The following is a 143,875-nucleotide window of genomic DNA, read 5'->3' as shown; positions in this document are numbered from 1 at the left end:
AGTGGAGTAAATGTGGGGTGTCCTCTGGGGCTGCTTAGTCTGTTACCCCCTCACTGTCCTTGGGGTTTGTGAAGAGTTAAAGATGTTAATCAGGATTTTGTGCTCTGTTTTTAGGGTGTTTGGTGGGACAGAGCCTGGCTCAGCTTCCACTGGTAATAAGTCACTGTCCAGGTGACTGTGGGGTAAACTCTGCAGATGTGGTTTGATGGGGCTCAGCTCCCTGCAGCAGACACCCTCTCCTGCTCCAGAGGTTTGCTCTCCTGCTCCAGGGACTTTATTCAAAGCCAACCAGTTTGTGAAGTTCCTGGAGAGAGGCTGTGAGAGATTGCAAAGGTGAAAAGCAACAAACATTCCCTGCTCACTGCTGGAGGATGCGCTGGTCCTGCCCTTGGTTATCCCAGTGCCCTTGGTGTTGGGGTGTCTTGCTCCTGGTGATTTCTGAGCCAGGCCCCTCTGGGCTTCTTCCAGTAGCGACCTCAACTCTTCATCCTAGTGACCTGTGCCCTATTAACCAGTGCCATGTTGCTGGGAGATGAGGCTGTGTGACACAGTGACCCCTCACGGCAGAGGTGGTTATTCCTATTATCATTCCTAAACCACCTAAATATTTTAAAGTTTATTTTTTAACTAAAAAACAAACAAACAAACAAACAAACAAAACAAAAAACCAAACCAAACCAACCAAACAAACAAACAACCCCCTCCCCCCCAAAAAAAAAAAAACACAACAAAAAAAAGAAGTTTGGTGCTTGAAAACACCCTGCTCAGTAGGAACACGGTGAGCACAGCGTGTGGCACTGCTGCTGGTATTTTCCCATATGGGAAATATCTCTGGATATTTCCTTTCCGAACTGCACAAACCAGTTGGTTGAAGGGGAAGCATAAGAAAAATCACAACTGACTGGGAAACTCCCAGCAAAGCACATTCACACACCCGCCAGAATCTCACACATCCCCTTGGCAGACAGACAGAGAGTTTTCAACACATCTTTCATGCACCTATTTACTTTAATTAGTGGCTACGTGTATTCCTGGCCGTATCTGAAAGTAGGAATTAAAACGTAATCCCTAAATAAAGAGAAGTCAGTTATTCCGACACCTGAGGGTTCTCCACCTCTCACGCCACTCTGCACGTGGGTTTATCTGATCCTGCCTTGCTCACAGAGCCTTCTGAGGGGGGAAGCACCATGTGGAGCTGGGACCGAGCGCGGTTGTGCCAATCCAGCTGTGATCCCTCCCACCCAGCCCTTACTGCACACACTGCCCTCTGTGTCGTCACCAACATCAATTTCCACATATTCTCCAGGTATAGCAGGCTCTCTACCTCCCAAGCCCTGAGGAACCACTTGCTTTGCAGGACAGAGGAAACACTTCAAAGTGGATTTTGTCCAGTTCCACAGCCTGTGGGTCCAAGTGCTATCCAGTTGCAGAAGCACAAGCACCTGTTTGTTTCACTTTAAAATTGCTAAAATAAAATCTAATCACTAAAACTTTGATGTGACCTTAACCAATCTTCTCAAAGTCTTATAACCCCTTAATCTGATGAAGCATTTTGAACTCTGAGCATTGGGTAGATTAGTGCTGTGACTGCCAATAATTACTCCTCAAAGTCTCACAGAGAGTAATAAAACCTAAAAATGGTAAGTTTACCCTGAACTTTTGTTTTTTTCTCTAAAAAAATACAGCCCCTACTTTTTTTTTTCTGTGGTAACAAATGATTATCCCAGATTTTCTTTTCAACTCATTTTACATTACTGTTACTGCCTGCTCTGCCAGCTCCTGGATAGACTGAAATGCAAAAATATAAGGACATTGTTTCAAAATCTTCATTAGAAGTTACTAAAAAGCCCCACATATTCATGACTCCTTTCTTTTCGGTTACAGTAAGAAGTCAACATTTTTATCTCCTGATAAACATCTAGATATTACTGAATTTTAAATCATCATTCCTATTAAGGAGAGCTTGGCTTTGCCAGCAGTGGTTAAGACATTGTTAACAGGACACTTTCACAAGGCTTTCAGTTTTCACCAGTTTTGCCAGACAAAAATGTTATTGATTTGGATATTGATAGGAAATACAGAGCATTTGTACCATCCCACTGGACAGATAATGTCAGGAGAAAAATCCAGTAATATTATCTTCAGATGGTTTTGATGTAGCTTAGAAAAACTAAAGGCTGTAATTAAAAAATATAGTTGATTTATATTCCTCTTCTTAAAATGGCCCAAAGGCTACATATCCACAAGGGAGAGACTACATCCCAAAAGGAGAAAATACACCCTGAAGAGAGAGGCTACATCCCAAAGGGAGAGTGTACCTTCTCTGGGCAGCCCATGGCAGGCTCCTCCCTTCAGGGAGAAGCTGTGGAGGATGGTGAGCCCCAAGCCGCAGATGATCCCATTGTTTTGTTTCCCCATCATTCTCTTATTCCAAGTGAAAAGTTATCATATTTGAGCAAAACTCACAACTGTAACTCTTGGTCAGCCAAAGGCACAGGAGCACCTTCTGCTCACAGGCTGTTTGCCAGCAGCTCTGGCTGCTCTCCTGTGCCTGCAGCACTATGGCACAGGCAGATCCAGCCACCTGGATCAGACCAACAAAGATCCCTCGTGGATCTCTGCAGAGAAATTATTATTGCCACACTGCCAGCTCTATGGATTGGATTCTGGGCTCTGTGACGGATTTGCAGAGCAACATCAGGCACAGCATTTCACCTCACTGTGCCCCAGCTGCTCCCATCAAAACCATGATCCCTATGAGTATCAGTCATTTTGTCACCTCCTAAGAAAAACAGAAAACATTATAAAATTCAGGCATTATCCACTCTAAACCACCATGAATGATGACTTTAGGAGCAGCCCTCCTGCTGCAACACCATGGGGAGGACACACAGGCTCTGCTTCTTCCTATCTATTCTATTTCTTGTTATCTCACTGTTCACCAGGATTCAGCTGGAAGCTGCAATTTCCATTCCAAATTGCCAGGGTAAGCTGGGACCCACCAGACCATTCCTGTCCACCAGCCACAGCAGTAGGGAAGACATTTGTAATCTCTGCCTCTGTGACCCAGCCTCAGTAGCCTCAGTGTCCAGAGAAATGCACTTTGGCCAAGCCATTGCAAACAAACAGTGTAAAGCAAATATTTTGACACGGCTCAAATCTCTGTAGTTGTGCTGGTCCTGCTTTAAGTCACAGAACAAGTTCTGACCAGGACTTTTAATTAATTCTTATTTACACCATCTTATGGTGTTTATAACATCTTTAGGCTGGACCTCCTAGGAAATAGTTTTTGTTTGCTACTGTCACTCCCATAATGCCCAAACACATTCCAAGACTACAGTCACCTTCACAAATTAATTTCCAGCTCCTACAACTGAAAGAATTCCTCATGGGGAATAGCAACTACAGAAAGAAGATCTGATTGATTACACCTTGATTTCTTAATACAGTGTTTGGAGAACTAAATATACAGCTCTGACAAAATGAAGGTGGCACAAAGCCCCAAACTGTTGGATAAAAACTTGCAAAGGGGCTTTTATGTTATTTTGGTATCATACTCGTCTTGTGCAGACCTATTTTTCTGTCTAAAACACCTTTTTATTCCAATCTGATGCAGCACACACATCTGGCCATGCTCACATGCCTGGACATTCTCAAAGTTTCCACAGAAACATTTGCTTTGCAGCTCTCAAGTGAAGTAGGTGAGTTCCTGTGCCTGTGGGGGGGGGGGGTGGATCCTGCAATCTAAACTTCACTGCATTCTACCCCTTCCTGAGCAGGTGAGGAACTGGAGTTAAATCAGAGTTCTTCCACGTTCCCTTTGGGGGACCTGAAGTTTCCTTGTACAGCTTGAGCAAAATTATTCATGGAACATTTTCAACTTTCACAGCCAGCAAAGGGGGGAATCCTGCAGGCTGTGTTATTTCAAATTAGTAAAGATCTTTACCTAAGCTACCCTGTTAGGAATCTGAGGGCAGTGCAAGTATGCAGTGATTTTGGGAGGCTTTTTCTCACAACATGGGCAGCTTACCCAGCCCTACAAGGCACATGTGAGGAGAGACCCATCACCCAGCTGTGACTCCAGAACATTTTTTATTCTTATCATATGCTTTTGGGCACAGAAAAAGGACTAATATCAATCCTACCTGACATGTCTGATTATGCCTGGAGACACTTAATCTGTCATCCTTCAACGACCCTGCAAAATCCCAGATGCCACAAGGTCAGTCCTCCCAGGATTCTTCTGCAGTCCTTTCCATCTCCTCTTAGGCACAGGTGCCTCTGTTTCCACCTGTGAAGATTGTCCTCACCTGGGTTGAGTCTCTCCTGGGAAGGTCAACAGATCAACCCCTCTGCTCTTCCTCCATCTTTTTTTGGAAGCTCCTGGAGAAGGCCAGCCACCCACCCTCCAGCCAAATCCATCCAGAAAGCACATGTCCCATGGAAGGCACGGTGGGAATCTTCAACAGGGCCAATCTCGCCACATTGGCTGGGTTTAGGGATTTGTATCACAACCACAGCACAGGTTGCTGAGAGCTCAAACAGTCACAGGACACAGAAAGGTGAACCCTGCTCTGGCAGAAGTCACTGGTGCAGATGGCTTTCCAGATTTCCTGCTGGGGGAAAAAAAAATTCGATAAAACTTTAATATCACTGTATCTGTAATTTGTATTGCAATGCCCTTATCAAAAGCACTTGGGCAGTAACATCTACAGGTAAAAGGATAAGGAGTGTAGGCACTCCTTAGGGAACTTAAGGGCAGAGAGGATTTTTTCTTTAGTCACAACTGATTCTCACGTATCACAGGTAAATCTCAGATCACAAAATAAAATCACAAGCTTTATTGTGAATTCCCTCTGCACATGGTGGTTATTATATTTCAGGTTTTCCATGTCACTCAGTGCTGAGTAGGACAAAAAAATCTTGCTGCTGTTCTCTGAAAACCCAAAGTCCCCAAATTCATTATTGGCATCCACAACTCTCTTCTGAGCACTGAGAACCATCATTCACTTCTCCAGGCCCCACCTGGATTGAGTTAATGAAAGTAAAACTTAGAGGAAATATCCTTTAAAATCAAAGAAATTGCTGAAGATTTAATTTTATTGCAATCGGTGTCCTTTATTTGTCAAATTGGAAAGTATTTTCACCTGATACTTTGGAAATGAAGTCATGACCTTTAATAACTCCATTTAGTCTAAATGAATAAATAGAGCTTGGAGTGGAGTGAATTGAAAGTCTTCCCCAGTGCTAACCAGAGTCTATCCTATATATCTTGCAGTCATTAATAGCTGATGAATTCAGCTAATAATGTCAGAGGACATTCTCAAGGTTGATGGGCCCAAAGCTTGTCCTTGTTTTGACAGTGCTTCCATGGAAAAGGGCTCTCTTAGGAAAAGCCATTACCCCAGGCAGTAAGAGTGGTTAATAGTGGACTCCAATGAACAGATTTGGATGGATGGGCACTGGTGGATGGATATAATAGGATTCTTCATTTCTTTTCTTTTAAAAGCATAAATTGTGATTCACCCTAATTTTCAGTTCTGGTTATTTGCCAGGATTCAGTGACAACCAATATTAGCTCAGGGCTTTATGACTCCCTGCATTGTCATGAATAGCAGAGTAGAGAAAAGTCCTCCCAAATTTTGTCATGATTTGTTCTCTACTCTTCACTTTCTTAATCTTCTGTCACCCAGGCTTTTCCTGGCCACCTTTGGCTTTTCACGCCTGGTGTGAACCCTTCTCCTTTGCTGAGTGTTCAGTGCATCATTACTGGCAAAACATTTATTTGCAAAACATTTAATACCTTTTAAAAGCAAATCAATGGGCAGTCACTGAGAAAATTGTCAATTCAGAGTAATAAAGACAAATCACCTACAGAGATTCAGCTAAGGCACAAGTTGAGAAGGATGCCCTGACAACTCAGATAAAGTGAATGTAAAATTCCAGTGTCGGTGACATCAACTCACCTGAGTATATCACCAAGGCAGTGCTTCCTAATCTAACATTCTATATTTATCACAGTGACCTGGCTTCAACCAAATATTCATATTCCTAGTAAACCCAGTGGGAGTTAAATACATACCCAGGGGCTTCCCTGACTGAGGAGCTTGTTCATATTTTCTAATGTAACTGTACCCTAACTGCATTGCTAAATCAAACTATGCTTGGAATCTAGACTTAAAAAGTAATTCACATTCATCTTTGATTTTACATGGAAAAAAAATATTCAGTTTGCAAAATTTTTAATCTAAAGACACTTTTCTTATCAGGGAAATAAGAATTGCGACTATAAATCACTCAGCATCGGTACAGAGAAACAAAGAGATACTGGACATGCTTATATGTTTTTCATATTTTTCTGTGCAAGATAAGGTCTTACTTTATTTGGAGTAATCTCTGTCTTGATCTCACCAATGAAATAGAAAAGCTGGGTGAAGTCAGGAGGAAAAAATGTATTTCTAGCGTTACCAAAGATAGAAATTAAATAAAGAACAAAAAGAATATGGACTGTCAGCATGAAACCTGTGTTGGTGTTTGCTGCCTTCTGGTTCACAGCAGAGTGTAGGGAAGGAAAGCAGAGAAAAATATTGAAGCACCTTGATTTGTTTCAGAGTTGCAAATATCTACAGATTTGCAACTCTGAAAATTCCCCGCAAGTTGGGAATTTTTTTAATAACATCATGGAATCACAGAATAGTTTGGGTTGTAAGGGACTTCAAAGCTCATCCTGTTCCACCCCATGCCATGGGCAGAGGCACCTTCCACTAGACCAGGTTGCTCCAAGCCCCATCCAATCTGGCCTTGAACACTTCCAGGGATGGGGCAAACAATAATGTCATGTAGAGTGTGGTCACACAGGAAAAAAAGCCACATACACACGTGAATCTTCTCCCTTTAAAGTGAAGATTTTCTCATGCTTTGCCTACAAGAGGGCTCTCCATGGAGCTTTAAATTTTGTGGCACCCACTGAACTGTGAATACATTATAAAGTAACCTTTTATAAATCAGTGGCCATTAAACAGAATGTTTTGAGCCGTTAAATACCATTATACAATGTGCGCTCTAATTATTTAAGTCACAAAGGCCAAATTCTCATCTCGATGCCAGAACCAGCTCAGAGCAAGTCCATTATTACAGTGGGGAATTGCTTTGTCTTACATGAGCACAGCTGAGATGGAAACCTGGCCCCTGGTCTTCAATCCCTAATGAAATTCAATTGTGCAGAGTACTTGAAAGCTTTTTTTCCCCCCAGTTTGTAGTGTGTACAATCAGGAACACTGGTCATTTAAAAGACAAAAAAGCTAAACACAAAACCTGAACATATGTAGATGTTTAGGCCACCGGGAATAAAATTCTCCAATTAAAATACTAATAAATGCAGAATATCCCCTCCCTTAATTAATTGGTTAAATAAACACTGAGACTAGGTGAAATACTTCCATGATTATTTAACACAGAGAAAAATCAAGAAGGTTGACTGAATAACAATTCTTCAATTAACACACAATGAAGAACATTTGAGTTTTAATTAATCCTTATTGGCACTGCAGTAACTTCGACGGAGAATCTATTCTGACTCATTTCAAAGGCAGGCCTTTCAAGTTTAGCTAATTTTAACATTTGGTGTCCAATATAAATCTACTTATTAAAAGTGATAGGAATACATGGGATTAAAGTCAGACCCAAAGGGCAAGTACACTTGGGGAGTTAATTTCTTTACACAGAGCATAGCTGCTGTTGACAGAACATGGCATGCTCCATTTCCTTGCCTTGCTGATGCTAAATGGTTTGATTTTCTATTATTTTGGGGGTTAAATCCTTTCTTGTAAATAGCCAGGAGTAGATAGATTGAACTCATCTGAGCTGGTGGTTGACCAAAACTAGCACAGCTTGCAAGGAAGTCTTGTAGAATTTAACACATCTAACTAATAGGTTTCCACAGAAGTTTATTTAGAAGCCATACAAATTTAATAGAGTTCACTATTTTATCAAAGGCACAGAATTTCTACTGTGTTCTTCAGAATTACTGGGAACACCTATGGCTTTGAAGCTGTCACCTGTGGACCTTTTTGGCTCAGGAACTGCTCTGCAGGGGACAATGAAAGGTAACTAAAGATAGCAAAACTATATCCAGTGCTCCTAAATTCATAACAGAGAGGTCCATGTTTCCACTAAAATAAATGAAAATGACTGAGCCAAACTCAGGGGTTTCCACTGAGCTCTGTAAGACCCCTCTCACTCACTAGTCATCCAAAATCTATCCAACACCCCATCACAAGGAGCAAGAGCCATCAAACAGGCAAGAAATTCATCAGGAACTGGTGTTCAAGAAGTCCAGCAGCAACTGGAGCAATAGGACAAAGTGTAGTGGGTTCAAACTGAAAGAAGGAAAATTTGGGTGAGATATACAGAAGAAATTCTTCCCTGTGAGGGTGATGAGGCCCTGGCAGGGGCCAGGTTGCCCAGAGAAGCTGTGCCTGCTCCATCCCTGGAAGTGTCCAAGACCAGGTTGGACAGGGCTTGGAGCAACCCGGTCTAGTGGAAGGTGTCCCTGCCCACAGCAGGGGGATAGAACTGGATGAGCTTTGAAGTCCCTTCCGACCCTAACCATTCTGGGATTCCATGATTCCATGAAGTGAATAAATTTAATTTCTGGGGTTTGTTGACATGAACACAGGTGGTCTAATGGAAAAAAATATTTAGACACATAATGACAACACTGTGTTACATGTAGGATTGGATAACAAATATTTTAAAAGCCCTTTCAGATAACATCCAATAACACAATAACTGAATGTTGCTTTTATGAAAAGCACCTGCAGCAGTTTTGCTGTTGTACTGCATTTCAATCCTCAAACCAATTTCTGAGTTGTAAGGAAGGAAGCTGACAAATAAGTTCTTGTCCTTTAGTGATACGGCAGACTTTTTTTAATTTTGTATTCTGATCTTTTATAATCTTAATTTCTTTTTCTTGCTCAACAAAAGCCTCTATGTTTGAATTTATAGCTATTCCACAGAATTCTTTTTGTATTCTTGATTGGATAAACAAAGGGATTCTCACTGAAGTGCTAGATATGTTGTACTGCTGATCCAGTCTACGGACAAGATCATGCTGGACAGGGCTCGGAAAGTCTGATCTCCTTATCTCCTGCAAACACAGTGAGGTGTGTGGTGACAAACTGAGAATTTCTGTGTTTTCCTTGACTGATCTTATGCTATTACCATATATTTGCTTAGGGCCAAAGCATGCTCAGAACTATTCAATAACATATGAAATTCACCACCAGTCTAATTTCATAAACAAAGCAGAATAATCAACAGAAGAGCAGAGAAAGTATTCAGAAAAGCTGCAGAGAGCAGATTTTCCCCAAACTAAAATATGCTTGGAAGAGAGCCCATTTCAAAATGAAAATCTCTCATTTATTTAGCTCCAGATGATGCAGCCACTCACCCAATTTCAAACCCTTTATGGAGAGAAACTGTTGGGTTTATCCAGGGGTCTGATCCCCTTTCAGTGAGCAGAAACAGTCCCCCTGAATTGGCTGCCAGCCCGGGAGCACAGGATGCCCGTGCCGAGCATGAGCAGTGGGAGCAGGGCTCTGTGCTGGCTTTGTGCTCACTTGTCTTGCTTCAGAGAATCCCAGAATGGTTTGGACTGGAAGTAACCTTAAAGATCCTCTACTTCTAACTCCTGCCATGGGCAGGGACACCTTCCACTAGGCCAAGTTGCTCCAAGCCCCATCCAACCTGGCCTTGAACACTTTCAGGGATGAGGCAGCCACAGCTTCTCTGGGCAACCTGTTCCAGGGCCTCACCACTCTCATAAGGAAGAATTTTTTCCTAATATCTCATCTAACCCTGCCCTCTGGCAGTTTGAAGCCACTTGCCCTTGTCTGTCACTCCAGGTCCTTGTGAATAGTTTCTGGAGGTTCAGTAACTTGGGCTATTTGCAGGAGCTCGGCATGAAGTGGAAAGGGAAGACTTGGCTTTCATATCTATTTTTCCAGGACAATGCAAAACCTCAGAGGTTGCTCCAACCCAGCCTTGGTTCAGTTCTACTTTAGATACACAAGAGCAACATTAGGGGAATGCAATGATCAAACAGCAGGAGTTGTCTCCAACTCCCTCCGAAGTTCCCAAGACTTCCCAAGTGACCTTTTTGATCCCTCTTTACACACAGTTGGTACCCTTATCCACAGCAAACACCCAGCAGCACCTGTGCCCTGGCAGCCCATGGAGAGGCACCTGGTGCCCACAGCAGGAGGTGGGTGAGGAGAATATGAGCACAAAGCAAAGGGATGAACCAGCAGCAGCCAACAAGGAGCCGGCAAAAGCCCTGGCTCTTGATCCAAGGCCCTCTCTCCTCGCCACTGGGATATGCTGCTTGAGTTACAAGGAAATTAATGTGTTTTCACACTGCTCAGAGGAACTGCCACTGCAATGGTCCCCTCAGACCCATCCCAACGTTCCATCTTACAGAAGTTCTGGTGATGGCAGAGCTGTCCCAGCCCTGCTGTGCCCCAGCACAGACACCAGCCTTGCTCCTGCCAGGCAGGGAGAGCCTGGGGCTGGATGTGTTAAGTGGAAGCGATGAAACCAGGTGGATTTCAGTTCACTTGTTCCAGGCAAAGCCTTGTATTTGCACAGCTGCAGCTCTTTGCTAAATACGAGCACTTTCTTTGGGGCTCAGCATTTTCACCTCACCCTTTTTTTTTCAGGAAACCTAATGCCCAAATGGGAAAGATGAAATTATATCCGTGGTGGGGAATGGAAACGTATGAATCAAATCACTCCTTCCAGAAAAGGGGCTTTGTACAAGAAATGCCATAGCAGAGTTATTTTATTCAGGCGTGTTTACATTAGAGATGAAAAAGCCTGTCTTGTAATCAAATGGGAACCAGAAGAACATGGCTCTCTCGAAGGCTTGTCTAGACAGCCCATGAGCAGCCAAACCACAGCACAGGCTGTGGCAGCTGCAGTGATGTCACAGCAGCTCCTCATCTGTCACTGAGCACAGCCTGGGCACCTGGGGTTCATGGAATCACAGAATACCCTGAGCTGGAAGGGACCCACAGGGATCATCAAGTCCAATTCCTGACCCTGCACGTACAGGACACTCTGAGAGCATTGTCCAAACGCTCCTTGAGCTCTGGTAGCCTTGGGGCTGTGACCACAGCTCTGGGGAGCCTGTTCAGTGTCCAACCACCCTCTGGGGGAAGAACCTTTTCCTGATATCCAACCTAAACCTCCCCTGACACAGCTCCACGTTGTTCAGCCATTGTACTGAGGGGGAGAACAGCACTGACACAGCGTGTGAGGAGCTGTGTTTTGCCACAGCCTGTTGGGGCAGTTTCTGTGAAATGTGATCACAGCATCGCTGAGCTCACACGCTGCCAACACCTCAGCAGGGCTGGCAGCAGGTCCACAAAAACTTCCCAGAAAAGCTTGAACTTCCATTATTACGCTCCGTTAAGAGCCCTGCAAGCCTAAAGGGAGAGGTGTGTGAAAATGTTTGCAAGCAGAAAAACACTCAACATCCATCCATCCTTGCAGTTGGGTAAAAATCAGGCATGAGCAAAGTTACTGCGTTCTCTTGGAGCATAAATGTTTTGGGAAGGAAGGCTGGAGAAGATGCCCAGTGCTCAAAGCACTCTGAGCCTCCAGCACTGGACAAGCACCATCCTGGTCTCTGTATTCCCAACCTGTCTGCAAGGGGGGAAGCTGGAGCGGCTCCTGCCCAGGAATTGGCTCTGGCACAGAGAGGAGCAGTGGAATAAGCATGGGCTCCTTAACCCATGGTCTCCCAGCCAAGCTACTCTCCATCCACCTCTTTTCGCTTACACGTATCCAAAATACAGAGTGATTTATTCCACACCCTTCCATGCTTTCTTATCCTACCAAGCTCTGAGCAGGATTTTTACCAAGCACCAGCAGCAGCCTGTGTTGAATTACTGAGTCTGCAAGAGACTCTTCAACTCAGTTTATTCAAATCAGTCTAAAAAAACTGCACATGCTGCTGGAGTGGGAACCTTTTTCACCCTGTTTTTGCCTTATTTCTGCTGGATATCTTAATTTCAAAGTTTGTTTTGATCACCTTTAATTCCTAACTCCTGCACCAGAACATCCCATGCCTCGTTCTCCATCCAGAGTGCAATGATTTCTTCATTATTGTTTCCTTTCCGTAGCAGAACTAAGAGCTGAACTTATGCAGAGCTGCCCTCCATAGTTTAACACATCTTGGAAAATGTTAAGCAACAGATGTGTTAATGTCTCATTCTGTCCAGGGTAAAATGTCTTTGTGCATCCATTAAATGTTCAGCAACAGGAATATGAGGTCAGGCACATGCAGTTTGGGGGCCCTGAAAAGGGGGGGGGTGGAAATCACAAAACTACCTCTTAAAAAAAATCATCTTAAGGTACTTATAAGCAAATAAGAGATCCCAGGGATTCTGCTCTAAGTTCTGCACAGGCCTCACAGAACAGGCTGCAGACAAAATGACCTTTGTTTCCTACGAGCACAGCATTAAAGCAAACAGTAAGGAATGAGGAGGCTACTTCGGGACTGGGGCAACCAAAAACTTCCTCAGGTGTTATTCTCAGTGCAGTCTTTCAGCATCTCCCTCTGGTTTGACATGGGGCTGGTACTGAAGGAATTTGAGGTGGTCTCGGTGCTCACAGACAACCCAGAGCTGTCTAATAACAGGCTTGAGACAAGGTTTGTCTAGGTCATTCCACTGAACTGTTGAAAATACCATTTCTCTGTTAACAACACCTGGAAGTTGCAGCACAGAATGACCCTGTTAAACACTCCTGTTAAACCCCTCCTAAAGAGAAATCCCACTCTTGTATGCACAGCCAGGAATTTGTGCCATGGTATGTTACAGCTACAGAGACTTTCCAGCCTCAGTCAGGTTTGGGTGATGCGTTTTGGGGTGAATTCGGGAGCAGTTTCGGTATGCAGAGAACTCTGCTTTTTGCAGGGAGGCTCCATGAACAGCCTATGAAAGTCAGACCCCAGAGATCAGGATTGTGAGAGAAGGAGATTAAATTCCCTTTGTACTTAGTCATGTGCACAGGGAGGGAGGGATGCTCCAGAAGTTTCAGAAATATTAAAAGAACCTGGGTCCAGGCTCAGCAGGAACCTGTCATTGCTTGCCAGCCAGGTCACATAGGTCAGAAAGGATTTACCTCTATCTACAAGCCGTCACGGTAACATGAAACAGCTTGTGAGGAAGATTCCTGTTTTATTTAAGGGTATCCTCCAGCTGCTCTGCAGCAGCAGAGCCGCATTCCTGTGAATCCTGCCTGTAAATGATGCAGCTCTTTGCGTGACCAGAAATTGTAAAAAAACCCATGTAAGGGCAGGCAGGCAGCACTGAATGCACAAAAGCAGCAACAGATTTTATATCCTGGGTTAAGGCAAAAAAGAGCCTGTGCCTGAGAAAACTTTGTTTGCTGATCCAAAGCTCTGATTCGAGCAGAGGGAGCAGGGACAGAGCTCAGTCCCAGGCACAGCCCCACAGGTACCCTGCACTGCCTCACGCTGCTGTTTGAAGCTGCAGCTCTCAGGCTGCTCCATTTGCTGTGAAAAGAGCTGTTTCCACGTGAACTCTGTGACATCTGTTGCTTAGGGACTGGCCATCAGGCACGTGTGGCACCAACAGGCAGGTGACACCGGGGGGTCAATGCCATGACATCTCCAAAAATAACTCAACCGGCTCCAAGTAGGAGACGTGCACAGGTGGCAACATTATGGTGGTAGTTTTGGTGTGAGATGACAAAATACTTCCAGAAGAAGCACATAAAGGGATCTGGTGTTCCATCAAAAACCTCCAGCTTGAAGAAATATCTCTGGCTTTACTCAAAGGCCTTAGTGTGACTTCTGTAGGTTTCCATGGATGAAAGTGTTTATGACAGCTGCATAAATCAGAAGTAACTGGAGATATTACAATGCTGAAGCTGAGAAATGAGATATTTGACCTGGGTTTGAATGCCAACCATCACATTTAGGAACTGCAGGGAGCCTGTTTGTTTCCTGGGCTTTCCCAGCACCCGTGGCTCTAAGGTTTGGAAAAAAGGGGGATGTTTTTGCAGACTATCAAGCTGTTAGGCAGCAAATTAAATTATCAACCTCTAGTTTTGGCAATATACCAGAAACGTGAATATTTGTTCCTTATCCTTTCTCTCCCCCTGGTTCCCAGTGCCAAGCTTGGGGCATGGCATGCACACAGCTGTCTACATCTGTACAGACATAAACCCTCCCTGGTGAAGCATAAAGACATTTAGAACAGGAAGATAAGGGGGGTTTCCACATCCTTTAGTTATGTTTAGTATTTCCGCACAGTCAAGAAATCACGAGAAAAAAAATTGCAACTCAGTTCTGGCAACCACCAGCTCTGCTGCACCCATCTGCAGCATATCATTCCATCTCAAACCTGATTTCTTAAGCCTCTTGTTCTCATTCTGCTGGTACACACACTATCATTCTCATCAGTCTGTGGGACTTCTTTCTGTGGTTTATAAACCTTAAATTAATCGGTTTTCTCAGTCTCCCTTACCAGTATCTTGCCCCTGACACTGCAGTAACAGCATCCACCCTCAGCATTGCTAAGAGCTGCAAACATCCACAGAAACAAAGCCCAGGAGCAAAGGTCTTCTGGTAAATGGAACTGAATGATTCATTCCTATCAAAGCTTTAAATTAAAAAGAAAATAAATTAAACACCTCCTCAGAAGGAGGTTTGAGGTCCTAGCAACAATAAAGTGCATAGTGCTTGTTTTGATTTTAAAACCATATTGGGCTCCATCCCCATCCTTTCCTAATTTTCCTACTCCCAATCCTCTGCAGGCTTTGTGGGCACGCTGAGCACTGAGTTGGCATTTTTGTAAGATGATCTCCTGTAGCTCTGAGATGGAATCATTAAGGCTGGAAAAGACCTTTAAGATCATGAAGTCCAACTGTCAACACAGCACCATGTTCACCTTGGAGCTCTGGTCCTTCAGCGGGACAAGTCAGCCTAAATCCCACCACTGCACTTCCTGCAAGCCAGGCTGCTTTCCCCTCCCCTTTTCCATTGGCTTTACATTTATTGACACCAAATTCCACCTACCCTTCCATCACCTTATCACTCAGCATGGGGAGCATCTTCTGCATTTATGTGCAGTCAGCTCTGTCCTCACTGAGTTGGTCAGCTCAGCAATGTCACCCAGCTCTGTCACCATCCCCAGAGCACACACGCCTGGCACGGCACAGCCTGGCACGGCACAGCCTGGCACGGCACAGCCTGGCACGGCACAGCCTGGCACGGCACAGCCTGGCACGGCACAGCCTGGCACGGCACAGCACAGCCCTCTCCTGCCTCCCTGGGTTTATTTAGCAAACACCAGCTGTGTCGGAGTTAACGCGCGCGACTCCGTCGCTGCAGCACAATTACAGCAGCAGCAATAAAACGTACACTCTGCAGATTTATCCCTCTTCTCCCAATGTCATTCCGCTAATTGGACCTTACGTCACCACAGTTAAAATAGTTTTGTGACCGGGCAAATGCATTGCTTTAAAAATAATTATATAAGTTACATAAATTTTCCCCCTTGTTACATTTCTTACACCCCTGGCGGTTTTAACTCCCCAGTAAGACAGACCTCTGAAACTTTACTGCGCTGTTTTGGCAATACATGGAATCAGATATTGATCTCTTTATTCATGTTTATATGGGTTTTATTGGACACGTTATGGCCCCTCTCTCCTGGTTCGGTGCCAGCACGTTGCTTGTCATCATCCCCTCACGACATTGTGACCAGCAGCTTTTCATTTTCTTTATCCTGCTGGCAACACACCACCACACTATCTGTGGCAGCAAAGTTCTTTTTTTTTTTTTTTTTTGATAGGATTACACAACCAGAAATGAATTTAAATATATTATACTAAGTCAAAAAGGAAAAATTAGCAGCAGACCTTGAATGAAACAGGACGTCTCCTAGTCAGTTAACAAAGATGATTCATTAAGGAGTAACTGAAAAGTAGGGAAACATATTTGTGCTAAATATTTTGTTCCAATTGAGACTTTAATCAAGATTCTAAAGAACATCTCTCCTAAGGCTTCACAAGTTACTAAAAACATTTGCATAGGCAAAACCCACTGAAAAGAGTTGGATTTTACATGTCACTTATGCAAATATTTTCACTCAGCCTTTTCTCTTTTGTAAGGACAAGTTTGTCACGTTTGTAAGGCTACTGTGCTGTGGTAGGAAAGTCAAGTTAAATCCTCCTTTAAAAATGTCAATAAAAAAAATCTGGCCTGATAAAAGCCCAAACAATTTTGGAATCATCCTCAAGCATCAAGAAATATCGGGGTCAGAAAGCTTCTCGTCCCACTTCTCAGCCATAAGAAAACCAGGCCTTCCTGAGCCAGGGCATGCTCTGTCTTTCAGAGATCACACACATCTTCCCATGTTATTTTTGGGGCTATTTTTTGCAGAGAACTTTGAATTCTCCACAGGTTTTAGAAATAAACGTGCAGAATGCCTTCCTCAGGGTTGACTCGTGAGCTTTTATAGATCCAGTGGCAACACTTTAAAATAATGGCCGAGCTGTTATTCATCCCCATGACATTTATTTTAATAACATTAATCATAATGAACTCATTTGGTATTAATGCAGGTGTCACAAGGCCTTTTATAGAATTCCTCAGGCATTCATTAGTCAGGCCATTATTTTTATTATTTTTCTAAAAGTTAATTTAACTGTGCCTGAAAGGTCCTGGACTGGCAGAGCCTAGTTGGGTTCACTGTTTACCCAAGGAACAAATATAAAACACTTCCTAAAGCACAGCTGCCTTTTTGCTGGATTTTGATGGGATATGGGGCCAAGAATCATTTCCCTTCCCAGTGCCTTGCTCTGCCCCAGGTCTGCTATCACCTACTGAGCCCAGCACAGCTCCTGGCATCCAGGTGCTCCTATAATCATCATTATTCTATAAGAATGTATATATATATATATATATATATATACACACACACACACACACACACACATATATATATTAATAACCTTTTTTTCCCAGGCAGAGCCATGTTGCCAAGGAGCTGAGAAATGGTGCCAAATCCTGTATCTTTGCAGGAAGATGTAAAATCACAGATTCACAGAATCACTGAGGTTGGAAAAGACTCCCAGGGCCATTGGGTCCAACCTGTGACCCATCACCACTTTGTCACCCAGACCAGAGCACTGAGTGCCACGTCCAATCATTCCTTGAACACCCCTCCAGGGACTGTGATTCCACCACCTCCCTGGTCAGCCCCTTCCAATGCCTGACAACCCTTTCTATGCAGGAATTCTTCCTGAAAAATGAGCCTCTTCTTTCTGTGGGCTGCTCTTTAATCAAGCCTGTTCTGTGGAATCAAAGCTGTGATCTAAGGAGCACACTCGGGGCTCCTCAGAGTCTTTCTCTGAACAAGATAAGCAATGCAGCTCATCCAGACTCTTCATTCCCTAATCCAAACACTGACTCGTCCATAAATATTTGTGTTTTAAAGCTCCTCGCATTGCCAGGAGCTCAAAGGGAGAAGGAAAACACTCTAGACTTTAAAACTACAGACTAGAAATCCTGAGAGAGAAACCTGCTCTTCAGGGAAATCCTTCTTAAAGGGAAAACATCCCATTTTGAGCTGGATCCCTATAGAGGAGGGTACAGGCATATAATGATGGAAAACTCAGAAATCCAATACAGGCACCTGAGTAGAAGAGAGAAATTATGGTAAAAGCCACAAAAAGAACCCCACAGAACTGCTGAACTCTCTCCAGCTTAATTTTGATTCAACAGCCACATGCCCCTTAGATGACAGCTCCTGGGAGGTAAAGCAAGGAAACAATGTGAATTCTGGCTCCTTTTGCTGCTTTATGGCACATTTCAAGGGTGAGTTTATAACCACCCACATCTTCGAAATTCTCAGATTGTCATAATCTTGGAGAACATACCCAAGCCTCCCAGCAGTAGCGCATTAAACAGACTTTGTTTTTCAAATAGAAAAGAATTAAATGCGAGGAGAAGGCAGACTACTGACTGTTTTGTGATGGGAACCTCAATTGTGGCAGTACCAAGAACACTTACATGGGAGAAGGAACAAGTTCAACACTTACTCTGGCTTCTGCAGTTGTGGAATTAGTGTTGCACAGACAGGCCCTACTTTGACAACAGGCTGTGTGTTATCTGAGACAGTTTACAATCAGAAGATTTTCAGTTTTATATTCCAAGCCTCTGCAGAAAGAACTTTCCAGTAATAACACAGTGAATAAAATGCCTACATAATCCTGGAATGAGTCACCCTGCCTGCAGCAGATGATAACACAGGAACCAAAGTGCTCAGTAGTTAGACCACAGTCTCTGCCCCGTCTGCCTGAGCTGGCATGAGAGGAGGAGGAGGAGGAGGATGCTTGGCACTGAGACGTTGCCGGTCACCGATGGCTATCAGACAGCAGGGACAGCCCCCGGCCCAAATGCCGTGTGAGCTCTGGCTTAGGGATTTTCCTGCCACACGAGACCTGGGAACACACAGAAAGGCCAGGAGTGGTTGGGTCACACCTTAATTTATGATCCAGCAGGAGCCACTTTCAAGGATCAGACTCTCCCAGCCAGGAAGTGCATGGAGAACCCACACAGGGTGGGATGTGGGGACAAGTTCCCTCTCTGGGAATGGTACAGGAAAAAAAAAATTAAAAAGAAAAGAGAGAGGGAGGGAAAGCTCTGCTCTGTCTGCAGCTCAACAGTGATCTGAAGCATCCTTTTAGCTTGGTCTGCGACACTGAGAGTCACAAAGTTGCACTTGCTCTTTCATGCCAGTCTGCTCAATGCTGGAGAACGAGTCAATTTAGCAAAACCCACCAGGCAGACGATAAAACTGGGTCCGCAGCCATAATAACATCTGTGAGTTGGGTGTGAGCTCTGCTTGGCTCAGCAGCCACACTGGGACATGTCCAGCACAGACCTTACCCTAATGTTGTCACCCTGTGAGCACAGACAGCCCTTCAGCTCCAGCATGTTCTGTGCTGCAGCAGAGCCCACACCCTAACAAAAGGAGCTGGGCAGCCCTGACCCAAGGCATCAAGTCAGCAGCAAGAAATTAAAGCATGTTAGACCCAATAGACCAAAACCCAAGGGATGAGGATGTTGGGAGCAGCCCAGAGCCAGTCCAGCAGGGGATGCTAATGGACATCTGTGTGAGACATTGGAATAATTCTAGCCACACATTTATGAGTTTTTGTCCAATTCCAATGAGAAAATGTTATCACCTGACACCACTTCTCCTTTCAGACCTACAGCTTTTCCCTTACCTATGCAAGAATTTATAGTGCAGATATATTGACAAGAGCATGGAGTGACAGGACAAGGGGGAATGATTTTAAATGGACAGAGGGGGCAGGTTTAGATTAGATATTGGAAAGAAATTTTTGGCTGTGAGGGTGGTGAGGCCCTGACACAGGTTGCCCAGAGAAGCTGTGGCTGCCCCATCCCTGGAAGTGTTCAAGGCCAGGCTGGACAATGCTTGAAGCAACCTGGTCTAGTGGAAGGTTGCCACAGCCCACAGCACAGGGTTGTAACTGGATGATCCTTAAGTTCCCTTCCAGCCCAGAATATTCTATGATATTACACTCATTAAACTGCCTTAAGATTAAATTCCTCAGCATCAGAGTTACTGTAATTGCTACAGACTAATGTTTTCTTTCTCCTCTCCTACTGACTTTCTATTAAACGGTGATTGTTACCACAACTTCACCAGCAGACAGTTGTATAAATAATCTCATGTTTCAGGGGTTTCAGGTTACATAAGCACTACTTCATGCTTTTCGCAGTATATTTTATATACCAGTGAGAACATTTGCTCAGACAAAGAGGACACTCACACCTCTAAAACGATGCACATTTAAATTCTGTTGAACAATATATTTATATTAGTTCTTATTAAAACTATTACCACTTCCATGTCAAGCTTTTGGGAAAAGTTCTGGCCACCTGGGGAGTCCATAAGCATGTTTCCCCACACATGATGACAAAAGAAGCATCATAAACATGCCCAAATCACAAAGCCATTAAATAATAGCTCTTCTATTTTTTAGGATATAAAGTATGAGAATATTTTATTAGAGATATTTTGGACACTTCTTTGTTACCCAGTTTAGAAAATAGTAACATCAGAGTAGTTTTTCAGGCAACCTCAAAAAGTTTTTAACAAGGGAGATGAAATTCCAAGAGGAAGCAAGTTTTGAAACACGTTCTCCCATTTTGGCAACAGTATTTGGAATCAATATTTTCCATTACCTGGATAAATGGTGACGGAATGCGGGATAAGGTTTAGATGCAATACCTTGCGCTCTGATCTATACAGAATATCTACTTCTTGTGGTCTGATTGCATTGATTCCTCATTCCACTCACAAACGAGGCTGTGAGTTCATTAGAAAGGGAGATGCAGTTGCACAGTAGTTTATCCCTGTCACTCCGGAGCCGAGTCAGACTTCGGCTCCCTCACGGGTGAGCGATAATTAGGAGCATGTGCGCGCTTGTCTTCGGAAGCTGCATAAATCTTCCTATAAAACCTGTTCCAGGTTTTCTCTAACCTTAGTGCCTGAAACACTGGAACAGTTTCTCTTGGCTGCAAGAAGAAACATGAGATGCCTTCGCCAAACCCATTCACCCGACAATGCTCCAGAACAAGTTTTCCTGACTTTCTCTCATCAGCCACTGTGTGAGAACACAGCAGTGAGTGCTGCCTGCTCTGCTCCCAGAGTAAGTAGTGGAGAGGATAGAAGAGTATTTCACTGTGAGGATGGTGAGGCACTGGCACAGGTTGCCCAGAGAAGCTGCAGCTGCCCCATCCCTAGAAGCTTCCAAGGCCAGGTTAGACAGGGCTTGGAGCAACCTGGGATAGTGGAAGGTGTCCCTGTCAATAGCAGGGCATGGAACTGGATGAGCTTTAAGGTCCCTTCCAAGCCAAACCAGTCTGGGATGTCATGGTTTTCAACAAAAGCAAAAAGCACAGATAAGCAGGTCAGTCCTTCACTTCTGTCTGTTCTACAAATGTTTTCCTTCTGCAACCGAAACTGAGCCTGAAAGGTTACAGATTCAGAACACCTGGAATTCTTTTTTCTATTTTAGGGCCATCCACACACTGCTCCAGTATTACACCAACAGCCAGAGAAGTCATAGAAGAAATCACACGGAAGAACAATTCACATTACAATTGTCACCTCATCTGTATCCAAAAGAAAGAACCTCCCCTCCTGCTGCCAAGGGCTCAGCCAGCCCTCATGGTTTGTGATTTGTTTATAAAGATTCCTGTTTATGTATCTGGTAACAGCAACCTGTGGCTCTCACAGCCTCTACCAGATATTATCAAGTATGAGTTTCTCTCTCAGGCAATGCAGGGCAGGAATCCAGTGTCCATCACAACCCATTGGCACTGCTCAACATGACTGCAAGGAAAGGAAACCCTGTGACTAAAGTACATCACACACAGGTTTTAGGCATCATAACAGGAAGCTGTTAAACTGTCAGCTTTGGGTGACAGAAAGCCTGTTTTTCACTCTTGGAATGAAGAGATGAAATATCAGCAGGAGGGAGGAAGGGAGGGATGGATGTCACGAACCAAGATTTCAGGAAAGGCAGTTTAGTTTACAGTGCCTGGCTTTGAGTTCTGACTTGGAGCTGACATCTGTCAGTCCTGTTAGATTAGACTGGTCTAATGTTTAATGGGAATTCAAAATTTCCAACTCCAATATGCCCACACAGACCCCCTCCCCAAAATTATCAGGCAGGAACAATCTCTGGCACTATGGAGCTGTGCTAATTTGGATTATTAAAGCAGAGGGGCACACCCATAAATCCTTACTGATTTTGTACCTTTCTTTGCTGTGGGAACAAAGACACCAATTTTTTAAAATTACAGCAACCTGGCAGCAGAACTTGAGCCAAACCATCAGGCTATAATGAACACGGCCATGTCATTTCCAAGGCTCGGCAGGAAAGCCAGAGATGCATTAGGTACATTTATGTCTTACATTACAGGAGTTTCACTATACTCTGGGTGCAAGACTCCCAATACTTTTAAAAACTCTATCCTTGAAAAGGTAATGGCTGTGTCAGACAATGAAGTTAAAATAAGAAATGTGAAAGTAATAAAACACTATCCATAAGGTGCAGCAGGTCTCAAACCCTTTCACCTGCTGACACGCTGAAATGTCTTTTTTTCCCCAGAAGATAAGCTGAGAGAGATGACTATTCTGGAAATTACATTTTAGCTCCAATGAATCACATTTTCCAGCTTGAAGTCACTCACAGTGAAAGCACTATGTGCCCAAGGACTCTTGATTTCCAGAAATAAAGCTTGGAGTGGCTGGGAGAAAAAAAAAAACCAGGTTGCAATGGCTGTAGGGACGCTATTTAGATGTACCTCTAAATTTCCCCCAAAGACTACGATCATCCCTCTATTTCTAATCTTCAAGAGACTTTAGCAAAGGACATTTGTGCTCATTCTTTGAACATTATGCCCAGCACAGGGTTATAATACCTGGATGTAACACTAGCACTGCCGACTGAAGGGAGATAACGACAGAAACTGGGAAGAGTAACACAGACAAATTGTCTTTTCTTGGTACTTTCACATAATTTACCTTCATGCTTTCTTTTTATACATTGTTTTCTCTTTCTGCTGTCTTCTCCATGTTCTGCTGGTGATAGTAATTACGGTTTTAAATGCAAGATGAAAGAAACTGAGCTAGTTGCAGAAAATTATAGCTCTTTATGTATTCACACAATTGAATGTTTTCCTTTTCTTGGATATTTACATGAGCTATTAATTTTGTTTTCTTTTAGGTATGGAAACTGGAGCTCCAAAATAATCATTTGGCTCATTTATTTGCAAAAGAGCCTCTGATTTAATTATTTATAAGAATTATGAATTAAGAATGATGAATAAACATGCATGACAATTAATATATTCTTTGTTGAATTCTCCTATGGAACCAGATGGTCTGACTGATGCATGTAAACAGATCATTTATGTCATTTGGAATTCTCAATATTGAATAAGAAATTAGGTATTTGCAGTTGAAGACCTTACCAAATGTTAAAGCTAATTCAGAACAGAATTGGGGAATAGGTTGCACAGTATCACATGGAAATAAAGGCAGGGGCCTCTCCAGAACAATCATAGCTTAACACATGAGCTCATCATAACAGCTCAGTGTGCATGGAAGGAAAATATTTGTCTATCTGAACCTTTTAATCACCACACTTTCCATCAGAAATGTTTACTGTATATGTCTCTAGCCACAGGCTGCAGACACAATACACAAACTTCAGCAGTGGTGATTGCCCTGTCCCTGGAAGTGTTCAAGACCAGGTTGGATGGGGCTTGGAGCAACCTGGTCTAATGGAAGGTGTCTCTGCCCAGGTAGGGTGAAACAAGATGAGTTTTAAGGCCCCTTCCAATCCAAACCAGTCTGGGATTCTATGATCCTATGACACCCCCACCCCTCCCCACCCCTAGTTTGTGCAGGGCCGCTCCAAACAGGAACTGTGCCCAAGCAGGTTCGATGGAAAAAAGCAAGAGGACCTCAGCAGCACCAGGATGTGTTTGCCCTGTGCCAGCATCACTGCTTTGCAAGACAGACTTTTAAGAAAAAGAAACCACCCCATATATGAAACCCCAGCTCCCAAATGATGCTGCCGTGACATGTTTGCAAATAACCACAGCAACAACAGTCACCCAGATACCCATCGCTGTGGTTTAACGGCTCAGCACACACACGTCTCCAAGTCATTGATAAATAAACACATGGATGCACCGTGAAGCTGATTTTCCCTGCCCACTCTAATAGTAGAAAGAGGTAAATATGGCTGTGACCTTTCCGCAGCGCAGGGGAGCACCAGCACTCTAATTAATTGGCTCAGTTTATTATTCAGAATCTGTTATCAGTGACCCTGGAAGGTAATTGATGCACACAGGCAGAGGGAGGCAATCCTCGTCTTGCTAAAACTGGATAAATCAGAGAGCAGTGGGGGTACAACAGGGCTGGGCTAGGTGGGTGGGAGGAGAAGTAGGTCCCACATCTGCAATCACACCTTCCACAGCCCAGGGGCATGAACAGCTGCCTGCTGCCCCTCCAGACAGGACCCCAGGGATGTTCCAGAAGGGATCCAGAGGCTGGGAGTCAGGACACATGAGCAGAGGGAATTGCTCCAACCACAGAACACCCTTTCAGCAGCTGAGCAGATTTATTTGCCTTAATGAGGCAGGAGGAAATGACTCCTGGCTAAAGCTTTTTGAAGCCCATCTCCAGTTTAGTATTTAAAATTATCCATATCAGGTACATTAACACCTCTCAGCCTCCTCATGGAATAAAGCTGAGAGTGCATTTGTAGCACAGCAACATGCCTGAGGCTGCCTTGGGTGCTGATCAAACCCTCACCTCGGCTTGCACCAGCTTTTGCCAGGTAATAGGACAGAAAAAATGCCACCAGTGGGTAAATCTACTTTGGCTCCAGAGTCCAGAGGGCTTAATCCAGCTTTCCTGCAGTATGGACAACACAAATAACTTCATTTTCCAGGATTTCTAACTACAAGAGAGTTTTGCACCTTAGAAAGATACAGTGACTCTTTCTTGAACATTAATTCTAGGAGCATCCCTCTGTTCCCAACGGCCCCAGCAGAAGGCTCCTGCCCTTCCACAGATGCTCATTTTTCTTTGTTTTCTTTCCTCTGGTGATACAGGTTAATTACAACAGCAGAACAAAATCCAGTGTCAGTAGCCTATTGTAGCATTTCCTTTTAGCTGACCAGAACACCAAATGTTTAAATCCAATGCCATTGCTGGAACAGCACCAGAGAGGGGATGCCAAATTCATGCCCGTGGTAAAGGCTCTGCTCCTCTGCAGGGGTGTGAAGTGCACACCTGTATTGCTGTAAGGATTAAATCTTCACTCAAGGGTTAAACCTTCACTCAAAGGCCTTGCAATTCTTCTATCCCCAACTATAAATGAGATTTTATCACACTTAATGGCTATAGCAGTGGTAAAGATCCAGTATTGTGGCAATGGATTTGTCATATACAGGATGGAATAGCAGTGGTAAAGATCCAGTATCATTTTCCTTAGGTCTTGTCTCTTCCTTCCAAGGCAAGAATTTCTCCACAGCAGGTGGAACCCACCTCTTGGAAACAGACACTTGTACAGAGGAACTGGGAGAGATCATCTTTCTTGGGCACCCAGCACTGCCTGTGTCAAGTTGTGGTCCTTCAGAAGGCAAGATTGCCTGAGGTACTCCCTGCTGTACCTCCCACTGGTGCACAATTAGTTTCAGTCACATGTTTAAGGATTTCTGTTGGTTTTGCCATAAGGACATTTATTCTTGTGCAAATTCCCCATAAAATGTGAAGATTGAGACAAATGCTGAGACCAAGCAGACAAACTGTGTAATATTCCCCCTTTCCAGTGAGAAATCACAAATAACACAAGCAAGTTGGAAAATTAAGTCCCCCTGATTAAGGTCTATCCTCTGATGACAACATACAGATCTTAAAATATTCATTTTCAGTAAAGCTTTGCTCTTGAACACGACAAGCTTCATTTGCTCCTCAGCTCCAGCCTGCCCACCTGTGATATGCAATAACATTTACCTGCTTCAAAGGCAATTATAATGTTTAATTAAGGACTGTTAGGCCTTGAGATGCTCCAAGGCAAAGTTCATTCTTTATTATCAGAATAATCAGCCCTTAATGAGGAAAAATGCAAATTACTGCCAATAAATTCACACATGCAAGTCCATCAAGCTTTCCTTTGATGTTATTATTTCATGTTAGTGCAGAGTGAAGCTTCTTCCACCTGTTGAGTTCACCTACAGCCATCACTACCCCAGAGGGTGCACATGTCTCCCTTACCCTGACAAGAACCCCAGCCATTGCATCAATGTGATATTTAGTGAATGTTTCTATGTTTAACAACACATCTTGTTAGACTTGAGAGGCTTTAAGCATCCTCAGTGCTAAAAGTGACTCAATAGGAGCAGCTCCACTTCAGACAGCTGGATAGAAATGAGGAGCAGAACAGTCATTCACTCCATGGCAGAAAGAGATGATCACAGTGCACATGACTTGGATTTGGGATCAAAGATGATTTTGCCTCCCATAACAGCAGAAATATCTCCAGAAGTGTGTTGGGCTCTGTCTGCATTGCACCGAGCTTGGTCTAGCTAGTTTAGAGAAAGAGAGCAGGGGTGGGGCTGCCAAGGACATTGGTAACAACCGATAAGCAAAGATACAGACCTGAAACATCCACATAGATGAGCTACTCGGATTCCTGCTCCCAGAGGCTCCTCCACCAGCTGTACAATGTGCTGTGAACATCACGTCATGGGGATCTGTAAGCAGCACCCCCACAAAGGCAGGCAGGGCACAAGCACTTTGTTCCAATTCTGCACTGCTATAAAAGCTGTTTTGTATCAACTACAACATGATTTTCCTCAGCAATTACTGGGATGAAGCTATTGAAAAGTCAAGGGTTTAAAAATAAACTCCTCAACTATTAAAAAAAAAAGTAAAAATCAAATTTTTAAAGTACCTTTAGTGACAAACCACAAAGATTTTCAGTTTTTTAACTATAGATGGAAGATACAAAAATCTTATCTCTAATACTGAGGTTTGAGAGGGCCTGAAGTCCAGCTGGGATGATTGGAGTAGGCAGCACTAGTGCAAATCAGCCCCTATTCAAGCACGGAATGTGGTTTTAAAGCTCCGACATTGTTTGACAGCTCCTAGGTTTTGTTTTAAAAATTCTAGGAAAGTCTCAGCACATATACAGAAGGACCTGTTCTTGATTCAAGGAAATCTGACTCTGCAGGACAGCCTAGGCAGGAAGAATCTGATACCTGGTACACAAGTGATTAATGCAAATGGATGTCCTGGAGATTAAGTTATTCCCCCCTTCCACCCCCAGATCAAATTATTCCCCCTTTTCCCCTGTCTCTTCCCACATACAGCACCTTCAATTATATCCATTCTACTGTTACAAGAGAAAACCCAACCACTATTTTCCTGTAGATTTTTTTTATGGATTATTTTTAGCTGTACAATATAAATGATAAACAGTAGTGAACAAGGATTGCATCTGAAACCTTCCCATTAACAAAGGCTTTACTGTGCAGTCACACACAGGTTGCTCAGGAACTCACAGGTCCCAAGCAGTAAGGCACAGTGGTACACAGACTTTGTAAGATTCAAAACTTTGTAGAATTTGAGTGTTTGTGAACATTTCACAGAAAAGAGTGAAAACCTTTGCTCGTGGCCCTCAACGAAACTTAGTACAGTTCATTCCTTGACCTGTAGGCTTCAGTTTTGCGTGGTGGCAGGCACAGGAATTGCCAGCTTTTGAAGCACTCCTCAAGCGTGGTGGTAAATGCCCACTGCAATGAGGCTATGTCCTCAAAACAGAGGCAATATTTAGTACCCTTCTATTTTCCCCCAGAAAATACCCTGAAGCCTTCCTATGGCTGGTCAGTGGACAGAAAGTTGTTCTAACAGAGCAGCTCACCTACTCCAGCTGAACATGTTAAACATTCCCATGATTCATTAAGAACATGCTATTATTTTTCCTGTTAAAGACTTCCCTTACTGACCACGTTTACATTTCCAAATCAGCATCCCACATTAACATGTCCCTTACCTGGCACTGACCACAGGGAAAGTAAAGGCTACACAGGAACAAGTGACATCCTGGGTCAAATGCACTTCATCAAACAGGACAGAGCAGCAGTGAGTGGCACACTCAGAGTGTGTCTGATCCAGGTTTATCAGAGCATCATTAGCCTCTGGAGCACAACTTTTTGTCACTACCCTCAGTCCCTGGCCGGTGGCCATACTCATCCATCACTGGTGGCCAAGCTCTCCAGGACAGGCTCTCTGCAGAGGTCTTGGATGGCCTCAGCATCACTCAGCTGATGGAAAAAGCTTAACATCAGGCAATAACACTCAGCCAGGGATAGAAAGCCCCAAACGCCCCATTTGCTATTTAATTAAGCCCCCACTGACATGGCCACTCTGCCAGTGCTCTCAGCAGAGCCCTGCCCAAGGTCTGGGCAGCCACTGGCCCGGCCCTGCGCCCACAGCACCAAACGCTCTGTTTCCTAATTAGCTGCTTTCATAAAATTGATTAACTGCAGGCGGGTACACAATCCACAGGAATTTATGGAAGCTGTTTCACAGTCAGCGCGTGTAACGCTGAAGTCACTCAGATGCCGGAGCATCAGGTCAGCCTTTCCCAGCAACCAGCTGTGCCTGTGTCAGACCCTCACCTGTGCCAGCCCAGAGCCCCCAGCCCTGTGCACAGCTGGCTGCCCACCTCTGGGGATGGCAGCATCACCCCCAGCACACCTGTTAGCGAGGGGTCTCTGATCCTTTTGTCACAGAATCACTGAAGCTGGAAAAGGCCTCCAAAATCATAGAGTCCAACCTGTGACCAATCCCCACCTTGTCACCCAGACCAGAGCACTGAGTGCCACGTCCAGTCATTCCTTGAACACCTCCAGGGATGGGGACTCCACCACCTCCCTAGGCAGCTCATTCCAATGTCTGACACCCTTTCAGGGAAGAAATTCCTCCTGATGTCCAACCTGAACCTCCCTTAGCACAGCTTGAGGCCATTCCTCCTTGTCCTATCACTTGTTACCTGTGAGAAAAGGTCAACCCCTACCTGGCTGCAACCTCCTCATCTTAAAGTTCCTTAATCCAGCAAAAGAAAAGGCTCAGTTTGAGGGTTTTATTTTTGCCTTTTTGTTTGGTTTTGATTTCTAACTTTAATTCATGCTTTCTGAAGAACTTCAATTCCCTTTCAAATTCAAAACATTCCAACCAGCCCTCAGGGCTGATGTCTGTTATTGTAAAGCCCCCACACTGACTCCTGGCTCTCTGATCCCAGATCTTTCTGCCAGAGCAGGGCTGAGCTGGCAGCCATGGCTTTCTGAGAAACCTCAAAACTTCACAGAGGATTAGCTAAGGTGACATTGAGATTCAACAGCATCTCAGCACCATCTGTTCCCTGGTAAAAACCTCCCAGAGGGGAAAATGCAGTAACCAGCTCTGTGGCCTCAGTGCTTTATGCCAAGCTCCTACTGCCAAGCAGTCCTGCCCCCTGGAACCCCTGCAGAGACCTTCAGGCATCAAATGGGATTTGTTGTCTCCACTGGGAAAGCAGCATCTCACCCAGGCTGCTGGGTCTTTGTCAGGTGTTTGCAGCCTCAGCAGAACCCTGCATCTCCCCTGGGTTTTCCAGGGAGCATTTGGATCAGCTGAATGGGGTTTTGCCATTCCAACAACCCAGGAATTGCTGCAGCCTCTGGGATTGTGACCACAGGCTCTTTCACAGGCTGGGCTGTGACAAACACCTTCACCTGAACACACCCTCAATTATTTTTCTTTGCCCTTGAGGAAAATGCTCAGCAGTGATTGTTCTCTCAAGTTTTAAAAATAATCCCAGTTTGTTTCCTCTGGCCTTGCAGCTGGCACTACCATGGCTTTGTCCCCTCAGAACCCCTCCCTGTCCAGCAGTTCTCCCCATACCTCCCACTGACCTGGAAGGTGGATAGAATCTCTTTAAAAGGACATAAACCAACCCGTGCACATCTATCACCTGATTTGGCTTGAGTCCCTTAGCAGCACACTGTGGGCACCCTGGACCACGAGTCCCTGCAAAGGATCATGGAATAATTCAGGTTGGAAAAGCCCTTTAAGAGCATTGAGTTCAACCATTCCCCCAACACTACCAAGGCCACCACTAATCCATGGCCCCAAGTGCCACATTTACACAGCTTTTAAATTCCTCCAGGGATGGTGATCCACCACTGCCCTGGGCAGCCTCTGCCAGGGCTGGACAGACCTTTCCATGAAGGAATTTTTCCTAATATCCAACCTAAACATCCCCTAGCACAACTTGAAGCAGTTTTCTCTTGATCACAAGGGACCTTGTCCCCTGAGGGGACCAGGGTGGATCAGCTGCTCCCACAGTCACCCTCTCTCCCACCACAGTGAGCTCAGGTGCCTCAAGTGGGGTTTTGTTTTGTTTCAGGGGTTTGTTTTTTGTTGTTGGTTTGTTTTTTTGGAAGCGAAAGAGTACATAGCAAATAGGTTGCAAACAGCAATGCTGTGGGCTGGAGCAAAGTGGTGCAGTTAATAGAATTTAAATGATTAGCTGAGCTCAGAAGATGCAGCCACCTTTTAAGTGACTATGAATATTCAGGTAAATATGTTTAGATGAAAATATTGAGTCATCAGCAGACACTACATGCACAAAATGTACTTCTGCCTATTTGTCATTAATTTAACCCACAGTACTGGCCAACACTCCTGACAGGTTGTCATGCCACAGCTGCAGCATTGCTCAGGTAGGTTTGTTTTCCTCTGCCACATCACAGAACACACAAGGTAACAGCTTTGCATACAGCAGCTAAATCTGTGTGTCTATACAGGTTTACCACTCAAAAGGGGTGGTTGGAGCCCAAGGGGGGAAAGGAAGAAAGAGCTGGATGGCATGTTTTTCCTTACAAATAATTATTATCATCATATATATATATATATATATAAACAGTGCTCCTTGAATGACAAGCTTAAAGGATTCCCAGACAGCAAAGACAGCAGTCTGACTGAAGAATCCTCCCTGTCCTACCTGCTGTGTGTGATGTTTGGAAGCCCAGGAATAGCAGGTGAGGAGTGAGGGAGGCAGAAGCACAGCCTCGCACCTCATGTGATGGGAGGAGCAGTGGGAACTGGGCAGAACAAAATCTAAACAGAAATAGGCAATGCTTGAGGAGCAGGAACTGGAGACAAAACCCTGCAGAAAGGGAATGGCTGCTGGGGGACGAAGAGCAGCCTTTTCAAGTAATGTTTTTAATTAGTGGCTGAGAAACAGGGAGAGCTGAACTGGTTTGGGTGAAGTTCTATGCAACAGCAATGGAATAGAGGCAGTAACAGGGAAAACCAGGCAAAATTAGAGAAGTAGCCAGGCAAGGAAGAAGCCTGAAAGAAAGGTACATGTTTGCTGAGTGTGATTGCAACGTACTCAAAAGGAGCCCAGAAGGAAAGCTGGAGCCCTTGCACAGCCCACTGAGAGCCAGTTGGCAACTCAGCCCACTCAACACCACAAGGACCAGCCGAGATACGTGCCGTGAACTGGCAAGAGGAGATGTCTTGTGTTTCTCACTAAACTGTTTGCAACGGGCTCACACTCACTGTTTCAAGGCAGCATTTTTACACATCATTGTCCTAATATATTCTGAGCAATACGTTGCCCGATCCCTCTGACAAACTTGGTGCAACAAACCACAGACCAATGCTCAGGCTGGAAAGGTGGTGACTAAGGGTCACTGAACTCTCCTGAACTTTAGGACCTACAGCAGCCTGTGCCAGGTGAGAGATGAGTGATGCGGTTTTTATTTACTTGTTTTTAAAATGAATCATTCCTGGCAAGCAGGACCAGCTCCTGCACAAGCCACTGCTGATGGTCCCACAGGACACAGCTGCCAAAAGGCTCAGTCACACTGCAATGGGAACATGCTCCATCCCACACACTATCCCTGCTGCCCTCTCTCAACAGACAGCATGACATCAGCTCACAGTGGCAGCAGCCTGGGGAGAAAAACACCATCCTGGTAGCTCCAGTGTTGGCCCCCAGATCCCCACTGGTCCCTGCCTGGTTCGGAGAAGAGGCTCCATTTGCACCTTCACAGCCTGTCCTGAGCAGAGACCAGTGTAACTCTGGGACAGCACTAGGAAGTCAAACAAGTAAAGCAGGAGGCAGAGCTGTCGAAGGGAAAGTGTTTAATCCATTTCCCTTTGCAGTCACATTCTCCCTTCTGAGTCTGGCTACAGCTGGAGGCTGAAGCTCAGCAGGCCCCTGTCAGGAAGCATCTCCATCCCTTCCCCACACACCCAGGGCTGGCTCAGGAAAGGGGCATTCTCCTTTTTCCCCTGTTTAAAGTCTGCATATTCTTCCTAGAAGGGTCTGCAGCTACCACATCTCCTTGTTCTGTGCTCAGTTTGGAAACTGTGCATCCATGCTGGAGAAACCCATGGTTCTGAAGGACCCAGCCTTTGCCAACATCAACAAGTGGTTTGTGTTTGTGTTGGCAAACCCTGCCATTCCAGATTTTAAAGTGCTCATGGACCAGGACCAAAGCTTTCCCTCCTTGCTAGTGTAGACCTCAGACTGCCTGTGATCTATTTCTATAGTTTGGCTATAGTTTAACTTTTCCTCCCAAATATCTCATTTCTCTTGCATGAAATTTCTGCTTTTGTTCAGCTGTTGCTGTGTGACTCCAGCTCTCTAAGGCTGAACATGGCCTTGGGTCACTCTGTGCATAGATCCCTATAAGAAAACCTCACCCACCATGCAAAGCCTGCACTGCTCTGGAAGAACATCTCCAGCACTCTGTAACCCAAACTATCCACTGCTGCTTTTCCAAGGGCAGGTTAAAAACACCTGCTCTGCATTTCCAGAGTAACTCACTGGAAAATTACCACCAGCAGAAGCAAAACTATTTACCTAGTGTCATCTTTTAACCCAGAACTTGTCTTACGTGCAGCAGGTGTTCCCTGTTTTGTGGACGAAGATGGAGGGCAATGCATTTTGCCAACAGGTCTGGACTGGGAGGTGCACAGTGGGATTGCTTTAAAGCTTCCTTTGGCATCTGAAAAGAATATAACGACTCAGACTGGTTTTGCTGGGGCATTGACTTGCTCCTTGACTTCATATTCTCCTGCCATTCATGAGCATCCCTGGTGTCCCCAGCCAGCCCTGTGCCCTCACACCCTGGGCAGGCTGCAGCAGGATCACCAGCCGGAAAACACTACAAACCATCCTCAGATTGAGTCTGGCATCCAGCTACAAACACCACTGTAAAGACTCCTGTTTTATAAGGGTTTCCACCACTGAAGTCCACAACAACCTTGACCCCTTGCAGTGGTCCCAGTAAACAGCACTGAGCTAGGACAAAACCTGACAAACCAGCTGCAGTTCACAGCAGCACCTTCCTCCTCCTGCCCTGATGCTGTGGTGGCTGTTCCTCTGCCAGCCCTGCTCACCTGGGCTATCCCAGATGAAAACCATCCCTGCAAGGGCTGCGGCTGGCACAAGGAAACGGGGAATGCAGCACTGCCCAGAGGAGACAGTAAGAGCCAGATGGTCTCTTTGTGATGGAATTCTGCTGCTTGGCTTGGCTGTGAGGTCCTGGAGAGACATCATTCAACACAATTGTTGTAGGGACATTAAACTTTGTTATGGACTTCACCTTGGTAGCCCCAAGGTATGATGTCCTGCTTACACAGGCAGCTGTGATGCTCCTCTGTCTCAAAGCTCCTCTCTCCAAAGTTCCAAAAACGCTCAACACCCCCCGAGAACCATCTACTGGGGTCCACAGCACTGGCAGATTTTTGCAGAACAAAAAAAAAAACTTGTTTCAAAGCAAGACAACCTCTTTATTTTTTCTCTCTCTCAGATGGAACAAGATGCTCAGGACCTTAAAAAGCAATGTCTGTGCCAGTGGGTCACCTCTTTCCTGGCTGAGGTTTCCCAGGGCTGTGACTCCCTGCTCAGTGCCAGGATATACACACAGCTCACTGCTGCCACAGCCCCAGCACTACAGGACCCTTTGAGCCAACAGTCAGACATCCAGAGATGGTTTCAATTACTGCTAAAGAGCAACTTCATTTGCATATTGGCAGCTCATTACAGATTAACTACGTTCCTCCTGATGCATGGATATTTCATCCCCGGTATTATGAAAGGGAGAAAGAAAATTAAGTTCTGCAATGTCCTTAAAAATAATCCATCCCTCTCTCATTATCTGTGAGTTGGGGGTGCAGAATATCTGTTATTGACTCCAGAATAACAGCTGTGTTACCTCTAATCTCTGAGTAACACGTGTGGTACCACTCAGTGAACATTTTCTTTAACATCCACAAGCTCTTCTCACCTCACTCAACATGTGCATCTGATTTAAACAGGCACAGAGAAACAAGGAATAAAGGAGAAGCAGGAATAAAAAGAAGAAAGGAGGGAAGTTAAAAAAAAAAATAAAGTAGCAAGTTTCCAAAATGTCACTATTCATTACCAATCCCGAGCCGTGACAGGTCTGCAGGGCACAGAAATACACAATAAGGAATACCAGCCTGCAGCAGTGTAACAATCCAGAAAAATGGTTAAAAAACAAACTTGCAATAGGAAAGGGCAAACCCAACATCTAAGCACACGCAAACTTCCATCAACTTAGAAAAAAAAAAAAATCAGGATTTTATCCAAAAGTTAGTAGAGATTTAGCCAACAAAATGGCCAAGGAAAACAAGGTAGGGGTAGAAAGGCCTGCAGTGTTCCAAGCACTGGTTTCAGTAGAGTATATGGATAATACTGGACTGACGGGAATCTCCCCTCCATTGGTAGGAAAGCTGATCCTTTTCCCTCCCACAGCTGTCGATATACATGTCCTGTCCCTTTTTTATATGTCTAACATCTAATTTAATGCCTATTAAGTGTTCTCGATCAGATACAATTTCTTGCATTTTCACAGGGCTAAAGAGCCATATCAAACAGTTTGGTCACACCACAGAAAGAGAAGAGGGGTAATAACAGAGGACCAGTTCTCTACACAGCCACCTCTGCCGGTGGGTAAGAGGGGAATTCAAAATGCCTCAATCAACATTTTAAAATGTAAAATTTGCTTCAACCTTTTCCTTTTTAATGTAAGTGTGAGAAAGGATAACCCCCTGTTTTTTTTACACTGGGGAATCAGACTAGTTCTTCCCCAAGCTGTCCCCATACGCCAGCACTGGGAGCACAGAAGGGTTTGGTGGCATCAGGCTGGGACACTCCAAGTCCTCAGTGGGTTTGAGTTTCCCAGTTCACAGCACTCCCAGGAGTCCAGGGGCTGCTCTTATCCCACCACAGCCCTGAACTCAGGCTCCAACAACCTGGGCTGGAGTGTCTGTACCCACACCCCTGGCCAAGCTTCCCAGACCACCTTGGTCTGCAGTGGCCTGGGCTGGGGAGCCTGTACTACACCTACAGAGCTTGACAGAGCTTCTACAAACAGTTCTGTGTGTCACAGAGGATAATACAGGAGTGCAGCCATCAGCTCTTTGGGGCCCTTTCATCCCAAAAGAGCAGCAGAAAAGAGATGAAGGATGAAGACAAAGAGAGCAATGTATAAGCTGCAGAGACATCATTAACAGGAGATTTCAAAACTGCACACAGAAATCAGCACTTTTACCATCTATTGGCCTAGAATGCCAATGATCCACAATGAGGGGGGACACAGCCATGATAACCAGCAGCCATTTGCTGCAGTCTCAAAAGAATGACTGAACCAACATAGCACCAGCAATGGCTCAAACATGCACTAACAGAACACAAATCAGAGTCCCAACCCAGGAGGGTCTCCTTGGTGGGACAGGATATGCAAAGGGAATGCTCAGAGATGGTGGAAAAGCCCAATTCCCACCAGCACAGCACCACTCCCAGGCCATCTCTTCCCTGGATTCAAAGCACTTCCCATCGGGAGCAGCCTCTCTGCTCCACATTTGCCATTTTTCATGCTGCTGCAATATAAACAGCCCCAACTCTGGGTAAATGTTAGTGCTCACCGACAGCCACTGTACATATAGATCTCATACAGTTTACTTTGTGTGTTTTGGTTAGAAGGTCAGAGTAGTGGTCAAATATTTGGAAGAGGCATGAAATTTATAGCACCTAAGAAATTACAGCACATAGTAAACACACATGCACCCTATTTATGTGTCTATACATATAAAGAGAAACAGCACAGCCTTGGCAGTTAATTTGTTCCTGCTGGCAGGCAGGATCCAGGGAGGGAATTCCTGCCTCTCCCCTCCCTGCTCCTTGGAAGCGCCTTTGCTCTGTGGCACACAGCAAGCTGATGCAGATTTCTATTTACATTATCTTTATTTAATTAAATGCTGCTTTTCATACACACATACTATGCAGCTGACACTCACAGCTCTCCTTCTGCATCAAGGAAAGTTTCCTCTCAGTGGCCCCTTCTCCAGATGTTTGCCTTTTAAAGGATGCAGGACTTATCCAGCTGTGGGAGAAACACTCCTACCTCACCCCACTGTACCCAGAATCATCCCACCTCACCCCACACCAAGAGTGTGTGTTCCTGCCCCAAGGCTTGGTGGGGATGAGGGCAGCAGAGGGGCAGCCCCTGCCCCGGGCAGCTCCCACTGCATACACAGCACCAAGCAGAGGGGTGCGAGGCAGCTCCCTGCACCCCAAAAACCTCCCACGGAGCTCCACTCCCAGAACGGGAGTCCAATTTCCCCCCTTTTCCCTCTCCACACTTAGCTATCAGCAGAAAGGACACAGGTTTTCATGACTTCCATGTGGGAGCTTCACAGTCTGTTGGAGGGGTCTGGAGGGGACACCCCACCTCCAAGAAGGGGTCGCTGCCTCTCACCACACCTATGAGGCTGTGGGGGTATCTAATGACAGCATTGCAGGCCAAGAAACTTCAGTAGCTGATCACCCTGCTCTCCTTTTGGTGCTGAATCCCCCAAAGAGGGCGCGTGTGAGCCCAGGGAAATCTACCTGGGGAGCCCGGGAGAGGCGCTGCCGTTCGGGGAAGGTGCTGCCTCCGGTCCTAAGGGACTTAAACTGAACAGGGACCCCCAGGTAAGGCAGGAAAAGCACATGGAATGGTCCTCTCCCAACACAGTGAAAACACTGGGGGCTTAACTCTGGCACAGGCACGAGCTTGGGAAGCGGCTGAGCCGTGTCTGGCAGCCGTCGGGAATAGCACCCGCCTCAGGATTCCCATCGGGGGCACTGCAGTCTGCTGGGATACGGGTGGAAAACCCTCCTGCCCAGTGAATTTGCTGCTCTGGCACTGCCATACCCACGTGCCCTCCCTGCGAGGGTTCTCCTGACCCCCCAGCCCAGCCAGCAGAGTCATGGGCAACTCCAGAAAAGCCGGGAGTTATAATCAACAGAAGGATTGCAGCCGCAATTTGGATTTTGACATAAACCCCTAATTTCTCCAGTGGTTCCAAGAATGACTGAAGTTCACTGTTCTCTGTAATTCAAACGCTGCTCCCAGGCAGCCCCAGCAGGCAGAGCAGCCGCTCTCCTTTGGATACAGCAGAGCCTGAAAGTTTTGCAATGAAACCAACTATATTTAGTGAGCCCACCAAAGCAAGACTGTTTGTTATTATTATTAAGAGAAAACAATAGACTCAGTTTCAAGAATTGCCTTTCACAACACAGAACTAGTGGGAAAAGCAAAGAAGTCAAAGCTCCTGACCTGGGTGACAAGGGACAGGGAGGGCAGCCACGTCTGGACAAACAGAACAGCGCAACTGGATGAAGATTCCCTGTAAAGCCACTGGTTCATAATGCCAAAATATGATTAGCAGTTACTCTTTGTCTACAACCAGTAGCCCAGAGCTGTGTCTTGCCCCAGCACTTGTAGATCATAGAATCAGAGAACCACAGACTCATTTGGGTTGGGAGCGACCTTAAAGCTCATCTTGTTCCACTTCTTACCTCAGGCAGAGACAGCTTCCACTAGAACAGGTTGCTCCACACCCTATCCAGTCTGGCCTTGGACACTTCTAGGGATGGGGCAGCCACAGCTTCTCTTGGCAAACTGAATAGATACAGCCACAGAAGAGCTCCTGCTGACCTGGTTGCTCTCCAAGTCCAACTTCAAGGTTTGCTCAGAAAGATTTTTAAATTAACCCAAAGATGAAGTTCTTCCCTCAAATGGAGTTTTGTGACTACACATTCAGTTTCTGAGCAGGATCTCCCAAAGACTGAGTTTCTCTCTGTTATATCCCAGCACAGCAGCTGCACCACAGCCCAACTACTCAGCCCAAGGCTCACCAGAGCTGTAACTCAGCAGTTCTAGAAATATCCCTGCAGTGCCCAACTCTTTCCAGGCTCTGACTTACAAAGACAAGCAAAACTAACAAATAAACTTCAGAATTTTTCACATAGAAATAATTTCAAACCTCTCATAATTAAAATAAAATGTGGTCATTTTTATGTACATCAACTCTTTCTTCTTATTCTTAGAGCTTTAGTTGCCATAACAACATATTTTACCATATAGCATTTACTGAAATGAGCCTGTGCTTCCTTCTAGTGCACAGCAGAGCACTGACCACCCACCAAACCCCAAGGGGGAGAAAGCTCCCCTGCCCCACAGCACCCCCAGCACAGAGCACTCGTGAGCTGCACATGGCCAGTGAGAATAAACCCAGGAGCCCAGTTACAGCTGCACTGTCCCAGGCACATGGGGAAAAACAACCAGAGAAACAGAAACAGGTCCAGCAGCCCAACAGCACCAACCACCTGTTTTCTGGGCTCAGTATCTTCTGCATAGCACCCAAGGAGCCCCCCTCTCACACACCCCAACACCCCCCAGGCAGCTCCAGCTCCCCAGAGAAGCCCTTACCTGCATCCAGCACCCTCCCTGCGAGCAGAGTGACCCTTGGAGGAAAAACCAGAACCACCCCCGTAGCTGCATTGATAAGCTGGGCTGGGTGGGTGGGGCACACCAGGATGGATGGGGAACACCTGTGTGGATGGGAATACTCGGGTAAATGGGGAACACCTGTGTGGATGGGAACATTTGAGTAGATGGGGAACACCTGTGTAGACAGAATTACAGAATGGCTTGGGTTAGAAGAGATCTGAAAGATCATCTTGGTTCCACTTCCTGCCACAGGCAGGGACACCTTCCACTAGCCCAGGTTGCTCATGGGGCACACCTGAGTGGGTGGGGCTCACCTGACTTGTCAGGTCAAGCAGATGGTCGTTGTAGGTCCCTTCTAACTGCAATATTCTATTCTATTCCATGCCATGTCGTGCCATTTCATTCCTCCATGTGGATGGACACACCTGTAGCCCTTCTGCCCTATTTACACAGACACTCTGCCCAGACCTGCAGTCTGGCAGGGATCAGGATGCTCCATGCTGCCCCAGGGCAGAGCTCTGTGACAGGTAGAGCAGTGCCTGTGTTGGCTGGAGGCTCATGGCAGTAGTTCGTTCAGGTGCTGAGCAGGTGTGACTGGAGCAGGCAGTGATGGGTTTCCTTGCTGCCATCCTGCCCCAGATCCCAGGGCCTCACCCCCCCATTTTCCCTGCTATGATTGCATGTGACCTTTAGAATATATATTTTTGCTAGTAAATAGTGTTGTTGCTGTGGCCACAATGACCCAAGACTAAGGGAGGAGGAGAGACGAGTCCTCCCTGTGGTGCCGATTGCACACGGCTGGGGATTGAGGGGCTTGTTAAAATTTGCCCCAGAGAGCTCCAGGGGTACAGAGGAGGAGGGAGCACAGAGAAGAGGGGTGAACAGAGTGGTATCCTGCTCACTGTGCTTTGCTCCTCATCCAGTGACAGCAGGAGGGTTGGATTGGGGCTGCTGCTGTCAGGCTTGGGCAGCCCCAGGGCCCCTGGCAGTGGGCAGAGCCTCTTCAGGGTTAGTCCTGTATAGAAGCTCTTTATTGCTTCAAAACATGTTTTATCTGAAATGTATTTCTTCTGCTTAAACAGGACTTTGTTTCCCAGGAGCTACCTGGTCACCAGGTCACTGAAAGAAGGGAGCTGTGGCTGTTGGACCCAACTCAGCCCAATGATTACTAAACACAGGTTTTAAACATTTTCAAATATTTATTCTCCTCTGTATTCCTTTTTTTTTTTTTTCCCCCAACAAAATGACAGTATTATTTTCAAACAAAATAAACCAGAGGCAGTGCCAGCGGTTGAACCCTCCTGGATGCTTCTTCTCTTTTGGATCTGTGTGGAAAAGCTCTGCCAACAGCAGCTCCTCACCTGGTCCTGCAGAGACGGACATGCTCAAACCAGTGCAGGGCTGGGGAAAGCACGTTCTGTATTTGAGCAGCTGAAGGGCTTTAATGGAAACCAGGGAAAAGAGTTTTAAGTACAGAAAATACTGATCCTCTCCAAAATTATTTGCTCTGCTTGAAAGCTAACACTCTGCTTTTAGTCTGGTTTTATATGTCTCTTGGACTTGAGTTATGGCACAATAATTATGGCCAGAGGCAATGAAGAAGTGTTATTTCTTTACAAAGAAGATGGAGAAATTCAGTTAAAAATAGATTATAAGGCAGCACTGTCAGGCACAGGCATTTTCCTGCTCCTCTGGATTTCTGTTTTCCATCGACCAAGGAGGAATTTGCTCACAAAACATAAGAAATTTTTATATTACTCAGCATAATTAAGTGTAACTGGTTAAATTACTGTGGAGGTCACTAGAACAGCCAGTAACTTTTCCCTGCTCAGGGAAGTGGCAGTTGGCCAAAAATCATTGTCCTCTCCACCCCTTTTTGGTTTTTTTAGTATTGTTGCACAGGATTTGGAGCTTCTGTCGGGGAGGATGAGGAGCCAAGTGCACACACCCCTCATGTGCCCTAGGGCTGCACTCCAGTGTGAGGCAGGGTTTGTGGCAAGATCAGACCCCAGTGACGCACTGGGTTCTTGTAGGATCTGGAGCCATCACTGAACTTTAGTCAACAGGGAAAAGAGCATGGAAACAGTAAATGCTGACCATCTCCTTTGAGGAAAAAATCGAGTTTTCCTTAAAAATGCAAGCCCTGCCTCAGGTAGAAACTTTGGGTAATTCACGGATCAAGGGGAGATTTCTTTCCTTATGCTCTACCATTTTGTTAAATACATCTGAAATATACCACTAGTGAATATTCTTAAAATAGAATCACAGCTTTGGCTCTGTTTGCTGGGCCGTGCTGTCACCCAGCACTGCTGTGGAGGAGGCTCTAGCTTGTTGCTCGCACACCTTCTTGTCCCCTCCTGCAGCATTCATGGCCCTGCCATAAGTCTGACACCAGGGAACTGACTTCAGCTGAAAATTAACCTGATGAAGTTAAACCAGACCCAGTCATTAGCAGGAGCAACTCCCTGGTCCAGTTCCTCTGTCCAACTCCCTGAGCCCCTGCTCTGGCACCCACCGGCAGCGCTGGCACTGCCCGGAAGAAGGGACCCAGCAGCCTCCGAGCAGATCCCACCTCGGAGCACACATTACAGAAACGGTTGGAACAGGCCGATTGGAATACACGGATTGCCATCTAGTGGCATCTAAAAATGGTCGTTCAGAAGTTCTGTCACTCCAGTTTTGGTGACAGGGGATGCTGAGTCTCAGTGTTCCTGCAAAGCTGCTCTGAGCTGGTCCAATCGTTCCTGCCCCCCCCCAACTTGTAGTAGTGCACCCCCACTGCAATCAACAGTTTGGGGATGAAGTTATATTTGCTCTTCTTTCTTCATTTATTAATTCCATATTCTAAATTTTCAGAATATTTTTGCTAGAAGTATGGCCAAAGAGTGACTCTGGGAAGAAGGTACGTTGTTGGTGATACTTCTCCTGGGTGACAGACAGATTCAAGGTCAGGGATGCTCTGCCTGTGCCCACATTTTGCACCAGGAAGTTTAGGGAAACCCCAGTGGCCTTGTCCAAACCCTCACACACGTTCCCAGCGTGCAGGGATCTGCAGGACATGGAATGCTCAGGCAGCCAGCTTGGACTCAGCAGTGCCACTGGGTTCAGGCCCTGCTGCCCCCCTTCAGTTTGGTGTGGAGCACGAGGGTCCTGCTCATTCCCACCTGCCAGGTGCCACTGAAGGTGCCACCGTGCCCAGGTCTGTCCATGTGCTCCACCTGAGCCAGCCTCACCCACCAGCTCCTCGTGTCCCCCCTCCTGCCCCCAGAGGGATCCATCTCAGAAGTGACCAAGGTCTCATGGGTGTCTCTGAGTCACCCAGGCTACCCCTTTTCTGTGGGAGGGGGTGACTCATCTGACATTATGGCTCTATAAGATAAGGAAAGGGCCTTCTGGAGCCAATTTATTTCCACTGCCTGTAAAGCCTAGGATGAGTTACTCATCTATCTACATCTGCACGACAGATCTGTGCCTAATCAGGAGAATCCCACGGTAGATGTGTTGAAATAAAGGCTGAAAACAGTGAGCAGTATCAAGAACCACAGTAATATAAATACAGCAGTCAAAAATAGCTTCTTGGTTCAGAGAATGATGCAGATAAGCTCCTGAAAGTGGGATTAATGAGTAAAAAGTAAAGATACACTTTGGTTCTGATTTTGTTTTCCCAGGAGAACTGGGGGCCCAGGCTGGGGTTTTGCTTAGTGACCTCCCAATGAACATTCCACTTCTCTGTGTCTCAATTTCTCCCTCTGTGATATAGATATGATGATAATTAACCAACATCTTTGTAAACTGGATTGGCTGAAACTGGCAAAAAGGGAAAAGGCATTTTATAGTAGGAGAAAAGCAGAGTAGAACTGCACTCCATGAAGCTTTCCTGGCTTTCTAAGCCTCTTCAAGTGTCAAGGATCATGGGTGACCCTTGTGCTCCAAGGCCAAGATGTGTCAGCTACAGCCCATGAACAACAGAGACTTGATGAGAAAAGAGCTGCAAGGGCCAAGCTGGGTAAAAACATCAGAGGTTTGGGTTGGATGTGCCTGGTCCAAGCCTGCTGTGTATTGCACAAGCCACTGCAGCAAGTTAATTACAGAATCACAGAATGATTTGGGTTGGAAGGAACTTAAAGTCATCTAGTTCCAACTCCCCTGCCATGGGCAGGGACATCTTCCACTCAACCAGGTTGCTCCAAGCCCCATTCAACCTGGCCTTGGATGCTTCCAGGGATGGAGCAGCCACAGTTTCAACCTGTGCAGGGCCTCACCACTCTCACAGTAATATCTAACCTAAACCTACTCTCTTTCAGTTTAAAACCGTTCCCCCTTGTCCTGTCAGTACATGCTCTTGTAAAAAGTTGTGAGGAATATCAGCTTCAGCTGGTGAGGGGCTGGGGCTGGGACCTGGTGGAGTTGGCCAGGCAGTGGGTCATGGGCAGCCCCCCCGGCTGGCGTCCAGCTCCAGGACCTGGTGACGAGGTGGGAGTGATGGCTGAAGAAGTCTGCAGTGGGGAATGTCTGTGCACAAAGGGGCTGGAGATGCTGGATAAGCACAGGCCAGGGCTGTTTGTGCTGCCAGAGATCCTTGGGAGGAACCTGCAGCATTCCTGCCCCTCACAGCACATCCCTGACCAGCGCACTCCCCATGATCAGAGCACGGCCCTACGGCTCCCTGAGATGGCTCCTGTATCCATCAGAGGGTGTATGAAGAACAAAACAGGACCATGGCAACCAGACTAACAGAGCTGGGTGGGATCTAAACACCGAGCCCATATACATCAGAACAGAGCGAGTTGTTTGGGGGATCACACTGCAGGTTTCCATGGAAAAAGCTCCCATAGAACAGCCTTCCAGACAAATTACTCTGTGAACTGAGGAGAGGTTTCAGAGCTTCAGCTTGATGTTTTTGATGAGTGTTATCTGGCTGCTGCCAGTGCTTTACGAGTCCAAAATTTAACTTTGCTGTCTTTTCTCCAGGGTCCAGAATTGTGCTTGTACTTGCTTTGAAAATAACGAAGGAACAAGAAAGGGTCTCTGTGGTTATTCAATCACCTGCTCAACAATCCAGTGCGAAAACAGTGAAACAAATGTGCTGAGGTAGAAGAGAGAGAACTGAGAAAAAACCCTTGCTGCTTCCCGACAGGAGACTTGCTCTGCAGTGTGGGTGACCTGCGCAGCTCCCCTGGGTCCTGGGATTGTTGAGGGCTCCCCCAGATCCCCTGCACCAGCCCTGGCTCTGCCAACATCCAGACGCACCTGGGAGCATCCCAGGGCTGCATCCCATGCACCATGGCCAGGGTTGCATCCCACACATCACTCCGGCCTGACATCGTGCAGGGTTTGGGATCCTGACAGGGAGGGCAGTGCAGGGCAAGGAGCTTTTAGGTTAGAATTCACTCATTAGCCATGACCACATTCACTGTGTACACTGGGATGATTTATTTACATAGAGAAAAGCCAAGAAGATCCTCCTGACTGAACAGTGCTCCTGACTCTGAAACAACTTCAGAGGTATGGACAGATATTTCCTCTCTCTTCCTGCGTTTTCCAGGATCAGCTGTTAAATTTACCACCACCTCATGCTGACCTCATGCTGAGGCTCCAAGAACTTTTGTGGCTTTATTTCCTCCTGGCATCCTCTAAACATATCACTGTGTATTTTCAATAAAACTTAGGAGAAGTGAGGGGTGGGATACAATCCCATTCCTTCCCTGCAGGCGTTGGAGTGATCGGCAATAGCCTGGCACAGCTCCCCACATCCTCCCGCCCTGCCAGGGAGTTGGAGCCTTTAATGGAAGCACTGACTGGGTGGGAAAAACTGTCCCAAGCTAATATGTAGACAGGAGGATCATTTTCAAAATTAGGCTCTACTTTCAGGTCTGAAACCAAACTAAGAATAGATTTGAGGCAGAATGAGTCCTTTCAAGCTCAATTACAGCTCAGGCAGAACATAACGATCATTAGCACACGAGTGAAAATCTCTTGATTGCTTCAAATTTATTCCGAATTAACGGTGGTGGGAAGGAGGGAAGAATTAATCCAATGATGTGGGCTTGGATCAATCAATCATTTGTAATTACGATATTCTCTTCTGTCAATATTCACACTGGAAATTTAATTCTGAGGCTGTATCCAGCAATGACAGGGAAATTGCCAGGGATGAAGGATTGAAATGAGGAGGAGAGGCCTGTACAATTAAAAAACAACAAAACCCCACACACAAACCTTGCAATTTAAAGCAGATAATGTTATTTAAACATTAAATAAATGAACAGAAATAAAGTACCCATGGTGTCAGAATTGTCATCCTGACTGTGTAAACATGTGAATACATCAGTGCGTTCAGATCGAAGACACTGAAATCAAGTTCATGTGAAACATCTGTGTCTTTCCAAGCTGTTACTGACATATAAACCTGTGAATTCCCAACCTCCAGATCAAACCCACTATGGCATCATTGTCAAGTACATCTAGTTCAGAGAGAAGGATTTAGATTATAAGAATTCCAGGAGAATATAAAATGTCCAGAGAAATCATTAAAGCAAAGTTCAATTAATCATCTGTACCCAGGGTATTCTTTTACCACATAAGATTATATTCACAGATCCCTTTTCCTTGTTTGGCTTTTCGGGACAATACAACAGCTGCAGCTTTATTCAAGTGAAATGTAATCAAATGATTTATTAATTTCTCATGAATTGCCTAATCCAAAAGCTCCCAAAGCCACCATTTTGCATGTACTTAAAGACTGAAGTATACCCAAAATATCCAGTGGTGAATTTGTATGTCTGAAAGGCATTGAGAAGGTTAAAATGCAGAGGGCTATTTTTATAATACTCCAGTCTGATTACTGCAGCTCCTCTCTGAATAACCTCTCAATGGTGATGACAGTACGTGAGGCCATCAAGGAAAATTTTAATGCATCTTCTTCTAGTAAAGATGGTGAAGGAATATGAGGCCTGTGGTGAGGTAAAAGGAAGAGCAGTAAGTGATCAGGAAACAGCACTGCAAACGACTAACAAGAGTTTCTATGAAGATATTTGAACAAAAACTAAAAGTACCTTCTCCCAGGCAACAAGTGACAGGTGGAGAGGAAATGGCCTCAAGCTGTGCCAGGAGAGGTTCAAGTTGGACATGAGAAAGAATTTCTTCATGGAAAGGGTTGTCAGGCACTGGAAGGGGCTGCCCAGGGAGATGGTGGAGTCCCCATCCCTGGAGGTGTTCAAGGAACAACTGGACGTGGCACTCAGTGCTGTGGTCTGGTTGACAAGGTGGGAATGGGTCATAGGTGGACTTTGTGATCTTGGCGATCCTTTCCAGCCTAAATGATTCTGTGACTCTGGGATGAGGTTCACTGTAGCACATCAGGAGTCCTGCAGGCCCACCCAGTGGAAAAGCAGGAAACAGCAAGCCCTGGTTTAAGGTAATAATAAAAATGTCAAGAGACAATACTGAGTGGAAGAAGTGACGCTGGTATTTCATCTGAAAACCAGGTAAGAATCCTGACAAGAAGAGTTGTGGGGGAGTTCAGATTTGGAAAATAAATTAAAAAAAAAAAAGTCCTACTATGAAAGGCAGATGTGGGAGCACAGAGCTACAGTATCCAATCCTGACATTCTACAGGATAGGAAGATTGAATCATCTGAAATGTAACTAAAATTGAAGCAAGAACTAGGACAAAACTTCATTACAGAGAATCAATGGGATTGATTTTGGAAAGGCAATAAGCAGTCAATGCAATCACATTAATTAATGTACCAGAAATGTGGGATATTTAATACAACCAGTCTAGACATAACGCTGTGCTTTTTTCAAGTCCTCCATGAATTCAAGTGTTGGACCCTCTGTTCCCATGTGCCTCTCTCTGCCCCCAAGAGACCACTTAGAAACCCCCTGCTAAATTCTGTACTGAGGAACACAAAACACTCCTGAAAGCTCCCACTGCTGGAGTAGAATGTGCAGTATCCTCCACTGCTGACTTTGTGAGCATCTAAATCTAAATAAAGCCTTTCTCCCGTGGTCTCTCCAAACCCAGCAGCTGCATTGCCAGGGCTACACTGAGACAAGATAATTTTACTTTTTTCCTGTGCACTGAATCTTACTTGTTCTGTGGTGAAAGAAGATATTTCTAACAGTTCAACAATCAGGTGATCACCCTGGAAGGTATCTATGTAATCACTGCAAGCTTCAAGACCCACTGGAATATGCAGGGTAGGCTAAATTAGCTGCTTCCTAAAATACAATACTGGAATATTAGAACCTGATGTGCTCAAAGTATGGGAGCTTTTCTATGTACTAGAGCCACTGTGTGTTTAATTAGTTCTCATTAGTAATCACTGCAGTTTATTTGCACAGACACAGGACATGGTGCTCCATCGTGTTCTTGACTAAAAGAACGTGGTGCCCCAGGGCAGGGGAGATCTGTCCCAGAGACATTAGAACTACAGAGTAAAATATTTTGCTCAATAAAATCCACTCACCACATTTATTTAGGATGATAATTCATAATAGCATATCAAAGGAGAAAGTAATCTGGGCTCTTGAATTCATTTCTGGAAGGCAATTGCAGGGTTTTGTGTGTCTGTGAGCTTCAAAATTCACTGTCCCAGCACACAGTGAAGTCAAAATGGTTTGTTCATCAGTGTGGGGTCCTTGAAGGCTTAACACTCAAGAGACACTTCCCACAGCTTCGAGGGACACAAGCAGAAGCTGCCTCTGGCCAGCAAAGGACCTGGGCAGTAACTTCCAGTGGCACCAGGAAGATATTTCAAGGAGAATGTACAGAACTAAGGGAAAACAAACAAAAGTGTGTGCTGAGCCTTTGGAATGATTCATTCCTTTGTCACTGGGATGAAAGCTTCCCCTGAAGATGGATTCCAAGTGGAGTCTTACCAGAAAGTGATAACAGAGCACAGCTGAGTTGATTCAACTCTGGAATAGCTTATTCCATGGGTAGGACAAAGGGACACCAGAGTGACACCTGAATCACTGCAGTGACATCAAATCCCTCAGGTTAAATTGCTGAAATAATGGGAGTTGTAATCCAGCACTTTGCCAGAGTTTTTTCATTTCCAGGTTGGGGGCATGGAATTACTACATATGTAAATAACCTCCCCTTTATAAAAATAAAACATGTCTGTAGCCTGCTCCTGCTTATTTTACAAATTACCAAGTGCTTCTGTGAAGAAAAACCACTTTCCCACTTGTCACACTTGTAAGAATTCTTGTGATTAACACTGCAAACCAGGTTATACTTCTCATTAACTATTTGTGACTGAAGCAAATACCAAATTCACTCATGGAATTCAATTTTAATTGTGATTTTGCTTTGATATGGAAGTTTCTATTTTAGTAACTGAACATTAAAAAAGAAAGATTAGGAAGATCAAAGACCTTTTTCAAAATTTAAGGAAAATTTAATCAATATGCCTTAAATTATTTTACAGTAACTACAATACTGACAAGCATTAACGTTTTCAAAATGGTGTTTTCCTTGGAAGTACTGCAAAAGAGATTCCTCTTCATCTACCAGTATGTGCACCATGAAGGAAAGAACCTCTGTCGAAGTCCTCTTCAGAAATCCATGTTAACATAAAGCTACTCAGACACCCAAATGTGGTCATGTTTCAAGTGTGACAGAATTACAGATCCCTTTCACTTTTAAGCATCTGTTTTCTAATTCATAATTTAAGTATCTTAAATCCTGAAATACTCTCACAGCAAATGAACAAATAATTGAGACCAAAGAGCTTAAGAGTATATTGGTTAAGATATAGGAAACAGTCTAATTCCTTTTGTTCATTTGTGCATTTTGTTTTTGGTAAGAGGGGTCAGGAAACAGGTTCCTCATTACTGCAGATTTATACAGAGTCCCCCAAACCCATGGCAGCTCCATTAACAGTTTTGGATAAAAATCTACCAATTTATAACCTTTGTAACCCTTCTCCCTCCCCTAAAAAACAAAACAAAACAAACAAACAAAAATCACAACCCTCAAATAAACAACCAAAAGTTACTTTTTCTAAAGATCTAGGAATGGGAAAGAAATCACAGGAACTTGATAAGCATGAACACGTATTAAAGCTCTGGGCACCCCAGGTCATTGAAAACAGTATTCAAAGTCCTAAAAAAGTGGACACGAGACGTTTTTCCATTGTTCCAGGTGATTCAAACTGGTCTAAGTTTCATGATAGCAACACGAGACAGTTGTTTGCAGCTGTTTCTGGTCCAATTCCAAGTTCCAAGTTGGGATTTTCCTTTTGGCCCACCAGAGTCCCCCAGTCTGGACAGTCTGTTCAAAACACCGAAATGAGGGCGAAGACTCCGTACAGCAACGCGCAGGGATAGGCTACGAGGAGCTGCTGTCCTTCCATGGCTAAGGCAGAGATAAAGATCTTGGAAGCAGAAAAACTGCACCAGCCAATAATTCCAGCCGTGAGAATAATCCCCATCATCCCCCTGGAAAGGTGAAAAAAGAATTCATGTAAGCCATGTGTATACACACTTAACAGGAGGCACACCTGGACTCATCCGACACCTTGTACAGATTCTATGATGAATTTTAGCTTTTATGTTTGACATTAAATGAAATAGACCCATTAAAAGCACTGGTACAGCACTGGCACAGGTTGCCCAGAGAGGTTGTGGATTGCTCATCCCTGGAAGTGTCCAAAGCCAAGCTGGACAGGGCTTGGAGCAACCTGGGATAGTGGAAGGAGTCCCCGCCCATGGCAGGGGGGTAGGACTGGATGAGCTTTAAGGTCCCTTCCAAACTAAACCAGTCTGTGATTCTGAAACTCCAGAACAGTATTAGTCAACTACAACAGCATAAACCCCCCTCAAAATTAACTCTGTGCATATGAAACATAAAAGCAGTGAGTGAACTAATTCTGGCAAGCTGTTTCTTTTCAGTCCCTAATTTCATAGTTATGAGGAACCACACTCATTTTCTTCTGTTTGTAAAATTCTAATTTGCATCTTAAATAATATTTACTTTTAGACTTTACAGGTACTGAGATCTGTCAGATTCAGAGCTGGCTGAAAACAAACCTGAGATTGTTCTTGGAGTCTATTTAAAAGCTGTCAATTGACTTTGAGATAAAACCAGTATTCACTCACCTTTCCCCCAGTAAATACTTGAAAACTGTTGATAATTATGTTTTTACACTTACTAAAAAAACCTGTCATATTCAAATTACACAAAGCTTTATCACTGCATATGAAAATTCCTTTCAATAACTTCCTTCATCATCTCGGGAGAGGAATCTATTATCAAATTATAGAATATAAGTACTTACTGTAGTGAAAATACAATTGCAAAAGAGGAGAGCAGGATCATGGGAAGCAGGCAGTATCCCAGGACACTGGCCACGCAGCCAAAGGAGACCCCAGTCATGCTCATCAGGTTCAGGAGACAAAACATCCCTACACAGCCGATTGCACTGATCCCGTACACGTAACCGAACTGGATTTTCCCAGCCTGGAAGCCAAGCAGAGGGATGTGTGCTAGTTATGGGAGGGATAAAAATCTATCCACCTCCACAGGGATAAGGAAAGGATGGTTACAGGTATCTTCATTCCCCTTTACCCCCACCCTCACATCCCACAGGCAGTTCCTCCCCCACCTGAGCCCCAGGGCACCTGCACACTCCAGCCACCCAGGAGGCTGGAATTTCTCCTGACTCTGCAGATCTTAATGAACAGATTTTTATCAGACTGTTATTCTCTGATCTCAGCCTATGAACTCTTCAGGTTTAATCAATAACTGCTCATGCAGACTGATTACTTGCAATAATAATCTTTACAGAACAAGTACATAAAGAACAACAAACTGTAATTGAGGAACTTTTTAACAAATCCAGAGCTGAAGTCCTTTAATTTGTGACAGACTGCACAAAGTTATGGCACAAGGTAAATTATAAAAAATTCCCAGGAACAGCTGAAGCTGAGCTGCAAAGACTGGGTATGAACTCAGGATTAACTCAGATAGATTTTAAAAAGTCAAAAATCAAACTTTGCTTGATAACAAGCATGCAGAAAGCACATCTGGATTATTTCAGTGTATCTTATTTCATCACCTGGTTTTCCTAGGCCAAAATTGCTGGTTCCCTGCCCCAAGGTACACCCAACAGGACACGGGGCCAGGTAGCTCCCAGGGTGCAGCTTCCAGGGTGTCCACCCTAAAGGTACTTAAAACCCCACTCTCCTCTTCCTCAAGCACTGCAGGAAACAATCACACTTGCTGCGACCTGTGCCACGCTCAGCTCACTTCCTTTCACTTCATTCCATGGATTTTTTTTAAGAAAGCACACAGGAGAAACCAACAATTTCTTAGGAAAAGAAATTTCAAACATATCTATTATAAACACGTTCATTAATTTGACTGACCTAGTTTCCATAAATAAAGGTTACTTATTGAAGTAGGTTTGAAGTCCCCTTGGTACCAAAACGTGTTCTAACTGTCACAGCAACGTGAAATTTTAGGCAGAAATGAAAAGCAGTGCCTGAGGCATTCAAAGATAAAAACTGATTAAAAACCCTGAAGCTTTCAATGCCAAGGAACACTGTTTGCTACTACTCTGTCATCTCATCATTGACACTTGTGAGGCATTAAAGCACAATCTTATTCCAATTAAGCTCAATTAAAAAAACCCACCAGGCCTCACCACTGACTGACCTATTCAGCAGAATAAATGAATGTGCAAGCAGGTTTGTTTCAGAAGTGCTTTACCAGAGTGACTTGACACTGAAAGTCACACTTCATGTGTCAGTACTTATTGATTCCATTGGTGTGTGAGGCCCCAGTGCCTTTTCCATATAGCTACAAATTTTTGTCCTGTGCAGGGCCAGGAGTTGGACTTTGATGACCTTTGGGGGTCCTTTCCAACTCAGGATGCTCTAAGAAATCCTTGGCCAGGACGTGCTTTTTTGGCCTCCATGTCAAGAAGTCACTTCCAATAAACCCACAGGTAACATGGCTCTTTTCCCAGTGTTTCCAAGAACAAACAGCCACATTTTGCAGGCAGTGTCTCACCAGCAGTAACGTGGCTCCAAAAGCCAGGCAGAAGACCATGGGTCCGGCCAAATCCGTCTCGTTCATGATGCTCCCGTCGGCCACTTTCAGGGGGTGCAGCACCGTCAGTGTCTTCTGCCAGATGTGGTCAAAATTGATCCCCAGTTCTACAAATGAAAAGAATGATGCACACTGATTTCACTGCTCCCCTTCCTGTCGCCCCATTTGCTCGACTCTTAAGTTTTCCCTGCCTCTCCACTTTTATGTGTCCAGAGCCACCCAATGGGGAGCAGAGAATTGACTGATCCCATCTTTCCTTGTGTTGCCTTCACACATTCCTGGTCTCAAACGCTGGGAAGTGCCCAGGTGGTTTCTGAAGGACCAGGTAGGAGCATAAACAGTGTTTTGGGGCAGCCTAGAGGTTCCTTCAGCCTAGTTCCCTGTTGTGCACCAAAAGCAGGTGCACCAAAGCTATCAGCACAGACCATGCAGCTTCCCCAGGTCTCCAACAACTGCTGCCTCAAGGATTTCTAATTCAAAGGAGCTTCTCTACAGTTAATTATCCCTGGGGGATTTCCCTTTCACAAACCAGCCAGTGAGCCCACTAAAAACCCCTCACCCCTTGGAGCAGTGTCTAGTGACAAGAATTTTCCCAGCTCTGTCCAGCTGGGTTTGATTTCCAGTTTCCCTCCATCCAGTCTGCCCAGAGCTGTGCCTCAAACCCAAGTTCAGATGCAGTTACATCTTGCCCACTGCTCTGGGAAGCACCTACATAAGTCAAATACTAATTTGAATATTAATAAAAAATAAATTAAAAAAAATAACTTAAAATAAGCCCAGAGGGTGGAAGGTATCGTGACTGGGTACAGGTGGCAGGTGTGACAGACATCTGCCTCTCTACCCAGCAACAATAAGAGTTTATTCAGTTGTTTGGAACTGAAAAATAATGGATATAAGCTGGAAACTGATTTCATCAATCCAGTCAGTAAATGAACATCTGCTCTGGCACTCTGCACAGGCTGTATTCTACACAGGCATTTCTGCAGTGTTTAGCATTCCTTGCTGGCAATGAAACATTCCAGTTCTAACCAAGAATAAACTGAAAGTTCCTGCAGCCGTTTATTTTAGCAAAACTGGGCAGTTACAAGTATTATTTGCAACAACAGAACTATAAAGGGTTTTTTCATGCAGTCAGGTTTTCCAGTTAATTGATTAAATCTGCCACAGAGCAGCTGGTGTGAAGCAATAAAGCACAAATTGAAAACTGCAGAAGTTCACACAAGAACAGGTATTTCATATACCAAAATACAGGTTAAAAAAAAAAAAAATCAATGAGAATTTCAAATCCACTCAGCACTTTCAACAGCAGGGAATCCACACAATGCTACCAACTTATCCCCAAACTAGGAATAGTTTTGGATTTGGGCCATAACATAAAGTTATACCTTCTAACAGTGGCGGCTCATCCTCAAAATTACTTCCATAAAAAGACTGTGCTGAAGTAGGAGTGTAGGTCTGTGTTGGCTGGTAGATCTGCCCCGTGTAGGGCTGCTGCTGCTGCATCATGTCGGGAGGGACAAACCCGCCCTGCTGAGGGTACTCGTAGCCTCCATAGTGCCTGCAAAGCACAACACCTCGTTAGGACACACACAGAGCTGCATTGGAGACACCTCCTGCTAAGGCAAAGCTTATTTCAGCAAATAAACCACAGCAAATCCCTCATTCTTTCTTAAAAGCCCCATTAGATGGTCCTGTACTCAGATTCTTTATGAAAAAGCCCAATCAAATAAATCCTCTGCCCTAAACAAACTCCTGAGTTATTCTGATCATTCCCAAGTCTGACCACAGAGGTTTCAGTAAACATCTCCAAAATATTTAACTGTGGAAATATAAAGAAAAAAATTTAGAACTCCTTGTCATTTCTCTCCTTCTGTTAGCAGAGTTCAGTCTCAGCACTGTAACCCTGTTCAGGTCACAAACAGGCACTGACCTGCTCCATCCATCATAGGGAAGTGGCCAAACTGCTCAGTCCAAGGCTGGATATTCACACAGGGCTCCCAGGATCTCCCCTGACCCAGGAACACCCACCACGCTTCCCTGCTGTAGCCTGGGAATCACCATGACATTGCTGGCTCATTTGTGTGACACTAATTTTTAGTCCCCAAGTGCAGAAGGACTTGCAGAAGAACACCATTTTTTTTCCCAAGGAGATGTAGGTTACTCAGATAATTAAGATTACTCATATAGCCTTTCTTTCAGTCTTCTAGTACTTGCTCTAAAATGCAGCAGGCAGAGAATCAAACAGAAAACTTATATGTCCTTTTACACACTGTGAGTTAAGCTCTTCATCAAACAGAGCAACAGGGATTCATTTACAGGGAACAGCAGTTGGCTGAAATGCCAATCCTTTGCCAAATACACACACTGTCCCAGAAGCATCCTAAGGGAGCCTACAGGAGAGGTGGAGAGAGACTTTGGACAAGGGCCCAGAGTGACACGACAAGGGGGAATGGCTTCCCACTGACAGAGAGCAGGGTTAGATGGGACACTGGGAAGAAGTTCTTCGCTCTGAAGGTTGGTGACGGGATGCGATGGAATTCCCAGAAAAGCCGTGTCTGCCCCATTCCTGAAAGTGTCCAAGGGCAGGCTGGATGGGGCTTGGAGCAACCTGGGATAGTGGAAAGTGTCTCTGCCCATGGCAGGGTGTGGAAATGGATGACTTTAATGTTCCTCCCAACCAACCTCATCCATGACCCTACGAGGCCGAGGGGCGCCGGGGGTGCACAGACACACAGCACACGCAGGACTTACTTGCTGTACTGCCGGCCGCTGTAGTCGTAGGGCTGCGACTGGTCCTCGATGCTGTAGCTGGTCTGGAAGAACTCGGTGTTGAAGCCGTCGAACCCGGACATCGCCACCTCTGCAAGGGAACAGCGAGGCGGGTCCAGAACCCTCCCCAGGCCGGGGCCGGGCCCGCTCTGCCCGCTGCCTCCTGCGCCGCTCGGCCCCCGCCGCGGCCCCCAGCCCTCCAGCCCTCCCTTCCTCGGGCCGCGCGCTGCCCCAGCGCCTCGGCCGCCGCTCCGCCCCACCCCCGCGGTGGCCCCGTGCCGTCTCCGCCCTGCGGTGCCCCCGGCCCAGCCCACTTCGGTCCGGTCGAGTCCCGGACGCACCCGCGGCCCCGGCCCGGCCCCGCTCCCGCCGCGGCCCCTGCGACGTGTCACGGCCGCGACACCGCTTCCGGGACAGGGCGGGCCGCTCCGCGCATGCGCACCATGGGGCCCCGTCCACGGGTCCTGGCCCCGCCCACTAACTGGCCCCGCCCACAGCCCCTCCCCGCCCTGGCCCCGCCTCACGCCCCACGGGGCGGTGGTGCAATGGCGGCGGGAGGGCGCGGGATACTGGCGAGAGGGAGTCGGGATGCGGCCGGGGGTCGGTGTCCTCCGGCCCGGTCCGTGGGACGCCTCGGCTCCTCCCGCCGGGCTGTGGGATGTGGCAGGCGGGCGGTGGCGGAGCCCCCGCGCAGGAGGAGCTGCAGGCATTCCCTGCCTGCATCGTTAGAGCCGAGGCTGCAAAACGCAGTCACTTCTCGCCGTTGTTTTGCCTCAAATCGAAAGAAAGGAGAAACATTCCCCTTTAAATACACTTGAGGAATAAAGTTGTGTCTACGTTTCACTGGGCGCTAAAGCATCAGCAGTTAGAACCTCCCTTTAATGGAGTGCCTGATGCTGGGCACGGAGCGAGATCCCAGAATCCCGGAATCACTGAGGTTGGAAATGACCTCCCTGACCACCAAGAGTCCAAGCTGTGACCGATCCCTGCCCTCTCAACCAGACCAGAGCACTCATTGCCACATCCAGTGGATTGTGACTCCCTGAACACCTCCAGGGACTGTGACTCCACCACCTGGGCAGCCCCTTCCAAAGCCTGACACCCCTTTCCGTGAAGAAATTCCTTCTGAGGGCCAACCTGAACCTCTCCTGGTCCAGTTAAAGACTATGTCCTCTTGTCCTGTCACTTGTTACCTGGGAAAAGAGTCCATCCCCACGTCTCCCAGCTGTGAAGTGAACACCAAATACTGATTTACCTGAGGCGAGTCCAGGAGCCACTGTGTTACTTCTCATTGCTCTTCATTTTTATTGATCCAAGGACATGTAAAAAAAATTAATTGTCATTGTAAATCCTTCCATCAGTATTGCCCTGTGTAGGGAAACCCAGCTGGCAGGTCTTGCTGTGGTCACACAGAGCAGATGGGATGGAGTAAAAAACATGACTTTTTGTCAAAAATCTCTTTTAAGGATTTTTTTCCCTAATATTCATTAAATAAAATGGTGTTGTGAACACTTGTATAAATATGGAGCAGAGTAGAGATGAAGTGCCATTTCCATGATTCAGACAGAATTCCTGTGGGCATCAGTAAGAGTAGACTTGGCCCTGGAGATACTGTTATGCATAATGTTCATTTGAGGTGTGTTTTTCTCCTCAAGGCCACAGCTTAGTGACATGAAATGAGTTTGCCTGCAGATTTAGCCTTTTCCCTGTGATCTGTCTCATCTCCCAAAGAGAACAGTCTGTGCCCTGCTCCTTGCATGGATGGGAGGGTTTATGTGGCCTTGAAGGTGCTGGGGAAATGGAGGAGCTGATGGTGCTGCTGAGCAAAAAGTCAATAATTGTTGTTATTTAGTACTAGACTTTCATACCCTTTTATATGTCCACGAGAAATATTTTCCTGAGGTCACACAAAAACTTTTCTAGAGCCATGAATCTTCTTGTCTTTATTAAAGATTAGCTGTTAGCCCATTCCTCACAAATGAGCTGCAGGAGCTGGGAATACTGGAGAATTGAGAAAAACATAACTGAGACTGTGCAGACACTTTCACGTGCAGAAGCTCCTTTGCTTCACAGTCCAGTGTCACTCATTGTTTATCCCTCTAATTTCATCCTTTTGCTCCCTTTTTTCATTCAGGGCCAGGGAAAAAGGCTGTACTGGGACTGTTAATTAAAAATTGCTTTTATTAACTCTCTCAGGTCTCAGTGCTGAAAGCAGGAAGGAGTGACCATGCTTTGCTGGCTTGGGTGGGCTTTGAGGTGGACGCTCAGGGAAAACCCCAGCTGAGGAAGTTTAGCTGAAACTTCAAAATTAAATGAGTTGTGATTGCTACTTTATCATTGTCACTGAACAGGTAGGTGGTGGTGAGGTTCAGAAACATGCCAGCTGTGCACACATAAACAGTTCAGTCCCATACTTGATGTCCCCTGACCTCTTACTTACCTACTGAGCACACGAGCTTCCACAAGCCGAGCCCCTGGTTTGAAGTGTGTCTACATTTTTCTTTTTTTAAAAATTCATTTTGACTCAGGAAGTGATTACAGTTATTATATTACAAACTCCTGTATGTAATCTTCTGCTAGTGAGATTACTGTATTTAAATCACAGCCCTGTTACAAGCCTCTCCTGCAAAGCGTATCTTGCGGTGCAGCGTCCACGATATCTCCCAAAAACAGGCTCCCGGGAAATATGTCAGTTTGTAGAGCTGAATGGAATAACGGTGAAGGAATTGCAACCATGGATAGCAGAGATCAGTAACTGTGGCATAAGCTGCTTCTTGCAAATCTATGCTTTAGGAAAATTAGTGTTTGAAGGCTGAGAAGAGCCCAGCTTTCATGGAAGACCGTACAGTGTGTGGGCTGCATCTGATGGTGGTGCCTTAGTGCCACTTCGCTGAGCTGTGTGACTTGTTGCAGTTCACTGGGCAGTGAAATGAGACCCAAATCCCAGGCACTGGGCTGTGTAATTGTGATCTGCTGGGGAAACGCTCTCTGGCTAGAAATCTGTTTGGGATTGCTTAGATTATTAGAATTTACTGACAGCTTAGGTCGAGCTTTCATTAATTAGTTCTCTGTGCACCAGGCACCTCACCATTGCCGTAGGGCATCATCTGCTTCAGCTCTGCAGGATGGATTCACACCCTCTGGAGCACTGTGTGCTCTCATACAGGCTGTGGGTTCAAGGGGAGGGCAGACACTGCAGCTGCACAGCTGCTCCTTCCTGCGTGAATTGGGAAGGGCAGTACATGGATTCCCTGGATCACCGAGCCTGGAGCTACTGGTGCAGCACCGAACCCCAAAGACTATCCCTTCCCTGAGGCACCAGCACCAGCTGCACTGGTAGCTGTAGAATCACAGAATCCCAGAAAGGTTTGGGTTGGAAGGGACCTTAAACCTCACAGAGTTTCACCGCCTACCATGGGCAGGGACACCTTCCACTAGACCAGATTGCTCCAAGCTCTGTCCAGCCTGGCTTGGAACACTGTCTGAACAGAGAGTCTGGTTTTGCAAGAGGCCTTGAAATGACTCCAAGATGAGAAAAGTGAAGATATTCATAAACTTAGTGCATGGGTTACACATCATTGCTAGTATTATTATTATCATCATTATCATCACCATTATTATCAACATCATAATTGTTATCATTATTATTATCATCATCATGCTACCCAGTGAAGACCAAACTTTGTTTTAGCTGTAACATTAAAAAATACACTTTAAATACACCGGTGTTAATGACAGGATAATTTGAACCAGACTGAGAATAAAAGGATTATTCAAAGAACTTTGGAAGTATGGGGTGGATGGAAAAAGGGGGAGGAGGAAGAATGCTGAAGTAGTCCTTGCTATGGCAGAACTTGTAAGGGAGAAAGAAAGTTCCTTGCAGAGGGGGGACTGAAAAGAGCGATTTTTATTTGATTTTAGTCCTTGGTTGTTGATGTGAGTCCATGAGGACTGCCTGTACATGCTGGATCTCTTGCATGTTAGAGTTGTTTGTGTAGCAGGTTGCTTTGTTGAACAGTGGCCATGGAATTCCAAAGGAGTTGTCAGCGCTGGATATATCAGTTATTTTCAAAAATGTTGTCTGATGTACAATGATTGATATCAAAACCAGTGGAACATGATAGCCCCTTAATGTCAGTTTTTGTAAACCTCGAACCTTGTGCTGTGCTTGTGCTGTGGGTTTGGTGTTTGCCAGAAGAATCAAATGGTTTCATCTGCAGAAGCTGTGACCCCCCTGTGTGTTTCATGGTGGGAAGAAATGTTGTCTCATGTCTGTGTTTGAATCATCTGCCTTGCACTGTGCCTGTGCTCACATCCAGAGCATCTGGGAAAGCTGCTCTTCCCCTTTGCCTGTTTTTGATGAAAATACATTATACACATGAGTTATGAATAAAAGATCAAGGGCAAAACTGTGTAATGCTTTACTCTGCATTTGTGAATAAACCCGGCTTCAAGGCACTCATGCTCTTTGCTGGAAGATCCTTTCTCAGGGAGACTCTGCCATTTAGTGTTACTCTATGCTTTTTCTTCAAAGTGAAAGATTTGTGAGGGCTTCCCATTCCCACATACTGCTGGATTTCAGCAGATGAGACTTTCACTGTGTGTAATTCACACTGCTGGAGCAGGGGATAATCTCTTATTTTAGCTTGTACCGTACTTGTTCTTACCTGGCTCTTTTCTTGGGAGCTCAATCTGTGGAGCTACCTGAGTGATGGAAAGCATACACACCTTTTAGAGAGGTGTCTGTGACTTTGCAGGAGCCTGGAATTGATTCCTACCAGGCTCTGTCCTTTGCCATGGATTGAGGTCAGATTGGCAGTCTTGTCTGGGAGCACTAGCGCAGGAAGTGGTTTCTGCCTCTCGGGAAAACCACTGGCCCTCACAATAAGCCCAATCCAGACATTTCCTTGTCCCTTTGCCATGCCATCCTTCTCAGAAACTGCCATCTTCCCTCTGGCTGCCTGGAGTTCTGCCCTCCAGACATTTCCTTGTCCCTTTGCCATGCCATCCTTCTCAGAAACTGCCATCTTCCCTCTGGCTGCCTGGAGTTCTGCCCTCAGAAATGTCGCCTTGGCTCTATACTTAGACACAAGCCTACTGAGGAGCACAGAACATTACAGGGAACAGGGCTGAAGGATCCTTAGGTGGCACCTTGAAGTTGTCCCTGAATCAAAGCACAGGCCTAGAACTAGAAGTACTGTTCTTCTTTCTTCCTTTTTTATTTAAACTATTGTGTGTAAAAACCACCCAGAGTGATGAAAGTTCTCATGTGGCTTTTTAGCTGAAATCTGCTGTCCAAAATCCAACTTAGATTTTTTTTCCCCCCCCCAGAATTACTCATTCAGTTTCTGCTACTTTCAGTTGCTTCTTCACTGAGCACCTCAAAGCATTGCATGGTATTTGTTGCTGGTAGACAACTCTCATGTTTCTCATTACATGTGGGTGACTTGATTTCAATTTCCAACTTGTGTGTTCACACTGGAGATGTGTGGAGGTGATAGGTACCCACTCCACTGCCACTACAGCGCAGCTGAACACACTGCCCTTTCTTTCTAGCACTCATTGCTGCTTCTTTTCAGACACCTTTTTTTAGCACCCACCAAATTCAATGAAGTTGATTGTCCCATGTTTTCCTGAAATGCTAATTTAGCACTTTGTCATAAGGAATGACCTCAAACCTGTGAATGATGTCACATCACTCATAGATCAGGTTTAAGCATAGCTCTGCTGGGACTTTTGGAATATACACTTTAAGCTCAGGCTAAATTTTCCCCCGGCTGTGCTGAAGGTTATAAAGACATCTGTTAGAAGTGAGACGTGCTCTATCCTCCCCGCTTTGATGGATGCTGTTTTTCTTTCCATCAGAGCTGAGCTGCTCCTTGGCATGGTCCTGACACATATTTTACATTTAGGTCATCACCATGTATTTGGCCCAGATTTTAAAGTTTCACTCTCTCGGGCTGCATTTTGATGGATTTGGCCAATGGCTTGTATTTGGCTGGGGAGCTTTACGTGATGCTTTTATGACTGAAGTCATTTCATCAAAGGAAATTGTGTTACAGTGAAATGATTGGAACATCCCGTGTAAAGAAATAAAAGCAGATGCTGAATTGCTTTCATTATTATTTGAAAAGTGCAGATGCATTTCTAAAGCTGTTGTGATTAAAATTCTAAGGTTTTTGTTGTTTTCAAAGGGCAATTCTGATGATAATGTTTCAAAAAGACATAGAGCTTAGAGTTCTCTGTATTGGCTAATCACATGGAATCCTTGCTGGAATGCTTCAAGGAGCTTGTCAGGAATCACAGGTTTTTATAAGATTCTTGTCACCCACTGTTCACTGAGCACCTGCACATCAGACTCACTGTATTGTCTTGGCCCTCAAAGCATCCACACAGGTGATCTTTAACCCCAGCCTTGGAGGTTTGGATCTTAATCACAGTGAGATCACAAACACTTCTGTGCTGGTTTGAACACCATCAGTTTTTACTGGGGAGAGGGAATTGATTCTTCAAGCCCTGCCAATATGGTACCACTGCCTTTATGAAAATGGATTTTAATATGATTACAGCATATTAATTAGCATGAACAAGCAAAATACTTGGGAAAGGTGATGCAATACTCCCTGCTTTGAACAGGGGCAGCACTGGTGGGCTCCGTTCCCGAAGGGAGCTGCCGTTTGCTCTGGCTGGTCATGCAGATGTTAAATCCTGGCTCCACCAGCTGCATCAAGGCTCTTAAAAAAGTAATGAAGACATTTAAGTGAACATGATCTCACATCCCACCTTTAAATCCTCTGTGCAAGGGTTATGGAGCACTTGACCTGTACTGCTTCAACTGCTCTGCAGAGGGCAGGGGCACAGGACGTGGGCTTTTCTCTGAGCCACAACGAGGACTCTCTGTAGCAGCACCAGACTCTGCTGGTTTGAAAATCAGGAATCAGATCCTGAAGCGAGAGACAGACCCTTGGTTTAGGAACACAGCAGTTGTTTCAGAATTAATGAATTAAGGTAAAAATCAAGAGTTTGATTAACTGTTCAGCTCTGATTTAATTTGAATAGTCTGTAAGTACACAAATAATGATTTCCTGCCTTAGCCTTGAAAATAGTACTTTTTGACTATTTTATTTTAAATTACGGCCGTGTTTTCAGAAGAATCTCACTGAAGTATCTCAGCGAAATGTATCTGCACACGGTGACTCCATCGCACAGAGATTTCACTCTAGAGCTTTTGGTCAACGTTTGAGTAAAAGGCTTTATTTTCTCATACGGTTATCATTCTGACTAGCGTATTTTCGCCCAGGACCGGTGCATGTTGGCACAGGGTTGTGCCCCCCGTCCCCCGGCGCTGTGACCGCGCTCCGGGAGCCGCTCCCGCAGCTCCGCCGCTGGGTTTCGGCACCGTGCCGGGCTCATTCCCCCGAGCTCCGTGAGCGGGGGCTCCCGGTGCTCCCGGAGCGCTCGACTCTCTCTCCCTGCCCGCAGCGCCGGGGCCGAGCACCGCGGACAGACACGAGGTGGCGGTGCCGGCGCGCCCGCGGGCAGCGCGGGGCGGGCGCGGAGCCACGGCCGCGGCTCCCCCTGTTACAGACCCACAACTAGAGCGGGTGCGCCCGAGCCACCCCCGGTCCCTCCTCCTCCTCCCATCCCTGCTGGCTCCTGCCTGCGCCAGTCGCCGCTGGGGCGATGGGGATAAAAGCCCGGTCCTGCCCGACAGCGGCGGGCGCCGGGAGCCCCCCCGCGCCGGGCGCTCCCGCCCTGCCCGCCCGCATCGCCGGCTGAGACCCCCGCGGGGCTGCGCGGAGCCAGGAAAGGCACGTTGTGGAGGGGCAGGGATGGGCGCTGCCGGCCGAGGGGACGGAGCGGGGCGGGGACTTCAGCCCAACTCGAGCGGAGCGGGCGGTGGCGGACCCGGCGCGGCGGCGACTGGCGCTGTCCGCGGTGCTGCTGCTGCCCGCGGTGCCCGGCCGTGCCCGGCTCTGACCCGGCTCTGCCCCAGCTCTGCCCGGCTCTGCCCGGCCGTGCACGGTTCTGCCCGGCTCTGCCCCAGCTCTGCCCGGCTCTGCCCGGCCGTGCACGGTTCTGCCCGGCTCTGCCCCAGCTCTGCCCGGCGCTGCCCGGCTCTGCCCGGCTGTGCCCGCTCCCGGCGCGGGACGCGGGAGCCCATCCCGGCCCGACTCCTTTAAGATGATGCAATCGGCATCGCCCTCCGCGCTCCCGGCCCCGCGCGGCTGAGCGGAGCGGCGCGGAGCCGCGCAGCGGGGCGGAGCGGACGGCGCGGGGCGGCCCCGGCGGTCCCGGCGGGCCATGGCGGTGCCGCCGGCCGCGCTGCCCGCCTCGCTGCCGCCGCGGGAACCGCCGGAGCCCGCCAGTCCCTAGCGCAGGCTGCGGGCTTTCTGCAAGTCATCGGGGCCGGCGGACGCACCCCGCGCTGCCCTCCCGCTCCCCCAGCCCAGCGCATCCTCTCGGGAATTTTTGGGTTTGTTGGGTTTTTTTATTATTTTTTTTTAATTTTATTTTCCTTCCCCGTGCTGTATGTACTGGTTTTCCTCCCGCCACGGTTAACTTCCCTGTGACTCGGTTTAACTCTTGAGATCTACGTGGATGTTGCTAAGAGCACTTCTCTTGCCTTTGCTGTCCCTTGCTGGGATCGGATTCACACTACCCGGACCCTGTGTGCCTGTATGTGTGTTCTGAGTGTCTTGACATTTTGGTTCCTTTACAAGAGCTATGCATTAATTGTAACCAAGGTAAGACTCCCTGTTTTTGTTCCCTCGTGTGCATGTCAAATTTAAACGTTTCTTTAAAGATGAAGTATGCATATTCTTTTAAACAGTGGAGTCATATGTAGCCCTTCCATCGATGAATACTTGTGAAAAAGAAGCATAGAACTTGCAAAAAAAGAGACCTATTTAGCAGGAGATCTAGCTTGGCCCTACAAACTGCTCTGCTTTGCTCTGTTACAGCTGCTGTGATGCTTAGAAGAGTAATTTATGCCTTATTTTGTTTTCCCTTTCGACAGACCTGTGAGTGACCATAGGCTTGGCTTGACCTTGATTTTGATGGCTTTGTTGGAAGATCTAATGATGTGATTGCATTTCATGAGGTGATTGCTCTCCAGCCTCCGTGGCTCAGGGTATAAACCGCTTCTGCCACACTGTCACTCATGGACAATTCAGATTTTTTTTAAAACAAACCTTTTGGCTATCGTTATTTTCTCACTCCTCCTTTCCCTGCTGTTTCTCCTTAATGCTGGGAGCCTTATTCTACCCTCTGATGTGATTGATAGTCCTGCTGTTTCGTGCTGCTGATTTCTGGTTTAAAATACAATGGCTCTAAGTGGCAACTGCAGGACTTACCTGCCTCCTCGGGAGCAGGGGACTGGACTGCACTCCTTCCCAGAGGTAGTGGAGCTCAACGTGGGTGGCCAGGTTTACTTCACTCGCCACTCCACCTTGGTTGGCACCCCTCACTCCCTGCTGTGGAAAATGTTCACCCCAAAGAGAGACACAGCCAACGATCTGGCCAAGGACTCCAAGGGAAGATTCTTCATTGACAGAGATGGTTTCCTTTTCCGCTATATTCTGGACTATCTCAGGGACAAGCAAGTGGTTCTGCCTGACCACTTCCCAGAGAAGGGAAGGCTCAAGAGGGAGGCTGAGTACTTCCAGCTCCCAGACTTAGTCAAACTCCTGACTCCCGATGACAACAAGCAAAGCCCTGATGATTATTGCCACAGTGACTACGAAGAGGTCTCCCAAGGCAGTGACACGAGAATATGCCCACCCTCATCGCTCTTACCGTCAGATCGGAAGTGGGGATTCATTACCATCGGGTACCGGGGGTCGTGCACTATTGGCAGGGAGAGCCAAGCAGATGCCAAATTCAGGAGGGTCCCAAGGATTTTGGTTTGTGGAAGGATTGCTCTGGTCAAAGAGGTCTTTGGAGAAAGTTTGAACGAAAGCAGAGACCCGGACAGGGCTCCAGAAAGGTACACCTCCAGGTTTTATCTCAAGTTCAAGCACCTGGAGAGGGCTTTCGACATGTTGTCCGAGTGTGGATTCCACATGGTGGCCTGTAATTCCTCAGTGACAGCTTCCTTTGTCAACCAGTACACAGACGACAAGGTCTGGTCCAGCTACACTGAATATGTCTTCTACCGTAAGTACAGGACGTTTCAGAGGAAAATGTAACTCCCTGCTTTAAGCTGCTCTCTTCCGTTGACCGTACAATTCCCAAGGCACAAAGAGTGCCGATTTCCTTGTGTCTGCTGCAGACTAAGGCTTTATTTAGATCTGGGGGGATACATTTCAGTTTAAGCTTTGGAAATGCAAACCAGGGCTGAGCTCAGCGGGTTGGCCTTGGCTAGGTGGCAGCACAGACTGCCGAAAGCACCCCGTCCGCCTGCCTGGAGGATGTGGTGCCTCTAGCTGTGTAAATCAGCCAGCTGAGTGCCTTGCACACTTCCCGGGATGTGTGGGACACAAGATGAGCCTTGCAAACACGCTGCGGAATTAATTACAGAAAATCTTCAAATGGGAGTCACTTTACAAAGGTAATAGCAGCTTGATAATTGTCAAGCACAGTCAGCCGAGCCATCCTGTCAGCAGACTGACACACTTCCACATAGGGAAGGGAAAACACAATCCTGTCCCTCTGGCTGCGTTTCAACGGGGGCCTCCTTGGAGCCGGCTGCTGTGCTCTGAAATGGGGGCTCCGTGCAGAGAGGGGCAGGGGCTGTGCCTTGTTATGCAACATGCTGTGGAAAACCAACTGTCCTCATCCATGAGGAGCGTGTGCCCTGCTTCCCTGCAGTCACATCAGATCTCACTCTGCCGTGCTGATTTGAGCCGGTAGCGCTGCTGGGCTCATAACTTCCTAAGCTGATACTCAGTAGAGGCTGGTACCATTGGTAACATGAGGGTAATTTAATTCTATAAGTCTGTATCAAAAATCATTCCACAACTGCTGTGCTTAAATATTTGAGAGGCTCATGAGGCTTTTTCCCTCCATTTTCATTTGCGGAGGGTGAAGGATGGAACAGTTCCCCAGTCTGTCTGTAGAAATGGGCTTTATCCAGCTGCTGCTTTGGATAGTGGCCTTGGGAGAGGGATAGAGGATACGCTTGGTTGTCAGAGCTGCCGTGCTGGGTGTGTGTGGTGCTCACAGTTAACAGGCTCGAGGCGTGGGGAGCTGACAAAGTTTTAGATGTAAGATGTATCAGGAAGTGAACAGTTTGGATGTAATTCCATGGATTCAGCACACATCTACTCTTGTGCGGGGCTCAACAGGCAGCCCTAATCTGCTTATGTAATGAAGCTTAAGTTAGCATCTGAAAAGCCATCTGGGTTTTTTGACATCATAGATTTACTTAAAAATTAGTTTTCTAGCTGGATTTCTTAGCAAAATGTTCTAAGGTCATGGATCCGCTTATATTCCGACAGGATGGATGATTTATGTTATTAGGCAGCTTCTGCTTGAAACTCATACAAGTTCTAGGAGGAGAACTAATGTAGTTAAAGGAATGGATTAAAATAAATTGTGTTTGCATTTGTATTTCAAATCAGAAAAAAAAATGAGTTCCATATAGACACAATGGTTTTTACTAATTGAAGAGAGAATGAACATGGATTTTGCCTGAATTAGCAAACACAGACTCCTGATTTTCATGTTATTCAAATTTTTATCTTCAAGGGTTGCTCTCACTGCTTCCACAGCACTACAGCCACGGTTAGGGACCTTAGAAATTTTGGAGAGTGAAAGTCTGTAGCAGGCATCACAAAATCTCTCACCAGTGCAAGGAAAGCCCAATCCAATTAAAGTTCCTGGAAAGACTCTTACCCAGTTCAATAAGCTTTGCATTTGGTTCCTATAAGTTTTGTGGATTTTTGACACTGATACAATTTCAGAGATGGATTTTTCAAAGGGTCCTTTCCTAGGTAAAATCTAAAGTCATGGCTGTGATGCCAAATGAGTCTCTCTTATCTCGATCTGAATGGTTCTGTTACGCTCCAAACCATTTGCTGCTGCGATGGAGCCACGGGTGGGCTGCAGGGGTTCTCCAGCCACATGCTCAGGTCTGGCTGCAGCTGGTCCCCCTGAGGGCAGGCAGAGAATTCACCTGGAGCAAAAGAACTCCCTTTCCAAATTTCCCAAAATAATTTCATTCAAAATTTCCCAAAACCATTTCATTTAAAAGTTTGAGGACCAATAAAACTGACACTGGCTTTCCAGGGAACATGACATCTCCTTTGCAGCTGCTTAGCCATATTATTTATTTAGAAGCTGCCAACTGTGTCTATAGTGAGCATTAATTCATCAAGATGTTATGATCAGGTTAATGGGCCTAAACCTGGGAGGTGTCTTACACCACTGGATGAGGCAAGGCAGAGGTGGTCCTTGCAGAGCCACTTAGTAGCTCCTGTGACAGGCCCACTGGAGGGACTCTTCCCAACTGGGAATTACTTCAAAGATGGAAGAATAGAGGGAGGAATATTTTTTTTGATACACCAAATACATTGTATGCTCCAAATACCACTCAGAAGGTAAAGGCTGGTGTGAAGATAAAGAACATTCTTCATGTGCAAATTCATCTGAAAGTAGCTCAGATGGGCCAGAGAGGGTGTGAGCTGAGCAGCCTCTCACACGGGTACAGTGTGTGCTGTTAAAGTACTGTACCATCAATATTGCATGAGGTTTCTCCCTGTGTTCAAATTTAGGTTCTATTAAGGCTAATGGGAGATGCCTGTTCCCCATGGAGGAGGTTTTCCCGAAATGCAGAATGTGTCCAGCACAGCCGACCTACAGCTGTTTGCTGAGTCGTGGCAGGATGGGCTCGGAGCGGTGCTGGGGATGACAGTGCAGTCCTTGGGGCACAGCTGGGCTCACTCCAGCTCCAAATAGGCGAGGCACAGGAGGGTTTGGAGACAGGCTGGGATGGTCCACTAGAGCTGTCACTGAACAGTTCTGTGACACGCAGCTCCTGCAGGGTGGGTGGGCAGGAGGCACAGCCGGGCTTGTGCTCGCAGGGTGACTGAGGGGAGGAAAGGAGCTGAGGGTCTGCTCATGCAGATCTTTTTTCCCTCCAGTTTCTCTTATAGCAAAGATGTTTCCTACATTTTACACTGGCTAAGGTTGGATTTCTGACCTGAGCTATTTTGCTCCCTCCCGCTGTTGTTTTGATGATCTTAAAGTAAAACCTTGTCTCCAACCCTCTAATTTTGAAGAAGGTGAGTAGCCTGTTCTTGGATCTTCCTTTTTACCTGTTTTAAGCCTTTACAATGGGATGAACCAGAAAGGAATACAGAGATGTAGACAGACAACTGCTCCTGCCCCTCCTAGGGCTGTGCTTCAAAGTCTGAGCAGGCACAAGAAAATCAGGACAGTCAGTCTGATTTGGGAAGCCTTGCCTTGCATTGGCCACTTCACACCTACAAATGGGGGAGCAGCTCAGCACCTGCAGATGTGCAAAGGAAACCATGAGATTTTCTGGTACTGTAGCTCTGAAAGCCAAATTGAATTAATAATGCTCTTACTCCTGAAAGATGAGTACTGGCTCCACTTGTCCAGGGACAGCTGTAAATGTTGGTACCTCACCCTTTCTCTATGGAGAAAGTGGTGGCTGGTTGTGCTTTGCACCTGCTGGTAGGAGGCTGGTTGCAGAGATGTGTGTGAAGTAGGTTTCAGATTATCCTGGGATAAACAGGTGAATCCTCTTGGGTTTGGGATGTGCAGGAGGAAGGAGAAATGCCAACTGATACCCTCTGCGAATGCCCTGGTGCCCATCTGTGGCACATATCTTGGGATAATCCTGGTGTCTGTTAGACAAGATGATCCATTTGGGATTATTGCAGCCAGCTGGGACCCGTCACTGTGCATGTGTGAATAGAACTAAAGGATCCCATACTGATGTGCCTACCACTGACTCATAAATTCATTGCGTGGCAGAAATTTGACTAACAAAACAGAACACTCTTGCACAGTGACACCCACAGCTGTGCTGTCAAACAGGCTAGATGTGGGAGAGGAACATCACCCATTTCCCCTCTCTTTAAACTGATACTGTCATATGATCTAGTAGTGCTTCTGTCTGGTTTTAAATCAGTGAAGATCAAAATGACCCAAAAGCAAGCAAATGTAGTCAAATCCAATGAATATACAAACTTCTGCCCTGCTAACAGGAGATGTTTCTGTTTCCAGGTAATTATTGTCATCATCGATGCCTCTAGTCCCTCTTGCCAAACCAGACTCTTACAGGATGATCATCTGCAGGTGGTGGGGCTGTAGCCAGCCAAGTCTGTTAGTATATCCATGTCAGAAGGACCTTGCTCTGAGCTTTTTGGTCAGACTTGTGTGATTTTTTTCCCAATTTGTCATGGCAGACTGAAAAGCCTGCATAGTTACTGATTAGAGTTATTCCATAGATGAAAAATTCTGTTACTTTTGGAAACCAGTAGTGTCAAATCTGATTGTCAGATTAGGCCAAGGATCTCCAGCTCAATGGGAAACAGAAGCAAAACTTGGTAAAATGGTTGATTGGATATAGGACTTGGAGTTTCATTCTAACAAGGTATGAAAAGTGATGTTGAGGAACCAGCAAGAATGCTTTTGGGTTCCTGTCCTTGTCTCTACCAGCATTCATGGCACAGTCGTATTTCCTGATCCTTTGGATATGATCTTCATTGACTGGATGTTTGAGATAGACATTAGCAAGATTGTACAGACCTGGTCCCTCCTGCTCCAAAGCAATCATGGTGATAGGAATCCTTCCTCTGTCCAACACCTGCGCCGCAGCCAGGCAGGTTCCTGCCAAGGACAATCCTTATCCCTCTGTCCCCTGCCTGTGGAGGTCTCTGTGGTGGAAGGAGCTTTGTGAAAGGTAAATCAGCGTGCCCCAAAGAGCTGTTGAGTGGGCTATGATCTGGTGTTTGTGTCTTCCCTCTGTTTCCAAGGTCTCAGTGAGGGCTGTGTGCAGGGGTTGGTGGAATACTCCCCATCTGTTGGGTGAGTGAGGGCCTGGCCACAGGGACAGACTGTGGGCATGTCCTGGCCACCCCGGCACCACCACAGCTCTGCAGGACCACTGGGTGGGACTGGAGACAGAGCCTCTCCTGTGGCACTTCACTGCTGCTGCTGCTCTGTGATCCAGAAAAAGACTATAATGACTAAAGGATTAACCAAGGAGGGCTGGCATTTAGGGGAGAAAAAAAAAATCAATGTATTTTAAACTGCAGTCTCTAATGGCTCTTGGCCAGGAACAGCGTGCGCGAGGTCCCACAGCACCATTTCGGGAGGCTGATCAGAGGAGGGGTTTACTGTAATAAAGGTAGATGTGTGCCAGAGAGAGGGAGGTGTGGAAATAGGGAATGCCTGGTTTGTTGCCCTGGGACAGCAGAATGCTGGGTGGAAGTGGCCCAGTGTCCCTGGACTATGGCTGCGGAGCAGCAAGGAGTGGCTCCCATCAGCCACTTTCTGCAGCTTCCTCAGCCTGGTCAGGTCTGGCCTTTTCCAAAATTTACTGAAAGTTTATGTGTTTCTTAGGAAGACAGAATCAGAAAGAGCAAGGAGTGTAAACAAGAAAACACAACTCAGATATTTGCCATTCAGTGAATACCAGCAACATATTGTGCACACAGACAAACACTTCCTTGCAGCAGGTTGGGTTTTTTCTGTCCAGCCATCCTGGATTTGTTTAATTTCCTAACCACAATATTTTCTCAGTTTCTTCTCCTTTTTTTTTTTCCAGCTTTTCAAGTTCAAGGCTAGCATACAGCAAATATGGAGACATGAAGCAAAATCTAAATACTTCTTTGAAAACAGAAAGAGTAACCCTTTTTTTTTCTTGAAACTTGCTCAAAATGTATATTTTATAAAGGAAGAAATAGACTGTAGTGAGTATAGTTGGTGGAACTGCTTAAGGTCACTCAGGCGTAATGCTGACTGAGCTGGCCAAGTCAAAGAATCCTGTGGGAACGATTTCCCTGCTACTTTCAGACATGCTCAAGTCAGTTCTGGAACACAGTCAAACATTGCTGCCATTACTAGGCCTCCTAACGTCAACCCAAGTATTTAAGGAACAGTGGAGCTCAAGCTCCAAATCTGATGGTGTGAGGAAGTGTGGTATTTGGATGGTTTGGGAAGGCTGAACACCTGGAATGCCTCTCGGGTTCATAAAGGGTTGGGTCTGATCGACAAAATGTGCCATATAAAAGCTGAGTGATGTGGCTGTTCCCTGGCTCAGTGCAGGAACCTGGTGGTTATTTCTGGGCTAATGGCCCTTAGTAAGGCCTTCCCAGGAACCCTGGATTTATGGAGAGGGACATTTTGTAGAAGTCCCCTCGCTTGTCTGTAGTGACAAGACAAGCAAGAACTGCTTCATGCTGACAGAGAGTAGATTTAGATTAGATATTAGGAAAAAATTTTCCCTGTGAGGGTGATGAGGCCCTGGCACAGGTTGCCCACGGAAGTTGTGGCTGCCCTGTCTCTGGAAGCATTCAAGGCCACGTTGATCAGGGCTTGGAACATCCTGCTCTAGTGAAAGAGAGGTGGAATGGGATGAGCTTTATGGTCCCTTCCAACCCAAACCATTCTGTGACTCTCTGATTCTATGACTTTTCCTCTGGAATGAAAGTCCCTTGGCTTTATCTTTGCTAGTAGGATATGAGTAAACAAAAGAGGGAATGAACATCAGAGAACTGTGTGGGCTGTTTTCCTTAATTATCCTACATTAGCTTGTTAAATTAGTTGTCTAATAATGTTTAAAGGAAAAGTTTGGAATTGTGAGAATAGTTTTTGTATTTCGATAGCTGGAACAAGCTTTGTTGAAATACCCATAAATATAAACTGGTCAATTGGAGTGTGCTCCTGGTGACCCCTTTGTATCGACTCTCATTCATGTCCTTTCAGTCCGTGAGCTAGTTCATACATCACTAGCGTTACAGATTTTCCAGCACTGCCTCTGGATCTACTAACAAAGTGATTAATGATTTCTAGGAGCTCATTGATTAGCTGCTAAGGCAGCTAAATAATTCCTCTACCAAAAAATACAGTGAGAACTGTGGCCATCCTGGTTTGCAAACCATCCTGAAAATCCTGCTACTGTGATGCCGCTCGGCACCGAGGCTGCATCGCAGCAGCAGCAGTTTGGATCCAGCAGCTTTAGATTTCTCCTTTAAATTGCTCATGTCTCTCAGTTTTCTTTCTCTGAGATGATCTGACACACGTAAGTCCTGCCACAAATTTTTTAGGTTGTCCTGTGTGTCAGCAAAACTCATAGGCTTTGTTAATGCACCATATTTGATGGAAATTGTTTCATCGTGGATGTTCCGAGCAGTTCTGCAGAAGGGACTTGCCTGATTTTGTGGGGGGTTTTTTGGAGATGTTTTCTTTCTGTTTTTTTGCTTACAATTCCTTCATTTCTGGGACATGGTGAGATTCTTGAGATTGTCCCCTGCATGGCCAGGAGTTGGATTTTGATGATCTTGGTGGATCCGTTCCAACTCAGGATATTCTGTGATTCTACAAGAACCTTTAACTCTGCCTGTGAAAATCTCCTCAGCTGTGCTCCATCACAGGGCTCTGGAGTGTGCTGGAAAGTGACTACAACATCCCCAAACGTTTAATTCCAAGCAGGAAAATGAACCTGAACTTTAATTTGTGTTCCTAGAGGAGCAAAACTAGTTTGGAGGGAGCAGCAGCCCAAGAGACATTCTTATCCTCGCTCTGAGCTGGGACTGCAGCTGGCAACTGCTGAGTGCTGCTCTCCGAGCTTTAGGCTTTGGACAGGGCCTGAGAGCCAAATTTAAAGAAAAAACTCTCTCTCTCTGCATATTTTCGAGGAGACTTATTTCAAGACTTCAGATTGAATTTCCATCAAACTGAATCAGAGTGTATTTTTACAGCGGAATTAAATCAGGCTGAAATAGAACCCAGTGGAACATGCTGATTTTGACTGAATTTTGCACTTTAAATATTCTCAAAGCCAAAAACTTGAGTGAGCAAAAAACAGAGAAGAGCTTGGAAAAGTGTTTGTGCTTCTACAAAGGGAATTTCACTGGGTTTTTCTCAGCTCAGAGTTTTCACTGGTAGTGTGGGCAAGTGCAACATTGGTTCCGTGAAGGATCCCCAGAGGGATCGCAGGAGCTGATCCTGAGGCAGGGAGGTGAACACGACTTCTTGCAAATTTACTCTTTGCATGCTCCTACAAAACTGTGATTTTTGACCATCAGTTACACTAAATACACCAGCTGCCTCCGTAATGTTCAATTGGAACAGAATTTTCCCTCGCAGTGCCTTTGCCTTGGTGTGTTGTCATATGGAAAGTGAGCGTAGGCACCAGACCAGAAACCTGGGGCCTCTGAAAACCTGAGATGCTTCACCAAAATCTCAAATCTCCTTGTTCTAACATGCCAAAATCAATAGGGAGGAATTTGTGGAGTTGCTGATTGTTTTAAAAGTATGTTGGCTTTGATTTTCTTTGGTTTACTCTCCTGGTAGATGATCATCAGTCAGTGCAGGGAGCTGGTCCTCAAGAGATTGCCTGGTGCTTTTTGCTTTGGTTTGATGTTGCAGCATAATTGTGGGAGAAAAAAAATTACCACCGTCCTCCTGCAGAATTACAGAGGGAATGCTGTTTCTGAATTAATGACCCAATCGTGGTCAGTGATAATATAATTTTTATGCATAAATAATGCTATTTATTACATTATTTATTACCTTTATTGTTAATGTTATATTTATAGGCAGAATAGTAGCTACGAAGAGCTCAGGTTAAGGACGGAAGCTGAGCCCAGCAGAGCTGCACCAGCTCCTGAAGCTGCAGATCTGGCCAAGCATTTCTGCAGCTGTGCTGCTGCTTACCCTGGCAGTGTGTGCTCCTGTGGGGACTGGCTAATTAGGAAGGGTTGCCATAGAAGATATCCCGTTGCGTGACACAGAGAATATATTTAATGTACTTTATTTAAGTACAGCTGTGCTTCCTTGAGAGGTCACTGTTGGAAACATATTGGTGACTTTTGGAAGTCGGGCTCATTTTGTTTTGTGAGTTTGACTGTGACATTTTATAGCCTGCTCTTCCCTGACTGAGTTATCTCTCTGCCATTCCTGCCAGGACTGAAAGGAATGACTTTCTCTAACCCTGCCATCATGTCTTGAACCACAGACTTGTAGTTAGAGAGGTTTTGTACCCATGGCTCGTATAAATTCTCTCATTCCCTTGGTCACTGTTTATAACCCAAACCACGTGCAGCCCAAGGGTACCTTCACTTTCCCTCATGAAGCTACAATTACCAAGACACAAACCTTCTGTTTTCTAGCTGGGAGAAGAGCAGTTTCTAGGTATTCTTGATTTCATTCATTTGTGAGCATTCAAGAGAATAAACCCTCTATTCTCTCAAGTCAATGCACTTATATTACGTGAGGATTAAATCATTCCCTTCCCTCCGTGCAGAGTCTGCAGATAGAAAGCTGCTATGTCTTACCTTGCATAGAGAAAGAATATTTAAATAAGGATGTTGATAAAAATGCTTTCACTGGTAAAGACATCATTAAAGAATCTGCTGTTTTAAAGTCCTGTAAGAGAAGGTAGAAGTCAAGAGGCACCATTTCTTGCAGAGGAATTGAAAAGTTCGTTGAAGTTTGGTCTGCGGGAAGAATTTCCACAACTCAGTGACATCTCCAGTGCTGGGGAGACCCCACATCCCAGACCTAGTGGAGGTCACTGATGGGGAGGATCAAACCCTGCTCTAATTTACTTCCATTTCAAAATCTTCAAAATATTTGACTTGTAGCTATGAAGCACCAGTGTTCACTTTATACAAGTTTTCTGGGTTTAAAAAGTTTGAAAACCTTTCCTGTGCTGAAATTCAAAGGACTGGAGATGATCCATTTGAAACTCTCAATAATTGCATCCCTTCCTCTCTACCAGCAGCCCACATGTCCCCAATCAGGCTGGAACAAGGCAGGTGGCATGTTGGCAGCCAGGCACTGCTCACGTGGGCAGGATGACAGATTTGCCCACCTCTCCCTGTTCCAACAGATAAACTGAGGGATTCAGACCTGGCTCGGACTGGGCTGTTCCCTTCCATGGGATGGTTCCCATCCCTGTGACTGGCTGTTGCACGTAGTGCTGTGCCCAAATAGCACAGGGTTTGAGTTTGTGTAGTCACAATCCAGCAACAACAGACTTGGGATCAAACCAAGTCTGGATGCGAGCAGGCAAAAGCCCCAGCTCCCCCAGCATCCATGGCTGCTGGCAGCAGAACAGCTTTTGGTTCGCTTGAAAATTGCTTTTCCAGCTTTTGCTCATGGCTTTGGTTCAAACACCGTCATAATTCCAGCCTGGAGAAGAGAAGGCTTTGGGGTCACCTAATTGTGGCCTTCCAGTACCTGAAGGGAGACTACAAGAAAGATAGAGACTATTTACAAGAGTCTGGGGGGACAGGACAAGAGAGTAGGTTTAGATTAGATATTAGAAAAAAAATTCTTGGCTGTGAGAGTGGTGAGGCCCTGGCACAGGTTGCCCAGAGAAGCTGTGGCTGCCCCATCCCTGGAAGTGTCCAAGGCCAAGTTGGATGGGGCTTGGAGCAACATGGGATAGTGGAAGGTGTCCCTGCCCATGTCAGGAGGGTGGACCGAGATGAGCTTTAAGGTCCCTTCCAACACCAACCGTTCTATGGTTCTATGATTGTGATACTTAAGCATGTTTAAGACATTAATAGATTTTTTTTTTTGGAGGAGATAGGCAACCTACAGACAGCGAGGGAAGAGCAAACCTTCCCCCAAACCATTTGGAAGCAGTCTCTGCTGTGCTCCTGCTGATGGAAATGCAGTGGAAACCCATCATTCTCTGGAGGAAAGCTAAAAGCTACATGGCAGATAGTAAATAAATAATTGCAGGGAAACATTACACATAGATTTCTTGGGGAACAGAACTTAATTAAATTTTGTGAACATGCCTACATAGTTCCATTGATCAGGAAAAAATGGATATGTGCTACGTCTGTAAGATTTACTTGCTTGGCTGTGTTTTGCCTTCCTCCCTCCCTCGGCTTCATTCACTTTATATCCTGCAGTGGTAAGGGAACACATTTCTGGTTTTCTTCCTTGGAGAAATTGATTCTGAGCAGCATAGGACATGATGTATGGTTTGTAACTCTACAATATTGCTAAGCAAAAAGAAATCACTGAAGAAGGCTGTGCAGATATTATATTAATTTCCATTTTAAAATGGATTTTTTTCCCACTAGGACCAATAAAAATATGCAAAGATTTTCAACAGCCTCTCTAGTAATGATTAATTAAAAGATGGGATAAATCTTTCTAGGCTAATTTAGCAAGGTAGGTTTTTTTAGACACTTCACAAGACATTTTTTTTGCCATTGAATCCAAGCTTATCCCTGAATTCACTATACCAACCACTCTGGGTCTGGCTGGGATCTGAGTGTCTGTTTGTTATCACAAACGGAAGTCAGGAGGTGCCCATGGCTGGTGCCTGGCAGAGGTGCAGAAGGACCAGACAGTCACAGCCATCTCCATGGCCAACACAGGGTACTTGACCCTCATTGCAGCAGTGATGGATCTCTCCTCTGGAAGGGCTTCATGGGGCTGTTGGCTCTGCAGGATCGAAAAGGGTGCTCTTGTTGAGAACAAAATGTATTCCATGAGAACCCAAAGGTTTTTTTTCTGTTATATTTTAGTCTTTGGATGTCCCACCCAAATTCCTGTTGGGGCTGTGAGGGCTCCTGGGGTGCTGCTGATGGCCTGAGCCTGCTTCTCCCACCCCAGGAGCAGAAGCCCCTGGTTCATTTGGCAACAAGCTCACTCCAGTTGCTTCCCCTCTCATTAGAGCCCAGCCCCAGCAGGTTGGTTGGGAAGTGAGGGGGCTGCTGTCCTTGCTGCAGGATTGTGATTTGGCATGTTGGTGCAGTATTAAAATTTCAATGGAACAGATGGTGTCAGGATTTTAACTTATGCTTTTGAGATGCAGATGGTCCAAGGAGTGAACTTGTACACCAGTTATTTTTATTTTGAACAGGTTAAGAACAAATTACACTTTGACTATTGTTACTGCTCTACTTGTCATTTCTTCTGTCCCTGTGCATGTGTGTGTTTCTGTGTGTCTGTGCACATGTACAAGTCTTCTCAGATCTCTTTTCCATGGACTGCTAGATTGAAACAGCCCTATTTCTGCCTAAAACTCCTCTCTGTGTATATTTAGTTTCCTTCCCAGCGGTCCTTTTATTTCCCCTCAGGCTGTTCTTCTTGAGAGGTGTGGGGTTGCAGACCTGAGCTTTGCAGAAGAGCCAGTGCCATCAGCTCAGCCCAACCTCCTCTGGGAAAACTGTCCCATGTGCTCAGTCCAACCTCCTCTGGGAAAACTGTCCCTGTGCCCAGGGTGATCAGGTCCTGCACCAGGCTCATGGGGAGGCAGCCACTTGTTCCCAAACCTCGTGTGGCTCTGAATCCTGACAGAGGGCTTGTACACCTGGTGGGACTAATGATGGCCAGGCAGGATTCTGGTCTTGGTTGTGTTGGAATAAACCCAGGTTGACCCCAGTTTTATGCCATAAGGATCTGATTATCTAACCCTGTTGTGAAACATGGGGTAATATTTTTGTCATAATTCATAATCTTAATTAATCTTTTATAGAAAGAAAATACATTTACTGCTACATATATTAATGTCCACCTGAATATTTTACACCCACTACAAAGCACTAATTTCCTGCAAACACCAGTGCTTCACACAAAGCACCTGTGCACGTGTTCTGTCCGTTCCTCCTGCCCCGCATCACACGCTCAGGGGAGGGACCTATGAGCATCCCCCGTGTGCCAACATTGGTTCTGCTTTGGCTCTGTCTCTGCTGGGGCTGCAGCTGGTGGCATCTTCTCAGAGGGGTGAGGTTTGATGTGGCGCGTGGAGCTGCCTCTTGCAGGGATGTTTGCTGTGTGCAGCTGGTCAGGGGGACCTTGTGCCAGCTTGTGTTGGTGTTGAATTTAGAGCCCGATCCAAAAAGCAGGAGAGTCCCAGAGCCTCCTGCACTTGAAACAAGCTGTAGGTGTTTGAGATCTGTAGATCTGGGGAAAACAACATTTCCCAAGGGTTAAACCATTGAGTAAGTGTCTGCCCAGCTTACTCCTAACAAGGGAATGTATTGCTGAGGTCTGACTGTGATCAAGTGGCCGGGCCAGCAAAAATTAATCTTAGTCTGTTCCTGTCCTTGATGCATTTCACATGTACATCCTGGAGTACCAGCTGCAGGGGAGGGTTCCACGAAAGACGATGCAAACATATGGCACAAGGGCAAAGGCAGCAGTGCAGGTGTGGGTATAATCAGGTTCATTTATTCCTCCCTCGTGCCTGCTGCCATTACTCATTCCTCTCGCATGCAAATGTACAAATCACAAATCTCCCTGCTGAAGCCCACGGTGGTTTAGAAGACTGTTCCCATCCTTCAAATGTAGTGGGTCTGGGAGTGCAGCATTGAGGGGACAGAGGCAGGGACCTGGCACCCAGGGACTCCTGAGCCCCAGACCCCCCACCCAGGTCCCTTGCTTGCAATTTTTTCTGCTTTTTCGGAAAGTGGTGGAGGATGCAAAGGTTCTGGAGGGTGCAGTGGGGCTGACTGAGAGCTGTGGGGAGGCTCAGGGGTGCTGGACCACATCTCCAAAGGCTGTGAGATGTCTCATCCCCACAAGGCTGGCACGTCCCCTCTTGTTGGGGCGGCCATGCTGATGCAGAAAGGGCTTCTGGGATCCCTTGGAGTGCAAAAAATCACACTCCCACTTATTTCTGATAATTAGTATTTTCCATAATTATCCCAGATAAGATGACATTGACCGAGATGCCCGTGCCATAGCCAGAGGTGTTTGAGCTAATTTGGTTTCCCTCGGAGTACCCAGGAAGGGCAGGCACCGTGCTGCTGAGGGGAGGCACCGCTGCTCTGCTGAAGTACTAATGGGGACGGGGTGAGTGGGGATGAGCAATGAATATTTCATGGGAAAACATTACAACACCGTATAGGAGAGCAACTGACTCCATCACATCCTGGCAGCTGCCTCCTCGCTTTTGGCAGCGTGTTTTGACTCTGTTTACCTGGTGGAGTGCGGCGGTGACAGGAACACACGGTGCTCCCATCCCCGCTGCCACCTTCTCCCTCACAAGCATAAATATTTAAAAGTTTGTCTTGCTGCTTCTGAAGGAGGGGATTATAGAGCTCTGAAATATTAACTTCTTGCACTTTACACTGTGTTTGAAACCCACAGCCCCCCGATCTGGGGATAGAAAGGGGTCACCCTCCCCCCCCCGAGTTCACTGCAGCGGTGATCCTGTCTCTCCATCCCCAGTGGAGATCCCCTAGCTGGTGGGGTCTTGGTCTGTGCACTGCTGACTGGGTCCTGGCTGCAGGGAGCAGGTTACAGCTTTACACTGTTCCTTTTCCCTTCTGGGAGTGCTGGGGATGGTCCCCACATGACACATCCCTGTAGGACTGAGCGTGGGTGACCGCTCCGCCATGTGGGGCTGTTGCTCCCTGCTTTTCTCCCCATGGGTGAGCTGTTCTGGAGCTGGCACAGCCTGGTACAACCTGGCATGGGCTGCTCCATCCTCTCTAACCATGTCCCACATCCCCTCCACACACCCACCACCCTCCTGCCCGCTCCCTGCCTGTCATGTCCATGGGATTATCGACCCACGCAGCTCTTCCCACATGTCGCTGCATCTACAGCTCGATGGCTTGAAATCAAACCAGGCCTGAAATCAGTGTCAGTATGTCTGCCAAAAAACTCAAACCTGAGTTCCAATGTCATGTTCCAAGTGTCCACTGTGCTGTTTGGTGATATGAACCATCACCTTGGGGACAGAGAGACTTTTCTGTACCCAAATTTCCTGCACCTGACCCTTCTAGGTTTCTCCACTCCAAGTATGTTTGGAGTATGTTTCGTTATGCCAAGTAAATGGAATAATAAGTAAAATACTAGCTAGAAAGTGTTTGCTGACAACCTCAGTTCCACACTATTTTTTCTATGCAGCCACAGCTTCTACGGACGACAGCTATAGGACAGATTAAATATTGTTTGAAAAAGTGATCAGAGATTTTGTTTGCAACTGTGCTGTAGCTCTTCTCCAAATATTGGAAGGATTTTAAATTGGTTTGTATTGATAATGGCACTGTAATGCCTTTCTTTGCTTGTACAGATCATCACTGGTTTAATGTGCTTATTCCCAAGGGATGCAGTGACTGAAGAGAACAGATTAAGTTAAACCTTAAAGAATATTTCATGGGGAAAATTATATTTCCCTTAAAAAGGCTTTGTGTAAGGTTATGAGGCATTGGTCTGTATTTGTTCCTGCTGAGTGTGCAGTGGGCATGGCCAGAGTGTGGTGATCCATTTTCTGCCATGCTCTTGGCCCAAATGCAGAAATAAGACCCAAGTCAGGGATATTCCAAGAGCCTTTCAAGAAAGGCTGTTCCCACCCTGTCCCCTCGATGGGACCAGGGTGGGAGTTTAGTGCTGAAAGGGGGTTCCTGACCTTCACATTCCTGTGCTCATTCCCCTTTCCCTGGCAGGGTCATGTGAGAGCCAGGGCTTGCGGGAGGCAGGAGACACTGCATTTTTAATCTAAATCTTCTACTCCCAGCTGAAAATGCAAAATGTGAGTGTGCTGAAGTGCTTGTCTGTGTTTCTGCCTGTCACAGTCTGGTCCATCCTCCCCTGTGCTCACCCAGCGCTGTGACACGGCCGCTCCGGAGAGACACGTCAGGTTTGATAAATCCATAACGACACAGTTTGCCAAAAGCTGTTTGGTTGTACAGGAGTCACATCTTTACTGAGCTGTTCTGAACACGTCCACCTGGATATAAGCTCATACAAAACAGGCCCCTTCTGCAGGACAGGGATACGTCCCATATGTACCCAGAGGAGGCTGAATCCATGTGATGAGTCCTTGCTCATTGGCCCTTGGAGCTGATGTGCATTAACCACAAGGTCCTGAGTAAAAATGGATGAACCTGCCTGTGATGGCAGGATCAGGACTGCTGAGTCCATCCACCAGCATGATTAAAATTATTTCAGTGAGACCTTTACCTTGTTTTCAGCCTTCATAGCTGAAGTTTCATTTGGTGTGTATTGTACACCCTGACAACAATATCCCAAAGAACATGTGTATAATTGTGACCCTCCCAAATCCACCAGAAACAGAACCAGCTCTACAACAAGGGAAGGTCTCCTTGTGCTTGGGCCTGCTGGTTCAAGACAGGATGATGCAAAACCTGTCTTGTCACTGTGTTTTCTCCTCCACAACTCATTAATGGATGTTAAAGGCCATCCAGTGTGCTCCCCTAAGAATGCATCACTGGCTCTGAAACAGGATTAGCAGATCTTTAGAACAACACAGAAGGACCACTCCTGCCTGATAGTGTGTGTTTTTCTTGTCAGTAGTGAGCCATATGCCCATCACAGGGGTGACAGCCCTTCCCTCCTGGCTGGTTGATGGGGACAAATCTGAGAAGAGCAGGAGCCTGGGCCTGAAATGCTGGGGCCTTGGGAAGCAGCTATGATGTCTTTGACATGATGGAAAAGCTCTTGCTGGTAACGTGGTGCCCAGGTGCAGCTTTACAGGTGTTTCCTGCAACCCCTGGTACTGACATCACCCTCCCTCAGCCCCCAGGCTGGTGAATGGGGACAAACCTCAGCTCAGGGCAGGCTCAGGAACACCCCAGGAGCTGTCAGTGCCCATGTGGACATGATAACTCTGTTTATGTTTATTGCAATAAAGAATATTTTCAAAGTCCCACATAACCAATATTTCAGCTGATCAGAACAGGCTTATTTGTTCATTTTTATTGATGCTCTGGTCTCTGGTGAGAAAATAATTGGCTTATGGAGCAGGAGCCTATTCCATCTAAACCAGTGACAGCTGTGTTCAGGACAGCAGTAGGTGGGAGAAAATAATTGGCTTATGGAGCAGGAGCCTATTCCATCTAAACCAGTGACAGCTTTGTTCAGTGACAGCAGTAGGTGACCCCGCACCATGTAAACAAACACTCTCACTTATGTACCAATTATATGTTATGGAATGGAAACTCTGAAGTACCCGGTTTGCTTTTCACTAATTATTGTGCTGCCTCCTTGCATACGTCTCCACTTGGTTAATTGCAGTTTTTAAACTTTGGATTGCACTGTGGAATATCGGCCAGTCTGCAAAGCTGCCTGGGGAGAGCTCTGCAGGGAGGGTGGCCATGGTTGAGAGCAGTGTATAGATATGAATATACATTTATATACATATATATACATTTATCAAACATTGGGCTTGATGATCTTGGAGGTCTTTGCCAATCTTTTTTTAATTATAGCTATCTCTGTTGAGCACAGGGTAGGACTGTTGTCCCAGCTCTGGCTGGGAGGGAGGGTGCAGAGGTTGAACCCGAGCTCTGCAGTTCCTCTCCCAGCTCAGAAGTTCTCCCTCACAGCACTGGTGGTGCCAGGGGCAGGGGGTGGCAGTGGTACCTCTCCAGTGCCAGCAGCCACTGAGGAGACAGGGAAACAACCCAAGTCACTGGGTATAGTGAAGTTATGTGAACTGAACAGAGCCTCGTCAGGGAAGGATTCATCTTCTAAAAATAAATATCTTACCCCAAGTCATTTATTTTTGATGAATGGCTCAGCCATGCATTTGTTTAGCAGCAGGACAAAGCTCCTGTGTCCCACTAGTGCTGTCAGAGCTACAAGGAGCTTCTGGGGCCTAAAGGAGCTGATTTTAACCTTCTGATTGTCTCTAAGTTCCTCCACTTGTTGCTAGTGATGAGCCTGTCTTCATCTATTTGTTGGAAACAGGTCCTACCACCTCTGTAGCCCAACCCTTTCTATTTATCACTGTTTATTTATTTATTTCAGCTGTGGGTTGGAGTTAAGGCCCTTTATCTGTGGGAGGAGAGCTGGGAAAGGGGCAGAGCACTGATGAGGTTGTGTTGGGGTAAAGGTAAGACTGGAACTCTACTCTTAGTGGGAATGTATGCTTCTCAGCTGCTGTGGGTATTAATGCATGGATTTTTGACATGGTTTGTTTTAAAGATAAACCTAACTTCAGAATTTTTTTTCTAGAGACTAGATCAGGTGTCTGTTTTCACAATCTGGAAACACATAACATACATTTTTGTGGTTGTCCTGTGCAGAGCCAGGAATTGGACTTGGATGATCCTTGTGAGGCCCTTCCAACTCAGAATATTCTGTGATTCTATTGAGTTTAAGTTTTATTACTTTATGATTTAACTATATGATCAGCTGTGTTATTCTGAAGATTGAATGCATTTGATGCTTAGATAAGAACATAAAGAACTGGAGCAGAGTAGAAATTTAATTTTCTGTTAAGATAACCTGCAGGCACTTAAAATGCTCCATGAGAAAGCCCAAGCTAAAGGAGCCATTTCTTTGCTGCTATTACAGGTGGAAGAAAGAGCTTGGTTTCGTATCAGCTCAGAGTTTTGCTCTGCTTAGGAATGACTGGGTTAGAGCTCATAATCAGAAACATGGATTCTTTCTCTAGTGCTTAAACCTAGGCTGCTGGTAATGATTAACTTAACGAAGACCTGTGCTGGTGTTGTACTGATGGATGTCAGGACAACTGTGCAGCCACCAGCTGGGTCTTCAGACCTGGTGGGCAGCTGCAGTTCTCTGTCGAAGGCCACAGGACCTGGCCTGTGCTGTCCCTGTCCCTTCACAGTGGAGGGACAGCGATGGTGAGGGGACACTTTTGGGCTGTTCCTCCATGGGGTGTTCCTGCTTGACTGGGCAGGGTTGGGGGTTGGGAGGGTTCTTCTCTTCCTTTTTTCATTTTAGCTCATCTTTGGTTTTAGCTTTTGAGCAGACTTGTTCTATTTCTGTTTCTCAGAAACTACCCAACCTCTCGATGTCCTATCAATCTGGTGGACGTAAGTGGCACTGGATTGAGGAGAGAAGGGTTGCCCTGTGACCTGAAGGCATAAATGAGTGGTACAGCTCAGACACTGCAACATGCTCTAAAGAGACAGGGAGAGTCATGAGGAGGTTGAAACATCCATTTCATTGAGGAGAACAGGGAGGAAATCATGCTTCCTCTGGCTTCACTTTTGTCGTAGAAAACAAGTTGCTGGTTCCTTACCTTGCAGGGCAGTGCAAGTGAGACATCATTATCCAGCTGAATTATTTATAAAGCTCCAGCAAACAGTCCTGCAGAGCTAATGGCCCCTCTGCAGGTGTCTGCTCCCAGGCTCAGGCTTCCCCTCTGTGCACTTGGTCCTAGTGAGGGCTCCCCTGCCCCACCCTGTGATCTCCTCCTCAGCCATCCCCACTCCTTCCCAAGAAGTTCCACTGCCTTCCCAGCTCTGCCTTTAAACCACATCTTCAGTAAGACTTTTTTTTTTTTCCCTAAACCAAGTCCAAAAAGGCTGGGCTATCTCAAAAAAGTAGTTTTGTTAGACTTGTACTTGCAGCTCTCGTTCCCCCTCCAATGTGAATGTTACTCAGATAACACTGCTCACATGAAAAGACTTCTTCAAATTCTTTAAGTGCACATTAAAATGCAAATTGGCCTTCTTATTAAAGACTTCTGGAAGTTCTTTGACAACACATTTAAATGCAAATCAGTGAAAAGTAGACTCAATATTAAAATCCAAACAATTACTTGATCCACATGCTGAAATTAAAATGGGACCACGTTCTATGTCTCCATAAAAGTAGTGGCCTTTTTAGCAGCACACTGGAGGCAGCTCTGCATGGGGCTGCTTTGACTTGTTGGGGAGCAGGAGTGGCAAGAAGGGGTCCCAGGGTCAATGAGCTCTCCTGTCCCACCATGGGAATGCCACGGGGTCAGATGTGTCTTTGTGAGACAAAGCGCCTGCCGTGGATCTGGACTGGTGGAATGACAAAGCCCAGCTGGCATTTATTGTAAAGCATCTCTTATGCCACCACGTCCTCTCTTTGTCCATTTTGGATGTCACCAATGTGAAAATCCGTGAGGAGCCAAGGCAGAGCCACTGGAACTCTGTCCATGCAGGTTTGGACTCATCAATATCCAGGAGATGCAAGTTGGAGCATGTGAAGCAGCAGCACAGACTATTAAAATTCCTTTAATAAGTAAGAACCATTTTGAATTTTTCCTCAAATTATGCAGTCTGAGGTTAAAGTTCTACCCCCAGCCAAATTGCTGGTAATTATTTCATGGAGTTTTACTGGATGTGTGCTGAGGCCAGCTCTAAAAGCTCAGGATGTCAGGGGAGGCAACTCAGCTGAACACATCTGATCTGGTTTATTTTAAAGTATGATAATCCATTAGGAACAACAGGCTTTAACTCTCTTTAAATCTGAATGAAGCCCTTTTGCTTTTGTTCTGCTGTGCTTGTGAAGTTCCTGCAGAAAGACTCAAGAGGAGCAAAAGGTGCTTTTCCACCACTCTTTCTCTTTTTTTCCCTCTCTCTGAATTTATTTGGCTGCTTCCCCTTAGGCTTGGCTTTCAGAAATCAGGGACTTGGAGCACTCAAACAGTGTGACACAGGTGGAGTCAGTGCTGTGACTGCAAAGTGCCATTCACCATGGCAGGGGAAGGATTTTTGTGTTTATTGGGTTTTTTTTTTCATGGTTTCTCTCAGTCCTTAGACTGTCAATTTGGAATATGGCTGTTTCATCTGAAAATATTGCATCTTAGAAATAAGACAGTGTTGTTTGGAAGACACTGATGGCATTGAGGTGTACCAGGAATATAGGAGCAATGTACCTGGGAAAAACACTGCCTGTAGTGTGGGCTTAGAGCTCTGAGTGTGTGGGCTGGGGGCTGCCATGGGACAGGTCCAGCCTGGCCATGGAGCAGAGGGCACTGTCCCTTGCTGGGCTGTATGCTGTGGGTATTGCACAGGCTGACACATGCCTGACATTGGCCATCTTTCAGCATGGATTTACTAAATATGGAAGTTTCACAGATGCTTTCAGGAGCAGCGGTCATGGCACACAAACTGTCTCCACTAGGAACAGACCCATGTTGACTCTTGAGCTGTTTATTCACAAACAAACAGAATTATTTGCATTATCAGCTCTAGACAGGCTGAAGGGAGAGGGGACAGTGCAGGATCACTCCTCTCTCAATTTGTTATATCAGGTTTTAATTGCTGGCTGATGTATATCCACATCTGAGGCATCTCCAAGAGAAAAGGGGGATTCTTTTTTCTCATGAGTTGGAGATCCCATAAACAAACTTTGCCAACACCAACATTTCATTTGTTTGGGGTATTTGAGGGATATGAAGCTCTGCTTTTGTTTGGATCTTTTATGTCATTTCATGTGCTAATCAGGGCTTTTTAACTTGACTCTGTCACTCAGATGCTTCTTGATGATGATGAGCAAAATTAAGCTGTTTTACTGCTGAGAATGTATCATCAGTGAATTTTAATTTTAAAGCAAAAAGTGAGGTTTTTTCCATTTTTAAAGTATGATTATTAAAAAAAAAAAAACATAATGTTGTTAGATACTCTTGTAAGTAAAACTGAATCCAAAGTACAAAAATAATTTAGTCATTACCCCTCCTCCTTATAGTGTTTGTTACATGAAAATAAATGCCACGCTCAAGTAAATGTGAATGATGCACAAGGACAGGCTGTCCTTTAGCTGGTATCCATCAGTGTTTGAAAAATGGAAAGAATGGGAAGCATTTCATCTGGTGATGCTCATGTGTTACTTGTCTCTGCCCCACCCTGATTGTGAGCGTTTCTGTGTTGGGGAAAACTGAAAATCAGATCATAAACTGTAAGTGACAGAAGATTAATTTTGTATGTGAGTGGGCAGGGAAAAGGCAATCACAGAATCGCTAAGGTTGGAAAAGACCTCTAAGATTATCGAGTCCAGCCTGTGACTGATCCCCACCTTGTCAACCAGACCAGAGCACTGAGTGCCACGTCCAGTTGTTCCTTGAACACCTCCAGGGATGGGGACACCACCACTTCCCTGGGCAGCCCCTTCCAATGCCTGAAAGATGTTATAGTGTGTGCAGAGCAGTCCAGAGTTTCTCATGTGTGAAGCCAAAGTGACTTCATCTGGTTGGTGTGGAGGTGGGTTGACCCCAGGGTAGCTGGACAAGGAGGGGCAGCAGAGCTGCGGGAAAGGAGCCAGGTACCAACTTTCTGCCCGCTTCTCCACCCTCACGGGTAGATGGTGCCTCTCCTCTGGCAGGAGATTTGGGAGTGATGGAGACGGGTCCCTCCCTTCCTCCACAGCTGGACCAAGGAGCCTGACAGCACCAACCTCCCATAACCTGATGATTGAGCCATTCTCTCCGTGCTGCTGGGTTGAGCTGATGAACTCAACCCCGCGGGCCGTCGTTACTGAGCAGATCTGTATTTCCCAGTGACATGTACTGCACAAGTGGCAGAACGTGTGGCTTTTACTGTATTAGCCAGCCAGGAAGAATAGCTTCTGCCACTGCCTGCGGGCAATGAAATCCCTGACATGTGCTCTTTATTATGGGCTTAAGAAGCCTGGAAAATCAGTGAATCGGCAATCCCTCAGCATAATGCACGTTAGCTGCAGTGTACAGTACAAATTATAGTGGAAAACCACGTTATGCTTGAGCTATTTGTCCATGCGTTTTGTTGCTAAGTTGGTGCTTTCTCATTCAGAAGGAAACAAAAATGCAAAGTACCCTCTTCTGTGGGTGCTTGGATCCATGTGGAGAACATCTGCTTCCCACTGCAAGTGCCTGGCTTAGTTCTGTTCTCCCTGCTCAGACCCCCGAATTCTGTATCAACACTGGAAATGTTTTTTGATACTGGGAAAGTGTAGAAATTCCTAGAAACAGTCACCTTTTGGGGTGCTGGCACTGAAACAGCCCAGCACCCATCTCTTGAGCATCACCAGCCACCTGCACCCACCCACACAGAGCAGCTGGGTAATGGGCACAGCTCCGTGTGCTGCGGAAGGCTCCGTCACGGATACGGCAGGTGCGCTTTATGGGCTTAAAATTCAATTTCTTATCCTCTCAGACTACGTTTCCAATGCTCTTTTTTAAGTGCTGCTGAAGCATTAGCCATTCCATGTGCTCAGTCGTGCTCGTTCGCCATGGAGTGATGCAGTGAGCACCAATCGGTGCCCCGGTGCCTCCACATGGGGCCGTGGCAGCCGAGGACTTTCCTAGTGCCATGCAGGGTCTCTGAAATCCAGACAGTGGCTGCTCTCCTGGATACTACTCCTGCATACCCTGCTGGGTTCTTTTTGTTCCTTCCTCCCCTCTTCCTGTGACCTTTTTTGGTCCCAAGGTCACCTCTCCCCGTGTCCGTTCCCCCTCCCAGTTGCTTTGCTCTTGCTTTTCCCTGTGGTGCAGTGAAAGATATTTCCATTTTGCCATTGAATTTCCACTCTCTGCTTGGCCCAGCTTAGGAAACTGCTGCCCTTGGGCTTTATTGGAGAGCTCTGAGGGAGGAAAAACCCAACAACAAACAAACAGTGACCAGTTTAGTGTGCTGCACTTCCCCCTCCTCCCTCCTGGGGTAGGAAATGTGTTTCTCCTGATAGAAATTGCCCAACCCCCTTGGCGTGCCCTGAAAAACACTACCCAAACACATTTTCCATAATGATCCCAGAGCAGCAGTCAATATTTAACAGTAGCTCTTTCAAGCTGCTTTCTGGGCTCCGAGGAGAATTCCTAAAGAAACAGTTTGTAGGAAATGTATCAGAAAATTAACTTTGTGTTCATCAACACATCATTAATGCTTTTCTCACCCTAATAATCAAATGTCCCTGATTGTTTCCATCTTGGAGAGAGGTGAAGACTGGCACCAGGCAATCTGTTCTCCCATTGTTTGTTCATGGTAGTGCTGGTCCCGGGGGCCTACAGGCTCCTGCTGAGGGGGGGGCAGTGCAGGAAAAGGCATCTGGTGTGTTCCTGAGCCTGTTTACAGCACCGTTGAAAGTGATGAATTTTTTAAAAATGTATTTATTTTTACAAGAAATAGGCATCATTCATGAATCTCTTTTGCCATTCTCAGTTTTCCTTCCTTCTCCTTTCTGGTCTCTCAGCCAGCCAGTGAAGCTTATCTCCTGTGTTTTCTGGCATCTTTTCCTTCTGTACCAGCCTCCTCTGCTGCATCAAGAACATATTTTATTCTATTTGGTTTTGGATGCTGGTCCTTGAGCGTATGATTTGCTAAAGAAGCCAAAGCTTAGTTTTCCTTTTACTTGCATGTGATAAATGTGAATTCAAACCACCCCCACCACCTCCACACAAAATTTTTTGAGTCGTGAGTTGCCTTGGAGCCTGTGACTTCTCTCCATTGCTCCCTATGAATAGTGACAGCAAGAATTATCAGATAACTTGGCTGATGGTCCCCAGAGCCAGACTCCTGAAGGCTGGCAGGCTGGTACTCACAGGGATGAATGCAGGCTTGGGTCACTGCTTTAGGTGTCAAGATAAGAGGCTGTTCCCTAGAAGCCTTGGAGAGGTCACGCTTCCTTCTTTTAAGGGTCTCCAGGGAGACAACCATACCCATCCCTGACACTGTCCAAAGCCAGATTGGACAGGGCTTGGAGCAACCTGATGTAGTGGAAGGCATCCCTGCCCATGGCAGGGGGTTAGAATGAGACAAGCTTTAAGGTTCCTTCCAACCCAAGCCAGTCTGGGATTCTGTGATAACCACAAACCTTGTTTTGGAAGAGGGGAGGGAGGTAAAGCACCAGGAGGAAGAGGAGGGTAGAGAAAGGGTTTGCAAGCAGACACTGAGGTGATACCTGAGGGTGTGATGTTTCCCAGAGTCTTCTGGCATTGCGTGAATGGCAGGAAGGTGAAACAGCCAGAGAGAAGAATTTCACAATTATGGACCTGGGATTTTGTTTACATGGAAATAGGACAGAGATGGCATCTTCAATCCTTGGGCTAAAGAACTTGCAAGGTGTGGATGTAGTCAGGACATCCAAGCTGAGGATGATCCCAGCTATGAGGCTGAGTTATTTGTATGATCAAGGTGTTGACCCCAGTGATGGAAAGAAGTGTGTGGTGAACCTGGAAAGAGAGAGGGATCTCTTTGGTGTCCCCAGACCTCCCCAAGGCTGGGAGGGTGGAATTTGGGATTTGAACTGAAGGGGATGTGCCTGAAGCTGAAAGGTGCATCTGTGAGTCATCAACACACAACTGTTAATTAAAGATGTGTTGGGGGATGAAATTACGCAAAAACAAATGAGAAGCAAAGACAAACAAGACAGTTTGAGAACTGCACAGAAAGCTAACAAGCTGTTGGAGAGGATTCTCTAAAGGATGGGCCGGGGCTGCAGAAGGGATTTTGTTTGGAGGAGAGGAGCAGACTGAAACCCTGTGTTGGAAGGGCTGACAGATGTGCATCCTCTCCTGAGGGCACCTGGGGGGTCAGGAGAGGCTCCAGCAGTGTGTGGGGGCCAGGACTCAAACTGGGTTTGGGTGGAAGTGAAAGAAAGAACATCTCACACTTGAGACACCATCTGTAAGCTGAGCTTTTAATGACCTTGGGGAAAGCAGGGACAGTGGAGAAACAGATGAGAGGTGTGTGGGGTGATGGGGATATTGTTCCCTGGACAGTGGGCTTGTGGGTGGCCAGTCTGGGAGCAATGGAGAAGTGGATCTGTGTTGGGAAATGATAAAAACATAGGAGGTGGCACAGGAATTTGAGTGGAGGGCTTCAACCTGGTCACTGAGTTGGTATGGGATACCTTTCCCTTGGCCAGGGTGGGTGCTGCCAGCTCAGTGGTTATTTCCATTAAAACTGTGTTTCCCCTTAAGGGAGAACATCACAAAGTAATCTCCTGTTTTGCTTATTCTGACATTAAAAAGGGAATAACAATAGGGTAACAAAAAAAAAAGATTAATTTTCAAACAGTAATTGCCTTTCTGCTGATAGTGCTGACAGCTCCCTGGCACCTTCCAATTACGGTATTTGTGTCTTCCCTTTGCCTCAGCTCCCACAGCTTTGTGCCTGGAACAGGACCTGCAGTATCAGTCACCAGATCTTGATTTCCCACCATTCCCTCTTGGCTGTTGGGGGAGGAAGTGTGGCAGTGGGGGATGTCTGATATGAAGAAATCTCCTGTTGTAGCACTGTTACCTCTGACTGTAAACAGTGAACATGTTAAGGGATGATGCTGAGCTGGTGCAAGTGTGTTTTCTCTGCTTTTGGTCTTTATGGAGCTGTTGGATAGGTTGGACATCAGTAAAAATTTCTTTGTGGAAAGAGTTGTCAGGTACTGGAAGGGGCTGCCCAGGGAGGTGGTGGAGTCCCCTTCCTTGGAGGTGTTCAAGGAACGACTGGACGTGGCACTCAGTGCTTTGGTCTAGCTGACAAGGTGGGGATCAGTCACAGGTTGGACTCGATAATCTTGGAGGTCTTTTCCAACCTGGAAGATTCTGTGGATTTTTTTCAGTCCCTTTGCTTTCTGAGAGACAGTGTGGGACAGGACAGCAAGTGCCAACTGTGACAGGTTAATGTGCATGTCATGGACTCGGGGTCCCTGGGTTCCCCAGGGGTTGGGCACTGTGGTGGGAACAGCAGTGCATGTACCTTGCCTCACCTGGGCTGGGGCAGCCCTGGGATGTGGTCCCTGGCCTGGTGTCCCCAAGGAGTGACTGTGGGTGTTGTGTTACAACTCGGTTCAGACACAACATCTCAGATGAGCCCAGCTCAATACAAGGAAGGTGAACACGTCCCCTGTTTAGCAGCCACGGAACTGTCTTCCCTTTCACTTTTGTTTTTATTTGCATTTCTAACCGAAGCAAGTGTTCAGGGCAAATGGATCTAAACCCAAAAATCAATGCCTGTTAGCTGGTGTTCTGGAAAGGCCACAAGCAGCATAGTAGCTCTTATGCTTAAAAAGGCCTTGAGGACATCAACAGATTCGAAATAATGCCCCTTAAATTTGAGACTTGCTTTTTGCGTGAAGCTCCTCAGCCCCCTCCTCATGCTTTTTGGTACCTTTAAGCATGACCCCGAGAGGGGCCGGGTGTGCCGTGAGTCCTGCCATCCCTGTGCCCTGATCCAACACTCGCCCTGGGAATGTGGTGCCAGGCAAGCACTGACAGTCGAGCTCATAGCACAGAGACTGGTACCACGGTGGTGTTGCAGAGTCACACCCAGAAATAGCGGTTGGTGTTTGCAACCAACTCCAGTTCCACCACGTGGGCGCTGCCTTTTCCCTCAGTCCCACGAATCAGTTGCTTCAGCAGTTCCCAGTGGAGCATCTTGCCCCGGTGCCAGCAGATGGAAGGGTGTGCTGCCCTCCGTTCGCCTCCCTGACACCCATCCTCTTCTAGACCTGGGTTATGGATAAGATTTAAAATGGAATAATAATTTTAATAACTATTATATCTATATGAATACATTCCTCTGAAACAGGATAGTAATGATAGTGAAAAATAAGCTATTTTAGCACGCGCTCGTACATATGGTTCAAAACAAATGGTCCAGGGTAACTGATGTCACAGGTGAGGAGATGTGTGCAAGCGCAGGTATAACATGGGGAAAAGAGTGGAACAGATGATCTGAGGAACAGGAGAGTGAAATGTTTCTGAGCCCTGAGCCTGCATCCACCTTTGCACCAATGCTTGTGTTTGTATGTAGTGCTGGATCCTGGGGAAGGCCCTTGGCTCTCAGTGGGGCTGAGCTGGCTGGTGGTAGGAATGGCCTTTCCAGATCTAGGATCAGATTCTGGATAAATTACACTAAAGCCTTCAAGGGGAATGATTTCAGATTCAGATCTGGGCCACTGAGAGACAGATCTGATCCGAATGGAGGGTTACACAGGCACAGTGTGATGCTCACACACGTGTGCCTGGCACGTTCACAAGGTCCCTGTGGGTTCTGAGCCCATGACTGAATCCTCAAGGCCTGACTGTCCCACTGCCATGCCCAGAGCTGCCCCTCTGGGCAGAAGAGCTTGTTGCCATGTGTGGTTACTGCACTGATGTTTATGGCTGCCATAATTACACACACGAACTTGGTCCACAGAGCAGTGATGATCTAGCCCTAAAATGAAAATAGATTTTCTTAAACTTATTTTCTGTTTAAATGGGGTGATTTCCTTCTTGTTCCTGCTTGTGGCATCAGTGCAAAGCATGAATGATAAGAGCAATATGTTGCCCATGGGAAGCATCGTGGGTGATGGTAATGCTGGGAGTTGTGTGTCAAGGCTGAAAGGAGCTGAAGAGATGTAGAAATGCACTTTGTCAAGTGTAATCCATCCCAGTATAATGCAGGTATGTGCACATAATGGGATTCTGGGATCTGCTCGGCAGTCTTTTCTGCAGGATGAGGGATGTGTTATTATGCTGCTCTTCCCACACTCCTTGCATCCCCTGTGCCCTAAGCCTTGTGGACCATCTCTTCTGCCCTTGGTGTGCCATCTCCTCTGCCTGATATGGGCCATCTCCTCTGCCTGCCTTGCCTCCATAAAGTCACTTCCCTGAGCTCATCTTTCAGCCTGTGATTTATCTGACTCCTGGACCAGGTGCTTAGGACGCTGCAGTTCTGCACATGAAGACATTTCCAGCACGTCTGCAGTCGTATATCTCCCAATTTCCACCAGCCTTTTAGTGTTTCCATTTTATGGGCACTGATGCCTTGCTGCTTATGGGGGAAAAAAGCTCTTTTTAGGGAAAGAAGAGAAGATTGAGGGTTAGTCTGCACCTACTGGCTCCACTTCATTTCTCTTTTCACCACAAAAAAAGAACATGTGAGAGGGACTGGAGTGGCAGGGAACGACAAGCAGCACCCAAGGCTGCATGTGCTGCTGGGACCACGTTGTGAGCAGGGGAGTGGTTGGATCAGGAAGCTGGGGGAAAGGAGGAGTTGCACAAGTGGCTCTATGGGCCACCAAAACCCTATAAAAGCTGCCTTTTAGGAAGAGCTGGTATTGTCTGTGGTTTGCAGCCTTTCATTGCTTTCATCCACACCCACCTGTTCTGTTGCAGAGAGGGGTTTGCTTGTATCCACAGAAGTGTTGATATGGATTTATACTTGTGCAGGTAAAATCACAAGTACTTTAAAAGCTGCATCAAGCTGGATTTGGGTGGTCAGACACCACCCCCCCAGCACTGCTGCCGGGGCTCTGAGTCACTTCCCATCAGCATTGCCCAAGGCCTCCAAAGTCCTGGTTTGCTTTGACTCCAAGTTCTTTTTGGAGTCAAAAGACAGTCCATTTACAAACATTCGAGCACCAAGAACCAGGAGCTGAGGAACTGGGAGAGGGAGTCTGTGCAGGAGTGATGTGGCCATGAGCCTGTGAGTTCTCTGGAAGCCCTGGCTTGGTGAGGTGACAGGAGCTGACAGTGCAACAACCTGTGTGAGATGGAGGAAATGCGGATGCAAACCTGATTGCTAAAGACAAATTCTTCCCTCCTTTTTTTCTTTTTCTCCCTGATCCAAGGTGAGCCATCATGGCAGGGCTGTACTCCTGCTCTCCCAGGAGAGCTGCAACAGTGGGGCTTCAGGTTTAGTGCTTCTGTTTCAATGCACACCACGAATATAATGCTTTGGGATGCTCCAAGTCATTTGGTGCAGTTTAGGGTCTGAATTCTCCATTGACTCAAGTCAGCCTCGTGTCCATGGGCAGCCGGCAGTGCCCGCCCGCGCCCCGGGGGCTGCTCTCAGGTGGGCGCTGCCCTGCAAGGGATGCAGGGAATATCCATCCACCCGTCACTCCTGCATTCTGGAGCGATTTATCTTCTTGTTTGGTGAAGTTCCCTTTCTGAAGAAGCTCCAGTGAAGCATATCCTAAGATAGCAGCAATCCTTTCTGCCTGGCGCTGCTGATCCCAGCCCGGCTCCGACTGGCTCCGCTTGGCTGCTCCCTAATGAGCAAAACAAATGGGATGTGGGCACAGGCTGTGAGGAGGCGGGATGCTGTGGGAGGGGGCTGAGCGACCCTGGGGGGTGGCTGCAGTCAGGCTCGTGTGGCTGCTGGTCTCTGCAGCGCTGGAATTATCGAGCTGCCTGTCTCGCCCTGCACACACGGTTTTTTCAGTGCCAATTACAGTGTAAATAATTATTTGATTACACAATTTTTTGCTAAACGCTTTGTTCTCCATCTTGTCTTTGATTGCTCAGGAGCGTTTCGGGGTGAAATAATTGCATGTTCAGGGAATTTGCTGAGAAGCTGGTAATTATTAATGTCCTCATCAATTCATTTTCCAGGTGCATTTGGTGCACGATGGGCTGGGAGAGCAGTGGGTTATGCCAGAGACAGGATAGCAGGGATTAGGGGCTGCTCCTTCCCTGGCAGAGTCCAATTACAGACAGCGACTTTCCCGCTGCCACCAAGGAAGGACAGGGATGTTTGCTTTGTTTTACTGCAATTACATCATCGCAGTCCCAGTCAGCCTAATCACTCCTTGGGTTTAACTGATTTCCCATGTATTTTCTGTGCCTTTCCAGCTGTGGGGTTATGTAATACAATTATCTTGTATCTTTTATTTGATGACCCCATTTTATTAGTAATGATGTGCTAATTATTCTGGTTCTGTGCATTTATAATCACTTCATATTGTGATAGAATAGAATCACAGAATCTCTGAGGCTGGAAAAGACCTCCAAGATCCAACCTTTGACCAAACACCACCTTGTCAACTAAATCAGTGGCACATCCAGTAAAAACAAAGTTCAAGAAATGATTTTAAGTAGTTTAAAGATCACAAGTAATACGTAGCACCTCATGTCATGAGCCATCATTAACCTGTACTGTAGCCCACTGAAGAATTGAAACTCAGTTTATAACTTCCTGTTTCCCTGGCAGAGGTGATGTCTAGGTGTGAGGAGTATGATAAATTCCTCATCTCCATCCCCCTCTAGGCTTCTCTGCAAATGCCTAATTACTCTTTCCCACAATTAGACCCATGCTGAACTTCCCAACTGTGAAATAAAAAAACCCAGTTTCTTATGTCTCTTAAAATTATGGTGATGAACCTTTCATGGATGCAGGACAGACACAACAGGGGAGACCCAAGGCTCCCTCCTGGCCCTGACACTGCATCGCTAGAACTGGATAAATCAGTGTCATTGTGGTTTATATTTAATTTATTCTGGGATCTTCTAGTTAGCAAACATTGTGAATTTCCACAGCTGTTGAGATAAATTTAAATTTTAAAGAAAATGCCATTGGGAGAAAAACATTTTGGAGGAAGAAAACCAGTTTTGTTAATGGTGGGGAAAGTGCAAGGGAAATGCTTCTGGGCCAAAAATGCTGATGGCACTGAGGCAGATGCAAGTAATTTTATTGGCTGTTCCCAGGGAATAGTGTCTGTTAGAGACTTTTCCATGTACTGAAACATGGAATTTTCTGTGCTCATTTTATACCTCTAAATCCCTTGTTTATCAGGTTTTCCAAATGCAGGAATATTACATGTCACAGCCACTCTTGGGGCCACAGTGATGCCTGGCTGTGGCAGCCCCATGGGAAGAACAGATTCCCTGGAAAACCAGTTTCTCACTGAACTTAAATTTTTGTACTTCTGTACTTTTCCTTTTTGACTTTTGCTCTTTTTCTTTTAAGCCAAGGTCAGTATCTCAGCTTCTGAGGGAGACGTGGAAACACTTAAACTCTATTTTGCTTAGGAAGGCTCAACCAAATCCAACATAAGAGATAAAACAGTCATGGAAAAGGCTGTGTAATTGCTGGATACAGAGCAGTGGGGGACATGATGTGTTCTATAACAAACACTAAACAAATAATGATTTGTAAAGGATTTAATTAACCTGAATGAATTTAGTTAAGCAGCATTAAAAGTTTTACCCAGAGTATTTGCTGTCTTATTTTTTCATTTACATGTAAAAAGGTCCCTTGCTGTATTTGTGCACATCACCTTGAAGTTTTGATTAATTTCAGTGTTTTCATTAGCTACCTGTAATTAAATATTTATGGTACAGTACATCCCCATTTCTGTACAGTATTGACAGCAGTAAGAAAATACATCTCAGGAGATGGTGAATCGGGTTGATGTGGGAGTTGGGGTGGGTGCAGCACTGGGTTTGTGCCTCACGAGGGTGTTTGTCTGCGTTTGTTTCTGCTCCATCCAACATCTATTGACAAACAGGGGACTCTGACCCAGAGTGAGCCTGGGCCCTGTGATTTCTCTTCAATTAATGCCTTCTGCCAGGCTCTGCACCACTCCTCAGGAGCAGGGAGTATTTACCACATCCTCTTAAATCACATTGTCAGTGTCTGTAATTCGGGCTCATAAAATTGGCACGAAATACTTGTGTGGGAGTTCTCATGGGGCCATAAAATTTGGGAGGTTTAGTTAGATTTAATTAGTGACAAGTAGTTTTGTCAGACTGTTTTCTGGCAGAACCCTGAGTGGCAAACCCACCACAGGCCTGGCTCAGGCTCCTATCTCAGACCCCACAAATTGGTTTAAAAAAAGGAACATCTTGACAAAGTGACAGGATGAGAGGAAAGGGGCTCAAGTTGCGCCAGGGGAGGTTTAGATTGGATATTAGGAAAAATTTCTTCATGGAAAAGATTGTCCAGCCCTGGCACAGTCTTCCCAGGGCAGCGGCAGAGTCATCATCCCTGGAAGTGTTCAAAAAACCTGTGGGGGTGGCACTTGAGGACATGGTTTAGTGGTGAATATACTGAGGCTGTGTTGATGGTTGGGCTTGGTGATCTTAAAGGTCTTTTCCAACCATAATGACTCTGTGAGTGCAGCTGATATAAGGCAAAGAATGCAAAAAGCAGTTTGGGCTTGTTTGGGTAAAAAAAAAGGCAGAATCTCTTCTAGGCCAAAAGCTCATTATCTACTTTAGGAAAGCTTTTTCTTTTTAAACAAGTAATGTGTTTTTGCTTAAATAGAGGGAAGCACAGACTATTTATTGTTGTTCAGGAGTTAGGGTGGCGTTAGCAGCTGTGTAAATTAGTTTAACTTCATTGACTTTCCCAGAAATAAACTGATTTATCTCTGCTGCGAATCTGGTTCCATGGGACTTAATTGATTTTCAAGCTGACATTTTTATTAGGAATAACATTTAAGATTCAGATAATGCTCATCAAATATTTGCTTACTGGTGCCCACACCACCCTGCCTGGGTAAATAAGGTTGTTGTATGTACAGAAATCTGGATAAACAGATAAAAATCTAGATGTTATGTTTATAATTAACCAACAGTGAAATGTGGAAGATGAGGCTGCCCACCCTGAGAGTAGAGCTGTGATTACACTGAGGTGCCAGCACGTCCTCAGGCCAGGGAGCTGCTGTCATTGTCACCTGAAATGAGGTGCATCCAGTTCCCAGGGTCCTGCTTGTGAAACAGACCTCAGTGATTCAAAAGGTCAGGTTGATTTAGTGAACACAAGCACCAAATGGTCTTCAGTCTTCAGCAATGCAAAATATCTGCATGATCTGCAGATACATATTTATGTGTCTATATAAATTATACCTAAAATACATATTATATCATGCAAGTGGTTTTGAAGAACCTCACCTGCTGGTGCCATTTGAGGATGTGTCCTGTGCACTCCTCTGGTCTCTCTCACCCTGATGTGTTTAAGATGTTCAAGATGTTTAGGGTGTTCAAGAAGTAACTGGACATGGAACTCAGTACTTTGGTCTAGCTGACTAGGTGGTGATCAGCCAAAGGTTGGACTCAATGATCTTGGGGGTCTTTTCCAACCTGTGATTCTGTGATTTATGGGAGAGACAATGAAATCCAGTGTATGGACCACACTGCTCTGTCTCATGCCTGTACTGGGAAGCAGGAGCTGGTTTTGATGTGCTGATGTGGCTGTGGTTGCTGACAGGGATTCTGTCCATCTCTGTAGGAGTCATTAACCTGTTAACTCCAGCCATACATTAGTCTGTTCCCAAATCTTCATTTGCAAAGCCTAGCCATGACATTAGTCTGTGGCTCAAGCTGAAAGAAGAAGGAGGGAGGAAGAAAAGGCCCCAGGGAGGGACATGTATCAGATCAGTGCTCACTGACGGTGTTCAGTCTTCGACTGTAAATTCAGTGGTGGATGTAAAATACTGGCTCTGCCACCAGAAAACTGTTCTTTGAGTAATTGTATTAAGTACTTCAATGCCTCTTTGATAAGATGCAATTTGTGTGAGGAGTTGGCATGTCAGTAATCCCTGGTGTTCCAATGGCATTTTACAGGGAACGTGGTTGCAGATGGAGGCTGTTGATGAAACCTGGAGGGAGAAATGGGCTCGTTTCAAGCAGGGAAATGTTACAGCTTAATTAAGGTGACCCTTGCATTTAAAACCTGATCCACTCAACTGGTTGGAACTGTAAGGGGATGTAAGAGCATTTGCCCTAGGCTCTCTGGAGGCAAGAGTTTCAGCTTTGTGAAGATGTTTTCACCCTCCTGAGCCTGCTGGGTCACTGCAAGGGGTGCAGTAGGGGCTGGGCTGCCCCAGGTAGGTTTCTGGGTGCTCCCCACCTTTGTGGGGGCACAGAAAGCCACATCAGAAGAACCAAGTGGGACCAGAGAGAGAAAATGTCAGGAAAAAAGACAGCATCTCTCCTTCCTTGTTATTGAGGGGCAAGATATTGACCCTCACAATTCCATGTTTTCAAGTGTGTTCTGGTTCTTTTTGGAGTCATTCTGGCAGAGAGAAAGTGTGGAAATTTTTTTTCTCCTAATTATCTTTATTTGGCAGCAGTAGATGTTCCTGGTCTGCAGAAAGCCCCATGGGAGGGCTCCCTGCCACCATCCTGGGTCCCTTTGGGTAACACTGGGCACGGGGCTGTGACCCAGCTGGTGCAGCCAACCTTGATTCAAAACCCATATTTGTAATATATGTCAGAACTGAATCCCAGAGAACTGCTCTTGTGTTGTTAATGCAGATTAATTGTCTTTCTCTTGATCCTGAGCCAAATATTTTGAAGTGGGAGAGACTCTGAATCCCTGGCTCTGATAACATTTCTTTTAATTTAACCATTCTGCCTCTTGGTTGAACTACAGGAGCCAGGCAGGGCTTGTGTTGTGTGACTCCACCCTACACAGTGACCCCTAGGATGACCCAGGTGCTGAAGGCTTGGACGTTGTAGAAATTCTTGTTACTTTTCCTTCCTGTTCATTATTGCCAGGACAGGCAGCCCAAGATGTCTCCAGGGCTGATGGTTACTGTCAGTTTAGGATCTTCACTGTGTCATATGCAGAAATAACAAACCCAGGCAAATGCAGGTGATGGCAGGTATTATTTTCCCTTTTATTGCTGCTGTATTAAACGCTGCTCCTCTAGAAACAAATGTGTTGTGCAATAATTTGGTTAAGTGCCAAGAACAGCATCTGCATTTGCATTCTGTGAATCAGAAAGCAGTCTGTTGCTAGAGGGGAGCTGGTATAGTCATTTCTAGCTCAAAGTGCTCCTGAGATATTCCACTGAAAATACTGTGTGTCTGAGGCTTCTTCTTCCTCTGTCTCAGATAAAAATGGCCATATAGGTGCTGTTGGAAAAGAATCATTTATAGCTGCTTGTGTCACTTGCCTCATCTTGTCTGGAGAAAAAAACAAGATGATCCCAAAGAAAACAGATTTATTCTTTTCCTGTCTGAAGCTTTTCTTAGTAAAACTAAATGCTTGTGTTGTTTTACCTTTCTGTTCAACTAAATGGCAAAATTCCACCTACAGAAGGGTGAGTTGGGGGTGATGCCAATACACAGTTCCTGCATGTCCTGGATTAACTGAAAATGTCATGAGCCTTCCCAATCATCTCCTGGAATATGCTCTAGATTTGATGTTGTACAACAATGTAAAATTGATGAAGTTGTTCTGAGTGTGAGGGGTCTGCAAGGAAAGCTTTACATCCATCTTTTCAAGTCCAGATTGGACAGGGCTTGGAGCAGCCTGTCTAATGGAAGGTATCCCTACCTATGGCACAGGGTTGGAGCAAGATGAGCTGTAAGGTCCCTTCCAACCCAAACCATTCTATGATTTGCAATGGTCTGGAGGGGGAATCCTGCTGTGACATCTCCCTGTATTCCCAGGTGATCAGGGCCAGCAGCCCAATGAGCCAGACCAGCCTGGTGCTCCCAGCCAGGCACTGGGGCCAGTCAGATCCCAGTGGTGAACTTGCTGTTTCCATGAGGGTTCTTGGAGATGCTGTGGTGATGATGCCCTGCAAAGTACTCAGGCTTTGCTGTCAAGAGCTCAGAAACTGCTGACTTTATATGTGCTTTGTAAAATGACAGTAAGAGCCTGACCCTGTCAATACCTGCTGGGACCCGAGTGTTGCTGTAGTGGGTTACAGAGATGCTCCATGCTGGAGGAAAACCATCTGTGCCCCAGATATCCAGGTGGTGAATGGAGACTCTTAGCATGATGCCTGTTGCTGTTTTGTCCTGGAATAAAACCCGTGGTGATGACTTTTCACCTGACTGTGGCTGTCACTCACAGCCTCAGTGGCCAGGCTGTCCCAGGTGACAATTTGAACACCTTTGATTGAAAAAAAGCAGTAGAGAGCCCGGGAGCTGCTCCAACTTCTCTACCCTGACTGCAGGCGTGTTTCTGGGAGTAGTTTTTCCTCCCACTCTTTCAAATGCAATAAGCAATCCATTGTGACTGACTGAATTCACCAGACCAAAAGGACTGAGCAACAAAGGGAGCAGTGCCCAGTGAAAGCCAGCCCGGGGCAATGGGCACCTTTTAGATCGTTCGCTGCTCCTCTGTCCTCTTTGCTGTATCAAAAGATGAAAGCTTCTATCTCGGTTCAGTCTTACTAATTAAACTGGTCTGTTGGGCTCCCACAGTGCCTGGATCAGCCCCACCTCTGCTTTCAGCCTCTCCGGCTGCTGCACTTTCAGATAAAGTGGGCTCCGGGAAGGGTTTGAAAGCGCTGCATTAACGGCCTCTGCTTCCCTGGGAGCCAGGGATTAGAGCCAGCCGAGCCCTCCCCACGCCTGAAACCTCTCCTTCGGAGCCTGGGTGACCTTCAGACAAAGGCAGGGTTAAAACAGAGAGTAAAACCTCAGTCTGGGGAAATCGCCGTGGCTGGAGGCAGCGGAGCTTCAGTGGTTGAGATGGGGAGGGCGCTTGGCGAGGAGTGCCGAGACAGCAAAGGGAACAACCCTCTTGAAAAACATAAAACTTAATTGTTATGCAAAACTGGTACGTGTTCTCCAGCTCTCCAAGATCAGTGTTCGTAACTTCCCCATAAAAAGTGCAGCTGGCCAATATTCCTCACTTTTTCCGGAGTGAATTGAAAGAGAAGTCTTTTGCATGCTCTCGGGTGGAACTTTGAAAGAGCCACTCTGAATAAACCTGGGGGCTTGGGGGAGCTTGGCTGCTCCCAAACCCCCTCAGTGGTGCCTGCCCTCCGCTCTCCCTGGAGCTCTGGTGGGAGTGGGGATGCCACAGGGCCATCAAGGGGCTTGTGCTCACCTCCTCTGCCATGGAGAGAATGGTCTCGGGTCTCGAGATGAATTTGGCCCCAGCAGGTTCAGCCACAGTCGGTCTCTGTATCTTTGGGAGCCATCCAGAGCCTGAGGAGCTGATGGAAGGAGTTCAGTGAACTTCAGATCCTGCTACAAGTGTGAATTCCTTTCCCCACGGAAGAGCAGATCCCAATTTTAATGCCTGTTTTTGTCAGCATCCCTAGAGGTTTTATTTCCTTGAGCTGCTGTCGGTGCAAACTGCGCCGATTCATTTGGCTGAATCCTTGTTGAGAAGCTTGAGCTAAAAATGAGATGCAAATGTACAGAAGCTATTCCTGCTTTTTCAGTTGTAGAAAACAGGCATTGGAAAGATAAATTACCATAGTTCCCTTTAAGCACATATTGCTGTGAAGCAAACACTAAAACATCAAAATAAAGCCTTTTTTTCTTCTTCACTCTTTTTAAAGCAAGAATGTAATTATGCTCCATGGATCTCACCAGAGCACAGATCAAAGCAGTTAAGTAATTGCTCTTGGCTTTTTCACTATGGTTTTGGGTGGCACATCCAGTGTTTATAGGGATGCCACCGGCTGTAGCTGGCACTGAGGGCAGCAGGCCTGGCACCCAGGGAGGGTTCAAGGGGGCAATAGGCACCTCTGCCCTGGCCACCCTGGAATACTGAGGGGAAGAAGAGCAGCAGCTGCCCCCAGAGAGGTGGGGGGTCCTGCCCTCAGCTCCTGACTGTTTTTCAAGGCAAAGGCATGTAGTTAGGGGAAACACCTACAGGCTGATGGTAAAGTGGATCCTTATATCAAGTCACTTCACTTCAGTGGCTGCTTGACTTATTTCTTGTTTAGGATAAAATTCTCTCTCCAAATCTCAGGAATGCCTAGAGTGCAACTTCCGTGATTCACACTTTCTAACAGGACAAATGGGATCCAAAGCTCTGACAACCCTCAGTTTGGAACTTGGCAATGCGTGCCAGGTCATTTTCACCTGTACAGCCAGGAGGCTGTGCAGAGATGAGGCTGTTCATCATTTTTCATTAGGAAGACTTGGCAAAAAAAAAACCCCAACAAACATTTCAAGACAGAAAGCATTTTGTATTTCCCCACAGAAACATTCTCCTATTTTAAAAATAAAATAGTTCCCATCTTGTCTTACTTCTGCCTGTGCGACCCTCTTCCAAAGCACATTCCAGTACCATTTGATTTTTTTATTGCAGAAAAATTCCTATTTGTGATTCGTGCTTCGGTGCGAACTGTGTGATTGTTCCTTTCATGGCATCTGGGTGCAATCAGAATATTGAGGAGGTTGAAGAACAGCTGAGCTGTATTGTGTGGCTCAGAGGAGGATTCTGTGCTTGGTGATGGCTGCAGGCACCCCTTGAGAGCCCTGGGAGCAACCCAAGTGTGGGGACAGCTGCGGGCAGAGCTCCCGGCCACAGCACCCCTCTGCCACTGGAAAAGGAACAGGCTGAAAAGTCAACTGTCAAGAGTGAAGAGAAAGTATAAGAAAAAAAGGGAATGGTCCAAGATGGAGGTTCTTTTAGGTATAGGAGCTGTGGCATCACCCAGGTCCCGGCCACACTCAGCTTTAAAACCCACATAAGAGACACTCATCTGCAGCCAGGTTAATGCCACACCACATTTGGTCAAGGCCCAGACCAGGTCCTGAACCCATACGGATACACTTTTTGGTGGGGTCACTATCCCTGAAGGTGTTCCAGGAACGACTGGATGTGGCACTCCGTGCTCTAGTCTGGTTGACAAGGTGGGGATAGGTCACAGGCTGGAGTCTATGATCTTGGAGGTTTTTTCCAACTTCAGCAATTCTGTGATTCTGTGACCCATGTGCCATATAACTGAAAACCAGATTAAAATATGGTGTGATGGTCAGGCTGTGGTTTACTCTAGATGTCTTGGAAGAATGACTTTGGGGAGTTGTCATGGTGACCTCCCCAAAAACTGCAAATAGAGGTTTGTTCTGCTGCACAAAAAGAGCCTTTTGCAATGTGGGTGAGAGAAATAGATCACTACTTGGCTTTGGTTAAAATCAGAATTTTTGTTTGGAAAAGAAAAGAGGTTTTAGAAAAAAAGAAAAAAAGTTTTCCTGAATGATGTTCTTTCTCATTTACCCTTTCCCCAGGCTGTGGGAGGAAAGCTCTCAATCCATGCCATGGCTGCTATTTGGTCGTCAAAAAAGTAGACTTAAACCGAGTTTCCCTGAAATGAACCAGGATATTAATTAAAATCTGTAATTGCAGAGCTCCCTGAGCCAGTAATGATAGGATGTGTGAGTGTTTCTCTGTGATTCCTGTTAATCAAGAGGAGAGCCAAAGAAACAATATGTTAATCACAAAAGTGAAGATTTCTGAGTACATAATGATTGATGAGGACCCAACTGTCATTGATTATCACCGGGAGTTTCACACACAAAGGGCTTTTGTGCCTTTCAAAATCTGCCTGAAATGGAAAACCCACGAATCCTCTCAGTCTGGGTGCTGAGGGAGGGATAGGGATTTGTCTGCCATAATTGCAGGGAGGTTTGGTAACAGGAGGGTTTGAGCTTCTATCTGGACACCTGCAAATCTTGAATTCCTGCCACTGCTACTGGTTGGCTGAAACAAAACCTGCCTGCCAGAGAGCCTGGCTGGGAACAGCTTCACCTTAACTCATGTAGGTGATCCTCTGTCTGGTTTCATCAAAACCCTCCTCGATGGCGCAGATCACTGTTCAGCAGAGTCCCCATAATAAAAAATGCACTCCTTGCTGCTCCTGGAGGGACACACAGTCCAGTGCTTCCTATTGAACTGAAGGATTGCATCTGATTTTTGAGGTTTAAATAGCTACCTGAGTATTCATGAAGGTGTAACTGCAGGGCTGGGCTCTGCCCCACGTGTGACTAGAGGCAAGGACTCATCATCTCTCCCAGCGTTTTGGCAGGTGTTCAGCACTGTGTGCTTGATGACAGCCCCATCCCCAGCCTATGAGTAAGGAGTAATCAATGAAAAACAAACCAGGAAATAATTGCTTTGTCACTGTTTTTAGGAAAATGTCTCCAGGAGAGCAGCTGGAGGTGAACCTTTAACCTGATAGAACAAGCCTTGGTTGAAATCCCGCTGTGTTGGATCCCCTATGCAGGGCTGTGAGGGTTCATTGGGAATTGCCAGGTGAACAGGGGCTGCAGAGCTGTGTCTCTCCTCAGGGCTATTCTTCCTTCCCAGGGATGCAGAGCTGCAGAACAAATCATCTGACTCGACTCTGTAGGAGCTCCCGGAGCCTGTGCAGGGTGGTGGATCCTGTCCTGGGTTATCTGAGGCTCTCCTATCTCTCTGTTAATTCTCTCATTCTGTTTCTGCTTTCTGGTCTGAGATGCATTTGTTGAGCAAGCAGTAAATCTGTCACTCCAGCAAGCGCTTAATTGAGCTATTCAGTCCCGGGAAGTCTTTGTTTCCTTTCAGAAGATAAACAAACACCATATACCAACATATTTCTTCTTCCTTCCCTCCTCCTTTTTTTTCAAACTAAACATTTCCAGGCAGTGGTATGTTTTGCCCATTTAGCATTCCTTGCTGGACGTGAATCCCTGTGGCAGAGCACAGAGTGGTAGCAGATCCCCTCGCTGCTCCCTTCCTGCTCTGTGCACACCAGGATTGCTGGGGGGGGGGGGTGTAACCGGGGGAGGGAGTGTGTATATTGGAGCAGCCCCAGCATTGTTTGAGGATAACGGGAGGAAACACAGGGTGGGTGTAAATTCTTGGATCTCCTCTAGTTCCATCGAGCTCGGTTATAGCCTGAAACTGGGACCAAGGCTGTTCACTAAGGCAGTTTCGGTGGGAGGAACTGGCTCTCACAGTCCTCACTCAGGACTGTCCTGTTTGGGCACATCCTGTGTGCTCTGCCCAGCCCTGGGCTGTGTGTGGTGCTGAGCTCTGCCCAGGGCACCTGCCTGTGATGGATCCGGATGTTGGGCTCTGGGGCCAGCTGCCCAAATGCCAGCATGGAGCTATCAGAGCTCCAGCTGGGACCTGGAACCAGCCAACAGCCCTTTAAAAGCAGAAACAAAAATCCCCAACAAAAAAAGCAGAATTTTCTTCTCTTGCTGCTAACTAGATCAATAAGGATCTTAGTCACCAGTTACTGCAAGAGGCAGTTGGACAGTAATTAGGCATGTGCTGGCTGGGCAGGGACACTTCTCCCGCCCTGGATTCCCTGGAGCCCAGGACTTGCCTGGGGCTGTAGCTGGGCCGGCAGCACAGAGCAGCTCCTGCAGCACAGTGGGTTCTTTACCCAACCTTAATCCCAGCACAATCCTCCGGCCGCCTGTGGTGCCGCAGAGGGGAGTGCGGAGGGGAGAGGCTGCAGGTGACGGGTCGCTATATTTAGCTCTTTGCTCTGAGGAGAAGGTTGTGGAGAGGTGAGAGCTGGCTGGGATGGAGTAGGATGGTGCTGGTTCACCTGGGACCCCCTGACTGCGCCTATATCACTCACTGCACTTAAAGGCAGTTTGTGGTGAGCTGAGAGTGCCCATCCCAGAGCGTTGGTCGCTGCTCGCCAATACCGAGATCCACATCAGGCTAATTGCAGACCGACACTATTTGCTATTACAATAATTTTCAGTGTCAAATATTGTACTGTTGAGCTCACAAGACTGGCTCTAATGCTGGTTGGGGCTTTGAAGTAAATTACGGTTTCATCAGTTACAGGATAAATCGCTTAATGGAATTTCCCAGATGTTTTAAAATTAAGTTTATGTTCTCCTAAAAGAATGTCAGGCTCATTGCTGTGATGGAGGATCACTCTCAGTTTACCAGAAATTTAAACTTCTTTCTTTGTAGCTGGAAGTCCAACTCCTGCTATCTGGACTTTTTAGAGAGGGGCTGAGCAGAGTTTCACCTGAGCTGTGTGTGGCACATGAGGAAGCACGAGGAGGAGTCCAATGCTCACAGCTCAGATCCCAACTGATCTAAATTCCAAAGCAGCTCAGGCTGCTAGTGAGGAGTTGAGACCCGCTTCCAGAGGATGTTTTGCTCTGATGAGGGACGTCTCTGATCCCTCTGTTTTGAGCATGGCTGAAATCTCCCATTCCTGCAGAATGACACCACTGCCTGGTGATTTGGCTCCTGTATGAAGGGTCACTGGGGGATTTTAGAGAAGGTCTGATGAGTGTAGGGTGAACCTGAGAGAGAAAAATCTTACTCCAAGTGAAAATCTCAATTTTGCCAGCCAACAACTACCTCATAATGAAGAAATGAAAATACTAACTAACTATTACTGTGGGAGTTTTCGTGCCATGGGAGCAAGGGTAAGCTGTTTGTGCTGGGTTTTGTTCAGTTTGACCATGGATGAAGTGCTCATGCTGGGCAATGCTACTGAGGGCTGCAAAACAGGATGTGTTGGGAGACAGGGGCTGAGGGAGGACCTGAGGTGACCTACAGGTGTGAGGGGAAGTGCCCAGAAGCAGTGTGGAGGTAAGGGGAATGAGGGATCAGGCCCCAAAGAACAGGGAACATCCTGCTGCAGGCTGTCATGGGGAGAGCAGGACAGCTGAGCCAAAAGGGCCTGGGGGCTTTGATTCAATAATCAATTACTCTGATTTAAAAATCAGAGGCAACTTTTAAAACTTTTAAAACAAAGCCAGGTTGCCCTTGGCTATGGATCCGATCCTGTCTGGAGGCACACAGAGGAGTTGTCAGGATTCAGACAGGGGTTTTCAGGCAATCGATCCGGAGTGGCAGCACTGGCTGGCTCAGAGCAGGCAGGGAACTCAGATATGCTGATGCATTCAGATGGTTGCTGGATTTGTCCTTGCCTTTTGGGCTGGAAGCAGGGACTGAAGGGGATGTAGGGGCTGAATTGGATGCAGGAGATGCAGGCATCACTGCAGCAGTGCTGGTTAAGGTGTCAGTCCTGGCTGAGGTGTCAGTCCTGGTTAAGACCTCAGTCCTGCTTTTCCAGTTTGATGTATTTGACAGAGTTTTTGTCTCCCGTAGCTGGGCAGGAGCTACAGCTGTGACACAGTGAGCCGACAAGGGAGGTGCTAGAAATACCTCCCCTCAGCTGCTCTAGTGGTGTATTCACAGTGCACACAGTGGACGTGCCATTTTAGGGTCATTAAGTGACTGCTCTACACCCAACACACACGGTATGAATCAGGGTATTTCTGACGATGCCGGTGCCTCTCCATGGTGGAGAACAGGTGGAATAACTGACCTGTCCATCCTGCTGGCCAGGCTCCTCAGCCATTCTTTTGCTGGGTGAGCTGACCTGCCCCACGGTGCGTGGCCCTATTGCCCAAGCTGGAGTCTCTGGTGAAAGCCTTTGAGCGATGGGCTACAGGAGGGCTCAGAAATGCCCTGGCCCAGCTCTCACTTGTTAACATGGAACTTCTGATGATCTGAATTCAACACCTGGCTGAGGTTAATCAAGCAATGTCCGTCATGTTGCCTTCTTTAATCCCCTTTTGTGTACACTTAACAATTATCAAGCAGGACTCCATAGGTAATGATTGTAAGGCAGTGGGACAGTGCTGGGATTCAGGGAGCAGGAAGCCCAGCCTGAGCTCAGGACTTGCTTCCCATGTGAATTTTCTGTCCCTAAAAGGCCCCCAGATTTGTGCTTTCAGACTCCCACAGCAATGTGTGTCTCACAGTGCAGGCATTATCTGCTTTTAGCTGCCTGCACAAGCTGTTTCCAGCAAAAGCCTGAGCACTGGTCCCTTTGGGCTCATCTACGTGACGTTTCAGATGTGCTACAGGATCTTGTAGACTCACTCTCCAGCACAGACTCCAAGCTGACTCTGCTCTTCCCAGGATGTTAATGAGTGTCAAAATCTCACAGCTTTTCCTTCAGTTCACCATCAAAATGTTTTAAGGAGGGGTTCCAAGTGAGAACTTGGGAAGGGAGCAGTGCAATTCTGGTGTGAGCACTGCTCCCCTAAAATCCTGGGAGTCATCAGGCTGTGTGATAGGAACATGTTGGCTGAATGTCTTTGGATGAGACCTGGCCTGGCCCCCGTGGAGCCATGAGCCCTGGCCAGGCTGAGGGGCTCCCCTGAGGGGCTCCCCAGGGCCAGGGCTGACCGTGCCTTGTGCCGTCGGATCCCTGTCCTCCTGAGAGCCTGGAAGATGCTGGGAAACAAATGCCTTTAGCTACATCTGCGGGTACCTGTTCCCTATTCTAAGTTCCACATCACTGTTTTGTGCACTCTGGAGTGGAGCTGGGCTGTGCTGGAAGACAGAGGCTCAGATTTTCTGGGGCTCATTTAGGGTGGGGGCTGAGGACAGCACGTACCAGCCAGCCCTGCCGGGATTCCTGCGTGCTCTGCTCCACGTGTTGGGGCTTTTCCATCAGCCCCAGTGTCCTCCCCAGTGCTTTCGTAACAGTTCCAGCCAAGCCATCAATATTTAAAGAGACTGCAAGTGCTCATTTCCAGAGCTCCCTGGTGCAGGCAGTGCCGTTCAGCCAAGCGTAGCCCTGCATAGAAAACTTCTGCTGGGCTCTCCGCCCTTCCTTTTCCTAGGGATGGATTTGACTCCTATTATATATATCCTGAAATGAGGATACCAGAAAACATACATTAGACCAATAACCATATCATAAATATGTATTTGCGCTGGAGCGGGCAAATTTATCTGTTGAATGATTTTTTTAAAACAAAATAAATTCACAGGATAAATTATTCAATGATTAATATTTGACCAGGCGCAGTGTATGCAGAGTTACCTTAATCTGTTTGTGGGCCAGAGCTGCCTCGGGAATGTGCAGCATTCGTGCAGGATTTTTACAGCTGTTAAATATTAAGGGCCTCTTGGTCATGTGCAAGGGGGGCCCATAAATCATTTTGGCTCTGTAAAGGGACCTTGAAACACAAGTAAATCACATTGCTGCTTGTTTTATGGCGCTCGTATGCAGCAAGAGAGATATAAAAAGGCTTAATGTGTAAATGAGGATCTGACTCCACTGGTTTGGGATTTGTGATACTTTCCCAATGACAAACTCCCTGCAATAAGTGGGAGCATGGCCAGAGGCAGCATGTGCCTTGGTGGAACAGCTCCCTGCTCTGTCCAATGGGCTGGCAGGGTCCCAGGGTTCTCCCCGACACTGCCCCTCTATGTACCCTTGCCCCAGCCCTCCTGAGCACCCACTGCCCACCACAGGGCGACCCCAGTCCCAGCAGCTCTGCTGGGAGGACGGGATAGCCCAGGGCTGCTCTCACAGTGATATGTCTCAGTTCAGCTCATCCTTTGGTCATTGAACCATGATTGAACTGTAACCAAACATGAGCTTCTGTTCCAGATACTGGTAATGCTTCTTTTAATTTTATTTTTGCTTAATACGTAAGAGAAATCCATTAAACTCAGTGAAATCCATAGGCTGGCAGTGTGGAAACTGTCTGAGCCAAGCTGTCACTGTGATATCATAACTAGAGCAAATGGCTTTTGATTTGGTGATGGCAACGAGACAGACCTTTAGCTGTAAATTATTCATGTACAGGACTAATACAGCAAACATTACAGACCATGCCAAAATACTACTTGGATATTTGCTATGCTTGACTGCGATGTAGACGAACGATTCCTTTGTCGTTGGCAGTACTTGGTGAATCACTGATCTTCAGCTACTGCTTATCACAGCACAAATGCAAGTACCCATGAAATGAAATTTCACTGGATTAATTAAATATTTTGTGTTACAGATTAATCTCCCACGTTGAATAAGAGTTTGTTTTATTTTTTGAAGGCAGTAGGTTGAACTTTGAGAATGTAGTATAATATTAAGCCCCAGAGAGTGGATAAATCCTGCTAAGCTGAGCACTCAGCCATGAGAATCCCAGACCCTGGGAGCCAGAGCCTTCTCAGGTGGAAAAGGGGCTTCCTCCTGGCACAAAGCTGCTGAGCTGCTCCCTCCTTTTCCCTTTCAGCTGTACCTACTGCACCCTGATGGATCAGTCCTGGCTCCCCACAGGGGTCTGCTGCTATTCCTGTTCCCCCAGTCCTACGACCATTCTACGCCACTCCTGCTGCACTGGGACCCTCCTGCCCCTCCTGGGCGCAAGCCCTGCCTGGCTGTCAGCTGGGATGAGCCTTGAGTGTGGCACTGTGGTGTGTGTGCAGTATATTCCACATTAATTCAGGTCCAACAGCTCCCATTAGGAATTACTCACTGGATCTACAGCTTCTTCTTATGGCTGGGCAGCAAGATGTCAGGAATATCAGCTCCCCAAGGAAGTAGGATGTACCTTTGGCTGGATTCAGGCTGCCTGAAAGCAGTTTTATAAGGGTGCAAAGCCACCAGGGACAGGTCAGGAGGGAGCCCTGTGGTGATTCAGGCCTGAGCAGCTCTCAGGAAGCTGAGAGTGGTGTAAGCAGAAGCTCTTCTCACACGATCAGATATTGAGCTGAACCTGAAACATTTAGACTCTCGCCTGAGCAGTGATGCTGAAATGAGGCTGCTGCAGTTCACAGAGAGGGGGGCAGACCCTGCACCCCCACGACTGCACCGTGTCCGTGTCCGAGCTTCTGTGAGCTCCAGCCCAGCTTAGAGAGCTCGGAGGACTAGATTTGGATCTCACAGCTGGTCAATAAATAATGACCATAAAACACTAAAACAAGTGTCTTGACCAGCAGGTCACGCATGCATTTAGACTGCAGTTTATCTTTCCTGAGCAACAGAACTGGGCTGCAGCATTTCATTTTCGTCAGATAAAGCTGAAATAAAGCAACAGGTGAGACCTGAGCAACCGTTCCCTGTGTCAGCATCAGTGCTGGGTGCAAAAGGAAATAACTCCCAAAAACGAGCTCTAGACCATTTCCTTATGGCTGGGAATTGAGTTGAAATGGAAAGGACTGAGGGGGGTCTTTTAAACTACGGGCTGCTGAGGTTTCCTCCCCCTCCCCACCAGAGAAACCCCTGTGCCGTGCTGAGGGCGCTCAGTCTGTCAGGATATGGGGAGGAAGGACCTTGTTGGGTTCTGTTTTCTTGGGCTGCTGAGCTCCCTGATGCGTTAATAAGCCTCTTCCTTGATCAAATTACTTTGTTTCTGTAGCTGATTTGAAGGCAAAAGGGCCCAGGAGGGTGCAGGAGGGAAGGGAGAAAGGAAATGTCTCAAGTAATTAGAGTGATTACAGCAGCTGAACACTCAGCTTCCCTAAAACTGTGCTGGTTCCTCGGGAGGCTTTTGTTGTGTAAGGGCTGCAGCAGCACAGAGGTACATGGGCAGGGGGCTGGGAGCCCTTCCTGGAGAAGCTAGGCTGGGACATGGCCTGGCCCCCGTGTGACGTCTTCACTGTGAGTAGCAGGGAAAGGCCTTTGGGAGGTCAGCTTATTCCTTGGATGTTATTAGATGTCAGCCATGAATTTTGTAATTACTTTTAATTTTATGTGTGCGAATCACAGAATCATTTAGGTTGGAAAAGACCTCCAGGATCATCGAGTCCAATCTGTGACCCATCACCACCTTGTCAACCAAACCAGAGCACTGAGTGCCATGTCCAGTCATTCCTTGAACACCTCCAGAGATGGGGACTCCACAACCTCCCTGGGCAGCCCCTTTCAATGCCTGACAGCCCTTTCTGGGAAGAAATTCTTCCCGAAATTCTTCCTGAAGTTCTTCCTGAATGACTTTGCAGGTGGCATCTCATGGGGTTGGTGGGGCTGGAGCCAGAGTGTGCAGACTGCCAGGGCAAGGGCTCCCATGTCTGCCACCCTTGGCTGTGTGCCTCATCTGTCTAGAAAGTGCTGGAAGCTCTGCATTCAGTCGCTCCAGAAATGCATTACAAGTACTTCTAATGAAACAGAAAAAGAGGAAGAGAAATCAGGAAAACACAAATGGGATGTTCAGTTACTTCTCGACTCCACCACTTCAGGCAGATGGAGGCAGCCCCGGCTGCTCTTCCAGGGCTGCTCTGGAACCTCCATCCCATGGCTTCAGCGCCATGGGGGTGAACTGACCATTGTGTATTCCTACTGGTGTCATGTATTCCTGCCCATGTCCTGTCTCCTGCAGATGGAGGTTTCCTCTGCAACACTCACAGGTACGTTGTGCCAATAGAGGGGTTGCCCAAGTGGCCAGAGCCAGGTCAGTGCTTCCCGTGACCTGTTCCTGCTCCATCAGTACTCTGTGCTGTACTGAGGAGGAATTGCTACTCCAGCTGGGGAAGCCTGACACACCAACCCTCAAATTAACCCTGTATATATATTTTTTTTCCCTCTGAAGTTTTCTTTAGATTCAGCCAGCCTTCACAATCTGCCTCATTAGCTCTGGGGTAGCTGTGAGACGTGGTGATTTCTGAAGCAATGAAGTGTGTGTGAGGTGAGGAGCACGAGGCTGCAGCTGCAGCTGGTGGGCTCTTTTGAAGTCTTTTCCAGTCAGCAGAAATGCTCACATTATTTCCAGAGGGATTAGGATCACGTCTGTACATAGCTGAGAGCTTACTTAAATTTTCAGCATTTCTTCTAGGTCAAAGGACAGTTAGTCCAATTTTTCCATGTTTGATGCATTCCCACATTACAGCATGTAGAAAACTCCTTCCATTATTATGATTTTGAATACATCTGTAATGCTCTGAGACTGCCTGTGAATACCACAGAGGCGCTGGGCTCATAATCATTGAGATTTTCTACATTCCTCTGGAGAAGTTTAATAGGAACCTCTAATATCCCTACAGAGTTTTGCATTCTCCTTTAGAAAAATATGGAAAAAAAAATCAATCTGTCAGATTTAGCAGGGGGAAAAAAAGTATTTTCTTCTTCTGTAACTGCAAGGCAGAGCTGGAGGTTAGTTAACTCAAACCAGTTTAGTTTATTTTCCCCAAACCTCTCCAACTCAGTGCTGGATAGGGCCAGACAGGCCCCAGATGGGCAACACAGTCTGCCCACCTCGAAAAAATCAAGTTATCCTCTGGACTCATTAGGGAAAAGTCTTTCAGTACCTGGTAGAAAACCCTTCCCACAGGACATGTGTGTAACTGCTGCTGTTTTGTACCAAGGGATGGCACTGCTGCAGGGCTGGTCGGGTGGTCCCAAGGCTGGGGACAGCCCAGGACCCCACAACCCCACCTGCCTCTCTGTGCCCACCTCCCCCTCACTTCACAGAGAGAATTGTATCCTGTCTGGTGTGTTCCACACATCACCTCTGTCACTGAGCGTGGATGCCGTGCTGTGTTTTCCATCTCTGAATGTCATTCATCCCAGACTTCACTCGGATTTACTCCCGTGGAGCCTCTTCATCGATGTTCTGATTCATTTTCTGGAATTGCTCGTCCCTTTTCCCACAGCACCTTTCATGAAGTTGGAAGTGATGGGTCACGTTGGACTTTGGCTGGTTTCTACTTTTATTCTTTTTATACACTGCAAAAATAGAACGAGGTGTGTGTTTCATTGATGCTACACAAGATGAGAGCACTCAGAGCCGGTGCCCTCCAGAGCCTTGCGTGCAACGGATGATGAGCCCAGCCACGGTGGGGCTGTCCCTGCCACAATTCAGCACCATCCTCACCCCCTCAAAACCCTCCATGGAAGGGAAAAGCTTGTGATCTCAGAGCATTTAGGATTGCCCAGGCATGGGTAACTTAATTGCTCTTGAAACCAGTGCTGAAAATGTTTGGAATAAAGTAGTGTCTGGAGGGTCTCCCACTGCCTGCATTTATTTGATGCAAAAGTGCTTTGCTCTAGATGCTAAATCAGATAAACCAAACCATTCATTTCTGAAAGTTCAATTCACCACTTAGAGGATAGAAAATAAACCAAGCTAAGCCACAGCAACACTGAACAACAAGATACAGGGTTTAAGGCAAAGCCCACTGTGCCTGGAAATGTTTCTCACATAAATCAAATTTATCTCTGTAGAGCAGAAGCCCAGTTTATGAGGTTCAGACAGGGAAAAAATAAGAAAACTTCCAGAGAGAGTGTCTTAAATAGCTCATAAAAAATGAGCATCTGCCCCTGTGGAAGGGGATATCTGATAGTCCCACAAATGTGATGGCCCTGATGCAAAATGCCAGCACCATCCATGCTCCTGCTATGGGGTCAGACCATCCCTCCTTTCTGATGGCAGCAGCCCTCTTGGTCATGCTTCAGATAATTAAAAATCAACAGCTTCTCACAGCTTCCTTACCCCACAGCCCCTCACTCTCTTGTTTTCCATGGAGCTGCGGTGTTCTCTCGTGCTGGTGGGAGCAGGAGCCGGTGAGGGTGAGCAGCCTGGGTGGGTGATGAGCCACCACCCCACACACACTGCTCCATGTCACAGCTCTGGGCTGGCACTGCTGTCCTGCACCACGATCCATTGCTGGGTCTGCCAGTGCCACGTAGAGCTCTTCCTCAGAATGTGTTTGTGAAGGATGCAGCTGGTTCAGGACTAGTGCAAATGCAGGGCTGCAGCAAAGAACCTGACTCGTTTGTTAGTGCCCGTTGTCAGGGTAAAATGCCACCTGAGTGATAAAAAAGCAGGGAATGCCCTGCAGCACTGCTGGACAGCTTCTGCAGCCAACTGTGCTTATAGAATCATAGAATCCCAAGATGGTTTGGGTTGGAAGCGATCTTAAAGCTCATCTTGTTCCACCCCCTGCCATGCACAGGGACACCTTCCGTTAGAACAGGTTATTCTGAGCGCCATCCAACATGTCCTTGGACACTTCCAGGGATGGGGCAGTCACTGCTTCTCTGGACAACCTGTGCCAGGGCCTCACCACACTTATAGGGAAGGTTTTCTTCCTAGTATCTGATCTATCCCTGTCCTCCATCGCCTTAAGTCCTTTCCCCCTTGCCCTGTCACTCCATGCCCTTGTGAAAAGTCCTTCTCCACCCTACCGGTAAGCTCCTTTTAGGTATGGAAGGCAGCTAATTCCTGGTAATTGTGGAATCACTCCCTGGGAAGTGATGTGGGCCTTCATTTGGGGATGAATCCTTAGGATGGAGAAAGAGTGCCTTGGGGCTATGGGGAAGCTCCTCAGCGTGCAGCCTGCATGGGCAGAAGGTGCCACAGCCACCAGGAGCTCCTGGCAGTGCCACTGGTGTCCCTTCTTGGGCCATGAGTGGCCATTTTGCACAACAATAAAGGGTAAGTGAAGGTCCTTAGGCTGCTTAAAACCATATAATGGCAATTAGAATAATGGAATCATTAAGGTTGAAAAGGACCTCCAAGGTCATCAAGTCCAACCTTTGACTGAACACTGCCATGTCCACCAAACCATATCAGAGAGTGCCACATCTACTTGGTTTTTGAACACTTCCAGGAATGGTGACTCCACCACTGCCTGGACAGCCTGTTCCAGTGCTTAACCACTCTTTCAGTACAGAAATTTTCCCTAATATGCAATCTGAATCTTCCCTGGTGCAACTTGAGGCTGTTTCCTCTTGTCCTTTCTCTCGTTGCCTGTGGGAAGAGGCCGACTCCCACCTCGCTTCAACCTCCTGATTAGGAGGAGATCAGTAAGGGCTTTAAGCAGGAAAAAGGAAAGTGGTTTCCGAAGTAGTTGTTTTCATAAGAAACTTTTTCAGCTGGATCTCTCAGCAGAACCATCTCTGGCTGCTTTGCTGCTCTCACCCCTCTCGCTGTGCCTGGTCCAGGTGCACCAGCCATGGTCCATCTCCCTCCGTAATAAGGACATTCATCATGTCACTGTTCCCCATCCAGAAAGCAGCTGTTCCTCTCAGCTCTGCCGCTGCCAGCAAGGCCTGGGGGACAACACAGCACACGGGGCTAAACGAGGCAGAGAAGAAATGCCACTAATAAACTCATTGTGGGCTGATGACTCCAGGCTGCTCCTGCAGCGTCTCCATTGCCTGTGCAGGTGTTCTCAGTGGTGCTCCACAAGTGGCTTCGGCTGGTCCGAATGGGAGCAACTCCCCTCCAGGTCCTTGGGTACTGCTGGAAGAGCTACAGGAGCCACCGTGGAAGAGCTGTTTCCTCCAGCTCCCACCCTTCACATGGCATCCAACATGGGCATCGAGCTTTGCCAGCATGGGGAGAGGCTGGAGACCCCTTCTCGGGGGTTCCTTTCCCAGGAGACAGCAGGGGCTGGCGGCTGATCCTCTCCTCCCTGGGAGGCTGCTCAGCCATCCTGTGAGCTGTAAGGGTGAGCTGCAGGGCTGTATTAACTCACCTTTAGTAATCTTGAGTTTAAATTCAAAGAATCTGCTCCCACCACCCCCCCTTTTCAATAGCGTCACTTCAGTTGTGCGTTATAACAACTTCCTGCCTTTTAGACAGCTTAATTATTGATTTATAGCCTAGTTACACAGCTTAATTATTGGTTTATAGCATTACAACCCCCCCTGCTGTGAATGTGGGAAGTGAAGGGAAAGGACTGGTAAAGCAGACAGACAAGAAGTTGGAAACCCGAAGGAGAACTGGACTGCAGAGCCCAGGAGAGAGTTGACTGAGGAGCCCCTGTGAACACCTCCTGGGAAGGGTGACTTTTGGGAACAGCAGTGGAGCAGAGACAAAGAGACAAGGGGAGGATACTCCAAGAATAGCAAATCACTTGATACTGAGAGTAAAAGATGAGAGGGAAGAAACTGGAGCGACTGCAAGAACAGAACAAATGAGAGGTGAAAGAGGTGAATTTGTCCATGTGATGATGGCAAGGATAATTGCACACAGAGGCCACTGACAGGATCCAAGGAGAGATAGATTTATATATAGGATATATTTATGTATGAGGACCAGGTGGGAAATAAACAGGAAGAGAATATATGATTAAATAATCGGTAGAAAAAAGTCAGAGTTGGGTCTTTTAAAAGGAGGGCTGGGTTTGCTCCAACTGTAACCACAGTAAAATGCCATGAAAAGACAGCAGAACTGTAGATGGATTTAAAAAATATCTTAGCTGTTGGTTGAAATCGGCGCTGTTAGCAGAAACTCCTCATTTAAGAATTAGTTAGCTCTCTGCCTGGGGATTTTTCTACTTGACATCATGAAATAGCTTGTCAAGCTGGTGCGCGTCTGAGCGTCGACGTTGAGTGACAGACTCGCTGTCTTTGAGTGCTGGTCTCGTCAGTGCCTTGTGCCTCTGAGAGTTCTATCCCTGTTGGATTTGCCTGCTCCACCAGCTTTGCAGGAAGCATCCAGCCTGTTGCCTAATGCTGCACAGTTATTTAGGTCATTTGATTTTTATGTCAATGTAGCTCTGTCAGGATTTGGGGCCGTTGCTGTAAAGCCAGTCAAGCTAAAGCCAAACCAACTGCTCTCCCCAATAAACCCATTCCAAACAGTGTTTCCTGTCGCCAGGGTTATATCATAGAGAGAGAGTCACAGAATCAGAGAAAGGCTTGGGTTGGAGGGGATCTTAAAGATCATCTACTTCCAGCTTGTTAAAATATGAGTAATACCAGAGCTGCTGTTTTGGCAGGTTTTAGAGGTGAAGCCTCAAGAAGTCCCTGACATTCCTTGTCTCAGCCCTTATTTCTTACTTTTCTAAATCTACAGCTCCTGGTTTTGTTGTACCTGCCAAAGAGGCAGAAGGTGATCAGGTATCAGGTTCCTGTTACTCTTTCTCACTCTATTTCCTGAGATTTCTTTGCATTGACGTCATTTGTGGTGGGGGTAAAGGGGAACACACAATTTATTCCACATTATGTTCAGAGTAATGACAAGTCTTAAAATAGCTCTCAATTAGCAATTGATTGCAATTAATTGGAACAACATAGGCTGACATGATAACTTCGGATCTCCAGAGCATTTTTGAGTTCATGAGCTCTAATTTTCAAAAATTCAAAAATTGTGGCTCCCATATTAGCACAACCATCTGTCAGCAGTTTAAAATACAGATCTTATAGAAGTAGGAACAATCCACACTTTGGGTTTGCTAATTAAAACAGGTGTCCAAAACAGGGCTCAAGTTTAATGTAAACTGGGGATTTATAGGTATGGAAATACCTATATATTGCCCAGAGACATTGTGGACTACCCATCCCTGTTAAGTGTCCAAGGCCAGGTTGGATGGGGCTTGGAGCAACCTGGTCTAGTGGAAGGTGTCCCTGCCTGTGGCAGAGGTGTGATTCTATGATTCTATTATTCTATTTATATATATATATATATATATATATATACATATATATATATATATATATATATATATATATACACATATACATATACATATACATATACATATATATCAAGGTCTTTCCTACTAGCTCAGAGCTGTGTGCAGTCACAGACACAACACCTTGGGGTGACCAGGCTGGGGAAGCTGCTGTGGCTTTGTGTTTGGGTGTTCATGCTTTGCTGACATTCATCTCATCTCGTGCTGGATTTCTTGGCTCTGGCAGGCGAGGAGCCTTCAGCAATGTTCATGTGGGTAATGCCAAAATTAGGACCCTATGAAGAGATGTGTTTTCTGATTATTCAGACTAATTTGGTTGTACCTGTGCTTTAATTAAAGGATGATTGGAATTTCTTTCTTAATAAATATAATGAATACGTCAGTACAAAACAGCAGTGGGGCTTCAATCCTTGATCAGCCTGCATCACTTCCCTGGATTCTGGCTGTCAGTTTGCTGTATGATCAGAGGATTTCATGCCTTTTGGGGCAGCTCTTTGCCCATGCCATGGGTCACTCCTGAGGATTGTCCAGAGAGGACAAGGAAAGCCCTTACTCCTTAGCCCAGAGTGGTTTAATTCCATCAAACTTTCAAGTTCTTGAGCATGAATTTTAAGTAACAAAAGATAAAAGGAATGGCTGTATTAAGATAAGGTACTGTATTAAGATAATACATCATTAATAAATCAAAAAATATTCAGAAGAGTCTTAAATTTGAGGGAGCAAGACTGGACTTGAAGAAGGAAGGTGCCAGTAGTGGCAGCTATTAATTCTCTGTGCACTAAACTTACAAGAGCTGGAGATGGCAGGACAGAAAGAGCAAACACTGTGAGTAGAAGAAAACTTGGGTGTCAGGTTCTCATATCAATGTCATTTTCCCAGAAGAAAACACACTTAAATGCCTCAGTCCTGATGGCCAAATATTGTTTCTAATCAGAGTACTGGGAAAGGGGAGCACAAAGCCAGGAAGCAATACTGAATTACTCCTTGAATTACTACTTATATGGGAATGCTGAATGCTCAGATCTCTCCAGCCTTTCCTACAAACCAAGCTGGTCATTTTGCTGTTCTTCTTCAGTCAAAGTCCTTGCTAAACCATCAATGAAAAATACCAGTGAGAATTGGAAGAGCATTGCTCAGCCCTGGCCCTGCTTCAGCCTGACCAAAGATTTCCTTAGTGGATGAGAACTAAAAGACAGGAAGGCAGATCTGGGTTGTGCAGATGAATCTGGGCTGTGCAAATAGGTCTGGATTGTGTAGGTAGATCTGGGCTGTGCAGATAAGTCTGGGCTATGCAGGCCAGAATGGTTTCAGTGCTCACAGAGAAGGATTTGGTTAAGCACACAGCTACGGCCAGGCTGATAAAGAGCTTTAAAGAAAGGATTGATTTGAAGAGACCATAATCAGAAACAATTAAAAGTTGACAGATGACCTGAATTAATGATGGAGACGCTGAGCTATCACCGCACATCTTCACAGTAAGAAGCAGAACAATTTCCTGAACACGGCAGTGAGTCACTTAAGGGTCAGATGTGCTGAGCCATGGGGTCTCCTGCTGCCCCCAACCCAAAAATCTCCACAGGCTCCATCAGACCTGCTGAGGAGGCTGCCTGGGGCCCCTCTAGGCTGTCTCCTTTGTGTGTTGTGCTGGTCGGAGGGTGCAGAGCAGGACAGCCGCCACATCCACTGGGAAGGATGCAGGGAAGGCCAGGCTGCTCCTGCGGCCACTGCCCCCACCTGCCTGCCCAGGTGGGAGACACCCGAGGCTGAAGGGTCCCCTCAGGACACATTTAGACAAGTGATGAGTAGCCCAGGTCCAGGCTGGGTCTCCAGGTGAGCCAGTACAGGGGACCCCAGTAGAGTCAAAAATTCCGCAACAAAGTGATGCCCAAAAGAATAAATTGACCGTGGAAGGAGTTTTCCGCTCTAAAAATCTTCTGTTATGAAGTGCAAGGAGTCGTCTGTATGACTTGGGGTACACCACAGCTTTCAGAAACAGGCTGACAACATCCATGACCACGTTGACCAATTTCTCCCAGCGCTTTCTGTTTCTCACCACACTGCTGCTCACACTTTGGGCTTCTCTTTCCGCTCCAAATTTTAACTTCATCACATGTTACTTTGAGAAAGAGCCATATATAAATATTTTGGCTCATTTAAAATGCCTTCTGGTATTTTAACACCAGGTCTCTTATTTTTCTCCACCATTTGGGGAACTTATTTTTATTTCCAAACAAATTTGATACTCTTACAGAAGTTCATTTCCTGAACTGAGTTTTTTAGGAAAGATCGCAGGAGTGTTGGTAAAATGACAATGTGCTGAGCTCCTGATGGAAGTGCCTGTGCTTCTGGGGACTGGCTGAAATCTTCTTTGCATACAAAAGAGAGATCATGGGTGAACAAGAACAATTCTGGGGTTTATACTGAGTTGGCAAGTTCAGAATATATAAATGGAAAAAGCTTTGAAATAGAAAATTGAAATTTGTAGGCTGGGCTAGGAAGGAACCAGGAATCTAAGGGAAACAGCTCAAGTCAATGGCAGCACCACAGCTGCCCCAAGAAGGGTAAAAAATTGTATGAGCTTGCTAAGGGGGCTGAAACACCTGTGGATTCCCTTCCTTCCCTGCTTCCCTTCCTCCCCCCAGTTCTGGCTTTGAACATATGGGAGGGTTCAAACCAATGACAGTACTGCCAAGTCCTTCCCTTTTTTCTTTCTCACTGAAATTTTACTGAAGATACTTGATCCTAAATACGAATAAACCCACAGTGTGTCCACCCTGGTGCCAGTGTGGATCCTGGAGCCTGTTACTGCCTGGCATTTGTCATTGTTCCTCAGCTTTACCTTGGTAATTTTATTTAGACAGGGACATTTTCTTCTGATAAATCTGGCTCGATTACCACGTCAGAATGTATTTATTAAAATAGCAATTAGAGCTTGGTCTCTCATCAATCACAACACCTTTAATTCCTGCATGGATGCAAACCCATCGGAGCCGTTGGGCTCGCATGAGTGCGTGATCTAAATCAAATTGTCACCTCACCAGCGTTCCCTTATCCTGGGCCCCAGAGGCAATCCAGTTTTGATTTGCCATATGAATAACGGGTGACATTTTTAAAAGCTTCCACACTTCATTTTTTGGTGTTGAAAGGTGAACACTGGCTTCATAAGGTTGGAAACAAAGGTGAGCTCAGAGGCGAGGGCATCGGCCCCTCATACACTCAGGTGATGGGACCCCAGTGGGATGGAGAGCTTGTCAGGTGGTGTCTCCACAGGTTGGGGATCACCCTGTTCCCATCTGCCAAAGGTCCTGCCTGGGCAGCGTGGTTAATTACAACCCAAATGGAAATCAGGTGTTGCAATAGCCCCAGCAGAAGAGATTAAGTGTGGAGGATACAGCAAAGCCCTAGGATAGGGGAGAGGTAAAAGTCATGGGACAAGGAAGGAGAAAAGGAATGTGAAACAGAAATAAAAAATCAAAACCAACATCAAAGCCCTAAAGCAGAAGAAGCTGGAAGAAGAATAAAAGGTGAAAGGACAATGTAAGTGGACCAGATTGGACTGGGAACAGGGGGAAACATGGCTTGAATGATGGTCACAGACTGGGAGGTTGGTACAGCCACACACATGGAGGTGATGAGTGTCTGGACACAGAAAATATCCCTGCCTGCCTCAAAGCCAGGCATCAGACAGTACTTAGCTCTGTGCCCTGCCTGGGAACATTGTCCTTTCCCAGCCATGACTCCTGCTGGACACTCCTGGGATGGTGTGACACCATTCCTGGATCAGGCCACAGACTTCATGAAAAAGAGCTTTGAAAACTGCAGAAACTGAATAAAAGAAGTATAGTTCTGAGAATAAGGCCATCTGCCTGTGAGGTCAGAGTTATATGAGAGCACAGTCCACATCCCATGGCATGTTGTCTCACACCAAGGGACTTCCAGTCCAAATTCAGTAGGTAAAAAAATAAAAATTTTGAAATTTCCTGTAAAATGGTAAATTGTAACACTTGTTCTGAAATATCACAACATTGTACTTCTATAGGTCTGAAGCATTATAACAGAAAATTAACTATATATGGTGTGATATTAAAGTTGTAATACAGATGTCAAAATGCAAGGAGGTGTTGTCATGATCTGGCTGAGTACATTCCCAGTGCAAATGTCATCACGGTCACTGTGCTCCTTTAGAATATTTCAAGACAGCAGCATTTACCAGTGAAAAAATGCCCAAGAAGTGCTCAACCCTTCCTCCCGTTCCTGTCAGAGGTGTCACATCTGTGGCTGTGCTCCCACTGTGCTCCCAGGTAGGCCTGGAGAGCTGTGGGGGATGATTTCTATCCAGTACAGCAGCTGGATAATTTGTTTGGTATTAAATCTGGGGGGGATCTAATGCTGGGGACAGGGAGAGGCTGAGGCCAGACTCAGATCTGGGTGCAGCTACTTGGTCAAACAGGACTTGGTTGGGAGTTACCTATGGGTGGTATTTACATTTGAATAGTAAGAAATTCCCTGTTAGCCTTTTTCTGGGTGAATTAACTCAAAAACCTCCTTCTTAAAGTCCCTCGGAGTGGAGGGGGTGGGGGGAGATGTCCCAGTCTGCTGTGGAACTAGGCTTTGGGGCACTTTCAGACACCTCAAGTTTTTTTGCAGCCCCCCTGCTCTTCAGGGGTAACCACTGGGGGGCAGAGGGATGGGGATGGGGGAGCCCTGCCCTGAGACCCCTAGGGCCATCTGCATTGGGCTCTTCATGCCAGGATCAGCATTTCCAAATTTAAACACCTCCATGTCTGAGCTGGACTTGGCTGGGGTAGGGTCTGTTTCATCCCTCACCATAAAACTCTTTGCTGACTTTGGTTTTAAGGTCCTGTGTTAATCTTGGTTTATATCCCACTCCTCTCTGCTCCTCTGTTTTCTTACAGCAGCCATCCACTGCATGGAGATTTCCCATTCCTTCCTTGCAGTGCGTTTGTTGGGAAGGAGGGAGAGAAGGGGAAAATGGGGTGGTTGATGGTTTGTGTGTCAATTATACATCAGAGGCTTTGCTGCTGCTTCAGAAGCTTCTAATAATAATAATAATTATAATTAGGGCACTGGGAGAGAAATGTGCTGAGATCAGGGAGGAAAGCAGGAAAGCCAGGTCATAATTAATTAGCCACTTTTATCTAAGAATCTCATAGCATTTAGACATTAATTAATGAATTCGATGGTTAAATGAGCATGATGCTCGGTTTGCGCCAGAGTCGTGGCCGGGCTCAGCACCTCTCCTTACCCAGCCCTGGGTCCTGCAGGGTGAATGCTCCTGCAGGTGCTTCCCTCTCACTGCTAAACACAGGGAAATAGTTCTTTTTCTCCTTTCGGTTCTGTCTGTCACTCTGAAGGTACTCAAATCTGGGGTGAGGAGACCCGTCCTGGGTAGATATACACTGCTGGGAGCTGTGCAAATCCCCCAGCCCAGGAGATGCACATCCCCTGCACACTGAACACTAATGGCTTACCATAGGGAACAAATGTTTTCTGCTAACCCAGACCCAAATTCAGTGAAATCTCCCACCTGTGGCACTGAGATTATTCCTGGAGCTCCGGCAAAACTGTTCACTTCGTGGCAATATGGTGCCCAAAGGAAAAAATTGACCCTGGCATCAGTTTTCCTCTAATCAAAAGGCTCCTGCTGGGCAGTGTGAGAGGGTGGTCCAGTATGGGGAGTTTGTGGTTAATAAAAAGAAATCTGTTCTCCTCTGCCCCGTGGCTTTCTCAGAGTGGAGGAGCAGTTCAGGGTGCAGAAGGATCTCCCTGGCTGGAGCTCTCCCAGCAGCTTAGCTGGGCTTTCACATTTCCCAGTGGTCTGAAGGTCTTTCTGTCCCATGAGCCCTTTCCCCACCAACTGGCCCAGGCCAACTCACTGAGCACTGGTGCCAGGGGAGGCCTCTGCCCAGGGAGCATCTCCAAACCCTGTGGCTGTTCCCAGTATCACATCTCGCCTGGATTCTGCAGTTCTGCCTCATGAAAAGATGAGTTTCTGCCTCCCAGCTCACCTGTGGTATGCCCAGGGTTGGTGAATATTCATTAACTGAAATTAGCATTTATTAGGTCTTAATTGACTTATAAAAGCCTTGTTTTGTGATAATGAAGTTTATACTGTAGTTTTGCCTGATGGCAGCTGGTGGGTCCCTCTGCCCAAGCCACCAACCCTGAGCTGGGTCTGGCCAGGACACAAGTGGCTGAATCCCTTCTTCCCCACAGCCCATGGAAACTGTGGCTGCCCCATCCCTGGAAGTGTTCAAGACCAGGTTGAAGCAACCTGGTATAGTGGAAGGTATCCCTGCCCAGAGCAGGGGGTTGGAATGAGATGAGCTTTAAGGTCCCTTCCAACCCAAATCATTCTGGGATTGTATGACAGCCATGAAGTTACAGCTGAGAGAAGCATGTCTGTGACCTGAGCATGTGCTGAACATGAGGGCAGACTTACAGACTTTCGCTGGATGATCATAGCAATGTCCTGTGCCGCTGCAGGGGCGGATGTTCAGGGGTTGATGATTGATTTGGGCTGTTTGGGCACTTAAGGTGTGTTTTGGACCTCTGTTCCTTGGCGGGGTGAGCGCAGCCCTTTGGGTTTCATGGGCTGTCCTGCTGCTGGGGATGTAGATGTGGTTTGGCTGAATGTCCCTATGAATTGGCTTGGAAGCTGTTAGGAGGGCACGAGAAGTGCCACGCTCAGAGCCGGTGGTGGGAGGTGGGAGGAGGTTACACGGTGCTAATGGGAACTGACCTGAGCAATAACCTTCTCCCTCTCAGCTCATTTTTCACTGTTTCTCCGACTTCATTCAGTTTGGTGTGAGGGGTCAGCAGCGAGAGCAGCAGGAACAAGTCACTCTGGTGTTGGGGCAGGCAAACATCCCCCATGCTGCTGCCACGAGCTTGGTCCTGCTGTCCACCAGGAAGGAGGGAGATGGTGTCCAAAGGGAAAACACGATGAGAAAGAGCTGGTGGCAGCACTGCTGCTTGTCAAATGTGTTTCCTCTGTTAGGATTCACTGTTGTCCTTAAATGCACAGAGGTAGCATGGGGAAAATCACTGATTTACAGGTGAGAAGAGCGAAAGTGCTCACAGGGGGTGAGCAGGAACTGCTGGGATGGAGACTCTCCCTTTCCACACCAACCTGCTCCCCAGGCCTGAGCACAAAACTGCTCACTGCTTCCGCCTGATTGATTTTGCCTTCCAAGCAGAGGTGGCTGCTCGCTGGAATCACTCACTCTGTGTTTGGGAAGGGCAGAGCTCCGGAGCCAACCCTCGCAGGGAGCAGCCATCAGAAAAACCCTCACGGAGCTGGAATGTCAGCTGCAATAAGGAGCAGGAATCCACACAGCTCCTGGAAGTGTTCTCAGAGCACACGTGATTAGGGTTTTACACGTGCTCGGTACATGGTGCCTTTGTCCAAGCCCAGCAAATGATAAAAATCTTCAATTTAGCCATTATTGACTGTTTTAAGACAAGATACAGGACAGAACTGAAGCGAGTCTGTAAATTAGATGTAGCCCCACAGCTCACAGACTGAGAGACTCCTTCATCATTGACAAGGAAAAGGAAGGAGGAGATGAGGAGGCTTGGTGACTTTGTTTTTCTGCCTGTTCCTGTAAATTACGTGCTTTGTGTTCTCAGTTGAGAAAAGATGGAGACACAGAAGAGCAGGCCAGTGACTGTCAGTGGCTTTGTAACCACCATGAGCTCACAGGGCCCTTACTCCAGGCTCTAATCCTTGGGCTCAGGAGCTGCAAATTGGCCATTTTATTTTTCCTTTTTTTCCTCCCATTTTTTGATGAGGGTCTGTGTCTGGAATGGTGACACCAAACTGTCCCCTCAGCCCGTGGTGTGAGGAGGTTTCCCCCTTGGCCTCACCTCCTGCTGCTCCACTGGAGCTCTGGTAGGGCTGTGACCCTGACACTGTGTGTCACCTGTCACTGCTGCAGATCCCGGGGCAGTGTTGTGGCTCTGACCAGACCATCCTGTCCCCTGCTCCTTGTCCTGCTGTAAGAGACCCCTCAACCCTGGGGTGTGACTCTGGGGATGGGGCTACAGTGGGACTCTGGGTCACGGATGAGACCAGGGGCTGCAGTGCTGCTCTGATGTTGCAAAGCTTAATGATGCTTCTCTTGGTTTGGATGATGTTACTACTCTGCATGAGCTGGGAATGGTAATTCCATTTTAGTGGGAAGATGGATGCTTCCAAATGACATTTATCTCCATGATGACTGCGGTGTGGTCAGGGAGCAGTTGTTAGCAGTGCCAGCTCTCCCCTTTGTCACGGATTACTGCGGCTGGGCAGGATTCCAGCTGAAAAACAAAAATTCCGTCCCTGCGCCGCATGAATCAGGAAATAGTTACTGTCCTGGGGTTCCATCACTGAGGTCATGCAAATGAGGACTGTGTTTCCTCAAAGCCTCTGGTTTGCGTGTGACCAAGCCCTCGTGTGTGGGGAGACTGGTCTAGTGGAGGTGGGACACCCACAGCATTGGGTTTGGGGAGGGGAAGGGGATGTTGGGGTGTGATGCCCACAAGGACAGAGGCTGGTGATGCTGGCTGCACCATCTGGCAGCCCCAGCTGGCTCAGCAATTGAGCCTCAGAGAAGAAATGGTGTCTGGAGAAATTGGGTGCTCCAGCCGTGGTCCCTCACTCAGGTTAAACATGGATCCTTGAGTGGAGGTTTCTCACTGAGGACCTCGGAAAATTTTCAGACCCACATTGGATATTGCAGGGACCTGAGCAGCGCATGCCAGTGGGATGGATGGAGGAGTTCCAGGGTTAATAGGAATCAGTTCCTGATTCTGACTGGGTGGAGGGTTTGCTGGCAGTTTGTGGTGACGTTCAGGGAAGTTCCCTGCAAGGGTTCCTGTGGCACCGGCTACCTGTGTCCATCCCAGCCCCTGCAGTCCCAGCAGGGCTGAGCAGCCTGTCCTGAGTGTGGGGCAGGTCTGGAGCTGTTTGTCACCCCAGGCACTCTCTGTTCCTCTTGCAGGTGAGCCCTCCCGGTGGTCCTCGTCCCACTGCGACTGCTGCTGCAAGAACGGCAAAGGCGACAAGGAGGGCGAGAGCGGCACGTCCTGCAACGAGCTGTCGACGTCCAGCTGCGACAGCCAGTCGGAGGCCAGCTCCCCCCAGGAGACCGTCATCTGCGGCCCTGTCACGCGCCAGACCAACATACAGACTCTGGACCGGCCGGCCAAGAAGGGCCCTGTGCAGCTGCTGCAGCAGTCCGAGATCCGCAGGAAGAGCGACCTGCTCCGGACTCTCACCTCCGGCTCCCGGGAGTCCAACTCCAGCAAGAAAAAAGCAGTGAAGGAGAAGCTCTCCATTGAGGAGGAGCTGGAAAAATGTATCCAGGATTTCCTCAAAATCAAAATCCCAGACCGGTTTCCCGAGAGGAAACACCCCTGGCAATCTGAACTGCTGCGGAAGTACCACCTTTAGGCTCAGGGTGGGGAGAGCACACGACCTTGTTACATTAGAGACAGATCCTAAGTGATACAAAAATAATTCCCAATAATAATTATTTGTTAGGCCACCAAAACCAAAATCCATCTCTAGTACTGCCTAATTTGCCTATTTCACCTTAACATTTCTAGTCGTAGGGTAACGATATTTTTTGCAGTCCTGGAAGCACAATGACAAACGCTTTCGTTTGTAAACTCGGAGTCTTACACAAGCTGAAAACCTTTAGGGCACAACCAGACCCATGCCAAGGGATGGTTGCATGCAGCTGCCAGTGCCGTGGGAGCGTGGCCTGGGAACAGGCAGGTCAGGGGGATGTGAGCTCCGTGCCCTCTGTGTCCTCCTAGGAACACATCTGTTTGGAGGGAGGTGCACAGTGCAAAGCCCCAAGCTCTGCCGTGGCAGTTTAAGCATGTGTATATATATATATGTGCATATATATATGTGTGTATATATATCTCTGTGTATATATATATGTATATATATATCTATATATATATATCAATATATATTGCTTAAAGATTTTCTGGCTCTCTCCTCATAACTGCACTTTCTCAGAAAAGCGCATTTTTTAGCCGTCTGTGGATGTTCGGTTTCTTCTCCAGGTCTTTGAGGGCTGAACAGTAGAAGTCCATCTCACTGTCTCTCCCCTGCTCCCTCTCCCTGTCCTTACCCTTTCTCTGAGACACTGTAAGTGCGTTTCAGTGGAGACCAGGGTGCAGTCTGTGGTTCTTTGTTACCATCAGCAAATACTCCCATTTGTTTTGGATGATCTTGTCCCTCTGTGTCCTCCCCACACCTCTTGTGTTCCTCAAGGCTCCCCAGTGTCAGTGGGTTAAAGGTGTGCTGATCCCAGCTGGAAAGCTGTAGGGCTGGTTCCACAGCTGTGTGTGGAGTGGCTGTGCTGGTTCTTGTGGGTGCCAGGCACAAGTGCCAGGAGTGTCTACCCCAGCTGGCAGGGACAGAGGGCACTGTATCCCATCTGGCATGGAAGCACCCACAGAAATCACCCACCCAACCAGCCCCGTGGTGCTCTGTGTGGGGATCCACTGTTGGAGGAGAGAGTAGGTGTGTGCCAAGAGAAAGTACAACCCCAGAAGGTACCTGCATTCCATCCCACAGATCCCATGGTGGGACAGCCAGCAAACTGCATCATGCGTGCTGTGTCACCCCCAGAGCCGTGGGAAAGGCTGGTCCTGCACTGACCCAGGGGGTGTGGGAGCGAGGGGAAAGGGAGCAGGTGGGTCTGTGGGGTGCAGAAGTGCCAAGGCCAGGTGAGGCCTGAGCATGGCAGCACAGACCGGAGAGCGTCGGGGGGTTGGCAGGTGGCAAGGGCATGGGATCAGCCAAACCTGGAGCAGGGGAGCACTCGGGAGGCTCAGCTCTGGGGGCTCAGGCTGCCAAGGAGGGAAGCCATGGAGAGTGATGGAAAACTTAATTGCTCCAGCTAGCCTGTGTTGGCCACATCTGGGGACAACCCAGCTGGAGGATTTGGGATAAATTTTTCGTTTTCTAAAGGCACAGAAAGAAGATTTTATATGTATAGAAAAAACTACAATGACAGTGCTGGTAGCACAGAGCACTTGGATTTTGACATCCTGCAGGTTCGAGGGCTTCCCACCTACTAAATTCAGAGGTTGCTGTGGGAGATGCTGTCCCATCTGCACTGGTTCTCTCTGTGATCCTCATGCAGTTCCATCAAGATGGAAGCTTGGTTCCTGTGGGGTTCCATCATGCCCAGCTGGGACAGAGGGGTTTGGCAGAGAACTGTGAGGTCTTCACAAGCACACAGGTGTGTTTTGGTGAGGATGCACATTTTACCAGCAAAAATAGGAAGCAATACTTGTCCAGAGGGATCCACAAGCATGAGCTGGCTGTGGGGAGGGGGAAACCCTCCCAGCAATACATCTCCAGGTTGTTGCAGAATAGGGCTTGGATGTGGCAGCTGGTCATCACCTCTGTGGAGATTGTACATGAAGAAGGTGCCATTCCTTACAGCTGGCATGCCGTGTTGGTACCAAGGACTGGGAATGAGAGACTCTGGGTTGGGAAATGCTCAGTGAGGAAACTCAGAGCTTCCTAGAACTGTGCTTTAGAACGAGTTCAGGTTTTAGGACATTCCCTCATGCTGGAGTTCAGGCCTGGCTGTTGTGCCACCTTTCACTTACAGGCTCAAAAGGCACATTTTCCCACAGAAACGAATGTTTTGCACAAAATCCACACATTTGGCCCTGCTTAGTTCTGTTGTGGTTAGTTTATAACATTTTTCTTTTCCTGCTAAACATTTCCCACACCTTACCCTGCTGCTCTGGCACCAAGGAAGAAAAAATGGAGAACAGCTAGGGCTCTCCTCTGGATTTCCAGCAGAGAATGGGGTTGGGAACAGGTCCCTTGTTCCTCGGCAGCAGACTGGAGCTAAAACCTTGTCCTTTCAATCCAGATCTTTCCAAGTCTCTCTTTAATATCACAAATATTTGGGCTATAAACTGCGTGTGCCAGAGTGGAAGAACAGGCATTGGATGTGTGTGTGTGTGTGTGTTCCCAGGCTGATGTTCCGGGGACACAGGATTGCTCGGTGATTAATAACTGTGGAAAAATTAGACCAAATGAAATGCGCCTGAGTGGGCTTGATTTATGTGGCCTTCATGTCTCCAGTTTGAGATGAAATGGTTATTAGTCTCTAGTGCTACAGAAATAAAGGTCTTAAACTTCAATAATCACAAGCAGGCCAAACCTGCTGGGAAACCCAATTTGAGATGGGGCTGGAGGAGGGCAGTGCCCAGACGTGGGGTTCGTGTGTGTGTGTGTTCTGCTGTGCTACTAAGGGGTCTTGTTCTGGTCTGACTACATGTATGGTTGTTTTATGAGTGGCTTGTGTAGAGCTGGGGCTGTGCTGCTAGGTTTTGTGCTGCTTACAGTGACTGGTGGGCTGTAGGTGGAACACAGGAGGCCTGGGTGGTGATGGGGGGCTGTCACTCCTCCCTGACAGAGTCAGAGCTGTGTGGATGCTGCCCAGAGCTCCCCTTCTCTCCATCCTCTCTCACTGCTCTCTCTGCACCACCACTGTTCCATGGCACCCCCTCAAAAAGCCACCTTTGGGCCACCTCATTCTGCCACCACTGGGCAGGGGCAGGGGATGGGAGCATCTAGCAATGGTGTGGAAAAACCATGGGCAGGTAGAGACAGGGACCAGGGGAATTAAAAATGCTGCTCCATGGTGGCCCCATAGTTCAGCTGTGTGTGGCAGTGGGTCAGGAAAGAGCAATCAAACCTTCTGCAGGCACCAGGATGGTGGCAGGAGGGTGACGGTAACTCTGGAAGACCTATTCCTAAAAATAGTGCCATGGACATATAGAGACACAAAACTATACATACTTCCATATGGTTGGATAGATACAATCACACTCCTAGGGATGAAAGGCAGGTGCCAATGCCGTCTTGGAAAGGTTGTTCCCCGTCCCCTCAGGGGTGGGCACCTCTCACTGTTCCCAGGGACAGGAAATCCCTGCAATAGGTGGGTGTCAAAGTGGTACCTCAAAGCCTATGGCCAACAGGAGGAGGGGAACGCGGTCCATGCTCGGTGTGTCCAGAACCTTCCTCCTACCAGGGCTTTTCCCTGAGGCTGTGCTGGGAAATGGGGCCATGAAGGGAAGAATGGAGACGAGGTATTTCAGAGGAGAAAAGGAAACTGGAATGAGATTGCCAGAAAGGCAGATGGGTTTTGGGCTCTAAAGTATATTCTACTCAATTCTACTTTGTTTCAGCGAGAGAACCCATGTCTCTCCCTAGGACAGTTTTGGTAGCAATCCAAAATTAAACTCAGTTCACAGAGTACTTTATTCTTTCTAAAATATCTGGGGGGCAAACTGGACTTTGAGCTACTTTCCACACATAATGAAGACCAAATATAAGTTCTGTTGAAACTAATTGAAAACATTGACTTCAGTGGGACTGAGACTCCCCTAAAACACCTTTTCTCAAGAAAAATGGGCACTTGCCCCAGTGAGGATGAGTAAGAACATACACATCCATGTACATTGCTTGTGTGGCACAGGTCCAGTCATTTGGGGATGGTGTGGCACAGCCAGCCTGTAAATATCATGGCCTGGTCTATAGTCTTACTTAAGCTTAGCTTAGGGCACTGGGGAGGGAACGTGGTGAGCAACCCCTGCCCCTGTGGGCCATGGGGTGGGTGACACAGCTCCTGTCACAGCCACCCACATCCCACCTGCCCCTGTGCCCATGACAGCTTCCACCTCTCATGGGCAGAATTCTCACTTTCCAAGGGTTTTGTTATGTGCCCAAACACCTTGAGACACCTGAGCAGGACTCAGAGCATCAGGGGGAGACATAGGGAGAATGTGTCAGTTTTCACAGACCCACAGGGACCAAATTATTTTACCATCTGCACACACTGCCCAGAGGCTTCACAGTGCTCTGGAGAACATTTTGGTGTTTTAATTCTAGTTTGGTGGTCCATTTATTAATTTCATTTTCAAATTGTGGGCTGAAGGAGAAGACAAGGTTGGAGTTCATTGGCAATGACCATCACGTAACCAAGCCCTTCAGCTGTGTCCCAGTCTGTTCTCCCAGCCCTAAGAAGGCTGGAGGAAACTTTTCAGCTCCTTACGCTTCCCAAAGCCCTTCCTACCACAGCGAGTATGGACTTTCAGAGTACTTTATGCACAAGGCCCCATGTGTATCATGGTACAAAATAATTGTCCAGTCTTATGGATAGTTTATGCCCCAACGGGGTTTTGTAGATTAATAGTAAAAGGACAGAAAAAAAAAAAAAAAGAAAAAGCACTTTTAAATTATTTATATTATAAAAAGACATTCTTTATTTTTCTTGGCATCGATGTCACTTAGCTAAAAAATCCGTTTATAAATAGGATATTGCAGATTTTAAACTATAGCAATGCTAAAGCAAACACGAAAAAGCAGAATTCAGAGTTACACAGACAAAACTTACTGAGGTGAAGCAGGAGGGTGGCAGGGCCCAGCTGGCTGAACGGGTGGGTGTTGGAGTTGAGGGGGATGATGTCCTCCCTGGGGCCCCTTTGTGGTCCCCTCTGGCCATCCCCAGCCCCAGGGAGGTGGCTGGACCAGTTCCCCCCCAGTCATTCGGGGCTGTACAGAAGAGCAGGTGCTGCCAGTGCAATATTGTCCCAGCCAACATGGGGTGTAGAGGGGGTTTGGTGATGTTGTGATCTCTCGGGGCCTTGCTTACGTTACATTTTCGGACCTCATACAGCACTTAATGACTTCGCTGAGGCTGAGTCAGTCTGTTGCACATTGATGTAGATTAAGTGGCACCCACTGAATTACCTCTCGACTTTCCAACGTGGTTCACTTGTACATAAGTGTAATGTCAAACTGTTTACAGGTTCTTTTGTGCGTAATTGTGGAAAAAAAAAAAGTTTTAACTACAAATTTAAAGGAATCGATTTTACTGGAAGGTGTTTAAAAAAATGAATGTGCTTAATACAGTATAGACATCCTTGCTAATGGTCTCACCTGAATGCATGTATCCGTGTTGTCAGTCCCCACCAGTGAGGTTATTGGCAATATTCTGCAGTCTGTGAATAGCAAATATGCATAAACTACTGTGACTCTGACAAATATAACTCGGTAACTGTTTCTACTGTGGTATGTAAAAAAAAAAAATCTTGTAGCTTTTAGCCTGCTGTATTTCCCTGGTGCAAAGAACACCAGGAAAGAGAGAGATCTTGGAAAAAATGAAGTCACAGCTGTGACCTGTGTGGGGTCATGCGTGCAATGGCACCTTCTGGGTCGCTGTGCTACAAGCGCTAAAAATGCCATTTTTAGAGGCTGGGAGGTGGGAAGTGAAGGTGTTGCTGCTGCCCTCTGCTCTGGCATTGCTGCTGGAAGCAGAGCTGGCCTTTGGTTCAGGGCATGATGAGTGAAGAGCTGCTCCATGTGCAGGGTGGGTGTCAGACCCTGCATGGGGGGAGCACAGCACCGGTGTCAGGACGCTGGGTGACTGAAAACTGCAGCCAATTTGTGTCTTGCCATTCAAATAAAGCAGTGAATATACACTGTAAGAGCACAGACAAGAATAAATAAGTTGGTATCCTTCAACTGTCACATACACACGCAGGAATGCATCCAGAGATCCATCCAGGCTTTCTTGCCCATGGGGATTTAACATCAGACCTTGTGACCACTTCCCTCCCTCCCAGCTGAACATTATTTTCCTGTGAAAGTGGTGGGTATTTTTCCTCATTTATTTCTGGGTTGGTCTGAAAATAGCAGTTCAGTGGTCACAGGGGAAAGTTCTTCTCCCTCCCTGTCTCGCACAGAGATTTTGTGATGCTGTGATTTGAAAGTCCTGGCCCCAGCAGCTGGAGAAGCCATTGCTGCATTAGGGGTTACCTGCCAGAGGGTTTCCAAAAATACTTTATCCTTTGTCATTCTAAAGACATCTTGGCAAGGGATGGCTTCATCCCAGCCAGCGGCTGAGTCACAAGTGGAGAAGGTGCAGGGCATGACAAGAGGAGAAGGATACAAGGGGAAAGGCAGGATATCTTTCTGGGGCACAGAGAGGTAGCCAGCTGTGGCCTTTTCCAGAGTTGGTCCCCAGTCATCCATCCCAGGCAAGTCCCTGGGGAATGGTGTCCAGCAGTGTTCACCTTCCTGCAGTAGCTGCTGCAAAGATAAAAGGGGAAAAGGTGGTGGGAAGGAGCTGTTCTGCCCCAGCATGGCTGTTCTTGGAGCAGCAGATTCACAATTTGGGGTTACTGCTGTATCCTGGCCCATCCCTGGAAGTGTTCAAGGCCAGCTTGGATGGGGATTGGAGCAGCCTGGTCTAGTGGAAGGTGTTCCTGCCTTCCCCTGGCAGGGGGTAGAATGAGATGGGCTTTAAGGTGCCTTCCCACCCAGGCCATTCTGTGATTCCATGATCTTCCTCCCTTCAGCACAGCTCTCTGGGAGCAATCAGGGCTCTGTCCTGCTGCCATTGCCACGTGGGTGGCCCAGCTCCCAATGCTCCCAGTCATATCTGCATGGATGGAATTGGGAAGCATCGCTGTAGGCAGGCTGGGGCTGAAAAAGCCAGAAAACCAGATGATGGCTCACTTGTGGAGCTGAGGATCCAGGGATGATTGGTTTTATTATTATTTTTAATCTGTGGTACTTGGCTGTGGTTGAGAGGAAGCCCTTTCCAACGGCCCCTTCTGGGAGAAGGTGAAAGATCCATCTTTGCAGCATTTGCCCCATATGGTGCTTCCCTGTAGCAGGGATTTGGATGTTGCAGTGTCTGCACAAGCATATGGAAGGTGAAGTGTGTTGGAAGCTGTGTCTCCTCAGATGGTGAGGCGGCTGCTCGCCGGGTATACCTGCGGCACCAGCCCAGTGCTGGCAGCACCATGAGCCAGGTGATCCTGGCACAATCCCTATCCTGGCAGAGAACTCTGTAGGAGGCACCTGCCTTCTGCCTCGGGGCCACACCTGCAGCAGGGCCAGTGTCCCTAAACCCCCCTTACAGCTCTCGGATGAGCTTCTCCCAGGTTAGCCACCCCTTGCCTGGAGCCAAGGAGCTGGGGGAGAGGGCAGGGTGAACGGAGGAGACAGTTCTGCTGCTGTTCCTGAGCAAATCCAGGGGTCTGCAGCCGTGTTACCCCTGGCTGGGGTTGTCTCTCACGCTCCATCTCTCCAAACAGGAGAACACATGGGGAGCAGCTGAGACCCCCAGTATGGGTGGCAGGTCTTCTCTCCAGCAGGACACCCCTCAGTTCTGAGAAGCAGCTTACCTCTGCTGCTTCCCACACTCATTCTGAGGCAGGAAGCTGAATTTTGCTATTCTGAGCACTTTTGAGCACTGTCTTGTCTTCTTTTCATGTCAGGGCAGATGTGAAAGAGTAGTGGGTGTTCGGGTTAGAACACCTGCACAATAATTACTGAGGATTTAATTACCTCCCCTACGCAACACTGGATGATGTGCATGGAAAATAGGAGAGATTCCCTTTGATACCAGGTGATACCAGAAAATGATTTTAATCTGCCTTACAACTATATAATTAAAGGAGCTTATATATAGAAATATATATATATACACACACACACACACACACACACACACATATGTACATTTCTTTTTCTTGCTGCTGGAGTTACAGTCATTCTGGCCTGGGAGCAGAGTGGGCAGCACCAGGTTAGGGCTGGGCTTGCTCCATGCCGAGTGCTGCCATAAGCCACAAGGGTGAGTTGGGGTGGGAAGAGCAAACTCATTGCTTTTCACAGCCCTTTCAGGGGAGAGGCCACCCCTCCCCAGAGGTAACCCCTAACCCCTCAAAATGACAAGCTGTCCCCACGCCTGTGGTGTCTGTGGAGGAGGTGTGGGGGGTGGGAAGGCTGTGGTCAGTCTCTGGAGGAGGTGTGGGGTGGAGAAGGCTGTGGGCAGTCCTTCTGTCACCCCTTCTGCTCCCTGACCTGGGCAATTCTCACCTGGTACGATGCTCGGGCAGGTGAGGTGTGACCCTGTAGGTCATTCTGGGCTTGACAGGAATGGGACTAAATTATTGTTGTGCCCCAAAACCACAGCAAACAAGGAGCTCAGCAGCTTGTTTGGAGGTATCCAGGAGAGAAGATCCCTCCACTGTTAGGCAGGATGTGGGTGGGATAGCAGTGCCTGGGACGCAAAACCCTGCATCCTCCAGCCTCTCCCCTCTGTCCCGAGGCAGGGCAAGGAGGAAACCTGCTGCAGGGAACTGGGACAACGGGATGGTGTCAGGTGAGGGCAGAGAGCATCGGATACTCACTTCTCGCTCGACTGTTCTCTCCCGTTGCTGCTGCTGAGAGCCGGGAACTGGTGCTGCCTCCGCCCCCGCGCTGCTGCTGCCGAGGTGTCTGTGGGGAGAGCTCTGTAAATACAGCAGGTTAAAAACTGGCACAGTATCAGCAGGTCTGTATTTAATGCAGATGTTTCCCATGTTTTGTAGTATTGTTTTATTGATAAATAAAAATCAACCAAAGACAAAAAAGGCACTTGGCATCGTCTGTGTGACCCAGGCCGAGCCCCTCGTGGGCACTTGAGTATAGAGGTGGTACCTGTGACAGGAGAAGCTGCAGAACCCTTGGCCTCTCCTCCCCAGCACATCAATCCCTGGGGTGCTCTCCAAAGAGAGACCAGCACCCATTTAAATGGAGTGGATGAGCAAATGTCCCCTGAGGTCCATGGGAAGAGGAGCTGCATGCTTGTCGCCGTCTCTGGGCGAGCCCTGAGCTGTACCAGGATCTTGGTGTGATACTGAGTCATGAAACAGGGCTGTGATGACACAAATATCACAAATGGCTCAAAAATTATCCCAAAACGCTCAGGATTTTTAAAGCACAGCAAGAAAAACAAAACTTGCAGCAATTACACTGCATGTTAATGAGCTGCCTCCCAAAGAAAAGCTTGAGAAAAATAGGTTCATCAGAGACTCGTTAAAAAATCACTAAAACCATTAATACTATAAACATCCTCTCCATGGCATAAATTTTGTGTCTTTCCAGATGTATTTTTATTATTATGCCCATTTAATGGGAGGAGAAAACGAGGCACAGCTCTTAGGGTTATTTTGCCCCAGGGATCCCAGCAAAAGCAGCCAGGAGGTACTAAAAGCACCTCCTCTTACCAAATTCCCAGTCAGGTGTGCCTGTGCCACATTGGGCTGCCACATCTAAACCCTTTAACACTTTTTATTTAGTCTTTACTGAAGCAAAACATTCCTGATTTCGAGACTTAGTGCTGACTGAACTGGGAACTCAATATCTGTGAGCGGCCATTTACCCATGAAATAGAGCTGGGAGAGCAGAAGGAATTTGGGCAGACACTCTGCTTGGAATTTAACCCCTTGAACTTCCTGGGAAGGGTTTGCTGAAGCCTTCCAGCTTTAGACAGTGCTGGGCTGTCAAAAATCCTCTAGCACACTTCAGTGCAAATGTATTTTAGCAGCTGGATTTGCTGAGCTGTGGAACAGAAGGCGACGGGGCTGTTCTTGCCTTTGCTCTGACATCCCAGACCTTGTCTACAGCCCTGAAATCCGGGCAGTCACATCACTGGGGATCAGAGCTTGGTGCTAATGGGACAGTGATCCGGGCGGGGTTGAGCTCTCCAGAGGAGAAGGGCTGTCAGGAGAGGCGATGTTCCCCAGCTGCTCTGGCGGGCGGGCCGGGAAGAGAGCCGGGCTGTGGGAACTGCTGTCCCCGGGAGCTGTGCCACCCCCCATCAACCACCGGGGGCAAAGGGTCACCATCCCTCCTCTGTACAGAGCTAGGGCTATTTCAGTACATCTCACTCCAACATCACTGTCATGTCGTGTCGTCCCCCCCCCCCGTTCCGTCGTTATGAGCGGATATAAAATGCAGGTAAGATCCAACAGATGAGCAGTGACAGGTAAAGGGCACCACGTGGGTGATGGACTGTACATGCTGATGGCACCAATGATGCCCTTGGCTGAACATCCAAAAGAAATCCACAGTTTTCTATTCAGTCCCAGACATTAACCCCAAGTTCCACCTGCCCCCACCCTGGCCTGGCCCCTCTCCAGGACACTTGGATGATGCTGACACTCAGGGACACTCTCCCAAAATGTGAGTTCTCCTTTCTCTATGATCTTGCTTCTGTTACTGGAAATTGTTATTAAGCTACCCTAATTATTTTTTAAATCCAATAAAGACATCTTATATGTGCAATTTTAACATAATGTGTTGGGAATAGTGTATAGTTTAGTGATATTACCAGTGCTAAAATCAATGGCACTACTCATGTAGCTGTGAGCTTTAGTTTTCATCATTAGCCCAAATGAACAAGTCTTGATCTATATCATTATGAATATAAAATATAATAATATAAAATATCTAAAATTATTCATTACAACCATTACATCTGAATCCTTCTTTCCTTGGTCATAAGATACTTTCTGTCTTCTCACAAGCCCTGTGAGCAACCACGACGCTTTCCCAATGTGCTTTTGGTAGTGTGTCATGGAAAGATGGACAGGTAGAAACAGGTGTAAGAGGTTCTGGGGCAGCCTGTCCTGGGGGGGTGGGGCAACTGTTTGTGACAGGGCCTTGTGAGAGAGAAACTTGTTTTTTCCTATTGCAACCAGATCTCTCCCTGGCTTTCTGCATAATGAATTAATCCAATCAAACCTGTGAGAGCTGAGGAGAGCAGGGGCTAGGATTGTCCAGCTTTAGGCAAAAGGATAGGGAATGCAGAAGATGCAGGCAGGGCTGAGCTCTGTCATCACGACACAGGGACAGCTGCCAGTGCTGAGTGACACAGTGAGATGTGACGTGCAGCCCGGGGTGGGCGACAGTGAAGGTCAGTGCCCACACAGGCAGTAATAGAAGGGATAAAAATATGTCTCTAATAACCCCTCAATTAACAGCAGTGTTGGCCTGGATGTGTTGACCCATCATTTCAACCCTGATGGCCAGGCTTGGGAAGAGGGTAGGGAGAGAGGCAGATGCCTGCTGTCCCTGCACCCACCACTGCTGCTCTCTTTTTTCATGGTAAAATTGTTATTTAAGGGAAAACCTGCCCCTGATTACAGCGGCCACAGGACTGAGCCCCCTAAAGTGCAGAGGTCTGGATCCTCCAGCCATATCTTCTCCCTGCCCCAATGTCCCCTCTTTCCCTTCAGCTTTGTATCCTGCTCAGGAATGTTCTTCTCACCTGTTCTTCCCACACAGCTACTGCCACGTTTGTCACTACATTTCCATGCAGCTCTTTCAGCTGTCCACAAACCTAATATATTGATTTAATTATCTACAGAAATCGTTCCACTCCTCACCAGCCTCTTCAGACATTTTTCAGCTTTTAGTCAACACAAAAGGCTGAAGATTTCCCCTCATAATTTCATATATTTTAATTGCTCACATCTTTGTGTCATGCATAAAACATCCCTTTGTGTCTAGGGTGAGCTGCACTGGCCAGAAAACCTTCCCCAGCCTCTTACCTGTGCTGGTGCTGCTGGTGCTGCCCCACGCTGCAGTGCAGTGTTAGCACTTATCTCTACCCTGTCACATGTTTGTTTCTCCCAGCACTGTGAAAAAGGAATAAATCCAGGTAACAAAGCAGAACTCAAAACTGGCAGTTCAATTGTGGCTGTACAATTGTGCCTTCCCAGCAAACAAACCACGAGCAAGCACAGTTCCCTCTCCCTGTCCCTGGAATGGTACAAGGGAATGGTGGCTGCGGCTCCGTGTGGTACCACAGGGACCTGATGGGGAGAGCAGTGACAGCTTTTACTGTGCTTTAAACTGTCAGGGATGCACCCAATCACCTCTGTAGCATCCTTACCTCTGGTGCTGATCTTCTTGGAGTAAGTGGAGGGCTGAAGCATCCTGGATGGCCAGCAGAAACATCCTGGATGAGCAGCCAAGCATCCTGGATGCCCACCCAGATCGTCCTGGAGCAGCACATTGCTTATCCCATCCTGGCCCCTTGCCTGAAGGTGCTGCAGGCTCCTCACTGCCTCAGGCACTGCACTGGGCGAGCAGAAGCTGGATCAGAGCTGGGCACTACACCAGGGTCAGTAAAATCCACTTAGGTTTCTGACCTCAGTGTACCCAAGCAAGAATTAATCATAATGAAGAAAATAGCTTTTTTTTCTTTTCTTTTATTTCTACTGGGATAGATCCATCAGCTCTGAAGACCCTCCTGTCAGTGTGGTGTCTACACCTCCAGAGGCTTCTGTAGGTTTAAAGTTAATTGAGAACAAAGTGCTACATTACGACCAGGATGCTGAACTCAACTTCAGTAAATTAAATTTTCTCCTTTGGGTGGTCTCTTCATTCAATATTTTATCACTTCACAGCCACAACCATAGTGAAAACCCTGCTATTCTGGCTTGTGGGTTCTTTACTCCACCCTCTACTCAGAGCCACTGTCAGGCTCCTGCTCCTCCAGCCACAGCTGAATCCAAGGGCATTGGAGAGGTCAAACCCCTGTGTAATTTCTTCCAACCACTGATCTATGCCCTGAAACAGGAGGATGGATATTCCCTTTAGATCTACCTGATAGGAATACAAATGTTATTCTGCTTTTTATAAATGCCCTAACACGGTAATAAAGTTCTTTCTAAAAGGACAAAGCAGGTGAGTTCTCTTCCAGCAACCATGTCTCCAAGCAGACCAAATTTCCATCCTGCAGCTGTATTTTAGTACTATTATAACTAATCATCTCCTCCAGGTTAAACCTGCAAAGATGTCCCATATCATGTATTTAAATGATAGCAAAAAAATTCCCCTAACTCCTTAAAGTTAATGACAATCTTCATTTTCATTTCCCACATATTCCTCTAACCCATAATAGCCATATACTAAATCTTCATGAGATTTTTATAGTTTCACTGAAGGAATATTTGCATAATTATTAGTGCATAATCTGCTTTAATGGTCCCACTGATTTTACTGTTACAGCTGAAGGTATGTGGTGTCAAATTTAAGCATATAAAGTTCTGGACAGTTCTTGGAGGATACAGTGCCTGCTGGAGAGAAGACATGCCTATGGATGCAGAGTGCCCACACTTCTGCTCACTTCTGAAGAAAGAATGTCACCAGTGCCAGGGCAGGAACCTGCTGGCTGGGTCTGGCCCTGAAGGAGCAGGAAAAGGGAAATGTTGCCTACTGATGTCCCTCACTGCGCTGCAGAATCACAGAATCCCAGCATGGTTTTAAAGCCCATCCAGTTCCACTCCCCTGTCATGGGCAGGGACACCTTCCACTAGAACAGGTTGCTCCAAGCCCCGTCCAACCTGACCTTGAACACTTCCATGGATGGGCCAGCTACACCTTCTCTGGGCAACCTGTGCCAGGGACTCCCCACCCTCACACCTCCCTCAAATCCCTGCAGCAGACGTTGCTTAGTTTGGGGACTGAGGGGCAGGAGCCAACAGAAAGTTGTAGGTTCAGCACTTTGGGGAGGTTTTGGGCTGACTGAACAGGGTCTGGCCTCCTGCTCACTCCCATTTTGGAATCTTCCCCCATGGGATTGACGTGAAAATATATAAAAAGGATCTCCTGAAATAAGAGGAATGAGGTGTGGGGAGGGTGTGATGACAGCAGCTATATAAGGAGGCAGCACAGAATTTTTGAGGGAAAGCATCAAGCTTCTGCTATTTTCCAACCAGATCATACCCTCACTAGGAAATGTCATTTCTAGAATTTTTTTTTAGACTGTTCTAATAGGTACTGATAAATGTTCTTCTCCTCAGGGCTTGTCAGGAACAGACGTGATTGATACTATCTTCAGAAGGAGACAAAAATGTTCCATGTGGTATCTGCCACTGTGGCAGATCTCAAAAACAATGGTTTGAAGCTGAGCTGTACAGAACTTTTTTTAAATATTTAAAATTCCTACAACAGCCATTTAGGTTTGAATCCTACCTCCACAGGAAAGCCACGGTAAAGATATTTTGTAAAATCTGGGAAATAAATAAGAAAATAATGCATTTCAAAGACCTGTAAGCAACAGGGTGGTGTGAGTACAATTTCAGAGAAACTGCATTTTCTGCATTATTTTTGAAAGTGCCATTATTCAGTTAATATTATTCAATGAAATACTAGTATTTTTTAATTGCAAGATTCCGCAGGCCTGAACCTGGAGGCTGGGAACAGCTCTGCTCTCCCAGATTCCAGCTCAAGCCCAGAATTAAGCTCTTAATGCCTTAATAAGGCAGAGAGTTGAGTGTATAATGACCTGTTCTTTAAGTGATATATTAAATTAACTTTCCTTATGTGTTTTCAGATGGAAGCTAAATACTTCCACATAGCTCTAGACAGCAAAAGACCATCAAAATGGATTAGACGAGCAGTTTTTTCTCTATTAAATGAAAACTCCAGCATCATGCAGCGGCTGCAGCGCAGACCCCATCCTGCACCTGCTCGTTGTTGTGCTATCCTCCCATGTAAAATTCCCACTAAATTCCACAAGAGTCACTTACCTGATGGGCACTTTGCTCGGTAGAGGCCACAGGAATAATGAGAATCCTGGAGTCTGCCATATCACCTGTGCTACCCCGGGGGATTTCAGCTTTCTGAGGCACTGTACAGTATCCCAGATTTGTTCTTCCGTAACAGCTGACAAATAACCTTAACAGTTATCCTATTATCCAGGCAACAACAGTAGAAGTTCATGATTTTCATTTTCTGTAAACAGAACCTGTCAGAATACTGTGATTGAGTGTTGCTGTCATGTCCCCAAATTGGGCACCCTGTAACCCTCCAGTTTTTGCAGCAGTTTTGATGGTACTTTATTTCCATAACCATGGATGAACAACCCTGTGGTACAAGGCTGCAATTTCATTGATTGTTCCTGTAACCTTGTACCCCCTGACAGCCCCTGCACTCCGGGGATTTGTCACTTGGAGCTCCAGATGCGACTCCTCCCTCTGACACAGGTTCATATTTTATATCCTCGAAATAAAGATTTCAAGAACATGTAGGAATCTGATGCTTTGTTTTACCTCATTTGCAGGTGGTCAATAAAGTACCTCATCATATAATGTTGAAGGGACCTAAAAGAGAGCTGGAGAGGGACCTTGGACAAGGGCCTGGTATGACAGGACAAGGGGGAATGGCTTCCCACTGACAGAGGGCAGAGTTGGAACAAATATTGGGAAGAAATTCTTCCC

At 46.7% G+C, this 143,875-nt stretch overlaps 2 protein-coding genes across 3 annotated transcripts; one reads left to right on the top strand and one right to left on the bottom strand.

Annotated features, from left to right (window-relative positions):
• Positions 1-47,910: 47,910 nt before the first annotated feature.
• YIPF5 (Yip1 domain family member 5) lies at positions 47,911-54,810 on the bottom strand. Its single transcript, XM_032703248.1, has 6 exons — positions 54,701-54,810; positions 54,342-54,450; positions 52,976-53,148; positions 51,552-51,697; positions 49,816-49,997; positions 47,911-48,976 (listed from the first exon to the last, which is right to left on the bottom strand). Exons 2-6 carry the CDS (start codon positions 54,440-54,442, stop codon positions 48,814-48,816), a joined length of 765 nt encoding a protein of 254 aa, XP_032559139.1. The 5' UTR covers positions 54,443-54,450; positions 54,701-54,810; the 3' UTR covers positions 47,911-48,813.
• A 7,839-nt stretch (positions 54,811-62,649) lies between these two features.
• KCTD16 (potassium channel tetramerization domain containing 16) lies at positions 62,650-133,863 on the top strand. 2 transcript variants are annotated; one of them, XM_032703117.1, is made up of 3 exons: positions 62,650-63,106; positions 63,379-64,517; positions 127,759-133,863. In XM_032703117.1, exons 2-3 carry the CDS (start codon positions 63,686-63,688, stop codon positions 128,208-128,210), a joined length of 1,284 nt encoding a protein of 427 aa, XP_032559008.1. In that variant the 5' UTR covers positions 62,650-63,106; positions 63,379-63,685; the 3' UTR covers positions 128,211-133,863. The 2 variants fall into 2 exon arrangements, with proteins under 2 accessions (XP_032559008.1, XP_032559009.1); XM_032703118.1 differs by having other exon boundaries at positions 62,672-62,835.
• The last annotated feature ends 10,012 nt before the right edge of the window (positions 133,864-143,875 follow it).

This window comes from Chiroxiphia lanceolata, chromosome 15, assembly GCF_009829145.1.
Source record: "Chiroxiphia lanceolata isolate bChiLan1 chromosome 15, bChiLan1.pri, whole genome shotgun sequence".
In the NCBI taxonomy this organism is placed as follows: domain Eukaryota; kingdom Metazoa; phylum Chordata; class Aves; order Passeriformes; family Pipridae; genus Chiroxiphia; species Chiroxiphia lanceolata.
This window is presented reverse-complemented; position numbering and strand designations above follow the sequence as displayed.

Coding starts and splice junctions, on each gene's coding strand:
- KCTD16 (XM_032703117.1), top strand. CDS start 63,686: ATGGCTCTAAGTGGCAACTGCAGGACTTACCTGCCTCCTCGGGAGCAG. Junction 64,518..127,758: donor CACTGAATATGTCTTCTACC/GTAAGTACAGGA, acceptor TTCCTCTTGCAG/GTGAGCCCTCCCGGTGGTCC.
- YIPF5 (XM_032703248.1), bottom strand. CDS start 54,442: ATGTCCGGGTTCGACGGCTTCAACACCGAGTTCTTCCAGACCAGCTAC. Junction 49,998..51,551: donor TTGGAGCCACGTTACTGCTG/GTGAGACACTGC, acceptor CTTGGCTTCCAG/GCTGGGAAAATCCAGTTCGG. Junction 48,977..49,815: donor GCAATTGTATTTTCACTACA/GTAAGTACTTAT, acceptor TCACCTTTCCAG/GGGGATGATGGGGATTATTC.